At 39.8% G+C, this 104,909-nt stretch overlaps 3 protein-coding genes and 1 pseudogene across 3 annotated transcripts; 2 read left to right on the forward strand and 2 right to left on the reverse strand.

The window, feature by feature from the left end:
* Positions 1–38,312: 38,312 nt before the first annotated feature.
* On the reverse strand, positions 38,313–42,117 carry LOC127660104 (small integral membrane protein 19). The gene is made up of 3 exons (XM_052150186.1): positions 41,335–42,117; positions 41,022–41,146; positions 38,313–39,003 (listed from the first exon to the last, which is right to left on the reverse strand). Exons 1-3 carry the CDS (start codon positions 41,463–41,465, stop codon positions 38,948–38,950), a joined length of 312 nt encoding a protein of 103 aa, XP_052006146.1. The 5' UTR covers positions 41,466–42,117; the 3' UTR covers positions 38,313–38,947.
* A 3,387-nt stretch (positions 42,118–45,504) lies between these two features.
* LOC127659412 (uncharacterized) lies at positions 45,505–47,376 on the forward strand (annotated as a pseudogene).
* A 12,648-nt stretch (positions 47,377–60,024) lies between these two features.
* LOC127660165 (serine/threonine-protein phosphatase 2A 55 kDa regulatory subunit B beta isoform-like) lies at positions 60,025–71,951 on the forward strand. Its single transcript, XM_052150273.1, has 10 exons — positions 60,025–60,385; positions 60,821–60,920; positions 63,305–63,402; positions 64,186–64,327; positions 64,472–64,584; positions 64,954–65,131; positions 66,329–66,493; positions 66,612–66,781; positions 68,169–68,260; positions 68,366–71,951. Exons 2-10 carry the CDS (start codon positions 60,863–60,865, stop codon positions 68,721–68,723), a joined length of 1,374 nt encoding a protein of 457 aa, XP_052006233.1. The 5' UTR covers positions 60,025–60,385; positions 60,821–60,862; the 3' UTR covers positions 68,724–71,951.
* A 324-nt stretch (positions 71,952–72,275) lies between these two features.
* LOC127660151 (C-terminal-binding protein 1-like) lies at positions 72,276–95,539 on the reverse strand. The gene is made up of 9 exons (XM_052150247.1): positions 95,235–95,539; positions 90,285–90,439; positions 79,779–79,923; positions 79,474–79,680; positions 79,001–79,215; positions 78,768–78,898; positions 75,651–75,778; positions 75,340–75,454; positions 72,276–73,875 (listed from the first exon to the last, which is right to left on the reverse strand). Exons 1-9 carry the CDS (start codon positions 95,272–95,274, stop codon positions 73,689–73,691), a joined length of 1,323 nt encoding a protein of 440 aa, XP_052006207.1. The 5' UTR covers positions 95,275–95,539; the 3' UTR covers positions 72,276–73,688.
* Between the last annotated feature and the right edge of the window lie 9,370 nt (positions 95,540–104,909).

Here is a 104,909-nt window from a genome sequence, read left to right on the forward strand (position 1 = left end):
TCGGCCACTCCTCCAACCTCCAATGGACGACAGTCATGCCTCACCGAGCAGATCGGAGGCAGTCTTCCGGCCTCTAGCGGATGGAATGCCCCGCCACGTTCTCGGGAACCAGAATGGGTCTCCCCTGCCCCAGGCAGCGGTTCTTCCGCTCCAGACGGTTGGCCAGGAGCCCCTACCCACTCGCAGTCAGTGGTCATCATGACCACGCCGCATTTAGCAGCTGGTAGGGGTCTCCCCCCGGCCCTGGCAACGGCCTTGACCACTCCAGACAGTCGGCTAGGAGCCCCTTCTTCATTTGTGGTCGACGGCCGTTCGTCCGCTCTCAGGCAGCCGGGCTCATCCGTCCCCAGGTGGATGGTAGTGGCATCCCTCCTCCTTCCTGGGTTTCGGCACCAGTGTAAAGGGATTAATGGAAAGGAGGAGGCGAGAACCGGCTTGACAATATAAATAATATTTTAATATAAAACTGAATTAAAAACGTCTCGGTTACCTACGTAACCTCGGTTCTCTCTAGATGAGGGAACGAGTATTGCGTAAGCTAGCATACGCTATGGGAAAGATTCATCTTTTCTGAGATATTGAAGCCAAAAAATTATCCTTAATTTTGTATCATTTGTCAACACAGTGCAGCAACTGCAGACCTTGAGCGGGCTAGCTAGCGAGCTCATTGGTTGCTCTGCGGCAACTGCTGCAGCCTATAGACGAACTTGCGTGAACTCGCTCCAATGAGAGCGCCAGCGCTCACTGTCCCAAAGCCCGCCAGAATGGGCGTGGCTAGGGTGCATATAAGCGCAGTTCAGTAGGCTGGAACCCTGGTTTTCATTGAATGAAGCGAAAATCGCTGCGTGGCGCGAAGCACGGCCAGCTACGCAATACTCGTTCCTCATCTAGAGAGAACCGAGGTTACGTGAGGTAACCGAGACGTTCTCTACGAGAGGTTCTCTCGTATTGCGTAAGCTAGCTTACGCTACGGGAACCCATTGTCAACGCCGTGCGCACCAAGCATCCACTGCATGAGCCCCAGGGGGGTGGGGGGACCCGGGGGAGCCCTTGTGAGTGGGGAAATAATATTTGGCCGGCAAGAGTGCGGGTCAGTGTGTGTGTGATACATAAGCACATAGTGGGAAGGGAAAAACAGAGAGGCGGTGCCGGTCTGTGTGAAATGTGTCCCATTAGTGCAGCTCACCAGGGGAGCTGTAGCGTATTAAACCGCTAGTAGTTTTGCCTGCAGAGCGGGCACTTCCAGATTGTAAAATCTGACAAAGGTGGAGGGGGAAGCCCAGCCCGCTGCCACACATATGTCCTGAATGGAAATCCCGCTGGACCATGCCCACGAGGAGGCCATGCCTCTGGTGGAGTGAGCCCTAATGCCTAACGGGCATGGCAGGTCTTTCGACGCGTACGCGGCAGCAATAGCGTCCACTATACATCTAGACAGTGTCTGTTTCGAGGTGGCGAGACCCTTGGTGCGTCTGAAAGAGGCGAGCGCGCAGTATACAATCTCAGTGCTCTGACTGGGCAAAGGAGATTTGTGTCGCGTTCGCTATCGGATGCTGGCAGAGCCGATAGGGAAATAATCTGTGCTCTGAAAGGAGTACCGATCACCTTGGGGACATAGCCGTGTCTAGGCTTTAAAATGACCTTGGAGTCACTTGGTCCAAACTCAAGCCACGCAGCTGACAGACAGCGTGAAGGTCTCCCACACGTTTAACTGATGACAGGGCAGTCAGAAAACGGTTTTGAGTGAAAGGTATTTCAAATCCACGGATTCAAGCGGTTCGAAAGGGGGCTTTCATAGCTTCGAGAACTACAGAAAGATCCCAGATAGGAACCGATGGGGGCGCGGGGTTCATCCTTCTAGCTCCCCTGAGGAAGCGGATGACCAGCTCGCTTTTTCCCGTGACTGGCCGTGCAGGGGTTCGCGAACGCTGCGACGGCCGCCACGTACACTTTGAGCGTGGATGGGGATCTGCCCTTATCCAACAGCGCTTGTAAAAACACGAGCAGTGATGACACCCCACATGTCCATGGGTCCAGGTCTCTGTCGGTGCACCATTTTGAAAACACCGACCATTTGGACGCATAGAGTCTTCTCGTGGAAGGGGCTCTAGCGTGTATGATAGTGTTCATTACTCCTTCTGGCAAAGCGACGGGTAGTCGTTGATCACCACGCGTGCAGCGCCAGCTCTGGGTGGGGATGCCAGATCGTGCCGCGAGCTTGAGAGAGGAGATCTGCTCTGACTGGGATGGGCCACGGGGCTGTCAGTGACAGCTGCGTAAGCTCCGGGAACCATGTCTGATTCTCCCAGCGCGGGGCTATGAGGAGCACCGAGTGACGCGATTCCCTGATCCTCTGCATTACCTGTGGCAATAGCAAGACGGGAGGGAAGGCGTAAAGCGGGCGGTTGGGCCAGTCCTGGGCCAGCGCATCCTCGCTTTTCGTTTTGTCAGATGGAAGAGGTTCCTGGATCTGACACCGCCCTGACGGTTTAGATAGGATACCACAGATCTGTTGTCCGAACGGACCAGGACGTGGTGACCCTGAATGACCGGGAGGAAGCGCACGAGTGCGTACTCGACCGCTATCATTTCCAGACAATTTATGTGAAGGAGCTTTTCCTGAACTGACCATAGGCCAAAAACCGGCGAGCCCTCACAGACCGCGCCCCAACCCGTGTTGGACGCGTCTGTCGAGATGACTTTTCGGCGAGATACAGCTCCCATCGTCACTCCCCGCTGATACCATTCAGCCACCGTCCAAGGCTGCAGAGCTGATATACAGGTCTGAGTCACTCTGATCGGCTGGTGGCCTGTGGCATCTCTGCGCCGTGTAGATAAGCGAGCCGTCATTGCCACAGAGTCTAGTTCTATTCCAAGGAAGGAAATTGCCTGACTGGGCTGTAGTGAGCTCTTGGTCCAATTGACTGCAAGACCCAAACTGTTCAGATGACTGAGGAGAACTGTCCTGTGAGACAGAAGCTCCGTATGTGACTGTGCTAAAATCAGCCAATCGTCCAAATAGTTCAGAATTCGCAAGCCCTGACTCCGCAGGGGTGCTAGCGCCGCATCCATGCACTTCGTGAAAGTACGGGGTGCTAAGGACAGGCCGAACGGAAGGACGGTGTATTGATAAACCTGACCGTCGAAGGCGAATCTCAAGAATGGCCTGTGACGGGGATTTATCTGAATCTGAAAATAGGCATCTTTCAGATCGAGAGAAATAAACCAGTCACCCTGGCGCACATGCGCGAGGAGTTTGCTGATTGTAAGCATTTTGAACGGTCTTTTTGCAAGCACCTTGTTCAAAACCCTGAGATCTAATATTGGTCTGAGGCCGCCGTCTTTCTTGGGGACAAGAAAATAATGGCTGTAAAACCCAGACTCGCTCAGTGAAGGCGGCACTCTCTCTATGGCCCTTTTGCACAGAAGGTTTGCTATTTCTGAACGAAGCATGCAGGCTGCTTCCGTGTTCACAGTAGTTTCGAGCACGCCCTGAAGCGGGAGGGCGGCGATCGAACTGTAGCAAATAGCCCTGTTTTATTGTGCTTAACACCCATTTGCATATCCCTGGGATAGCTTCCCACGCTTTGAAGCTTAACGCTAGAGGGTGAATGGCCGAGTCGCCCTGATTGCCGTACACAGCGGGCTGAATAGAATGTGTGAGCACGCTTATTGTGCTTATGCATGACTGCTCGCAGACAGCAGGGACATGCTGTTCTGTGAGTGACTTCCCGATTGAGATGAATGGGGAAAGAGTCACATCTGTTAAGTGATGCGCGAGCATAGTCACGGGCACGGGACTTACACATAGAGAGGTGTTTGCTGGTCGTGTGACAGAGCGGGCAGAGAGGGGACGCGCGCACGGGCTCGTGGGTGCGTTTATTGACTCTTAACACTCGAGCGGGCTGTGCCCGCTTTATGTGAGTGTGCTCTGATAGGAACACGGGAAGTGTAATGCTTGTGTGTAGGGGTGAACACTGGATTGTGGGCACATTTTCTACACATAAGACATGTTTGCTCTCTGATAGGGACACGGGAAGTGTAATGCTTGTGTGTAGGGGTGAACACTGGATTGTGGGCACATTTTCTACACATAAGACATGTTTGCTCTTTACAAGATCTTTTTGTGTCATCGTTTTTTCAACAAAGATAGGAGGACTTCGGTTGTTCAGGTTTCAGCGCAATCTTAGGCCGAGGCCCGCAGGGGGGGCGGCGGTCTGCGGCGGCTGTCTGAGCGCGATCTGGGGCGGCCGCCCTGTCGACGCTGGGAAGTCTGGCTTTGTTGAGCTGGGCGCTGTGAAGATGCTCGTGCAGTTGGCTGGTTACGTGGGCGGCCTGCAGAGCAGCTAGTGCGACAAGGCAGGAAGAGATTCATGGCTTGGGTGGCTTTCTGGACTTCCGAAAAACGGTCAACAATGCCACTTACCGCGGAACCGAAGAGACCGGACGGAGAGAGCGGCGCGTTGAGGAACGTGGAGCGCTCAGCTTCTCCCATGTCGGCTAGCGTTAGCCACAGGTGTCTCTTGGTTACAGTCAGCGAGGCCATGCACTTCCCTAGGGCTTGAGCTGCAGCTTTGGTGGCGCGAAGGGCGAGGTCCGTCACGCTCCTTAGATCTGTAACAGCCTCTGGGTGCCTGCCTTTCTCATCCCATTCCCGAAGAAGGTCCGCTTGGAGGATCTGCAAGACGGCCATGGAATGCAGAGCAGATGCGGCTTGACCGGAATAGGCGCGGCCAACACAGGCGGAAGTAGTTCTGCAGGCCTTAGACGGGAGCACTGGCTTAGACCGCCATCTCGCAGAGGGCGGGCAAAGGTGTGCTGCTACCAAATTCTCGACCGGGGGGATGGAAGAGTAGTTCCACGATTTAGAGAGCTCGGCGTGGAGTTCCGGCAGGAAGGGAGTGGCCCGGGCCGTGGGCGCCGCGCGGTGACGGCTTTGAAGAAAGCAGCCGTCACCGCGCGATGCTCAAGGGAGAGGCTCCGGCGAGACAGTCGCTTCTAAACCCGGTTCTGGCAGACTTTGGGAGCGGCGCTTCTTCCGGCGCGGCGAAACAGAAGGCGGCGCGGCGGCTTCGGTCCTGAACGCTTCGAGTGGAGCCCGCAGGGTCGACATCGGAAGCTCCTCGCAGAGGTCGCATCCGCCGTAAGCAAAGGCAAGCTCTGCATGCCCCAGTCCCAGGCAGAGAGCGCAGATGATGTGGCGGTCTCCGGCGCTGAGAGGGGTGCGGCATGAACCGCAGGTGCGAGGCATCTTTAAAAAGCCGCTCGTGCTCTTTTGTGAAGTTCACTGAGGAACTAGTTTGCTTTAAAAAGGATACATCGCCGGATGGCGTAGCTCGCAGGATGGCTGAAGGTGGCGGCGGCCGGCTTCTTGGAGCGCTGTCCAAGCTTGCTTGATGCCCCTCGAATGGCGACGCGGCTTCTTGCAGTTTCAGAGGTGTGAAGAGCTTCGCTGAAGAGATGAAAATCAGGGTTCCAGCCTACGAAATGCGCTTATATGCACCCTAGCCACGCCCATTCTGGCGGGCTTTGGGACAGTGAGCACGCGGGCGCCTCTCATTGGGCACGAGTTCACGCAAGTTTGTCTATAGGCTGCAGCAGTTGCCGCAGAGCAACCAATGAGCTCGCTAGCTAGCCCGCTCAAGGTCTGCAGTTGCTGTACTGCGTTGACAAATGATACAAAATTAAGGATATAATTAAGGCTTCAATATCTCAGAAAAGATTAATCTTTCCCATAGCGTAAGCTAGCTTAGGCAATACGAGAGAACCTCTCGTAAGAGAACACAAACACACACACAGGTGTCGGACAGCTGTCATGAATCTCTCTCTTTGTCCCACTGCAATCTCCAGTCTGTCTTTATCCCTTCCCGAGGCTTGATTAGCCTGATTAGGGGCCGGGCAGGGCTGGACTGGTAATCTGGTATATGTGGCATTTTTCCGGTGGGCCGACGCACTTTGGGGCCGATCAGGGGCAGACTGGCCATCGGGAGAACCGAGTTGGTCGGCTGCGAAAGGGGCCGAATGGGCTGCGATAAGCTAAACTGCGCTGCTGCGTTATGCAGAATGGACCACAAAACTGCAGCGAGATATGTGAGTGACCCTAAGTGACCCTTTACATTTCATTATATTTTATGGGAATAATTATGTTCCTTCTTATTTTTAGTTATGTACTTTGGGGTGTTCTGCATTATATTTGATATAGTTTAGTTAATGTTTATTGCATTATTTTAATTTCATATACAGTCAGGTCCATAAATATTGGGACATTGACACAATTCTAATCTTTTTGGCTCTATACACCACCACAATGGATTTGAAATGAAACGAACAAGATGTGCTTTAACTGCAGACTTTCAGCTTTAATTTGAGGGTATTTACATCCAAATCAGGTCAACAGTGTAGGAATTACAACAGTTTGTATATGTGCCTCCCACTTTTTAAGAGGCCAAAAGTAATGGGACAGATTAACAATCATAAATCAAACTTTCACTTTTTAATACTTGGTTGCAAATCATTTGCAGTCAATTACTGTTCAATTACAAAGTGAAATGCATGCTCAATCGGATTCAGGTCAGGTGATTGACTTGGCCATTGCATAACATTCCACTTCTTTCCCTTAAACTCTTTGGTTGCTTTCGCAGTATGCTTCGGGTCATTGTCCATCTGTACTGTGAAGCGCCGTCCAATGAGTTCTGAAGCATTTGGCTGAATATGAGCAGATAATATTGCCTGAAACACTTCAGAATTCATCCTGCTGCTTTTATCAGCAGTCACATCATCAATAAATACAAGAGAACCAGTTCCATTGGCAGCCATACATGCCCACGCCATGACACTACCACCACCATGCTTCACTGATGAGGTGGTATGCTTTGGATCATGAGCAGTTCCTTTCCTTCTCCATACTCTTCTCTTCCCATCTGTAACGCACACAAGTTGAGACAGTCACAATGTAAGTCAAAAACTGCGTTTATTTGCAGGCAGGCAAAAGTACATACAAGGGGCAAATCCAATGAAGAGTAGTCGTGGGAAGCGTAGGGTCAAGAGCCGGGGAATCAAAGAGATGAACAAGGGGGCAGATCTAGTGAGGGAGGTGAACGGTAGCGGGGGTCGAAGTGGGGAAAACAGTTAACAACTATGGACAAGACAAGACGGGATAAGCGGGAGCGAAAGACAGGGAAACGAGAGGAATAGGGAGTTGGCAAGCTACGAGGGTAATCAAGAGTGGGGAAGTCAAAACTAGACGCGACTAGCGAGGGTCAAAACACGGGAATCTAAATACAATAACCAACGGGAAACAAACGGAAGGATAGTGTATTTATAGGGGCGAGAACAGGTGTAAACAATGACAGGTGATAGGGACGAGTGCAGGTGTAACTAATGTGTGGGGACAAGAAGCGCGTGAGTGCAGGTGTAAACAATGTGTGAAGATAGGAAGCGCGTGAGTGCAAGTGGTCATAATGTTCAAGGCTGATGAGGCGAAGTGCGCCAGAGGGAGGAGATATTTTACGAACAAGAGAGCCCGGGGAAGCATAGTGGGCGTGAGGGCTCGAGCGAGCAATGCGAGCGTCCGAACTCGGAGGGGGCGGAACGAGCGAGTAAGCACAAGGGAGTGCGCGTGTGTGAGAAGGGAGATAGTGTGCGTGTGTGAGGAAGCGGAGATGGGGCAGAGGAACGGGGTTCGTGACACCATCACTCTGGTACAAGATGATCTTTGTCTCATCTGTCCATAGGATGTTGTTCCAGAACTGTGAAGGCTTTTTTAGATGTTGTTTGGCAAACTCTAATCTGGCCTTCCTGTTTTTGAGGCTCACCAATGGTTTACATCTTGTGGTGAACTCTCTGTATTCACTCTGGTGAAGTCTTCTCTTGATTGTTGACTTTGACACACATACACCTACCTCCTGGAGAGTGTTCTTGATCTGGCCAACTGTAGTGAAGTGTGTTTTCTTCACCAGGGAAAGAATTCTTCGGTCAGACACCACAGCTGAGCTCACTGGTGCGTTCTTTCTTTTTAAGAATGTTCCAAACAGTTGATTTGGCCACACCTAATGTTTTTGCTATCTCTCTGATGGGTTTGTTTTGATTTTTCAGCCTAATGATGGCTTGCTTCACTGGTAGTGACAGCTCTTTGGATCTCATATTGAGAGTTGACAGCAACAGATTCCAAATGCAAATAGCACACTTGAAATGAACTCTGGACCTTTTATCTGCTCCTTGTAAATGGGATAATGAGGGAATAACACACACCTGGCCATGGAACACCTGAGCAGCCAATTGTCCCATTACTTTTGGTCCCTTAAAAAGTGGGAGGCACATATACAAACTGTTGTAATTCCTACACCATTCACCTGATTTGGATGTAAATACCCTCAAATTAAAGCTGAAAGTCTGCAGTTAAAGCACATCTTGTTCGTTTCATTTCAAATCCATTGCGGTGGTGTATAGAGCCAAAAAGATTAGAATTGTGTCGATTTCGCAATATTTATGGACCTGAATGTATGTTACACTGATGGTGTTTTGACTATTGATGTCATCATGTGCCCTTCTGTAATTACTACAGTGATTATATAAAGTGAAAAGCAGATTTTTACAGTTTCAGAAGGTTAATATATTAAGATTATCATTTAATAATATAAATGACGGTACTGCGCTGTAAAATATTAAATATAAAGTTATATATAAAAAGTTTTAAACTGTAAAAATTACAGGTTGTTCTGTGAAGTTGTTTACATTTTTAATGTGTTTTTTACATAATTATTCTGGCACCCACATCTGCCAGAGATTTTTCTTTTTTTTCTTTTGTAAAAACAAGGAGATTTTTTTTTTACAATGTAGTATCATAGTAGTATTTGTTGTCAAGTCAAGCTGTTTAAAAAAATGGCTGTATTATAGTGATGGGAATATAATGATTATCAAGATTGAGAATAAGAAAATTACAAAAAAGAATTATTAAAACATGCAGATGCATTACATTAATGAAAATTTAAACGTAATATATGGTTCTCTTACGAGAGGTTCTCTCGTATTGCGTAAGCTAGCTTACGCTACGGGAAAGATTAATCTTTTCTGAGATATTGAAGCCAAAAAATTATCCTTAATTTTGTATCCATTGTCAACGCAGTGCAGCAACTGCATACCTTGAGCGGGCTAGCTAGCGAGCTCATAGGTTGCTCTGCGGCAACTGCTGCAGCCTATAGACGAACTTGAGTGAACTTGTGTCCAATGACAGGCACCCACGCCGTCACTGTATCAAAGCCCGCCAAAATGGGCGTGGCTAGAGTGCATATAAGCGTAAGTTCGTAGGCTGGAACCCTGATTTTCATCTATTCAGCTGAGCTCTTGCATCTCTGAACTGCAGAAGCCGCGTCGCCGTTCGAGGGGCATCTAGCAAGCTTGGACAGCGCTCGAAGAAGCCGGCCGTCTTTGCCACCTTCAGCCGTCCTGCGAGCTACGCCATCCGGCGACGTATCCTTTTAGAGCAAGCTAGTTCCTCAGCGAACTTCACAAAAGAGCAACGAGCGTCTTTTTAAAGATGCCTCGTACCACCTGCGCCTCATGCCGCCCCTCTCAGCGCCGGAGACTGCCACCTCATATGCGCTCTCTGCCTGGGACTGGAACATGCAGAGCTCGCCGCTGACGGGCGGATGCGACCTCTGCGAGGAGCTTCGATGTCGACCCTGCGGGCTCGACTCGAGCACTCAAAACCGGCCGCCGCCACCTTTCGCTTCGCCGCAGAAAGAAGCGCCGCTCCCAAAGGCTGCCGGAACCGGTGTTAGAAGCGACTACCTCGCCGAGCCTCTCCCTCGAGCCTCGCTTTCACCCTCCCCGCCCCGGGACGCACAGTTGCCGCCAGCGGCCGCGACTGTTGCCATCTCGGATGACGAGGCGGAGGATAAGGGCTGCTGTTCCATCATGGCTTCGGACAGTGAGGAGTGGTCAGGCTCCCAAGCCTCCTCCTCGCCCAGGAATCCAGCAGGACCCGGCTGGAGTCGAGGAAGAACTAACGCCTCCTCACACAGGCCGCCGACCGCCTCGGGCTCGAGTGGTCACCGCCCTCTGAGCAGGCTCCCAACAGACTCAACGGCTGCTTTCTTCAGAGCCGTCGCCGTGCGGCGCCTGCGGCCCGGGCCGCTCCCTTCCTGCCGGAACTCCACGCCGAGCTCTCTAAATCGTGGAACGCGCCTCTCTCGGCCAGGAACCGATCGCATGTCTCCACCTCTCTTGCTTCGGTAGACGGCGCCACCGAGAGGGGCTACTCTTCCATCCCCCCGGTTGAGGATTCGGTAGCAGCACACCTTTGCCCGCCCTCCGCGAGATGGCGGTCTAAGCCAGTGCTCCCGTCTAAGGCCTGCAGAACTACTTCCGCCTGTGTTGGCCGCGCCTATGCCGCCGCCGGCCAAGCCGCATCTGCTTTGAATTCCATGGCCGTTTTACAGATCCTCCAAGCGGACCTTCTTCGAGAGTGTGATGAGAAAGGCAGGCACCCAGAGGCTGTTTCAGATCTAAGGAGCGCGACGGATCTCACCCTTCGCGCCATCAAAGCTGCAGCTCAAGCCCTAGGAAAGTGCATGGCCGCGCTGACTGTGACCGAGAGACACCTATGGCTAACGCTAGCCGACATGGGAGAAGCTGAACGTTTCTCGGAAGTCCAGAAAGCCACCCAAGCCATGAATCTCTTCCTGCCTCGTCGCGCTAGCTCTTCTGCAGGCCGCCCACGTGACCAGCCTCCTGCACGAGCCTCTTCACAGCGCCCAGTTCAGCAAAGCCAGACTTCTCAGCGTCGACAGGGTGGCTGCCCTAGAACGCGCTCAGACAGCCGCCGCAGACCGCCGCCCCCCCCGCGGGCCTCGGCCTAAGATTGCGCTGAAACCTGAGCAACCGAAGTCCTCCTAGCTTTGTTAAGGAAACGACGGCTCAGTCCCGCCGCGGCCGGACCACCATCAAAGCTTCGCCCCCTGTCAGTCCCCTTCTCTCAGGCTACTGCAGTGGTGGATTCAGCGGCCAACAAGCCGGTGATACTGCCCACTTGCCTGCACTCAAATGCCGTTGTCACGGCAACCCAAAGAAATCTTGTGAAAAGCAAACATGCCTTATGTGTAGAAAATGTGCCCACAATCCAATGTTCACCCCTACATACAAGCATTACACTTCCCGTGTCCCTATCAGAGCCCACTCACATAAAGCAGGCACAGCCAGCTCGAGTGTTGCCCGTGAAGTGATGCCCGTGACTATGCTCGCGCATCACTTCACAGATGTGACTTTTTCCCCATTCACCTCAATCGGGAAGTCACTCACAGAACAGCCTGTCCCTGCTGTCTGCAAGCAGTCATACATAAGCACAGTAAGCGCGCTCACACATTCTGTTCAGCTCGCTGTGTGCGGCAATCAGGGCGACTTGGCCATTCACCCTCTAGCGTTATGCTTCAAAGCGTGGAAAGCTATCCCAGGGATATCCAAATGGGTGTTAAGCACAATAAAACAGGGCTATTTGCTACAGTTCGATCGCCGCCCTCCCCCGCTTCAGAGCGCGGCTCGAAACTACTGTGAACACGGAAGCAGCCTGCATGCTTCATATAGAAATAGCAAACCTTCTGTGCAAAAGTGCCATAGAGAGAGTGCCACCTTCTCTGAGCGAGTCAGGGTTTTACAGCCGTTATTTTCTTGTCCCCAAGAAAGACGGCGGCCTCAGACCAATATTAGATCTCAGGGTTTTGAACAAGGTGCTCGCAAAAAGACCATTCAAAACGCTTACAATCAGGAAACTCCTCGCGCATGTGCGCTAGGGGGACTGGTTTATTTCTCTCGATCTGAAAGATGCCTGCTTTCAGATTCAGATAAATCCCCATCACAGGCCATTCTTGAGATTCGCCTTCGACGGCCAGGTTTATCAATACACCGTCCTTCCGTTTGGCCTGTCCTTAGCACCCCGTACTTTCACGAAGTGCATGGATCGCGGCGCTCGCACCCCTCGTGAGTCAGGGCTTGCGAATTCTGAACTATTTGGACGATTGGCTGATTTTGGCACAGTCACATATGGAGCTTCTGTCTCACAGGACAGTTCTCCTCAGCCATCTGAACAGTTTGGGTCTTGCAGTCAATTGGACCAAGAGCTCACTACAGCCCAGTCAGGCAATTTCCTTCCTTGGAATAGAACTAGACTCCATGTCGATGACGGCTCACTTATCTACACAGCATGCGCGCCGTGTTCAGCGACTAGCCGCGTCCTTTCAGATGAACAGCCTCACGCCTCTGAAAAAATTTCAGAGAATGCTAGGTTACATGGCCTCAGCCGCAGCAGTACTTCAGCTGGGTTTACTGTGCATGCGCCCGCTTCAGCATTGGCTAAACACCCGCGTGTCTCGCCGGGCTTGGGCCACGGGCCGCCAGCCGATCAGAGTGACTCAGACCTGTATCTCAGCTCTGCAGCCCTGGGCAGTGGCCGAATGGTATCAGCGGGGAGTGATGATGGGAGCTGTATCTCGCCGAAAAGTCATCTCGACAGACGCGTCCAACACGGGTTGGGGCACGGTCTGCGAGGGCTCTCCGGTTTTTGGCCTATGGTCAGTTCAAGAAAAGCTCCTTCACGTAAATTGTCTGGAAATGACCGGGAGGAAGCGCATGAGCGCGTACTCGACCGCTTCCTCCCGGTCATTCAGGGTCACCACGTCCTGGTCCGTTCGGACAACAGATCTGTGGTATCCTATCTAAACCGTCAGGGCGGTGTCAGATCCAGGAACCTCTTCCATCTGACAAAACGCATACTGAGTTGGTCCCAGTGCCACCTGCGCTCGCTGAGGGCGACGCACGTGCCAGGCCACCTGAACGACGGCCCAGACAGACTGTCCAGAGACAATATTTCCCCAGGGGAATGGTCCCTGCACGCTCAAACAGTCCAGAAGTTATGGAGCATATTCGGCAGAGCAGAGATAGACCTCTTTAGCGTCAGAAGAGAACTCTCACTGCCCAGTATTTTTCTCAAAAGCGAGGACGCACTGGCCCAGGACTGGCCCAACCGCCCGCTTTACGCCTTCCCTCCCGTCTCGCTATTGCCACAGGTAATGCAGAGGATCAGGAAACAGCGTCACTCGGTGCTCCTCATAGCCCCGGCTGGGAGAATCAGACATGGTTCCCGGAGCTTACGCAGCTGTCACTGACAGCCCCGTGGCCCATTCCAGTGAGAGCAGATCTCCTCTCTCAAGCTCGCGGCACGATCTGGCATCCCCACCCAGAGCGCTGGGCTGCACGCGTGGTGATCAACGACTACCCGTCACTTTGCCAGAAGGAGTAATAAACACTATCATACACGCTAGAGCCCCTTCCACGAGAAGACTCTATGCGTCCAAATAGTCTGTGTTTTCAAAATGGTGCACCGACAGAGACCTGGACCCATGGACATGTGGGGTGTACGTCGCTGCTCGTGTTTTTACAAGAGCTGCTGGATAAGGGCAGATCCCCATCCACGCTCAAAGTGATGCGTGGCGGCCATCGCGGCGTTCGCTGAACCCCTGCACGGCCAGTCACTGGGAAAAACGAGCTGGTCATCAGCTTCCTCAGGGAGCTAGAAGGATGAACCCCGCGCCCCCATCGGTTCCTATCTGGGATCTTTCCGTAGTTCTCGAAGCTATGAAAGCCCCCCTTTCGAACCGCTTCAATCCGTGGATTTGAAATACCTTTCACTCAAAACCGTTTTCTGACTGCCCTGTCATCAGTTAAACGTGTAGGAGACCTTCACGCGCTGTCTGTCAGCGCTGCGTGTCTTGAGTTTGGACCAAGTGACTCCAAGGTCATTTTAAAGCCTAGACACGGCTATGTCCCCAAGGTGATCGGTACTCCTTTCAGAGCACAAATCATTTCCCTATCGGCGCTGCCAGCATCCGATAGCTGAACGCGACGCCAATCTCCTTTGCCCAGTCAGAGCACTGAGATTGTATACTGCTCGCGCCGCCTCTTTCAGACGCTCTGAGCAGCTTTTCGTTTCGTTCGGAGGGCGCACCAAAGGTTTTGCCGCCTCGAAACAGACACTGTCTAGATGGATAGTGGATGCTATTGCTGCCGCGTACGCATCAAAAGACCTACCATGCCCGTTAGGCATTAGGGCTCACTCCAATAGAGGCATGGCCTCCTCGTGGGTATGGTCCAGCGGGATTTCCATTCACGACATATGTGTGGCAGCGGGCTGGGCTTCCCCCTCCACCTTTGTCAGATTTTACAATCTGGAAGTGCCCGCCCTGCAGGCAAAACTACTAGCGGTTTAATACACTACAGCTCCCCTGGTGAGCTGCACTGATGGGACACATTCCACACAGACCGGCACCGCCGCTCTGTCTTTTCCTTCCCACTATGTGCTTATGTATTACACACACACTGGCCCGCACTCTTGCCGGCCAAATATTATTCCCCCACTCACAAGGGCTCCCCCGGTTCCCCCCACCCCCGGGGCTCATGCAGTGGATGCTTGGCACACACGGAGTTGACAATGGGTTCCCGTAGCGTAAGCTAGCTTACGCAATACGAGAGAACCTCTCGTAAGAGTACGAATCGGTTACCTTACGTAACCTCGGTTCTCTCTAGAAGAGGGAACGATTATTGCGTAGCCGGCCGTGCTCGCGCCACGAGCGATTTTCGCTTCATTCAATGAAAACCAGGGTTCCAGCCTACGAACTTATGCCTATATGCACTCTAGCTACGCCCATTTTGGCGGGCTTTGATACAGTGACGGCGCAGGCGCCTGTCATTGGACGCAAGTTCACTCAAGTTCGTCTATAGGCTGCAGCAGTTGCCGCAGAGCAACCTATGAGCTCGCTAGCTAGCCCGCTCAAGGTATGCAGTTGCTGCACTGCGTTGACAATGGATACAAAATTAAGGATAATTTTTTGGCTTCAATATCTCAGAAAAGATTAATCTTTCCCGTAGCGTAAGCTAGCTTTCGCAATACTCGTTCCCTCTTCTAGAGAGAACCGAGGTTACGTAAGGTAACCAATTCATTTTCTTTCTTTTGATCTTTGTTGAAATGTGAAATTCACATTTCTGTTATCTTCATCGCTTAGGCCACATCATATGTCCTAACATGCTCTATCCTGCACCAATGACCACACTAATCCATTACTACGACAAGCCCCCATCTGAACTAGTGACATCATGTCTACTGAGCTCTGGACCAATGGTATTGCAAATAGGATGAGACTGATTCTCTTGGCTGTATCTGAAGAACATAAGTTTAGATACAACAAAATATAATTCTTGAGTTGTTTCGTTTTTTTGTCATAATCAAATGTGGAACAGCCCACAGATTCCTAGCTTCAGTATGAGAAACATCCCATAGAAGAAAAAAACAAAAACATTTATGAGATATTGATGAGACTTTGGATTGCAAACTTTTGTATCTTATCAAACCTGAGTACAGTGTGAGACATTACTGACTCATCTGAATCTCTTGAGGAAATGAGATGAGATTACTGGGGGCATTTTCTCATATTGAGCATATGCCTCCATCTGCTCTCCATTTAATCTCATCACTGTCTAGGGGAAACAATTGTGATAAAGAGGTCTTATTTTGCTTTCCATTGCTAGATATATTTTCATAAATATAGCATATATTATATTTAGTCTTGAAATGTGTCCAAATAATTCCCTGAAAAAAAGAATTACAAATTAAAGAGAATAAAGAAGAATGTATGGTTCAATGGCACACTATTATCAAAAATAATATAAAGACTTTATTTTGCTATTATTTTTTAGGCTTCATGCCTTAAATCTTCTCTTAAAGTTCTACACAGTACTGAAGATGTGGCAGGCTCAGTTAGACTACATACCTGGCATAACTACAAATGTGGAGTTTGCCTCAAGGTTGTTTTTTTATTTATTTCAAAGCATTATCAGCACAAAGTAGCTGCAACAAATGGAGGCAGTCAAATAAATCAGCAAACACTTCTAGTTTAAAACAAAATTAAATTTAAGAGCTCAGCTCATACTCTAAAAATAAAGATTCTGTCATCATTTGATCACCTAAGCTAAGACTTTTAGTGTACGTTTGTGGTGATTTTTTGTATTTTCTGGAGATTGACAACCCCAGGTCACCATCTACTATCATTGTATGGAAAAGAGCAGCACAAACATTCTTCAAAATAAATCCTTTAGTGCTCTACATATTGAATAAATATATTCATTTAAATTTAAATTAGGTGGTTTGCTCTCTGACTGAGTTCAGTCCTGAGACTGCATGTGTTTTTAGTATGCTTGTAATGAAATGTGCTCAGGGTAACTGCTGATATGCTGTGTGACCTTCAGGTAAACACGGAGACTGCCCATGCCAGCACTAACATAGGAGTCTGGCAGGCATCCACACCACTCTCTCTGCCTTTCCTTCTCACTCTAAACACACACACACACACACAAATCCACATACAAGCAAAGAGCAGATGTTGCCCACATAAATGATATGCATAAGCATAAGTGCACACTGTAGTTTGGATATGAGTACACATCAGAACACCCCTGCTCTTAGAGGTGAATTTCACCTAGTCTATAGAGATGACACGCTGCCTAAATACATTTTTGGGTTTGGATCAGCATTAGACATGAGTAAATGATGACAGAATTTTCCCTATCCCTTTTAAACTACCATTTTCAACAAAAACTGAAGATAAAACTAGAAAAGTGTTACTTTCTACTTCTGAATGAATGGAGAAAGATGCTTTCGGATCACAGTTCCACCATCTCCTAGCAGGAGCTAACTAGACCATGCTAACCGGCCAAACACTGACCTCCTGGGATTACCTACCACTCTACTGCATGTCATCGGTTTATACCAATCAATATAATCAATCAAGTTAAAACGTCCTTTGAATGAATGTAAATGGAATTCATCTTTTATAACCAAGATTAAACTTTAGTCTAGCCATTTTCTAAAACTACTTACAAAACGTGCATCAAACGCGTTCAGAACAGCTCTGGTCCTCAGCTTCACTTCTCTTTGATTTTATGTTTTCTTACACAGATATTGTGAAGTATTACTCCATTAATTCAAGAAAGTACACACACACACTCTCCCTCTCTCTGAGAAAGCAGTGAGTTCTCTCACACGGCTGTCTGTCTCATAGCAATTACATGATGTGCGGTAATTGCTGGTCTTTCATGCATCCTCTTCAGACACACTTCAAAGAGATCCGAGCACATCCAGAGCTGCAATTAGCAAGCAGAGTGCAAGCCCCAGAGAAGTAGACAACCACCGCAACAATCGCATTGTTCTCAGTCTCCCTTGTCAATACGCACTTACAGTTTGCAGGGGGACACCTGCGCTCCTGCGGTGCCAGGGACAAGCATCCTGTGGTCAGACAAAGCTGAAATTATCTGAACTTTCTCTTGTTTTACTCTTTTCTCTAACACTGAAGAGGAGTTTTGTGTTAGCAAATGATATCGGCTAAAAAAAGGGCTTGAAACCAGCCTTAGGTTGTTTGCTGGTTTTAGCTGGTGTTAAACTTGTCTAGCTGGTCTCCTAACCTAGATAGCTGTTATAAGCTGATCAGGCTGGTCTCCCAGCCTGGCCAAGCTGGTGTTTAAATGTTTTAGCTGATCGGTCCGCTTGGTCTTCGAGTCTGACTGGCTGAAATGTGCCCAAATAAACTCTAAAACATCAAAACAGACCAGCTTCACCATCTTGGCCAGACTGGGAGACCAGCTAACCACATAGGCTGTTTTAAGCCATTTTACTGAAGCAGGGAATGTACTTCAAAAGAAAGGAGGCATTTCCTACTGAAAAAAGCTTGTGATTAACTGGTTTAGCTGATTGGCTAGTTGGTCTCCCAACCCGTCTAACCTTAGGCTGGTTTAAGATGGTTAATTCCAGCATGAACTGTTCTTTTCAGCAACAGCTGAGATCCCAACTGACAAGACCAGTTTAGACCAGCAAGAATTCCCATGCTGGCCAAACTGGTGTGTTCAAAAGAGCCCCAAACCCCTCTAAAACCATTAATACAGAACAGATAAACCAGTTTATGCTGGTTTGGTGTTGGTCTAGCTAGCTTTTCCAGCTGCAAAACTTTTAATCATACACTCGATCAGCATGGTCTTTCTAGTGATAAGAAAAGTAAGAAAGTCTGAAGGTTAAACAGGGATTATGATTTGTGTGTATTTGTTGTGTGGTGTTTGTGTATTGCTTCAAACACAATGAATCATCACACACAGAGGCACAAAAGCCTCCACAGCAACTCATAAGAATCTTTCAGCTAGAGTAAGATAGATAGATGCAAAATTCTCCATTATAGTTACACAACATATCATCTCAGCCCTGATATTCAACACTTAACAAACACACAGATGTTCAATTGACTGACATCTGATGATGGCCTCAGAAAATGACCCTGCTGTCATGACTTGGTCTGACTCAGAGCATCACAGCATGATGCAGACAGTCCACATGGTAACAAACAGCTCTGCTGACATCTACAGTAAATGTTGGGGTGAACCTTCAATTCCTAATTCAGTGAGATTTAGCAATCCTGTTTTAAGGCTGAAAAATATAACCTGTCAGTATGTATTGTTATAAATAACTTCATATAATCTTCAGACCCATATTGAGTGTCTTTAACTACTATGTACTTAAGCATTTAATACAATGTACATATTATGTACATACGTGTTTTTGCATTGTACTTACATTGAAGTACCTGTATTTAATTACTTCTGAATTTACACTGTCTACCTTAAACCTGATCCTAAATCTAACCCATAACCCAACTCCTAAACCTACCTGTAACTCAACCTCAGCAGCAGCAAATGTGAATTGCATTTGTACATTTGTCACATTGTATTGCATAGCAATGGATCCGTGGGAGTCATCAAACACACCCACCTAAACCTGGTCATGTCTAAATGGTAACCATCTGGATTTCGAAAGTCTTACAAGGGTCACAGGTGATGTTCGCACACTATGTCTATTTGGAGTCCCTACACTTACCCCTAAACCTAACCCTAAATCTAACCCAAACTCTAACCTTAGTAACAGCAAATGCAAATCTCGTGAAACTTTGCATCTGGATGTTTACCTTTTAGACACAGCCCCTTGTCTTTCTCTCTCTCTCTCTCTCTCTCTCTCTCTCTCTCTCTCTCTGTCTCTCTCTCAAGCAGTGCTGGAAACTTTTTGGACAGTTTAAAATAAACAATTCTCCTATATTTAATATTGGGAACTCCGATTCATTTTAGTGAGCCGGTTCTTTCGGATGGTTCAGGTAAATTAACTTATTCACATAAATGATTCACTAATTCATTTGAGCACCACACAGCCTTGAAGGGACTTTCCCTTCTTTTTTGAAGCGAAATACAGTTTTTGTGTATTGCTGCTGTTAATCACTATATTTCGATTCAGTTATATAAAATAGGGTGTGTTCTAGTTTATTAGTGTATATTAAGTATATTTTGTATTAACTTCATGATGTTACCATATTTGTTTATCCCTTATGACAGTTTAGTCTAGTTTTTACTATAGTAATATCGTAGTATTAGCCTAACCATGACTGTATTAACTATGGTTAATTTTGTGGTTACTGTGGTTTTTACTACAAATACAATAGTTAAACTATGGTTACTGTAATATATAACTAAATATCTGGTGGTATTTATTGAATTCTGCAATCAGAACAGAAGGCCAGGCGTACACGGTGCGAGTTCTGACACTCGGGATGTCGTGAGCCCCTGCACATGTTACGAGTCAGTTTATCTGATAACCGTACAGGTGCTGTCGTACATGACACAGCTTTACGACCTGGTGAATTCCGGAGCAATCGCATTCATTTTCGCACTATTTATCATTATAACACATAAAGCCAAAGGAGGACATTCCTTTAATTCCTCATAGCTTGTAATTTCGAAGTAAAAAAAGAAGGCTGGCATGGCCAGGGGCTGCATTAGCTGAAAATTCATCTGCCAATTAAAAAAATAATTATAATTACTACACCAATTATTGGAAATGCTGTCCAACATTTGACAGATTCATATTTCGAAAGGACGCTGTGTGATTTCATGACTGCATAAATCAATCATAACATCAGTGTGTTGCTGTGAGAAAAATGTGTGCACCGTTTCTGACATTTATACTTGGATTACATTTTAGCGCAAATATGATGTTTATTGCAGAATTCTGAGTTATTTTAGTGGAGTAGGCTACCTGTATAATTCAGCTTTAGATGTAGGCTACATCCTTCTCATCTGTGTCACTACTTCTATGTTGATAGCAGATATTCTGAAGAAGATGCGTGATGTCTTCTTGTCCATGGAAATGCACTTTAAAGCCACACAAAGCAAAGTTTAAAAATCGACTCGGTTACGTATGTAACCTTGGTTCCCTGAGACAAGGGAAACGAGACATTGCGTCATGCTGTGGGAAGTGTCCTTATATACGACCTAGTTGAAACCTTTCTACAATAACAGCAATTCTAAAATTGGCAAAGGTGTTAGCCATGGAGTCTATAGTCCAGCCAGCTTGCGCAATGTCTCGTTCCCCTCGTCTCAGGGAAACATAGTAACCGAGACATTCCCTTACGACTCAGTACACTTTACATTACGTCACTAAGCTGATGCTATGGGGAACCGAGTCTCACCACACCGCACTACATGACAAACCTTCCAGAGAGGAAATATGATGCCGCAGTCCCGCAGGACGGCGACCAACACAAGTATGCCGCAAGTGAATGACACTCATGGTGGCCCAGGAGGGGAACACTCAGAATGGATAAATGAAATATAGTCATATAGTATGAATGAATCCCTTCATGAACCCAGTCGGGAAGGAAGTTTATTTGTAATGAAAGTGCCTGTGACTTTTTAGGAAATACAACAACTGCCCCACCCCCTTAAGGAATTATGATTATATCATGTTTGCCTATAGAGGTGCCGGCTTCAGGTGCGTGATACGCAGATATAGTCGCCACATAAACTTTGAGCATTGACGGAGTGAGCCCTGTGTCCAAACGCTCTAAAAGAAATGTACGAATTTCAGGTATGGGGCAGTTCACTGGGTCTTTGCTATGATAAAAGCACCAATTAGTGAACACATTCTATTTCAGTGTGTAACAGCATCTCATGTTGTAATGAAAAGCTTTCAAAGCTAGAAAGACAGCCAGTAGCTCATGGCAGTTGACATGCCATGCCCGTTTTGCACCTGTCCAGGTGTCAAAAGTCAGGCGTCCATTACACACCATGCCCCAACCTGTGTTGGATGCATTTGTGGTCAGCACATTCTTTCTGAAACTTGACCCAGCATAACAACCTGTTGGTAGAAGGCTGGTGCTGTCCATGGTGCTAGGGCTGGGGCCAGCCAGTAAATCTCCTTTTTAGGAGTTCATGTATGCGCACCTCATGAATGAGTGCATACAGACCATTCTTCGTGTCTGTTTCAGTTCAAACTGAAAAAACATTACCACTGAAGTCATTTCATGTGCATTGCGGTAACTCAACACTGTCTGGCTGGTCTAGCACCATGGATAGCGCCAGCCTTCTACCAACAGGTTGTTATCCTGGGTCAAGTTTAGGAAAGAAAGTGTACTTTTCACCGAGTTGGCATAGACCAGATTTTGGTCGGCATACAAACTGAATCGTATGACTGTGCACAATCGTTTTAAACACCCAGTCTGACACGCCCGTGAGGACTTTCCATATATACGCACAGCGGGACAGCAGGCTTATTAATTAATTTGAAACAATCACAGTGAGAATCTTCTCCTCAGCGCAGGGCTTGTGCTGAGGCGACGGCCTTCGTTTGGGCCATGACTTTCATGGCTTTACCGGTGACTTGGCGGCTTGTGATTAAATACAGCTCCGTTTTGGCATAAAATGTCTCAAAGCCTGTGAGTGTAAAGCCTGAAATCTATTCACAGAGCTGCCTAAAAGGCCGGCTGGAAACACCGGAGAATGGCTTTTTCCACATCATGCATTTCTGTGAGGGTCAGCCAGATGTAACAATCCAAAACCACCAGGTTGTTCATTACTCATTGATCAATTACCTGTGCAATGACTTTCGTGGCTTGCAGCCACTTTGAACGTCTCTGGATCGTAGCCTTGCTCATCCATTTTCTGCAGAAGCTTAGCTTGGAAAACTTTGAGCACTGCCATTGCGTGGAGTGCCGATTGAGTATGCTTTCCCAGCCAATGCGGATGTCAGTCAACACAGCTTGGAAGGATGAACAGGGCATGATTTCCATGCCATTCTACTCACCGGGCAGAGATGTGCCACTACCGCCTCTTCCCCATGGTCCACTTTACTAAGGAGAGTGGAATTATTGTGCGAGCGAGATGAATAGGGCACGCGCCAGGATTTTGTCAGTTCATTACAAACTTCCGGGAGAAAGGGGTAGATCTGTGGAACGTGGTCACTTGATGGCGTCCCGACTGTAAGAACCATTCATCAAGGCGAGAATTTTCAGGTTCCTCTGGAGGAGACCACTTGAAACCGAGCTCTTCGAACACCCTTGAAAGGAGATGAAGCATCACCTTGTCAGTGGCGCATGCATGCTCCTCACCCTGGTTGGGGTGAGGGCGACAATGTCCTTCATTGACCATGCGCCTCATGCAGCAAGGGACATAACATCATCCCAAGCATCAGAACCGCCGAACGCGAAGAGCTTCAGCATTCTGCAGGAGTGCATGGCCTCGTCACGTTTGCCAGTTCTGATGCTGGGGATGAGAGACGTACTGTATATATATATATACACACACACACACAATATCACATTATCAAAAAGCTTATAAGGATAATCCTTCCGAAGCGCTACGGTGGAATCAGGATGCTGAAGCGGCTTGTTCACAAGAGAAGCGGCGAGGTGGAATAAATGTTTGCCGGAACACTGCAGGGGAGTGTAGGATCTTCTCATTGCTATGAAGATCCTGTCTGCTGACTCTTGTATGTCAACGTAGAAGGCTAAGAGAGATGAATCGCTGTCTTGAATGAAGAAAATTTTGAGGAATGGTGTTTGTGCGACCGCTTTTATACCGGACAGATTCACGCCTAAAAGGTCGAGGATTAAACACCTTTGCCAATTTTAGAATTGACTTTCTATTGTAGAAAGGTTTCAACTAGGTCGTATAGAAGGACACTCCCATACCATCAGCTTAGTGTCGCAATGTCAAATATACTGAGTTTTAAGGGAACTTAAATTATAACAGATGTTGTATCCACCAAAATGTAGCCCTAGAACTGAAACAAATCAAACAAAAACAAACACAAACAAAACGAATAAAAATAGACCATTATGGAAATATTTAAACTCTGTCCATTAGAGTGATAAAGATTGTTTTCACAACCTGTATGGCAAAAGATTTGTTTGAAGAGCAGAGAACAGCATGGCCTTTCTGTATGAACACTGTTTTCATTGATCGTGTGAGTTGTAACACCTTCTCTTGATTGATCAACTTCAGGTAGATTGGATTGTTCAACCGCACACACCACACGAATTCAAGCCAACAGTGGCCACATTTTTTGGCAGTTTTAACAATTATAGGGAGGTTGCGAGCTGCTCGTAAGCCGCTCGGCTCCACTAGGAATTCCTCTTACACGATACAAGCCGCAGCCACATGAGCACCGACGATTTACACATGATCTCTCCAGACTGGAAAAAAAATCGGTCGGGAGCTCACACAACAGCCAAAAATCGCAGTGTGTACACCAGCCTTAAGAATTTCTGAGCAATACCCTGGCAACCACCCAAAACATCCTAGTATGTAGCAGTGAACTTTCTACAGCCAAGCATCTCTCAAACAGAATAGTCTTCAGAACATTTTGAAAATCTAGTTCCATAATTATGCTTTTACAGAGAACAAAGTGGGACTAAGCCTGAAATTATGTTTGAATAACACATGTCACTCTGACTTGAATTTTAATAAAGAAACCAAGAAACTATGAGCAATTGAGGTTGTTTTTACTCATTATACTGACTAAAGACTAAACACAACTCCTGCTAACTCCTTACGACTAACAAAGCTTTCAGTATGTCAAACATCTCACTAAAATTCAGAAGGTGCACTTTGAGCATAACGTCTGCCCTTATCAACCGAGAAACTTGATTTTGTCAGAAAACATCATGAACTGTGTGATGAGAGTGAATCATTTGTCAAAAAACACTAGATGTTCTTTGATGAAAGGAATTACTGGAGCAGTTTGTGCTGAAGTGCCGATGTTGAAGAACGCAGCAGTGACACATAGGAAGTGCAACAGCAGAGCAGTCAATGGCTCTGAACTTTAATTCTAAAATTAGTCAACAGTTGGAGAGATGGACTTTGAGAAGTGCTGGTGTACTCTGGATTCATCCTCTCGAAGTTACATACACAGATGCACACACACTCAGTGCAAAGTACATACTGCAACAGACACTCAAATACAATGTTTGAGGTGCACTCAGTCATTTTTTGTGTTGCACTGGCCAATATGGCATTTGTATTGCACTTATTTTGACACATAGCATCTGCCTGGCATGGAAGCAGCATCATATCAAAGCAAATGTTTTCATGTACTGATGTCATTGTAGAAATGTGCTATTTGCAGTCTGACATAATAAATGTATTCCTCTACTTAAATGTCCAATTACAGGGGGGTTACCAAATAAAGAATGCGATATTTGGCTGGCCATGTAATCTTAATGTCAAACCCCATGAGGCAGCCCAGCTCCATGTAAAATAAAACATCCTCTATTAGGCCACTGATTTGATTGGAGTCTTCATCTCATGTGAAGGGACTAGATTAAAAAAACATTTAATATTAATAGTTAAACTATTTATTTTTAGAATTTAAAATATTTTATAAATAGTTTTATATTCTTTTTATTTTTATTTTATAATAATAATTATTACTTTTATTTGTTATAATTTTTTTTACATTTTATTTTTATTTATTTTATTTTTAGTAGTAGTAGTAGTAGTAGTAGTTTTAAATTATTTTTTCTTTTTTATTTCTTTTTTTAAACAAGGGGAAAAAATCAGAGTGCCCTTTTAGGGCACAAATTTTCATAAGTAAATGTATTAATTATGCGCATTATAAGATTTAGCCCCTGTAATTTAAACATTTAAATATATATGTATCCTGAGACCCAAGTGTGACTGCTGTGCGCATTTTCCATTTCCTTTATTGATTTGTGACTAGTAGTACCTTATAAACATGCACACATAAAAAAATTATAATTTCTACAGCAAATAGTTTTCCTAAAAATGGATGGCAACATATGTGAACAGTGAGACTAAGTTCTGCACATATAAATAATACTAGGCTACAGAAAGTCATCCATCCATCCATCCATCGTCAACCGCTTATCCTGTGTACAGGGTCGCAGGGGGCTGGAGCCTATCCCAGCTAACATTGGGCGAAAGGCGGGGGACACCCTGGACAGGTCGCCAGTCCATCGCAGGGTACAGAAAGTCATGTTTTATCAAATTGTTTATTATGTTTCCAAGAGTGTTGGTTATTCATATTTTTGATACGTTAAGACATTACATCCGAAATCAACAAAATGAATTAATAAAAATGCCAACCATGTTCAAATAAAATGATACATTATAAATTCTAAATCTATGTGCTGATTACCATTGTCCCATGTCCAAACATCATCTGCAGCTTGAAACTGAACTTTTGGTCAGTAAATGCACTTAGCTTCACATGAAAGCTATAGGCTGCTCCCTTGCTTCCTTGCACCCTATTTAGATAATTACTTAACCTCCAGTGTGCCATCTGTCTGCACTGGTCTCAGAACAGTTCAAAATGCACCTTATTGTCATCTTAACTCCATATAAAGCCTCTGAAAGCATGATTTTTCAGGTTTTAGAAGCACCCATTGATTCTCAATGTGATAATGCACAGTAAATATTGGAAAAAATGTGCTAAATTACACATTAGTGTACATTGTGCTTAGCAATGTTTAGCAGTGTTTCATGCTCAAAATTTTAGAACAAAAATATCTGTTGAAATTAGACAATAATCTTTTGACAAACAGGTTTCAATGTAAAAACTTAATTCGTTTTCTTACCAGATGTAGTTTTGTTAGAGTTTCTCTTAAAGACAGACTCTGCTGTGATCGGCACCATGTTGTTTTGTTGCTACAACAACTGTGTGTTTTATACATTTTTACTCAAATAATGACTCCAATGATTGATTATGACTTTAAAAACACTTTTTTTCTCTCTATTACTCTTACCTTGCTATGTTATGATATTGACACACTTTTACTCTAACGCTTCATTTGAAAAATTCTTATATTACAGACCCACCGACATAAAAACACTTTTTCCATAGTGATTAGCTTGCATGGTAGCGCACCTCATAAAGCATTGGACTTTGGACTCTGAGGACCAGGGTTCAAAAACAGACAAGAACTCAAGCTGACACGTGACACGACAGAGACATGGAAGTGACACAAAATGACACGGCTTCAGAAAATGTGCTTTTCAGTTCGCGTCTGCATTTAAAAAAACTAATGATTAAGGTTGGGTGTTGGTTAAGGGTAAGGATGTCTCTTTTGTTAAACTCTCATTTCTCTTTTCAAACATGATTGGTTAAGTTTAGGGTAAACTATTAAGTTAGGGGGGTACGTTTTATTAAAACTCAATCTAAAATTCATCTTAAAAACCCTGTATGAATACAACCTCATTTCACTTGGTTTTGCCACCCACCAACTGGACATTTCACTTGAAAAGTGCAGCCAAATGTCTAATTTCATGAGACCAGGCTGAATGATATACATAGTTATAGTAGCTAGGTAAACAGGTGTTTCACATAATGGCTTTTACTCTATATTATGTATTTTAGAATGACTGGAACACTGTATTGACCAATCAGCATCAAGATCTATAGCTTATCCATTTTATAAAAACAATTAAGACAGCTATCTTGATGACAAATTGTTATGAATGCTCTATCATCACAAATGGCAAAAATCAGCTGATATTACAGCCTGTTATGGTCCCCAAAAGCAGCACAGGAAGAGCGTTGTGCGATTATAATCCTGTCAATGAGAGCTTGTTATATAAAGAGTGAATAAGCCAGGCACAGCAGCAGCGGCCTTCAGAAAACATCAGAAATGGAGTGTGCAGTGACGTCTGGCCCCTGTTTATCTGACCACAGACTAAGCCCAGCCTAAACCAGAGAGGGCTCCAGGGAGAAGTCAGACAGGATGTGTAAAATAACAAGAAGCTCTTATAAAGACCCTGGATAGTTTGCAGTCTGCATCACAGCTTTGGAATCTATATATATATATATATATATATATATATATATATATATATATATATATATATATATATACACATAGATATATTGTTTAAACTGAGCTGTCAGGAGCTATTACCAGTAAAGTTATATTGTTTCCTTATACAGGGGGTAATTTTGAAAACCTTTGCTATAAACTTACTTCAACCACACAATGACATTCAGAATAAAGCAAGCAAAAAAAAAAAAAAAAAAAGTTGATGCTGAGTAAAGTGCTTTAAATAATACCCCCAAACCCACATAGGACAGAAAAATTACAAATGATATCTTTTTAATATCTCAAATTGTACTCTTTAAGAGCAATGAGATTAATTGGAGGTTAAATGGAGATATTTTTTTCTCTGATTTTTCTGTCACGTGTATCTATATTTTCAAAAGAGATATTCACAATGTCTCAAATTGTGCTCAGGTTTGCCACATTAATCAATTATACATCCACATACCATTACTGTATGTCAACAATTTATTCATTTTTATCTTCTGAGGAATTTTAGTAGAAACAACTGTGAACACCATTAAGTTTCCGAAGCTTTAAAAAAAGCAATCTTTGAGTGATACAATTTTCCGGGTTTGTCTGCAGGTATAGGACAGAGGAATGACCAAGGGAACTATATGTTTTGTTTATAAGACAATGAGCATTTTTTCATGAAATTGGCATGATGAATTTCTGTATGGCTTGTTCATAAAACTATTGATACATACATTCTCACATTTAAATCAATGAAACCATATACCTCTTTTAGAATGCATTTATGCAATTTGGTCTGCATGTGTTTTATGAATAAGGCCCAGTGATGCAGACATTCCTCAGAAACATAATTCCAAAGAAAACAGTCATATATAACTAGACGTATTGTTTGTCGTCAGGAAAGTTTCCATGTATTCCACGAAAATCAGTTGAATAATAAAGCCTATATTTTTAGACAGCTACCTGCATTGCCAGTATTTTGACTACATGATATTACAGTGAGAGTTACCGGTCATGTGTTTATTTGTCTTCATCTGTCTCTCTCTCTCTCTCTCTCTCTCTCTCTATGCAATTACACACATTTTGTTTAAACAGGGCAAAGGTTTATACATATGTACCATTTAAATAGATATAAGTACTGTAAAACTTACATGTCTGCAGTTCTAAATCAATAATGCATGTTGGAATCAAACCTCCAGTCAAAAAGTTACTCAGCGTGCCATAAACATATTGCTATAATCAGCAAGCATAAAACCAAAACATGCAATGCAGTTCCGATTCTAAAATTCCTGGCTCTGCAGATCTTGCATCATTAAGTCTGTCTGTCTGAAAAACCCAATTTGCAAACAAGGTTATTGTCTGTAAACTTGCACAACCGAAAAACAAGTTGTTCTAACGTCTTTTATTGTTCCAGACAAGTGTTGTGAAAATTGAGTGAAAAACACGGTTTACACCCTTGATGGAGTGTGTTTGTGTACGTACAGGGCAGCAGGCAGACAGTTCAGCTGAGCCAGAGTTTAAGAGGCTGGCAATTATGGTTAACCACACTGACTTCTCACACTCATATTTATAGAGCACCATCAGCACAGCCCTGTTTTTCCACCACAAGTGGAATTTTCACCAAATTCCTTCAGTTTTTCTCCCCAAAACGAAACAAACTTTATCTTAAAAACTAAGTTGTTGGATTGCATTGCTCTATAGACCATATGTAGGGCACACACAGTCATAGAAAATGGCATTTGGGTATCCAGGGCCTGAAATTAATTTCTGAAAATCAGGGGCGGAGCCAGAAGTTTTTCAAAGGGGTGGCCAGGCTGTGGAGTGGATACAATGACACCCAGGATGGAGAGGTTTGGTGACATTGGTGTGTGCACATGTTAAGCTTGTACTAAATTGTGCCAAAAAATGACCAAAAAAATTACTAAAACAGCAATTGCGAGTGGGGTGGCCAATGGGGTGGCCAGGCTTCGGTCCATGGTGGACACGGCCATCCCTGGCCACCCCCCTAGCTTCCACTGCTGAAAATGAGGCGGAATTCCGCACTTTGGGGGGGAATAAAACTCGTAACACTAAAACATACAAAATGTCAAATCAAAGTAACCTAAATCTCACAGGAAGCTACTTTTCTTAACTCCTTTATATGTCAGATGGAACTAGGGTAAGAAATCAACTTTTCCATTAAGGGGGGATATTTGATTTCCAGGGGCATTTTATACCTTTAAAAGGGGCATTTAAAAAACAAATCTATTCTAACCTTATACAATGACCCTGTCATCCATTTATGTCATAATTAATTCAATTTGAAAAATTGTATGTTTCAATAATTACAACATTTTATGTTCTGTACATTGCATATGTGCTTTCTTACTGAAACAAAATGTTTTTTCTCATTCACATATTTCTAAATATGTTGTCTATTTAATTAACATAGCCTACAAATGCACCGACATAGAGGAGACAACAGCATTTCTCCAGATTTGGAATGAGGAGCTTAAAATATTTAGCAATGTAACGTCTTAATGCCATTTGATTTTTCAAATGCAAAAATAAACATTTCACAATTAAAATTAGTCAGAGCTATGATTTATACATTATTATATGTGGTTAATGTAATAATGTATATTATTATATGTATATAATAATGTCAATTATTATTGTATCATTAATAGCGTTTTATTTAACATCAAGGCTCTTTATCCAGATATTATTTTGGTTAATTTTATCATTAACTACACTGAACCATATGGTTATATTTTGTGTTCTCTCAGACCTGATTAATTTAATAAATATATAATATCCATCACTCCCTAACTTTTGGCTTCTCGCTAATGAGGAGGCTTTTCAAACAGATAGATCTGTAAGTGAAATGAGTCGAAGGGCAGGGAAGCAGACTAAATCACAGGGTGTGACAGTGTTACTCGCTAGGACAGTATATTTTGATTAAATGGTCTGAACTTCGAACGGTCATGTAATTTAACATGTGAGCACACGAACTGGTGTGTGTTTATGAGTGCCTGTCTAGGGGCATTTATGGCGTGAGCATCCGCCGCTGACTCTGACTGCAACATCTGCACAGCAGACGAAATGAAACAAATAATATTCAGTGAAAATTCCAATGAAGATCGTGATGTATGTATTTCGAGCTATATCAGATATTATTAGTAAAACAACAGGAACTCTTTGCGGGTGCAATCTTTTTGCCCCCATGTTTTGAATTTCATGGGCATTTTCAACCCTGGATGGAACACAAGAGAGGTGGAGACGAGAGATGTAACCGGTGTTTAAGTTACTCACTTCACCATGCAGCTGGTACACAAAACATTTTGGCTATTTCTGCCTTTCATGTCAAATGTGCTGCTTTATGATTAATGACGTAGCGCCAATTTGAAAGGCGCCAGAATGATAGATCGCTCCTAAGCCTTGCAATATTAACAGTTTTGTTCATTATAAACATGAGGTATTGTTTTATCGCATCGCTCGCTCACTGATATGTGGTATAACGACATGTGCATGTCGAATTAACAGGTTTAGAAAGGTTCAGTAACTATGCAACAAAGCGATCCTTCACTGCGTGTGCTCACACTAAACTCAACAAGAATGGTATTCCTTGATGCCTACAAGCGAAGCATGATAACTGTTTCACAAATCACATGCCCAAAGCAGCGTGTGAGTCTGAGCTCCACCCCTTCAGGCCTTCAGAATCTCTCAACACCGCTAAAAGGACTGTGGTTCACATCCTTGCTTCCATCCTCAGACCAAGAGACCCAGTCAGGCAGCATAAGCAGCCATGTGACTGAAAGCACATCAAGGCCCAGCGCCCTGAGGACAGGATCAAATGTCAAGAAGAGTTGACTGGAGCTAACCTGCACCGACAGGCCTCATCAAAGAAACATGTCCGTCAGAATGGCTCTAAATCAAAGAGTGGGCCAAACTGAAAAGTGCCAAGACTGTCCTGTGTCTGTCCTGCCTGATCCTAAACCTGCCCTCAACACATTCAATGGAGGGAAAACCCTCAGAGACCCTTTTTTCGACTTTTTCGTTTGACATTTTCAGAATACAGGTGGGGAAAATTGACCAATAGTTGTTTTTTATTGAGCCAGTGGTGCTTTAAAGTGCTTCCTAATGGAAGGAACCTGAGAGTGGAACATGTGCAGCACAAATGAGAGAACTGTAAAATGTAATGACAGGATTTCCAGCTTTGCTTTTGTAGGGGTCGAGAGGGTGTGGTGGAGGGAGGGATGCTTAGATGTGGTCCTTCATTGAGTAGAAGCTCAAATGACATATGCTACTAACTAAAGGCAGACATTTTGTGTTTTTAGAAATGGGTATTTTGTTGGCACTGTGCCTTTACCAACCAAGTAAATCTATAAGAGATCTGGTGATCCGGGTCTTAAAACCTTTTAAGGCCTCATAAATGTGGCATTGGTCTGGTTCTCAAAACATGATGATTCGAGACCCTGAGTTTTGCAGGTGAAAGGCAAAGGAAATACATGTTGGTCTAGGCTTGTCATTCCAGCTCGGTGATCTGGATCTAGGCTCATGGTCTCTATTCCAAACATATAAATGATTACCATTTTAAATACCCCAACCACAGGATAGCATGGAATCTATTAGTCTATTACAGAGAATTAGCAAGAATCCCATCACTCTGCATGGCTACTTAGCCACTGTACAAAGTTATTACAAAGTGTTTGAAATTAATACTGCAATAAATGTGTAACTTTCTCTGTTTCAGTTCATTGAAACAGACAGCCTCATTATTGAACTGACAGTCTTGATCTGATAAAATATTTACCTTGAACATGCACTGTAAGTCTTTTTAGATAAAAGCACTGCCAAATTGGAAGAACGGATGGACGGACAGAGAGACAGATAAAAGTTCTTCATACTGTATATAAAGAGGTAAAGTGGACTTTACCCTATTTAACCATCATTAGAACCACAAAACCATTTTGGAAAGAGTTACTTTTCACTGATGGGAAACTTTCAGCTACAAGCTTGAAAATGTCGAGCCAGCTGTAGTTTCCCTGGCCTGGTACACCTCTGGAACTCCCAGCAGCCCCATTTTGTGGATAGACCAACATATGACCACAAGGTAACCCATCTCTCATCAACTGCACAAGAGACCGCAGAAAGAGAAAAGTTTCTCACTCTTCCTGATACGACTACAGCTGAATGAGTTTTATAGCACTGTCCAAAGAAATACCTGAGGTTAGAAGTGTAAGCAAAGGAACCACTAACAACAAATAGACAAGAGGCAGTCTGTCTGTGTCAATAAGGTGCACACCACACTTCTGAAAGTACAAGAGAGAGTTCAAACCCTGAGAACTATGGTTAGATGAGGGAGAAAAGGGGAAACATTTTAAGAAAATAGTAACGAAAAAGACTGATGGTATGAATTATAGAAAATGTTGAGTATCAGCGAAATTCTGCCATTATTTTCTCAATTTGTATTCATAAAGATGGTCAAATGTAGACAGGAAATGACTGAAAGAAGAGACAGGGACTGGATTGGCAACTGATGCAAGCAGGACTCGAACCCATTTCACCAATTTGAGCATGACTCAACAGGTTGCAGGCATTAACTACTAGGATACGGCTCGAAAATTGATTGTTAATCTTTTAAGGTGTGCACAGAACAGACATATTTGGGATAATAAATTACAACTGTCATTTTTTTTAGATATCAAATTTTATTTGATTTCACGATCATTTTGTGGCCAATTTATTCATTTAACAGTGACTCAAACTCAAGTGAAGAAATTGCATTCCTTTGAGTTATTTACTACCTAGCAGGTAGGTTGTATAAGATTCAGATTTCATTGCAAAAATGACTGGCTTTTCTTCAAATCCAACCATCCTGAGTTTTTTCTCCTTGTGTCCATTTCACAAGCAAATATTGACAAAGGTGTCTTTTTGGCCTTTTATAAGTGACTTTCAGTGTCGTTTATTGGAGAAAGTGTGAGGTGAAATGGAGCCTGTGGCCTGCATCCATATGGAGGTCCATATGTGTGCTGACATGCCTCCTGGATACAGTCTGAGAGGAGGGTCAACCTGGGTCTCTTGTGTTTGTTGTTCAGGTCTTGGCTCCACGGTGGCTGGCGACCAGACAGAAACCTGGGCCATACATGAGCTGTTCTCTGCCAGTGACCGGAGCCATCTACCCTGGCACAGAAGCCCCTTGGGGGCTCTTCTTAGGACTGATCTGAAACCACTACATGACTAATAGCTCTGGGCTTAAGGAGGCTTTGTGGAACGCTGGTGTGAAGAGCAGTTGACCTCAGGGATATGGTGAGCTCTTTGGGCACTTTCTCAATTACTCTTTTTGTACAAGAAGCAGACTCAATGTACAGAAGCGAGACCCGGGAGAGGATCGGGGCACCAAAGCGGGCCGGATCCACTCTCATTATCTGTCAAATCTACAGTTGAAAGCCTTGTAGGACACAGTGGATACCACACTAAAGGACATGCGTGTGACTACAGCTTCCATTCTCCCCAACTCTCACTAAATCTGTTGGTTTAAAGGGTCTCTGAGCTTGAAAAAAAAAAAAAAATGAAAACAAGGCCTTTGAAAAGGTCTGTGTTCTTCTTTTGATCCTTCTGATCTACAGGAAGCAAATGAAAGCGACCACCAGTCAACCTTGCTTCCAATTCTCCCAGATTAGAGTTCCCTGTTTTAAAAGTCTTATTCCAGTCTCTTTGTCCCAGTCCCCCTTACCTAATTAGCGCCTGTTCCCTTTCATTCCCAGGCGTGTCTGGTTTCCACCTGTGACAAAGAAAAAGCGTCAAAAAAGTGAGAAAGAGAATGGTGGAATGAAGATGAGAAAGGCAAAGCGCTTGGCCCCACAACGCTAGAGCAGAGGGGAGGATGAAGGAGCTTGTCACGTCTTATCTGCGCTTGGATCCAGAGACACGCAGCATGGAAACACACACAGACTCGCGCTTCTGTGCGACGCGCAAGCCTTTGAAAGAAGAAAGTGCTCTGAAAGAATGAAAAAGGGTAGGGAGAGGGAAGCGCAGGTTACAGCACGGTGTTGGGTATTTCATTGTGACCCATATTTGTTCCTGCGTATAATTCAAATAAGCACAGCGGTATACTAATGAATCTCTCATTTCTGTAATGTCACCAGGAATATTCGAAGTGCCTTTAAATGTTAAATTAAATAAAAAAGGACCGTATATACAGTACTTTCTTAATACACGTTCCTGATCTTATTGTGTACGATTCATTACTGCGCATCTAGCGATTCATTCATTTGTTGAAGGTGACGTTTCTGCGCAACTAGCGGCACCAAACCAAAAATAATGGCTGTTTTCAAACAGATTTCCGCCTGTCTGCCATTGGACAAACAGATAGTCCTGCCCCCAAACTCATGCCACAGAGTGCAAAAAAACAATATAGTTTATGTTTATTGCAAAATATTCTGATATACACATTACATAAACATATAAGTAGTTTGAGAGTGCAGGGAGACCGGCTCATTTAAGTCATTCACAATGTGTGATGGGAGTGGGCAGTCACTTCCGGGTTTATTTCGCAGGCTTTGTTGGCCGTGGTTCTCTGGTTGGTAAAGCTTTCTCTGCTGGACCATTGGTAATGTAGTTGTTCAAGAGGAATTCTGCTAATAAAGACAATTTTTGATCTATATAGAGTTGAATTAATGCAGATGGTTTGCTTCAACTGAAGTATATATACTGTATCATGGGATTTTTAGTTCCAGAACCAGACTGATGCTCTCTATTGCTTGAACTAATGTATTTGCTGTGTCACAATGGTCGAGATGCTCAAACAAACAGACCAATCTTTGATAGTGCCACAGTGTTTACACTTATTTATGATTGTCTATGCATCTTAAAATGGGATTAGATAACGTATTTGATACTTGATACTATTTGAACTTTATTAGAAATTAACATGTTAACGCATGCAGTTGATTTTAAATGTTTATGGCGTTTAATACATTTATACATTAGGTTTTTAAATTATAGACCCACATAAACTTAAAACATGTATATCAGGGTACATTTCTTGCTGGCATGGTGTACAGTACACTACTAAGAACCATGGTATGGTAACTTGATGTTAAATACATATTTAAATTAATAGGTGTCATTATTAGGCTACTATGAAAATTTTATGTCCATATCAAGTAACTGTCCTGTAATGCACTTCCATTTTAAATGCTGCCCCATTCATATGTATACTATAAGTATTTATACACATTTTGCTGACTCGCAGCATTTAGAAATATTTGCACTATTCATAAGCATATTTTGTAAACAGACCATAACTTCCTTGTGTCTTTTGTTCAAAATCTGTAAAGTGATTCTGTTTAACATTGACTGGTCTGTGGGCATTGTGGCAGTGGGCCAGGGAAACTAGGTGCACAAATCAAGAGAGATGGAGCCGGAGCCGTGGCACTGACATTCCTGGCTGTTTTTGCCAGCTGCTGGCCTGGGGCCAGTGTGTGCGGTCAGGCCATGTTTACATCTGTCTGGGCTTCAAGGAGCCACAGGTCTCAGAACAGCACAGTGGATAGAGACAGGGCAAGAGACGACACCCTGACTGTAAACATCAACCATAAGCTGATGAACGTGTTGAAATCTAGCAGCCATTAACATTGCTCCACGACCCTTGTAGTTTATTTTTCTTCTGGTTTATTGATAGCTTGCAAATAGATGCAGAAAGTATGTCTGATTTTTGTTGACGCATGCCATGATTTAACACCTGAAATTCAGTTGTGTGAAGCGCACAGTCTTTTATGTTTGTTCAACAATGGAAAGAAAAAAAGAAATAAATAAATAAAGAAAGAAAGAAAGAAAGAAAGAAAGAAAGAAAGAAAGAAAAAGGTTTCTGTTGTATTCAGTTGAATAATAGTAATAATCTGACACACTCTGAAGGTTTCAGATAAAAGACAAAGGCAGATATAGAATAAAATTAGAATTATTGGAGGTTGAAAAATTATAGAGTTTGTTCATCTTATTTCCATAGAGACCGGAGGGAGAGCACAAGAGAAAAAGGAAGCTGAAGGCAGATGACTAAGGCGAGAAGCATCATTTCTTTAGCGTACTGTGACTTATCTAGGGAAATGATACCACAGTGGATCAGAAGCTTGAGAATGTTAGAAAAGTGTCATGAAAGAGAAATAAACGGTTAGAATAAAGAAGCAAAAACAAAAGGCAAACTGTCCAAGACAGTGATTCTCTCTCACACCTTTTCACTTTCTATTTCTCACTTCATGTTTCTTATTTCTCACTTCTGTATCACTTGGACTCATTTAATGCACTCTTTGTTCAATCACTCAATTTTTATAATAACGTGAATGTTTTTGTGAGAAAAAAAAAAAGTACATTTTACACGTTCTGAAGAAAATGTGAGTGGTGTTCGCCCTTACAAAACTCACCACAATGATGCTATTGGTGTTGAGGGTTGTTGCAAGGCCATTCTATGCAGATGCTATAGTGTTTTGGGTGGTTGCTTACTGTCAAGTCAAAAGAGCTTACCCCCAATTTTCTACAATATTCTGCTCCATATTGCTCGGGTCCCACTTTCAATACAAATCTATGGGATTTTTGCATCCATTTTATTGACTGCCAAGTTAAAAGTACACCTCTTCTGGTATCATTAAAGGAATAGTTCCCCCAAAAATGAACATTCTCTCTTTATTCACTTACCCTGTTGACATCCCAGATGTATTACTGTCTTTCTTCAGCAGAACACAAATGAGCTAGATAGAGGAAGATAGAGCTCTATCAGGTCCATATAATGGAAATACACGGGTACCAGCATCAAAAGTCATATTTAGGCAGTAATAAAGTAATCCACACCACTCCAGTCAATCAATGAATGTCTTCTGAAGCAAATCGATACGTTTGTGAAAAAATAGACTTTGTGTAAAAATAAAATCTTATTAACTTTTAAAAAGGGCTTCCAGCCAGAAGCTGACACGAAGTGTAACGTTAGCGTAAGCGGTGCTTATTTACAGCAGAAGAATGAACATAACGCGAGTGTTCATCCATTTCAAATCACATCAGAGACCTGGATTGAAGCGAAATGTTAAGTTAAAAACGTTTTAATTATCGACATGTTTCTTACATAAACCTATCGATTAGTTTCAGAAGACATTCATTGATTGACTGGAGTCGTGTGGATTACTTTTATGCTGCCTAAATATAACTTTTGGACCTTCAAATTGCTGGCACCCGTGTATTTCTATTATAAGGACCTGACAGAGCTCTATCTTCTTCTAAAAATCTTCATTTGTGTTCTGCTGAAGAAAGACAGTCATACACATCTGAGATGGCATCAGAGTAAGTGAATAATGGGAGAATTTTCATTTCTGATGAACTATTCCTTTAATGTCCGTAACGCACAGCGAGATGAGTTCCATGCCCACATTTATGGGAATATTCTGGGTTCAATGCAAGTTAAGCTTATTCGACAGTATTTGTGGCATAATATTGATTAACACAAAAATAATTTTGACTTGCCCCTCTTTATCTTAAAAACAAAAAGCAAAAATCTGGGTTCCAGTGATGCACTTACAATGGAAGTCAATGGGGGCAATCCGTAAACGTTAAAATACTCAGTTTCAAAATTATAGCCACAAGACATAAACAATATGCATGTTAACATGATTTTAGTGTGATAAAATTGCTTACTAACCTTTTCTGTATAAAGTTATAGCCAATTTTACAACTTCATTGTCATGAATATGTAACGTGAACAAACAATAAAACCCCTAAAATTACTGTAAGAAATTTAAAGCGCTCTTTAAAATTTACAATTTGCAGTGCCTCAAATGCTGTCGATAAAGCATACTTGTGTTGAACCCAGAATATTCCTTAGTATCGTTCACCCAAAATTGAAAATTTGATCATGGAACAACATAAGGGTGAGTACATGATGACAGAATTCTTATTTTTGAGTGAACTACCCCTTTATATATAGCAATAGCTTGCCTCAGCAAACAACACTAAAATCCATGCTCACTACAGAGAATAAAAGATTAGATTTACTGCACAGGCAAAAGGGTGACTTCCACAAAAGATGTTGAGAACAGGTCATTCAGAAATATAATGCTCAACCCAGACTAATTTCCCAATGTAGCAATTTTTATTCAAATTTATTGCAGTCAATTTCTAGATTAAGGTACAATGACTTTTGTTTAGAGTTTAAAAAATGACCTTCAGCAGATTGTTTAAACTGCCTAGGCAGGTCAGCCTAAAACAACTGACACCCATGTAAGCTAACACTAGAGGGCAATATAAGATAATGAACTACAACATTAGATGTAAAGGAACCATGTATGTATAAAATAATAATAAACACTTGCATGCTCAAGAACATTTACATTGTCAAAATTTTGCAGCATTTTGTAACATTGTTTGTAAGAAGATTTCAAATGTTGATCTTAAAGTAATATTTCACCCTTTATTTGACATCTTTTCAATACAATGTAAGTTAATAGGGACTCACTTTCTTAAGTGACTTACACTCACTTAAGAAAATCACACCACAAAAGTTTTTTTAAATAATAATTATGCCACCTTCTTCTTCATAATGACTAAAGGGTGTTAAGAATGTGAATTAAAAGAACAGCTCTCCAAAGAAAATGAAAATGTGTTTAATCCTCAGCAATCCACTTCTCAGTCTCTGTGAGCAGTGACATGTCCGCTCAGGTTTCTTTATTCACATTAGTACCATTGGTGAGTGTAGAGTGCCCCCTCTGGTGAGATCACTCCATCGAGAGCTGCACACTGTCAGACTGTGTCTGTTGGTCATGTTTACGAGCTGAGAAAGTGAATAAGAAAAGGATTTGAGAATTACATTTCAGCTCTTGGGGAAAAGGTGTTAGATTGTCTGTCTCAGGTGCTGAAACAAAACATTAGGTACAACGTGCCTAAAGGCCCCCTGAGGTAAAAGGCACTTTTGATTTGATTTTCTCCCAACAACCTAAATAGCAACAAAAACTACCACAGTACTGTCCTTAACACCTTTTTGTCACTATGCACTTCAAAATTGTCCTGATACATGAGGTCATTGTGTGCAATTTCTAAAGATTGATTCTGAGGTAATTTGATCGAATATTTTTATGTATTTTTTATCCCCTTTTCTCACAATTTGGAATGCCCAACCACAAGGAGGTTACCCCATGTGACTCTAACCTCCCTAGCAACCGGGCCAATTTGGTTGCTTAGGAGACCTTGCTAGAGTCACTCAGCACACCCTGGATTTGAACTTGTGACTCAAGGGGTGGTAGTCAGTGTATATATACCCATGCCCACCATTTGATAGAATATTAGTAATTTTTAAAATGTTGCAAATTTATGAAAATCCCTGAAATTATCACATTTATTTTGAGACAGAATACTTGTTTGTTATTTTCATGGATGGAGAGTATTTGGGGTAAAACCTGTTGCAGGTGCTAAAAGCCCACATAAAACACATTAGATAGATTCTTAGATTTGTTATGAATAATGTTCAAAGTTGGCTCACATTGACTGATCCAATCACAATGGAGATTTATTTTGTGTATAGAATGGTTGAGATGTTATGAAATGCCAAATGTGATTGAAATTAACAGGAAATCGTGCACCATTTTCTGAAATAGTTATTTTGAATAAGCATTATCTTTATTTGTTGCTCCAAAACATATCTTGCTGTCACAAATGTATTTGCATAAGTTGACACATTTAGCCCAATAACTATTATCCCTATATTTACACTATATTACTAAAGCCCCCACCAGGGGGGACTTTTATCCCAAATAAGGGATAAAAGAATCCCTCCCCATCTTTAAAAATAATACAAATTTTAATCAAAACAAACTTCTGTTATTATTCTAATTTTTTTCACACATTGTGTTGCTTCATCAATAATCAATAAACTAAATGTATTTTTTTTTTCAATCGTGAAACACTCTGTGACCAGAAAAAAAGGTGAGTCTTTAGCCCTTTTGCACCCTACCCATATATCCTAAACTATGCATACTTAACATTTTCCCTGAAATATACACTTATACCAGCACTGGAATGAAAATGTTAATTTTCTGTTTATTACATGCGAAACTTGAGAAACACAGAGATCAATCAATGAGCAGTCGATACAGGAGACACCCATTGTTTGACTGAGGAAAAACGTGTGTATGTATTAAGGTCATTACCAGGTCATTTTAATAAAGTATGAAATCCCTTTGTAAAAAAAAAAAAAAAAGGATCTAATTCAAACAATCTATTTTCTGCATAACTGACTTCCCATCCCAAAACCCCATCACATGTTATGGTATAAAATATTTTGGTATGTATATGTTTTTGTCAAATTATTGATGTCAATTATTACTGCTAAAATCAATATAAATATTGGTTAAAAAAAAAATACATTGTTTTTGAGTTTGCATCCTTAAATAATTGATACCATGGTAAATGCAGTTTTCACCAGAACATATTTATTAGTTAATAAACTGTACTAGTATTTAGTTACTGAAATTGTAATAACTAATTAAATCAAACATAAATGATAGGCTAAAATGATCAAGAAGTGTAGTATTAAGTTTCTAGAAATTAGAATCATTTTGATTATTTAATTAATTATTTATTTTTATGTATTTTAGGACTGTGGGGTTAACACCAAGTTTCCACATTTCTATTGTAGTAACAACAATTGTAATAACTTTGGTATTTTGGCAAAAAAAAAAAAAATATATATATATATATATATATATATATATATATATATATATATATATATATATATATATATATTCGCTTCAGAGAATATTACATTTTCGTATAAAAATGGCTCACGCCCACCTAGGGAATACATTTCCAGTTGTTGTCTCAGTCTGACTTTCTGTAGGCTGTCGTAGAAGTTCGGTTCTGCTGAGGCTCCGACTGTCGGTGGCAGCGTAAATATGCGCATAATCTTCCTCTTATTTCTAATGAAAATAAAGAAATTATTCATGGCTAACAACACAGGACACTCACAACCCAAATCTTACTATACCGATACTTACTATGACATTATGCATTAGGCAGCATTTATTTAATATTGTTTACAGCATATTTTACTGTATAAACATATACACAATTAAATAAATTAATATAAAATAAAATGGACACTTACTTTCTGGCGTACATGAGCAGGGCGAAACTGACCAAAATAACCAGCAGGTAAACATTGGTGGCCTCATTCCAAGCTTCATGCACTGAATAATCCAGTGATTCCTCATTTGCCATCACACCGTATCCACCCATAATGATTTAATTATTATGCCTGGGTTCAAATGCCAAAAAAATGTTGCTCTATACTCGCATCTCAGTTGATTATTTTGGAGTTGAAAACAGCGACTGTACGAATTCATTTCCGGATGAGCAGAAATTATTCTGTAGTGCCCTTCAAAATAAAAGTCACCACGAAAAACATTTTTTTGACAATAACTGTTCTTTTATTATTAGCCAAGAGACCTAATCAAACACTTGTCTTAAAATGTATAACTGCATAAAGGACATGTCACTTAACGAGAGTGATAGCTAAATGGTATGGGATCTCGAGATTTCTGAAGATCCCCCAGGGTTTCGTCCCTGTAATAAATGCTGTACTGTTATTATCTGTTAACTATGAAGAACCAAAGAACACAAAATTAAAATAAAATATCTAAATAATTTAAAAAATATATTTAATACATAAATATATCAAATTATTACTAAATAATTAATTAAATAAATCAATAAATGTCCCTTGTTTTTTATTTTAGCAATAATTTGCAGCATTATTAGCATTATCTTTTGATTGATATTTCATTTAAATTTAAGCTTTGTGTATTTTCATTTTCAGAGTTATGGTTATCGACAGGATTGGGAAGGTTACTTTTAAAAAGTATTCCACTACAGATTACAGAATACATACTGTAATATGTAATTTGTTACATATTATGTTAGATTACTCAAGATCAAAATACTTTGGATTACTTTTTCAAAACTGGCAGATTTTTTCACTTGTTTTTGACTATAAACAAGTAAATAAATTAAGAAAATACACTTCACTGTAAAAATACATTCTCTGGAAAAAACTAAATATTTTATGCACTTGTAAATGTATCTTGTTTTAAGAATTTTTTGAAATTTTTGAAGGAAAACAATATTTCAATTCTCATTAAGAATAATATTTTTGCTCTAATAACAAAGGTTTTACTAGAGAAAAACATTATGCTCTAATTTGAATTTTCTTTAATTATCAAATATAATCACATCTGGTAACAGACACATATAAAGGCACGAAATAGCATTTTATCTTAGCATAAAGCTAAATGTTCACATTACATTTTACACAAGATTAACTATATCTGCTCCTCCAAACTTCAAAACCCCAGAGTGAAAATAACCACATCCTTTTCTGATTGTATGTGGATTCTGTTCAGAGAATGAGGCAGAAAATATATTATTTGTAGCTCCAGGAGGACATTGATTCTGTCTTCATCAAACGTGCCCTCACAGCTTCACAAGCAGTGTGTAGGCCATAAGGTAAGATTAAACAATATCATTTGATCGTTGTCAAAGCAGAGCTTTGTCATATGAAAATGTATGCATGAAAGGATACTGCATTTGTGTTAGAAATTACATTATTCTCATTATATATGGCCAGTGGTGTAATCTAGCTTACTTTATAAACTGTATACTGTGCTGAACATCCAGGCTAGGTGAGACTCAAAGGCTAACTTAAACACTAAAGACTTTATGCATCCCTGCCCATTTTAAATGGAACTGAAATCTTTGTACTATACGTGGATACATTGCATATACCTGTGCATCACATAGACTATACTGTACATAGCCTAACAAACACATTGGTCTGTTTGCCTTCAGGGACTCCTCTCAACAGCAGCTGCAAGTAGCAACAGAAGCCAAAAGACCCAGAACGGCTTTGAGAGAAGAGAAGCAGCAGAGGCTGTCTGAAGAGGTCTGTAACACCATCCTGGATCACACCAAAGCAAGGTTCTCTTTCACTGGCCACCTTGTGAGTGCTACCTTACCGCAAGCAGATATGTTTGAAAGGTAATGCCATTCATATCCTGATGAGGCTCTGAATGCCACTGTGAACACATACCCCATGCTGAACAAGGCAAAGCTCAAGACTCTCTCTGATCTATGAAAATCCTGAATTCAAGGGCTGCTGTGGGGCACTGGCACTGTTCCAGGTTCTCATGAGCTACAACCTCCAGGAGACATTCTCTGAGACTGTGACTCTGTTGAACTTCCTCATAACTACTCCCATGACAACAGCTGAAGCTGAGAGATGTTTCTCAACTTTGACACGAGTTAAGACATTCCTGCGAAATTCAATGAGCCAGGAACGTCTGAATGCACTGGCCATGCTTTCCATGGAGAGGGAACTAGTCCTCAACATGCCTGATTTCCTGATTAACACACACACACACACACACAAACCAAATCAGTTCAAAGTTGATGTTGTTTTAAATAGTTATTTTTCATTCATTCAAAAAAAAAAGATTAAAATTTATTTTTTTTACAAATATATACAATTGGCCAGAATATGGTTGTTCATATTTACAAAGCCATACAAATAGCTGTGTTTACCTTTCTAGAAATTATTTTCAAATGCTGTTTTCAGGCAAAATGTCTATCACTGTTCATGTTCATTTTCACAAATCTATACAAGAGGGCAGAATATGGAAGTCTATACAAATTGCTTATTACCAATATCTTGCATCAATGTTTTCAGTAGCCTCTATGCTCGCTTGTTGTGATTATGCTCTGGTGCACATATTTCCAATTCAACCATGAGGCCCAAGTAATTAATGTGTATATCAGAATTCTTTAGTTAAACTTGGCAGCACCTCATCATTCTGGTTTGGTCTTCAATGTGTAAAGCCAAGATGCACAGACCACACTAGGTCAAGCCTCACTTATTAATTCACTTATTTAGGACAACGTTACTTTGCTTTTATTAAGTAGCACATTGATGATATCCTACATTCCAGAAAATGTAGTTCTATAGATCCACTTCTCTCAACAATTTGTCTACTTGTATTTTCAGCTGATATTTCATTTGTTTATGGAAATGCAGATTGTTTATGCATTGTTGAGGAATGTGAAAGAACATCCTTGATTATTTGTACTGTGATAAATTATTTTGCTTTTGTAAGCCAATACTTTTGAGATCAGTCAATAAATGTTTCTGGTATTGACTTATATGCTGCCCCCGTCTTTATGTTGTTGCTGGACATATCTTTTTAAAAAAGTTGTCCTGTTTAGCTATTTTACATCACATAACATTGGATTAATGTAAGTAATGAATAAGTGGAATAATTAATTGTGGAGCCATGTCATTTTTGCTTATGAAGGCTAATGGATGCTAATTTCTTACATAGCTTTCCACCTGTAACTTATGTAGCTAGAGGGGAAATCAGTACCCATTGAATGGGTCACCTTAATCATTATCAGAAAAACTGCCCCCCCTGAGAATTTTTTCAGGAACCGCCACTGTTTGTAGATTTCTATGCAATGTTAAAGGCTACATTGATTGGTATTTCTTGTCAAAAATACCCTAACAGCATTAAAAACTTTGACAAGGCATGTAATCGTGTATTTATTGTATTTATGTTTCATCTGTCAGAGTGTTTCTAACTGTTTTTTGTTAAACTATAGAAATACAACTTAGCAACTCTATTAAGCTCCCATGGAAAAGTTCCTCAATGATGTCAAATCCACTTTTTCACTCATAACAGTGTGAACTTCTATGAATGAAACACGTCATAAGAAAGTGTTTCACTGCTGTTCAAACGCTCCTCAGATCACATCATTTATATTAATAAATGTTTACCAATAGAAAAGGCTAAATATGAAATTAAACAAATTACATTAAAATGCAAAGTAATCTCTTCAGTAATCAAAATAGTTTTTGAATGTAACTTTATTCTGATTACCAACTATTTAAATTGTAACTGTAGTGGAATACAGTTACTAATATTTAGTATTTTAAATACGTAATCCTGTTACATGTATTCCGTTACTCGCCAACGCTGGTTATCGCCACATCACTCGACAACGGGTGTCACCTTTAGTGATTTAATGATTAATTGAATGATTTTATATTTTTTAACGATTTTGTTATGTATTTAATGCTTTGATTTAAATGTGTATTTAATTATAAAAAAAATATATATTTTGCCTTCCATAGTTTACACTTTATTTTATACCAAATTCATTCATATATATATATATATATATATATATATATATATATATATATATATATATATATGTGTCTTCCAAAGCTTTGTTTATCTTATTTTCCTTCATTTTCATTTGATTTACTCACATTTAATGAATTTTAATGATTATTTTTTATTTTATTTTATTTAAACGCTTTATAAATACATACTTTTATTTTGACACTTTAAGATTCCATCTTGTGTTTATTGTGTCTTGCTTCTTTTCTTGCTATACCTTAAACAGGAAGTAAAATAAAATGCCATATAACGATTTTAGTGGTCAAACGGGCAGGAGGCGTGTCAGAATAATCCTCGATGATTGGTAGCGCTCTTTAACAGCTGAAACTTTCATTGCTTGTTGTCCGTCCCCTACAGAACAAACGCAGCAAGATTGCACGACAAAGTTTCACAATGTCGTTACGAGGCATTTTAAAGGTTATATACATCGCACTAATTTTGGGTCACTGGTAAGGCATTGAATTAATATGTTGAAATGTGGCGCATTCCTGTAGTTCTTGTAAATGTCATCATCATCTAATATCAAGCATGCAAAACATACGTCAGTTGCACCTCATATTGCATGCCATAAATACAATTAGCCTAAAAGTAAGTTAGTTTTTCAAAATATGTTGTGCATCTAATGTACAAGCAAAGAAAATTAAGAAAATGAAGTCAAATGTGGAAAACCAATACTTAATATACTTTGTCAATTAAAATCTGAACTTATGTATTGCATTTAAACAATAATTAATAACCCTGTCTTGTCTTATTTGCAGCCTTCGCTTATTCTTGCCAGCAAAGTTTGTCAAAAAATCCCAGCCACTCACACATGCCACAGTAGCAGCAGTTCAGAGGGCATCAGCCGGTATCCTGTGCCAAACAAGAAAAACCTGCCTTTTAATATTGTGGAGCTGATGGAAGAGGTTGAACAGAAGGTAAGGCATCCACAAATCCACATTGCATGTGTATGCCACTGAATCAGTTGTAATACAAGATGTTCATCCACAGGGAGGGTTCTTGCCCATCGTCCTGCAGAATTTGGGGCATTCTTCTCTTATTACAATGCCCTCATGAACAAGGAAAGTGGTGAGGCCTTTTTTCCATGCATCATGGTAGCTAATGGCTTCTTTTATAATTTAATCAATGCACATGGTCTATTATTATATTTCGATTTTGCCTGGATTCAGTGGTTGGAAGATGAGATTTAGATGTTTAGTATTAACCAGATGGATATGTGATACATGTTTGATTTTATGCTTGTAACAGGTGGTCTGTCAAAAGCGGATGAGGGAACTGATCGTTGTCGCAACCAGTGCTCACAATCACTGCCTGTACTGTGTAGTATCTCACAGTGCATTGCACCGCATCTATTCAAAAAACCCTATGCTAGCTGACCAGGTGCCTGACATATTATGAGAAAATAAATCTAAATTTGACATGTTTAAACATGTTTTATTTTTCTGCCTTTTTATCCCTCAACTACCATAAAATAATATTAAATGGTATAGTAAGCTTTGAGGCAATAATGAAAATGAGTAGGATTATAACTGACTTTACTGGCACTATCTTGCCCCACAGGTGGCAGTTAATTACAAGGTTGCAGAGCTAACTTCTCGTGAGCGAGCCATGCTTGACTTTGCGCTGACAGTCTGCAAGAGCGAAACAATAACTGAAGAACATTTTAGCACCCTGGAGACTCACGGTTTTGACAGAGAAGATATTTGGGACATTGCTGCATTCTTTGCAATGTCCAACCGCTTGGCTCACCTGACTGATATGAGACCTAATTCAGAATTTTACAACATGGGCAGAGTGCCAAGAGACAAACCAAAAGCCTCTGATGGGCAGGTGAAATAGACACATATCATGCTCTGGATAAATTATAATATTTTATGAGAAAAGATCCTTTTAAAATGTGAAATGATAACATTTTGTAAAATTTGCCTTGTAAAATCTCACCCCAAGTGCCTTATCTGACACTTTCACTACTGTATGCACATTCCGGTTTTGTAGTATTGAAATTCATATTAAAATACTGTGGTATCCTGTGTAGATACTACTGTTTATTTAATCTGAATCCCATTAGTCCATTTTTGGTATTGTATTTTGTTCGTTGTTTCTTTCTCAATCCTCACAAATTTGGAAGTACTCTTTGGCTTTTCTTGTACTTTTATTTGTTTGATGGGGATTATGATTTTGTGATTGGTAACACTTTACGATAAGGTTGTATAAGTTAACATATGCACATGTAATTTATTACATTCCAAATTAGGTGAATTATGAATTAATGTAGAAATCAACATAAACAAGATTTTTAAAAATTCTCTAAAAGTAGCCTATTGTTCATTCCTAATTCATGGTAACTATTGTGTAATGTTAATGTAGGTACTGACAGGGATGTTAGATCTAGTCTCCCAATACATTTCTCCATCAGAAGATATTGAAGTAAAAGCAAAAATAGGAGTTCTGGTCAACATTCACTTGCATTGTTTGGATGTACAGAGCTGAGATATCCTTCTAAAAATCTTTGTTTGTGTTCTGCAGAAGAAAGAAATTCATACACAACTTTCTTATATCACATGATGCATTTGTGGCTGAAATCGAGTTCATCTTCTGGTCATTGAGTCCTCGACTCGAGCATACAGGCCTGTGAACACATTTTGTAACAAAAGATTTTTGTTTGCTGGTTTTATGCAAGTGTATATTACTTTATGTAAAATATAAATAAATATTTTGGTTTTAAAATAAAGATTTAATTAAAGACCCCATTAAATCAAAACTAAAGTGTTGCTGCTAAATATACACTCACCTAAAGGATTATTAGGAACACCATACTAATACTGTGTTTGACCCCCTTTCGCCTTCAGAACTGCCTTAATTCTACGTGGCATTGATTCAACAAGGTGCTGAAAGCATTCTTTAGAAATGTTGGCCCATATTGATAGGATAGCATCTTGCAGTTGATGGAGATTTGTGGGATGCACATCCAGGGCACGAAGCTCCCGTTCCACCACATCCCAAAGATGCTCTATTGGTTTGAGATCTGGTGACTGTGGGGGCCATTTTAGTACAGTGAACTCATTGTCATGTTCAAGAAACCAATTTGAAATGATTCGAGCTTTGTGACATGGTGCATTATCCTGTTGGAAGTAGCCATCAGAGGATGGGTACATGGTGGCCATAAAGGGATGGACATGGTCAGAAACAATGCTCAGGTAGGCCGTGGCATTTAAACGATGCCCAATTGGCACTAAGGGGCCTAAAGTGTGCCAAGAAAACATCCCCCACACCATTACACCACCACCAGCCTGCACAGTGGTAACAAGGCATGATGGATCCATGTTCTCATTCTGTTTACGCCAAATTCTGACTCTACCATCTGAATGTCTCAACAGAAATCGAGACTCATCAGACCAGGCAACATTTTTCCAGTCTTCAACTGTCCAATTTTGGTGAGCTCTTGCAAATTGTAGCCTCTTTTTCCTATTTGTAGTGGAGATGAGTGGTACCCGGTGGGGTCTTCTGCTGTTGTAGCCCATCCGCCTCAAGGTTGTGCGTGTTGTGGCTTCACAAATGCTTTGCTGCATACCTCGGTTGTAACGAGTGGTTATTTCAGGCAAAGTTGCTCTTCTATCAGCTTGAATCAGTCGGCCCATTCTCCTCTGACCTCTAGCATCAACAAGGCATTTTCGCCCACAGGACTGCCGCAAACTGGATGTTTTTCCCTTTTAACACCATTCTTTGTAAACCCTAGAAATGGTTGTGCGTGAAAATCCCAGTAACTGAGCAGATTGTGAAATACTCAGACCGGCCCGTCTGGCACCAACAACCATGCCACGCCCAAAATTGCTTAAATCACCTTTCTTTCCCATTCTGACATTCAGTTTGGAGTTCAGGAGATTGTCTTGACCAGGACCACACCCCTAAATGCATTGAAGCAATTGCCATGTGATTGGTTGATTAGATAATTGCATTAATGAGAAATTGAACAGGTGTTCCTAATAATCCTTTAGGTGAGTGTGTATGTATATGTGTGTATATATATATATATATATATATATATATATATATATATATATATATATATATTTGTGTCCTTAAAGTTAGCTTTAACAAAGCCATACACACACACAACCATTTTCCACTGTGCTGCTTCTCGTGCCATAACAAGTGTTCAGCTGGACTGCTGAAGAAACTAAAAAGTGATCAATACACAGTCCAACCATGTGTCCACTGTGACCCGCTTTGGTGCTGATGGTTTTCAGACAGTCCCTTACCACACCCTCCATATTTTAGCACAATGTAAGAACGTTTTAGAAGGTCCCTTACCCACCATAGGCACACTTTCCAACTAATATCAAGAATTAAATAAAAGGAGCTAGCGCATGCAATGCTAGGTAAAGAGAAATGTCCGAAAAATGCAGCATCTTACATTCGTTTATGTGAACCTGGAGCTATTAACACGATTCGACAATAGAGGTCTCTGTTGCCCTAAACATTACAAATGTACAGTTCTATACTTCTAATTTGTAATTTGTACTCATGACAGAAACAATCTCGTGATCCAGCAGAAAACGATCTGCAAACCAGTGGTTGAGAAACCCTGTGGTATTGTACGTACTTCTGAACATAGATAAAACATAGGCAAAATCATAATGTCACATAGTGCCTGAGAAATTTCGTCCAATCAAATACTTTCTAGATCGAGAACGCGCCCTCCCCTCTAACTGGCGCAGATGAGGCATTCGCAGGGCGCTTTGAAGGGAGCATAATAATCCATGCTGTAGGTTTGTTCCAAAACAAAAAAGGGGTTCTTAATGGCAGTTACCACTTTTCAGCCCTCTGAAGCTCTCAATTTGGAGGGTAATTGTTTTAAAAGGGAATATGATGTGAGGAAAGTGGCTGGAGTTTGTTTTTATGTTTAGTGCAGGCCTTTTTCTGAGTTTTCTTGGGAATGACAGCATGATTAAGTCATCTTTTTAGAGCTATTCTGCTTGAAGTCCAAAAACCCAGAAGAGAATTCGCCATGGATTCCGTCTGGATTTTCCAATGGGTTTTTATAATGGGCTTTTTGAACTTATGAGAAAAATAAGGTCTGTGGTAAACATTACCTGACGATACGTAGATGCTTTACAACATAAATTACACAGTCATACCGCAAACTTGAATATTGAAGCCCTGAAAGAAATGGTTAAAAAAATGCATATTCAAAATTCACATTTGAGGTATGAATGTGTGTATTTTATGTTGTAGAAAAAAAAGTCCATGTTTCGTCAAGTAATGTTTACCACAGACCTTATTTTACTCATTAGTTCAAAAACCCAATTATAAAACCATAGGAAAATCCAGAAGGGACCCATGGCAAAATAGACTTCCGGGTTCACCTACAAATTGATGTCATGACTGAACAGCTCTATAGACCTTATTCAAAGCAGCGCTATATTTGACTAGACAATGAGGCTGTGAGTGACAGATGTACAGTCTCTTCAATAGGTTGTACTGTTTTACAACAAAACATTGAAAAGACTGTACATCTTTCCAAGAACATTCAGTAGATAAAAAATCAGATGTGATCTTGGAGCTTTTTACAGCTTTATACCATGCTTGCCATTGAAGAGATCCTCGTTGTCATTCCCATTAAAGGTGAAAGATGGTGCTACCATGAACAAGGTCCATTCTTTGTGTTTTGTGTATTACGATTCAAAACATTTATTTATTGTAATCGTTTACTCACTTGTTTCTCATTCATCTGCAGACTTCTTTTCACAACGGCTCCAACCTTGTTTTAAGCAAAGACTTGCAACGCGCTGTGTGCGTTTGTGGGCTGGTTATGTATTAAAGTTGTCAGTAAGATCATCGTTTGATTCGCAATTCAGCAGACAAGTGGTTGGACTGAGTATTGATCACTTTTCAATTTCTTCAGCAGTCTGGCTAAACACCCACTATGGCACAAGAAGCAGCACGGTGGAAATGGTTTGTGTATGTGGGGCTTTGTAAACTAAAGTCTTTAAATAATTTAAAGGCATGAGCTGTTGGACATGTGTGCCCCAATTTCATCATGTTTCAGTAGGAAATACATCAACAGGTTAAAGTAAACTGCTCGTCAAGACACTTCACGAGGACTTTAAAGTTTTGACTAATGGTACGTTCACAAACAACGCGAAGCGAGTGTTTCACGTGGCACGATTACATGTATGTCAATGCAAAGATGTGAATGGACACAAATTTGCACCAGGCTGAGCAAATGAAGCGAATGACGAGACTCGAACATGCGAAATCGCTTCATTCGTGTATAATACGCGTGAGTTTAAATATTTTCAACTCGAGCGAGAAATTCACAATCTGGAAAAATGGATGAAAAAATTGTTGTAGCAGCGTGTGGGCACCGGAATTGTATGACACAACATCATACATGTACAGAGACCGGACGAAAAAAGACATCGCTTGGAGGAAAGTGAGCAAGGAAGTTGGACTACCTGGTAAGTTCTAAAAATATGCACGTCTACTTGATTCTATTGGTTGTACTTTACTATGAACCAAGTCGTAGAATCCCCTCATCCTGTCCTTTTCCAGAAGAGAAGGGCGAATTCTCACGGGTTCGCTTTAGTCATGAGAACGCAAGTTTAAACACAAATTTATAATCCATCGGTCAAACTCGAGTGAGAAATGCTAGGTGAAATCTTTCTTCGCGTTGTATGTGAATGCACCATTACATGACCATTTTCCACCCACTGCTAATAATTACCTCATAGGCTGGTGGAGGTGAAGTCGGGACGGGTCCGTAGTTTGCTGGCATCACAGGCAGGAATGAACTACCAGGATGTGGAAATGCAGAGGGGTCCATTTGGCCCACAAACACAATATTGTTAACAGGCAAATTTGTGTTCATGTAACTGACCATGGCAGTACTTCTTGACTGAGAGAGAGACAGAGAACCATTGTGAGAAGTTTATCATGCATGGGATCTTATTTAATCTGATTCGGTGTGTATTGATGAGTTTTACCTTTGGCCTGCAGCAGCAGAAACAAGATGATGAGGCAATGATAATAGAGAAAATTAAGGCCAGACTATCGCAGACCACAAAGACAACCAAAGTAAAACCCTAAGTCAGCATTAGAGGCAGGATGATTAATAAACAAAGTGGTTGCTAGACATTTATTTATGTATTTATATGTATTGCCATGTCATCATCACTGGCTATTTTCATGGCAAGATCAAGGTAATTTTAAAAGTAATATACACAATATATAATACAGTAATATACTCAATGAACATTATATAAGATCTTTCATTTCAATATTTGATTAAATAAAAGAAATTTTCCCAGGTGAAAATTTTTTGAAAAACAGTACAAAAGACAAATTAGTAATAAGCTGAATAACATTACACTGCTGTAAAATAATATTAGCAATTTTATACTTTTTTTGTAAATACTCGGAAAAAAATGGGGGAACAAAGAACAGGTGCAAAAACTTGGCAAACAATAAAAAAACAAGAGGCTTTCAAAGTAAAAGCTGAGTGTGTTCAACATGAACACACCACTTACCCAATAGACCAGGTTAATGCGGAGGGAGGTAGCAGCCATTGCAATGTTTACATAGTTGAGAACTTGTGCGGTTTTGACCTACAATAAGGAAGATCTGGTTCAAAAACAGTTACCGCAAAATGCTCTTTAAACAAAATATGCATAATAAGAAGAAGAACTAAAGTTTCATTCAAATATACAAAATGAGATGTCAAATTCAGACTAACCAGACACAGGTTATGTTTGATTGCAGCAGAGACTGTTATGGCTCCAGTTAAAATGCACTGCAGAAAAGGACTTTATTTCATCATTTGCTCACTGCACAATGTACTGTAGTGCAAATATTGAAATGAATGACTTACAAAGACTGGTGACCACAAATGGAACAAAAATCTTTGCCAGATTATAAAACCTGTTCCTATTAAAGCTGTCAATATTTCCAAAATCTGTGAAAAAAAGAAATAAGATTCTATCCATTTATTCATACACTTTGAAAGCATAAGCACTTTAAAGCAAAATTCCTTCTAGAACAGTGTTGTTTACCCCAAAAACCAGTGGCTTGATTTTCAGGAATCTAGAAACATCATTCGGCTGCTGCTGATAAACCGGAGTGGCTATCATCACATCGGAGGGTTTTGGCGCGTCTGGAGACATACAGAGAGTATCATGTCATGACATGCTTTCTTCATGTGAGCCAAAGATTAGGTAGTGCAAGGAAACCAACTGTCACTGTTCACTTTAGTTTTCAAAGCTGAGAATCAAGTACAATACGCCAAGAGCCCCTAGATGTAGGATATTTATGTGGTCGTCATTTAGAAAACACTTTTTATCTAAAGCAATTCACATATACAGTATATAAAACGCATGTGTGTTTAGTTACAGAACAGAAAAAGACAGTGACACCCCTACCTGCACAAAGAGTATGCACACTACCTTTTGCAACACCAGTATTTCAATATAAACCCTGCAGGTGGAGGGAGGGTGTGTAATATGATCATTTAACCTTTTATCATTTCTGTCATAACCGGTTATATGTAACAACAATTGTGCTATAATGTTAATTTCCACAAAAATGTATTTAAACAAACAAAAAAAAGCATAAATGGGGTTACAGTGAGGCACTTACAATGGAAGTCAAATGTAAAAATATTTACTTTCAAAAGTATATAGCAAAAGACATAAACAATATGCGTGTCAAAATGATTTAATGATATAAAATATACATTTTTAAATTTAAAGTGTTTTGAAATAATAAGTAAGCATACACACAATATTATCTATAGTTAGGCCTATATTATAATATCCAAATATTGTTTATTGAATTATTTTATTTCTAATTACATTCCCTGCCTTTTCCTTATGTTAGAAGTTGATAACATTTCTTCTTTCACTTGTTTCCACTGGAGCTTTAATGGAGTATTAAAGGTATAGTTCACTCAGATCATTTACTCACCCTCATGCCATCCCACGTGTATGGCTTTATTTCTTCTGCAGAACACAAACAATGATTTTTAGAAGAATATTTCAGCTCTGTTGGTCCATACAATGCATTGAATGATGGCCAAATCATTGTGGATCCAAAAAGCACATAAAGCCGGCATAATCCATACGACTCCAGTGGTTAAATCCATATCTTCAGAAGTGATATGATCGATATGGGTAAGAAACAGATCAGTATTTCAGTCCTTTTTTCTCTCCTTATAAATCTCCACTTTCACTTCCACATTTTTATTATTTTGATTTTGGTAATCCGCATTATTCGTGCATATCACCAACTGTGCAGGGAGGAGAATTTATTTAATTTATATTGATTTATTAATTTAACCACTGGAGTCGTATGGATTACTTTTATGATGCCTTTGATCATTTTTTTTAGCTTCAAAGTTCTGGTCACCATTCACTTGCATTGTATGGACCTACAGAGCTGAGATATTCTTCTAAAAATCATCGTTTGTGTTCAGTAGAAGAAAGAAGGTCATAAACATCTGGGATGGCATGAGGGTGAGTGAGTAAATGATGAGAGAATTTTCATTTTTGTGTGAACAACTATCCCTTTAACATTCTCAAGTGAGGGCAGATCGCATGTTTGCTGATTAAAGAGGTGCTACTGCTGATGCAGATTGCTCAAAAATGATTTAATAAAGATGTTTGACTTAAATCCCATTTTTTGTAATCCGTGCAATTATTATGATACATATGCCAGGCGGAGAATATTTCAGAGAGAAAGTCTCTCTCGTTTAGAGTTTCAAATGAAAGTTCGTTAAGAGCAAGTTCAATCCTGCCAATGTTCTCTTCCTCATAAACCTCAATCGTGTGAGCTACACAACTTAATTATGCCACAGAACAACAGAAAAGTCACAGCACATCTTTAACAGAAAATATATATTAATGAAGGTGTTGTGTGATCTGGACAATGCATACTTTGTTGGCTTTATACCAGAAACGTTACTGCACATAACTTCATCAACATTTCACTATGTTGAAAGTAAGCCAAAGGCATCAAATCGATTTGTATTCAAGAAGACATATCAATCATACATAAGAGTATCTTTTGTTTAGATTTATGAGGTGGAAACGCGTTAACCGTGGCAATTCTATTGGCCAGGAATCGGCATCGTGTCTCGTGAAAGTCTCGTGTTTGATTAGGCCTGCCGCACGACTCAAAATGCAGTGTTACAAATAAAGACTTATATCCTAGTAATTTGTTGTGGTGTGTTTCCTTCATGTTTTCTTGTTTGATTTGCTAATTAGCGTTCTCTACAACTAGATATGTGGGAGATAGATCTCGTCTCATGTTAGAACGACACGTGTGGTCAAACTAGACGTCAAAAATCCAAATTAGCAAATTAATCAATAGAGAATACTTTACCTTGATGTTGATGTTGCTCTTGTCTTGGGTCTTACCATTTTCATGACTTTCACTGTGTGAGAAGACTCCACCTTTCCACTGTAAAAAAAAAAAACAGACGTCATAATGAAACTTCTCCACAACAAACATTGTGTTTGTTTCAACACAACTCTTTCCTGAGGATATAGTTTTATGTAGAAGTGTATTTTATGACTAAAATAAAAGAAATGTGATTTTTCAACTTATTGAGATGTCTGTTTTAGATCTTTTCATCTGGAAATAATCACAATCTAATTTACATTTGCTAAACATCTGAAAAAGATCAGAATGACCAACATTAAATAAATGTCCCATGTGGGTTGCCCACAGTAAATCCTCATGTGGGCCCAAATGGGCAAAACGACTATGGGTCCCGCATGGACTAACCCACTGGGGGCCTGTGTGGGTTTTCTGTAGGCAAGCCCACAGTGGGCTTGCCTACAGAATGCCCACATGGGGCCTCAAAGGGTTTGCCCTTGCCCACACTGTCCCACAGAAAACCCACACTTACCCACAGTGGGCCCGCACTGGCATGTTTGCTGGGAAAGGCATCTGCTGAATGTCTTATTGACATCCGAGAGGATACGTCTTATAGACGTATTGAAGATGAGCAAACAACATTAAAAAAAACATGTCTTCCAGATGTAATCACGGACATCATATAGACGTCTAGGTGATGTATGTGTGATTTTAGGGTCAGAACAAACCAGAATGAACACAAATTCAGAAAGGATATTATTATTATTTTATTTATTTTACACAAGATTGTAGTTTTCACAGGCCATACCCAGACTTTGGGTATTCAACTGAAAATCCATTATAAAAATACTAATTATTATATTAAAAGTAAGATTACCTAAAGAAAGAGTGAAATAAACATAAATGAAATTGTGTCAGTGAAAATCATGAAATATGAGTCAAGTGATGTTTGAAGAAACAAAATTTAATCAATAAGGCATGAGAGGCCATGCAATGTGTTCTTAGGCACAACATGAATCAGAGTGCCTGCAACCCCTTCAGCCGTGACTAAATTCACATTATGGCACGGCCTTGAATACCTTATTGCTTTTATAAAGCGGTCACCACATAGTAAAAATATTAAGGACACAGATGTTCATAAAACATTATATTTTAAGTAAAATCATTAAACCCATGCTTATACTAGAAAATACAGTCCCTGGCAGTAAACAGAACATTGCTAGGCAACAAGGGTAACTGTCAGCTATGGGTGCTGCAGAGTGATACAAATAGAAGTTCTGTGAAGTGGTCAGAGCTGTTGACCAATCAGCATCAAGGACCGGATCTAGCTGTTTTATGCACACACACACACACACATATATACAGATAATGTACAGATTTTGCTCTTATGAAAATAAACTGGTACTTTTATTCACCAAGGTGGCATTCAACTGATCACAATGTATAGTTAGAACATTAATAACGTGAACAATTATCATTACAATTAAAAAATATATATCAGAACTTACACTACTTCAAAGAGTTCTCATCAAAAATCCTCCATGTGCAGCAATGACAGCTTTGCAGATCCTTGCCATTCTAGCTGTCAGTTTGTCCAGATACTCAGGTGACATTTCACCCCACACTTCCTGTAGCACTTGTCATAGATTGTCGGGCACTTCTCACACACCTTACAGTCTAGCTGATCCCACAAAAGCTCAATGGGGTTAAGATCCAAAACACTGTTTTCCAATTATCTGTTGTCCAATGTCTGTGTTTCTTTGCCCACTCTAACATTTTCTTTTTGTTTCTCTGTTTCAAAAGGGGCTTTTCTTTGCAATTTTTCCCATAAGGACTGCACACCTGAGTCTTCTCTTTGCTGTTGTACATGAAACTGGTGTTGAGTGGGTAGAATTCAATGAAGCTGTCAGCTGAGGACATGTGAGGCATCTATTTCTCAAACTAGAGACTCTGATGTACTTATTCTCTTGTTTAGTTGTACATCTGGCCTTCAAAATCTCTTTCTGTCCTTGTTAGAGCCAGTTGTCCTTTGTCTTTGAAGACTGTAGTGTACACCTTTGTGTGAAATCTTCAGTTTTTTGGCAATTTCAAGCATTGCATATCCTTCATTCCTCAAAACAATGATTGACTGATGAGGGGTTTCTTGAGAAAGCTGTTTCTTTTTTGTCATTTTTGACCTAATATTGTCCTTAAGACATGCAAGTCTATTGCATACTGTGGCTACTCAAAAACAAACACAAAGACAATGTTAAGCTTCATTTAATGAACCAAATAACCAAATATGTTTGATACAATGGCAAGTGATTTTCTAGTATCAAATTAGCAATTTAGCATGATTACTCAAGGATAAGGTGTTGGAGTGATGGCTGCTGGAAATGGGGCCTGTCTAGATTTGATCAAAAATAACTTTTTTCAAATAGTGATGGTGTTGTTTTTTTACATCAGTAATGTCCTGACTATACATTGTGATCAGTTGAATGCCACTTTGATTAATTAAAGTACCAATTTCCTTCTGAAAAAGCCACAACTTGTGTATACACACACACACACACACTCACTGAGCACTTTATTAGGAACACAATGATCCTTATAAAGTTCCCGACATGGTCTTCTGCAGTTGTGGTCCATCCGTCTGAAGGTTTGACATGTTGTGCATTCTGAGATGCTATTCTGCTCACTACAATTGTACAGAGGGGTTATCTGAGTTAACGTAGACTTTCTGTCAGTTCGAACCAGTCTGGCCATTCTCTGTTGACCTCTCTCATCAATTAGCTCACTGGATGTTTTTTGTTTTGGTGCCATTCTGAGTACACTCTAGAGACTGTTGTGCGTGAAAATTCCAGGAGATCAGCAGTTACAGAAATACTCAAACCAACCAGCCTTGCATCAACAATCATGACACAGTCCAAATCACATTATTTTTGCCCATTCTGATGGTTGATGTGAATATTAGCTCCTGACCATATATACATGATTTTATGCATTGCACTGCTGCCACGTGATTGGCTGATTAGAAGATTGCATGAATTAGTAGGTGTACAGGTTTTCCAAATGAAGTGCTCGCTGAGTGTATGTCACATGCGAGCAGAGTATTTTTATTGGGAGTCATTTGCAATCAAACTGTAATTTTGCCAAATTACGCAGTTTGTATTTAGGAAACATAAAATGTTAGCTTTGAAATTAGCCTTAGCAAGACATAGGAGTTGACCATCCATCCATCCATCCATCCATCGTCAACCGCTTATCCTGTGTACAGGGTCGCGGGGGGCTGGAGCCTATCCCAGCTAACATTGGGCGAAAGACGGGGGACACCCTGGACAGGTCGCCAGTCCATCGCAGAGGAGTTGACCAATTTATTAAAAAAAAAAAAGGTTAAAAATGTAATTTCCATCTGTGGAAATCCCACCATGGGATTATATTACTGTAAACACAATACGGAATTTGAGATAAATTGTAAGTTACACTGTGGTGGACATTTTAATGTCTTAAAGAAAACCTGACCAAAACATTTATTAAATCTGCTGTGATGCACGTACAGGTACATACACTGTTGGACATTGTTAGTAGACAAATAAAGAAAATTATTTAGATTGTGATTTGTTTCGGTTTTTTAAAGAGATTCTTTTTGATATTGTTACATTTTTTTTACAAGATTAAATGGATGGATGGAATGATGGACAGATAGATCAGCATAAGTCCAAGACGACAGCCATATCGGCCAGTGCACAAAGGAAAATAAATCATAAACAATACATTGTGCTTTTTATCATATATATAATGTGGTTGTGTGTATATATAGGCAGGATTGGCTTTTGCAGTGCATTCTGTCTGTCTGCAACATTTCAACATTTTCAATGTTTTTCACATCTTTATGTAACCATTGCAATGCCTCGTTTTTCCTCCAAGTCTCTTGCTCTACTCTCAGAGACAGATGCGGTTACCAGGCAACCACTCCTGTAGCTGTATCAGTATGAGGCTGGAGTGGGGGGTTTGATGCTCAGAGTGATGCTGAGCTGCTCTCTTATTGGCCACAATTCCCTGACCAGTCAAACGATTGGATGATTGTGTGTCACTCAAGATCTTTGTGTCTCCTTCTATGTGAGATGCTTTGGGGGAGGAGTCTATGCAGCAGAACAGATAGATTTTTATCCCTCCCTCGTTTTTTGCACAAACATCAGTATGCCTACGCACAAGTCCAGCTGTCATGTGTTTACCTCTAATTTCAGGAAAACACAACCGGAATTAATTGAACTGAAGACTCTGGTTGCAGATGCCTCCAAAAGATCCTGTTTGTGATTTTTCTATTGTGCAAGTATATTTTGTTGAGTTTATGTCTGTGTGGCATCAGCCTCTTTGCATGGAGTTTCATGTACCCCATGACGCTTTGCAATAGATTTGCTGATGTGTGAAAAATGGATGGTGTGCTGCTCATTCATCAAACACACGGATCCACAGACAGCTTTTATACACTCAAACTCAGCAATGGAACTAAATGAATATATTAGCATCTGATCCTGACAGCTAAACTGTAGCACAGCAATGTGACTGAAGGTAAGAGTCTTGAATTTTCTCCTTACATAATTCCCATTCACTCTTTACCATCTGTGTGTTTTATGAGTGTTTACAAGTATAAGTGGGCAGTGCAATCCTCTTTTAACACTCCAAACTACATATCAGAGGCCATTTAAAGCATTTGGTCCAGATGGACATGTATATGTGTGTCAGCTTTGAGATTTTTCCCCCTTAGATAATCTGTTGTTTATATTTATGTGGAATAGGATTTGATTAGCTCATTTTAGGCCCATTCCCACTTATCAAAGTCATTCTTTGGATCTTAATGGTTTGCAATTGATCCAAACTGATGCCCATGATACCTGCATGTTTGAATAACTCCAAGAGAGGAGCATGTGTTCAAAACACTAGTAGCATGTTCAAACCCTTTCACTCAAATTTGTATGCTCATCACGAAACTCCTCCTCTTTGCAGGATTGGTAGAGCTGCAGCCCCTGCCCTTAGTTCTGTCCAAGAATGCTGAGCCCGGTTCTCTGTTCGGATCTCGCAGCCTTGGAGCCAGAGTACACAGAGGGTAACATTTATACACAGACATACACACCACAATATAGCACAAAGTCTTATGTACTGTACATTACTAATCAAATTCTTGGACACTTTGACATTATTATTTCTGTTTTACACATTCAGAATAGTTAAAGGCATTAAAACTATGAAGTAACACAAATGTACTAGTGTGAGTTGTGACCAAAATGTTAACCAAATCAAAACTATTTTGTATTTTAGCTTCTTTAAAGTAGCATAGATTATTGATCTGCACATTCTCTCAATCAATTTCATGAGGTGACACCTAAGCAGGGCTGACCTGCCCTGCAGGCGATACAGACGGCCGTCTAAGGCTCAGATGTACCTGAAGGGATCCTGCATGCACTTGTAAAGTTAATGAACAAGTCATAAGACATGAGATATTATTGACCTTCATTTCAAAATTCTCCACAGTCTAGCGATTCCTAATATACCTCATTCAGGTTAATGTGCAACACATGGATCTAATCGTTTAACATTCAATCACAATGAAGGGTTAGGGTTAAAAACATCATATTAAGTATAAAATGAGCTCTGAAGAATCACAAAAAGACAAATAACTTAAAGTTACAAAAGTAAAGTAAAAAGAAATAAAGCTTAACAGTGCACACTAATCTGCATAATTTATTCATAACGCAAATCATTGGTGGGAACTGGAGCGTAGCTTCTTTTCACAGTATTTTTAGACAGGAAGGAATTCAGACACTGCCGATATAAAGACGCATAAATAAAAATATAAATATAAAAACTCACATAGAGAAAATATGAACAATTAATATGGAAAATAACCAAACCATCCTATCTGCAAATATGTCTGCTTTCTAAGAGGCATGTGTTTATTCTTTACATTTGTTTACAAATATATATTTCGAGGTGTTGTGTTTATAGACCCTATTTAAAATATGTAATTTTATTTATAAATAATTATACATTAAACAATACACATTGCTGTAGTTACCTTACTTTCCCTGATGTTTTAACTTTTATTTTCTTTTGCACACATTCTGGCCAACATTTTGTTTTATTTGATTTTGTTGCTTTAAATAAACTTTTACACATAGTTATGTGGGTAGTTGCAATTGAATTTCAAGCATAGTCAGCAGTTTTCTATACAATTAAAACTATTTTAAAGAGTATTTTCTTATTTTGTGTAACTGTAATGGGTAACACTTACAGTTGTATTGTTAACATTAGTTAACATGAACTAACAATGTTAAATTCTACATATACTAGTCAATTTTTAACTCTGGAGATTGTATAAGATAACATTAGTTAATACAATATAAACTAACATGAACAAACAATAAACAATTGTATTTTTATAAATGAACATTAGCCAAGAATAATAAATGCTGGAAAATTGTATTATATGATGCTAACGACACCTAATGCAAACCTTATCATAAAATGTTACCCAATAATACTCATACTTGCAGTTTCCATGACCTCATATTAATTGAGACACTGGTTTATTTGTACTTATAGAAAAAGGTTGAAAGTCAATCAAAATAGGGTGATAAAATGGTGACATCACAGTACCTAAAACATAATATTCCCTTATGCATGCATGTACATTTTAACCAAACGTCTTCATGTCGGGTAAAAAAAGCTATTGGACATATTATTTGTCATCTACTGAGCTATAAAGTATAGTGCTTCTTTTTTAGTGCTTTCTATATAAAAAAAAAATCTGCTCATCACATTTGCAGTCGTTCAATGGATGTTTTAAAGTTATTGCAATTTTCACACCGGGGGGCCCATTTTCATGATTTCAACTAGGGCCCCACAAACCCATGGGCCAGCTCTGCACCTAGGATGCTTTTTAAACAGTACTGAAGAAGTTCCTGTGTATACAGCCATTTGTTGGCTGCTTTTCCTTCACTGTCCAGGTGATTTCTGTGACATTCATTTGATGAAAGTTACACACATTTTACCCCCATATTCTCATCACCAGAATGCGAGAAAAAAAAAAGGTGGGCATTATGACATTCTTATTATTGCAAAGTGAAAAATTATATGTTATTGACATTGTATAGTATTTATATATCAGTACCCTTGGTACTGCCTTTCATTTTCGCAGTTTAAAAAAATATATATCAGGGTAAGTTTCTTGCTGGCATGGCATACAGAAGAACTATGAACCATGGTATGGTAACTTGATGTTAAATATGTATTTCAATTTATATGTCTTATCGATGTTCCTTTAAGTACACAAAATCACTCCAAAACCTTGTCTTTGCACTGGCTCTCAGAAAAGAAGTGAACGTGTACACTATGGCATTACACCATAATTTACACTTATTCAACTGTTTAAACATTGCATTTGTTTACTTTGGAAGTGCATTGTTGATTTCAATCTGATCTCTGATTCAGCTGATGTCATCTCTACGGTGGAGTTCAACCAGACAGGAGAGTTCTTGGCCACGGGTGATAAGGGTGGGAGAGTTGTCATCTTCCAGAGAGAACCACAGGTGAGATATTCTCTTTAAATACCACATTTTCTATTGGAATAGCAAGTTTGCCTTATAAAAAATAAGCTAATAGCCGGGGCCTGGGTAGCTCAGTGGTAAAGATGCTGCCTATCACCTCTGGAGTTCGCTAGTTTGAATCCCAGGGCATGCTGTGTGACTTCACCCAGGTCTCCTAAGCAACCAAATTGTCCCGGTTGCTAGGGAGGGTAGAGTCACATGGGGTAACCTCCTTGTGATCGCTATAATGTGGTTTGTTCTTGGTGGGGCGCGTGGTGAGTTGAGCGTGGATGCCACGGTGGATGGCATGAAGCCTCCACATGCGATATGTCTCCATGGCAACGTGTAACGGGAGCCAGCTGGTAGATAGCTGTGCAGTGTGTAAACCTCACTCTCCTGACCTCAAGAGGTGCACTAGCGACTGACGCTAGAGGCTGTAGCCTTTAGCCTCCTTGTTAGAGCACCCGCCTCCCACGCCAGAGACCTAGGTTCGAGTCCTGTATGGAGCGGGTAGAACAGAAGCGTCATAAACGCACTCAGCAAGCCACTTGATAAGATGTGCGGGTTGACGGTCTCAGATGCGGAGGCAGCTGGGATTCTTCCTCCACTGGAATATACTCCAATATACTGTAGATATTCTCAAAGCCAGACATGGACTAATAGCCACAAAACTTTGATTTCGATTTCATGGTGTCTTTAAACTTTAACCTCTAACATTTACTCAGCCATTGTAACACAGGAAGTAAGCAGCAAAATTCATTAAGTCAATAACTCTCTCTCTTTCAGGGCGAATATAATGTTTATAGCACGTTTCAGAGTCACGAGCCTGAATTTGATTACCTGAAAAGTTTGGAGATTGAGGAGAAAATAAATAAGATTCGCTGGCTGCCTCCACATAACCCTGCCCACTTCCTCCTCACTACCAATGGTAACAACCAAAATGATTGTTTGTTCTGATAGCAATATTTAGATTGTTATCAGAACAATTTATTGTTTAGATATACAACTTTATATCCCACAATACTGAGACACATTGTTGAATCTTTAAGAAGAATTTTCTTTTCATTGTCAGATAAGACCATAAAGCTGTGGAAGGTGAGTGAGAGAGACAAGCGAGCAGAGGGCTACAATCTCATAGATGAGGAGGGCAGACTAAAGGACCTTTCTACAATTACAACTCTACAGGTGTGTTAAGGAACAATTCACCCAAAAATGAAAATTCTGTTATCATTTACTCACCCTTGTGTTGTCCAAATTGACTTTTTTTTCTTCCATGGAATACTTAAGGAAGAATGTTAGTCTCAGTCACTTTCATTGTATGGAGAAAAAAAAGATGCAACAAAAGTGAATCGTAACTGAGGTTAACTTGCTTTCAAACAACTCCTTTTGTTTTCCATGGAAAAAAGCAAGTCAAACAGGGGTTGGAATAACATGAGGGTGAGTAAATGATGACAGAAGTAACATTTTTAGGTGAACTATCCCTTTAAATCTTCTTTTCTCTTCTTTTTTCATGACCTATGTTCATGCATGTTTGTTTGTGCTCATGTTGTCTAGGTCCCTGTTCTCCGGCCGATGGATCTACTTGTGGAGGCGTCCCCGCGGCGTGTTTTCGCTAATGCACACGCATATCACATCAACTCCATCAGTGTCAACAGTGACTGTGAGACGTACATGTCAGCTGATGACCTGAGAATTAACCTGTGGAATCTCAACATCACTGACCGAAGCTTCAGTATCTTTCTTCTGAGAATAAGGCAGAAAAAGAGAGTGACAGGACATTGTTGTGTTATGGTGCCTGAGAGGACCAGCATCAATGTCCATGTTGGTTAATGCTGGTTAGTGCGGGTTCCCACCCTTTTTGACCAATGAATTTCCATGACTCTTCCATGACTTTTCCAGTTGCTTGTGGTTTTTAAAAATCATGTCATAATGAATCATTGAGACCAATTTGTGAATCATTTCGAGCTTAAAAAGTACCAACTCTAAAGAAGGATTCTCTCAAAAATCTGACATTACTATCGCTAGCGAGCAGGGCCGGTACTAGGATGCTTGCAAGCAATTTCTACCCTGGTTCCAAAACCACGTACTGCCAGAGTACGTAACTGTATTTGATAAAGGACACACTTTTTGGCCTTTCTAGTATGTTCTTTAGGTATGCATGTGTGTAGTATGAATATATTTTAGTCATACTGTACTTCATCCAGACATGTGTGTATTGACTTGTGACCCAAATATAGGACATAAACCACGGAAATAATTGACTCTGGTTTCGTTAAACAAGCACAATTTAAATGCAAGAAACTATTTTCTACAGTTGAGAATAGCCATCCGACTCACGGTTCACACCGTTTTTTTAAATCCAGCGTTTGAACGTGACTTCACCTCTGCTCCCGAGGGATTTTGGGATTGTGAAACGTTCAGTCAATCCATACTATATAATCTCGCCAGAAATAGTAGGTCATCTGGGTATTTCTCGCTTACTGTTTTATAACTACTGAGGATTCCGACATACTACTCCATTGGCATACTGTATTATAGGGAAGTATGGATATTAAGATGTAGCGCTACTCTACACAAGCACTAACCAAGAGCAATATTTTGGTGATAAAATATTTTAACTAAATAGTCACTCACTATAGAAATTTCCATGACTGTTCCAGGCCTGGAAAACACCATTTTAAATTTCTCTGATATTTCCTAGTTTTCTTTGAATGTGGGAACCCTGTGCTAGTCAAGCTGTTTTACTAATGACTTCTTGCTGGTTTTGTATCCGGTAGCACACAAGCACTTCATATTAGGGACAAGCATTCAACACACAACAAAGGCTTCAAAACATTTAGCTGACGTAGTGTTTTGTTAGGATTTGATATGGATGATATGATATCTCAGTATCTCAGTATGTTGGTTTTTCTCAGTGAATTTCTTTCAGACATAGTAGATTTGAAGCCAGAGAACATGGAGGACCTCACCGAGGTGATCACAGTGGCAGAGTTTCATCCTCATCACTGCCACCTGTTGGCCTTCAGCAGCAGTACAGGAACCACACGCCTCTGTGACATGAGAGCCCGCGCACTCTGTGACCAACATGTCAAATGTAAGCCACATCAATGCATACATTCAGCGGTGAAGCAATCATTATAACTAACGTATCCCCACTTTGAGAAATGTCCACATTTGTCCCCTAACTCAAAGGTTTTTGCATGCTCCATTAGTGTTTGAAGAGGCAGTGGATCCGGCAGGTCGGACATTCTTCTCAGAGATTGTTTCCTCAGTGTCAGATGTAAAGTTCAGTCATAGTGGCCGTTACCTGCTCACTCGAGATTACCTCACCGCTAAAGTCTGGGACCTCAACATGGAAAATAAACCAGTTGAAACATACCAGGTCTGTCACTGACTCATTCACACAGATACACATACATAATATTCTATTCAAATTGTCAGGCGTCCCAGCGTTTAGTAAAATGGCCTCACTGAAAAAGTACCAAAAATACCATGGCAATGTTTTTTATTTTATTTAATATTTTTGGATTTGGCAATACCATGTTGGTGGGGAGGAGATTTACATTGGACATCAAGTCCACAGCAAAAGCACACAAAAATGTACTTAAAATGAAACTGAATTGAAAAAATGTGCGCAGACCACCACCTGCGGGCTTTTGCACTCGGTAGCGGGACAAAACGTGAAAGTTGCAGGCTGGAGTGAGACAAAATGTTAAATTGTATTTTACGGGAGCGGGACAGGATCTCACTGGAGCGGGTCTGAAAAATCCATCCCGCACAGACTTCGTAATTCAGGTCCAGAACTTCACGAACACCCGCAGTGCGATTTGGAGGGAGATATTTGATAAGAGGGAGTCTGTGATACATAAACAGCAGCCACATGGTCACTGTGCACTGAGACAGCCCCAGGCTTTTATATGGGCACAAAAAACCTATATAGCACAAAAATATCTCTTATTACCATTATCGCATGTGTAACGTCTCAGACTCTCTGGATTGCATCAGCTGCTTTTTGAGAGTGTCGTTACTTACGGCCAATGACAAAAATAGAAAAACAATACACATTTCTGGTGCTGTTTTGTGATTGGTTGGGCAGCCCACCCTCAGTGTTTGCAACACACAGCCCGTCCCCATATTGCTTTTAACAAATGCAAAATTGGTAATTGTTTTTTTTTATTTTTTATTATTAAAACTGTTTCCCAAATGTTTGATTGGGTGGGCAAAACTCACTTTTGACTACATGCCTATATTTGGCCCCGGTTGGAAAACCACTACCATAAATATCATGGTACACGAATATTTTATTAAATCTGTTGCATTGTATTTATCAAAGCACAGTGTCACCTACTGTATTCATCACACATGGTTCAACTCAGTGAAATAATACAAATAAAATCTTAATCTAAACGATTGTTGTTACCATCCATCCTATAAAATAAAAAACATCAAATAGCTAGCTACTTTACTTTAATACTTCTGGTCACTAGTGTCTGTAGAAACCCAAACTAAACCCTATTAACAGAGAAGTAGTCTAGTAGAATTCTTGAATAGTATATTATGAAACAGGTAAAATGTTAAATAACATAAACAAAAAAAAAACATACAAATATTTTACAATATCTATTTTCCATCTTTCAATGGAAGTTTTGCTCTAAGCCCTGGTTAAATTCTGAACCTGCCCCTAACCCTAAACTACCCTATATACCCTAACCCTGCTTGCAACTTTTTCTCTGATGGCCTATTTTGTATAAACATTTGTGTTTCTTTAGGTCCACGACTACTTGCAAACCAAACTCTGCGCATTGTATGAGAGTGATTGTATTTTTGACAAGTTTGAATGTGCCTGGAACGGAACAGACAGGTGAGCCATCATCCAAACAATTTCACCTTTGACCTTTGAAATATAACTGACAAGGATCCAGCTGCTCTGCATCTGTTCTCTCTAAATCCCTCTCTTCCTCTCCAGTGTCATAATGACAGGGGCGTACAACAACTACTTCCGATTGTTTGACCGGGCGAGCAGACGTGACGTCACTCTGGAGGCCAGTCGTGAGGTGTGTAAGCGCAGGGCGGTCCTGCAGCCGAGGCGTGTGTGTGTGGGGAAGAAGAGGAAAGAGACGGACGTTAGCGTGGACAGTCTGGACTTCCAGAAAAAAATCCTCCATACCGCCTGGCATCCCAAAGAAAACATCATCGCCATCGCAGCCAGCAACAACCTTTACATTTTTCAGGACAGACTGACGCCCAACATTCATTCACAATGCACAAATACAAAGTGTGCCTCTCAAATAACAGACACACCCAACATCAATGATTCCACATGAATCCTTCTGTATGTGGTATAGCACTGTACTTCAGGTTTGTCCTCTATTCAGAATTAAATTGCGTATGCCTTTAAAATTCCAATTCAGTTGCTGAATTGCAATTGAGGTTGTAAACAGGATGCAGAATTGTAATTCCACATTGGATGTAAGGTAGTAGAAAATGGAATGAAATTCAAAGGCATTCATGTAACTGTTGTAAGTGTAGTTTTTTATAATACATTTGATTTTCAGGATGAATTACCCTTAAACATGCTATCATACATACAACATATGAGGCATTTCCATAAACATTAGATAGAATTCATTGATACTAAAGTAATATCCTGGATTTAGAGTTAAGATCAATGTACAGCAACACAAAAATTTATTTAAAAAAAAAAAGAAAGAGCAAAAATCGAGGTTACAATGAGGTACTTTCAATGGAAGCCAATGGGGCCAATTTTTGGAGGGTTTAAATGCAGAAAATGAAGCTTAAAGTGCATCCTCAAAGTATTCACAGCGCTTCAGTTTTTCATGTTTCAGCCTTATTCCAAAATGGATTCAGTTCATTATTTTCCTCAAAATTCTACAAACAATACCCCATAATGACAACGTGAAAGAAGTTTGTTTTCCATTTAATCCATTTTGGAATAAGGCTGTAACTTAACAAAATGTGGAAAAAGTGAAGTGCTGTGAATACTTTCTGGATGCACTGTATAATTTATTTTAAAGCACTTTCATTTCAGCAACATTCATTTATCTGTTAAAAGCTGTAAAGTTATTTAAATCGTCAGTTTTACAGTTGTTTTAGGGTTTGTTGACATTACATCATCATGGCAACGAAGTTGTAAAATTGGATATAACTACACAGAAAAGGTAAGTGACTTTTATTACACACAAATCATGCTAACAAACTTACTGTTTGTGTATTATGGTTATACTATTGAAATAGTAAGTATTTAAAGTTTACAGTTCGATCCCATTCACTTCCATTGTAAGGGCCTCACTGGAACCTCGATTTAAATGTTTTTTTTTACTTTATTAAATTAATTTAAATTAACTTTTGTGGTAATAACATTATGCCACAAATGCAAGTGAGCTTCACTTGTAATGAACCCGGAATATTATTTTATATATTTAAATATGATATTTAAAATGTAATATTTTTTTGCCAGAATATACTACAGTATATACACACACACTGACATTTTAATGTAATATATATAATAATATTTTACTATTATATGTAATTTTATATAAAGTATATACAGTAATATATATACACTTTAATCTTATGGACCATGGTGAATGAACAGAAAATTCCTCTTCCTGTCATTCTATTTCAAATTCCAATTCAACATCCTGTGTCACTTCAAATTCCAGCTCATAAACTGGAACAGAGCAATCTTAAATTCTGAATTTTGCCCAACCCTGCTATAAATGTTTGACCAGCACAACACACATGCCAGGAGTGTGGTGTTTCTCTATTAATTTGATTTCTTTTAGCTTTTAACATCATATTTCTCATCTGGATTCAGTGATGCCAGCCTTGAAACAATCATAAAAACTATGATAAACATATATTACACAGTTTGATGATAAGGTCCTGAATGAGAATGTACCGCTATAATGTTATAGCATTGCATGCAGTATGAACACTATAAGTTTCAGCTGCCTTGAAACATGCATATTTACAAAGCTGTTTGCTCATAAACAGGGCTTATTTACAGGAATGTTCCAGGTTCAAAACAAGTTAAGCTGAAGTAACATCATCTGTGGCATACTGTCGGTTACCGGAAAGAGAATTTATTCTCATCCATCAATTTGTAAAAAAAGAAGAAAAAAAAAACATCTGTACAGTAATGCACTTTCAGTGGAAGTCTATAAGGCATTCCTATCGTATATCTTAATTGTCCTTTTAGTGGTGGGACTGTTTTAGGTGGATGAACTTCTGGTTATGCGTTATTGATGATTCATGTGGGTGGAGTTTGCTCCATGTAACAGTACTTTGGAAATAGTTAAGTCTCCTTCTGGTTACCGGATGTAGCAGCTTTACATGGTCATGACAGGACTTGAAATATTAAATATAATTAACAAGTTTAGAAAGTAGTCTCATGAATAATTTAGAAACATTATGGCTAAATTTTCAAAAGAGTGTGTATTTTAATATTTATCCCAGTGCAATGATATGCCCCATTTACTTTCATTGAAATTGCTTTACTATACATTCGACATTTGCTTTTTTTTTTTATTACAAACTGATGAGTCGAAATTATTTTCCGTGATAATAATCGACGGCATGTTACAAATGCTTAACTTGTATTGAAACGTTCCTTTAAAGGGATAGTAACTCAAAATGAAAATTTAGACATTTACTCACTCTCTTTTTCAAACCCATTTGAATTTCTGTCTTCCGTGGAACACAAAAGGAGATTTTATGCAGAAGTCACCATTCACTTTCATTGTATGGTAAAAAGATGCAATGAAAGTGAACGGTGACCGGAGCTAACATTCTGCCTAACATCTCCTTTTGTGTTCCACAGAAGTCTTTCTTTCTAAATGGTTTTCGAACAACGTGAGTGTGATTAAAATATGACAATTTTAATTTGTGTATGAAGTGTCCCTTTAACAATAATAATGATGATTGTAAATGACTCAAGAGCCTTTATGATGCTTTCTAATGCTCTACTGTGCTTGTATGTATACTATACAGTAGAATTAAGAGTATTGAGTTTTCTTTGGTTTGACAGACTGCTCAGGGACACTTTAAGGCCTCTTCCCATGTTCAATGACAAAACTTACAAAAGCAAAATCCAAAACAAGCAGTGAATAGGATATAGGAATTATGGAGGTGTGCCGAGACAATGCTGGAAAGGAATGTGCAGGGATCAGTTTCAATGCTGTTTCATCACCACCCTGACCTCAAAAACATAAAGAGCATTTCCATTCAGTACTTTTGTCATGTACTGATCGGTGTATAGCTAGTACCCAGATTTGACCATTTTATCTAGAATATTAAAAGAATAGTTAACTCAAACCCTATGACCCTCTTTACAAATAGAGAATCAGATTGTTTGAGTGCTCTTTTTCTTTAAAAAAAGAAAAGAAAAGTGGATTGGTGCTGTCAAAATACAAAAAGTACGAATAAAGTATCATAAATGTTGTCCAAATGACCTGTGCGCTATATTCCTAGTCTTCTGAAGCCATACGATAGCTTTGTGCCAGGACCAGGCTGAAATGTAAGTTGCTATTTACAGTAAATCTTGTCCTTTTATTTTTGGTTGAACTATCCCTTTAATATAAATTCTCCAAAGTGAGCCAGATCCCTGTATTAACTATTTTCAGCATGATGTCGGGTTTGTACCTGTATTATTACAGAATTAATGACCACAAGAGGGCGTCCACAGTGATTGTGTGGATGTCTTGGTTACGGGTTCAAATGCAAAGGAAACTTCAACTGCCTTGAAATGAACAGCCAGACTCTAGTATTTCTTGTAACCTCTCGCCAGCATGACATCATGGAAGTGCTATATAAACCTTTCGCAACCTCAAGGGACCATTGTGGTATTCATTTAACTTGGACTTTTATTTCATTTAAAATAATTCATACAAATGCATACAGTCACAAACATTTCTTTTTGGATTCTGTTTAACAAAAAATATTAATATCTCATAGTATATATAGTATGTATATTGCTAGCCTACCACTTTACCAGGAAGGAAACTATGTAGGCGATGGAGAGCTGCAACTATCCCGGCATCCTTGAAAAAAACACGGTACAATCAAGTCACACACAAACAGGCAAGCATTTCGCCAGCTTTCCACAAGACACATTTTTTTGTTTGTTAGTTTTTTTGTCCCAAAACTGAACATTTTGCCATTTTCTTTTTAACCTATATCACATAATGCATGCTCCAAAAACAAAAAAACATACTGTACTGAGTTTTGACTACAAAAAGACAAATGGGTACAAAAAAACAATGCACTAAGTGGCTTAATTTAAAAGGAAGGGAGGGGAAAATAAATTTTCCTGAGAGGGTGTGCAAATCCAGCCTCTTTCGGGGCTTTTAAAATCAAACAAGTGAAACTAATATACTTTTTGTGGTATTATTATTAGGTGGTACCATACCTCCCTTAAAGGGTTAGCTCACCCAAAAAACAAATTCTGTCATTTACATTTACATTTATGCATTTGGCAGACGCTTTTATTCAAAGTGACTTACAGTGCACTTATTACAGGGACAATCCCCCCGGAGCAACCTGGAGTTAAGTGCCTTGCTCAAGGACACAATGGTGGTGACTGTGGGGCTCGAACCAGCATCCTTCTGATTACCAGATTACCAGTTATGTGCTTAGACACCACACCACCACCACCTGTAATCCATTAGTTATCCTGATGTCCATTTTTTAAGGAAAATTTCCATTTCATGAAAAATGTTGATGCTGCCCTTTCCAAAAGGTTTCCTTTTGTGTTGCATGGAAGAAAGTATGTCATAAAATTTTGTAAAATCACAAGGGTACGCATACTGTATAATACTACAATTTAATTTTTTGGGTGAACTATCCCTTTAATGCGGTTTCAGTTTTCTCATGTTCATGTTCTAAAAACTGTACACAAACAGGTTACATTCATGTAATAGCTACTGATGTTTTAACAATGAAACCCATTAGACAAACAAATTAACAGATAAAAGAACGCCCACTGCACTTGGACAGACAACAATCTAAAACAGCAGGTTTTTGACTTAGGGAGAAGTTTACGTTGTTTTAAATCCACAAGATTTTATTTTATTTTTCCCCCCATGCTAGATACTTCAAACAGCACAGTCCACCACCTTCAGTCAAAGAGTTGGCTACTTCAGAGTCGTGGTTGTGTTTTTAGTGGCTGATTTTAAGCCCGGGAGCCTGTTTCCACTTCTCTTCTTTGGGGTAAAGAAGGACCAGGAGAGTTCAACAGTGGTACAGAAAGACTTTGAAGAGCTGGGCTACAACTGTTCATTGGGATGCTGCTCTCTATCGGGTTCGGGTTTGCTGGTTTGACCAGGTGAAGGGGCGTGTGGAGGGTGGGCTACAGAGGGCAGGCTGTGGGTTATCGGCACGGTACTTGGCATGATGCCCTCCACGGGTGGAGGGAGACCCCCTGAGGCAAGACTTACTACACCTGGGGGGTATCTGCAGGAACAATATTAAACAACAGATGTTAAAAGCAAGATACAGCATAATAAATATAACAGAACACAAGTGTATCAAGACCCATTTTTAAAAGTTGATGCTCTTTTTATCTTTATCTGTCCGTTTAGCACATTTTTACATAGAAAAAACATGGGAAAAAGCACGGATGGATGCAAAAACAAGTTCGGTATAAATGGCCCTGAATAGGTTGCATAAAATCCTACATCTTGGATTCCTTTAATAATTCCATTTAATGAAAGAACTCTTATTAGGAAGACATTCCTATAGTGACATTATATAACCAAAGCTTGTAATGGTCAAATGCAACATTTCTCAGTAACACTTTACAATAAGGTTCCATTCTTTTACATTAGTTAATGCATTAGGTATCATTAACTAACAATTAATACATTTTTTACAGTATTTGTTTATCTTTGTTTATGTTAGCTAATAAAAAATACAATTGTTCATTGTAAGTTTATGTTAGTTCATAGTGCATTAACTAATGTTAACTTATACAACTTTTGATTTGAAAAATGTACAAGAATATGTTGAAATTAACATAAATGAATGCTGTAAAAGTATTTTTCATTGTTAGTTCAAGTTAACTAATGTTTTTAACTAATGTTAACAAATGGATCCACATTGTGATGTGAGAAAAAAACATTTCTCTTTGTTTTTTCTGTTAGTATCTGTTAAGCTAACTTAAGCTACCACCAATAACTTGCTTGGTCTCTGAAACAACGTCCTTTTTAGGCTGATGTCTTTCACTTATTGCCTTTACTTTTTAACCCCTCGCCTACAAACCATTCAGGTACAGAATGGTTGCACAATTAATTGGCTGCACAATTAATTGAATCAAGATTACAATGACAGCTGTCGCAATTATATAATCGAGAAAAGTGTCAATTACAGCATTCCATTTTGATGTACACACATTGTGCCGAAATGTTCTATTTACAAAATGTTTTTGGGCTGTTGTGTGCATAATCTGGCAAATCTGATAAAAAGGCAAATCTGATGCAATAAATAATAAATAAATTAGGTAAATTAGGCTAAAAGCAAAGCAGTAATGCTCACTATCTAAATTATACAGTGAACAATGCATTCAAAATGTAAATAACACTTTGTTTTTCATGCAATTAAAATATAAAAGCAAAAACTTGATGCATAGCCTACATAAAGAATATGGCATGCAACTGCCCCACACAAAACAAGTATTTGTATATTCTATGAATCAAAATGAATAAACAAAATTTCAATATCAAAGGAAATAATCAGCAATTAGGATTTTCATCATAATCATGCAGCCCTAATGTAATAGCCACTATTCACAATCTAATCAATGTCCTACATTTTCTCTCACTGAATACGATGTTTAACTTGGAAATTCGTCACATTATAGAAGTAAACTGGGTTGCGAAAGGTGTTTCATGTTGACTCCAAGAGGAAGGTGTTTTGTACCTATAGGCTCCATTGAGTTCTGGATGAACGACGGAAGGGTCCATGCCGGCCCAGTGTGTGGTCTGTGTGAGAAACTCTTTATTCACGCAGTTCTTTAGACTGTCTGGAATGCGACCTGGAGGCCGAAAACAGCTTCATTATAGGGAAACCCTGAGTCATTGATCAGCCTGTAATTAAACACTGATGTTTGCTGTAAATAAACACTGATGTTTGCTGTGGAGGTCAGACACCCAGAGCTCTCTAAATCATTTGACAAATGTCAGCTCGGATCCATTCAAAAGTGATATTGATAGCTTGATGGGATGATGTACCGGTAATAGCTCGACGGATCTCCCGTGCTGCCTCCTCCCTCATCTCAATGGAGGCCTGCTCGCTGTACCAGGCAGCGTGGGGGGTGCAGATCAGATTGGGGGCGTCTTTAAGAGGACCCTGGCTGAAACTGATACACAGATACAGGTATAAAAGAGGACGGCCACGCCTATTTTCCTGGGTAAAAAGCATTCCGACCCATTCACACTGACAGAATTTATTGCTATAGGTCACTAAGTGGCTGTATTGTAGCTTGTAGTAGGCATTCCTACTACTGGACATAAGAACCCAAAAGAAAGATGGTATTCTCATTTCCACCATGTGAAAATAATGCTATATTTAAATTATGAAATATTTATACATCATAGTAGTGCCCAAGACTAAGTAATATCAAGACTAAAATGAATGACTATCAATGCATGAATCAAACTCACTTGAAATTTTCTATTATATACACTGCTCAGCCACAACATTAAAACCACCTTCCTAATATTGTGTAGGTCCCCCTCATGCCGCCAAAACAACGCCAACCTGTATCTCTGAATAGCATTCGGAGATGCTATTCTTCACACCTTAGTACAGAGCGGTTATCTGAGTTACATTTATTTAAGGTACATTTATTTAAATATTGCCTCAAGCATATGGCTGAACCCAAAATTATGTATTAATAAGTCCCCTTTCTGCTGGTCAGTGTGGATTGTGAGGGAGGTTAATACACTCGGTGACCTATATGAGAGTGTAGTGTTGAGATCCTTAAAAAATTTGGTTCAACATTTTAGGATTCCCAGATCTCAGTTCTTTAGGTATTTACAGCTGCACAACCTGCTTTGTACTATTTTTGGGAGTAGCATACACCCCCCTAAAGCGGCAGATGTTTACTGCTTTTGGAAAAGGTCAAGAGGCATCAGTGTATTACTCCATTAATTCAGAGTTTGGGGGACGGAGCTTCAACTTCTCTTAAGAGATTATGGGAGAAAGATTTAAACTTGGTATTGGAGGAGGGAGAGTGGGCTAGGATTCTAAAAAATGTCAAGTCTACATCTAGAAATGCAAAGGTGTGTCTGATGCAATTCATGATTTTACATCGATTCTATTCGACCCCCTCTAGATTGTATAAACTTGGTCTTAAAGACACAACCACCTGCTGGCGATGCCAATCAGAAGATGGGGACGCAAACCATATTTTTTGGGGATGTGTTAATATCCAATAATTTTTCAGGGGGAGGGGTTTAATGTATATAATTGATTCCATGTTTTATGTTGTGTTTGTTTGTCTTATGAATCCGGGGCCAGGCAACTCCCTGGATGTTAATCGCATAGAGAACCTGTGGTCAATCCTCAAAAGGCGAGTGGACAAGCAGAAACCCACAAATTGTGATCAACTCCAAGCACTTATAAGGCAAGAATGGATCGCCATCAGTCAGGATTTGGCCCAGAAGCTGATATCCAGCATGCCAGAGTGAATTGCAGTCAAAACTGTAAATATTGACTCTTTGCATATATTGAATGTATTTGCCAATAAAAGCCTTTAAAACTCATTAAATGCTTATCATTGTTTTCCAGTATAACATAGAAACATGTGAAAAAATCTGAAAAAAATCTACAAATACTGAAGCAGCAAACTTCGCAAAACACAAAATTTATGTCACTGCCAATACTTTTGGCCACGGCTGTAGAAAGAAATTTGTATTTTTATTCACCAAAGTGGCATTCAACTGCTCACAAAGTATAGTCAGGACATTAATAACGTGAAACATTACTATTACAATTTGAAAAAACTACTTCAAAGAATTCTCATCAAAAGTCCTCCATGTGCAGCAATGATAGATTTGCAGATCCTTGCCATTCTAGCTGTCAGTTTGTCCAGATACTCAGGTGACATTTCACCCCACACTTCCTGTAGCACTTGCCATAGATGTGTCAGGCACTTCTCACGTACCTTACAGTCTAGCTGATCCCACAAAAGCTCAATGGGGTTAAGATCTATAACACTCTTTTCCAATTATCTGTTGTCCAATGTCTGTGTTTCTTTGCCCACTCTAACATTTTCTCTTTTTTTTCTGTTTCAAAAGTGGCTTTTCCTTTGCAATTCTTCCCTTAAGGCCTGCACCCCTGAGTCTTCTCTTTACAGTTGTACATGAAACAGGTGTTGAGTTGGTAGAATTCAAGGTGTCAGCTGAGGACATGTAAGGGGTCTATTTCTCAAACTATGAAATGTACTCTAATGTACATATTCTTTTGTTTAGTTGTATCTGGGCCTTCCACATCTCTTTCTGTCCTAGTTAGAGCCAGTTGTCCTTGTCTTTTAAGACTGTAGTGTACACCTTTGTATGAAATCTTTAGTTTTTGGCAATGTCAAGCATAGTATAGCCTTCATTCCTCAAAACATTGATTGATTAATGAGTTTCTTTTTTGTCAATTTTGCCTTAGTATTGACCTTGGCCAATCTACTGCATACAGTAGCAACCCAAAAACAAACACAAAGACAATGTTACGCTTAATTCTATGAACCAAATAGCTTTAAATTGTCTTTGATATAATGGAAAGTGATTTTCTAGTATCAAATTAGCAATTTAGCATGATTACTCAAGGATAAGGTGTTGGAGTGATGGATGCTGAAAATGGGGCCTGTCTAGATTTGATAAAAAATGAATTAATTCAAATAGTGATGATGTTTTTTTACATCAGTAATGTCCTGACTATACTTTGTGATCAGTTGAACGCCACTTTGGTAAATTAAAGTACCAATTGCCTTCAGAAACAGCTAAATCTCTACATTATTCCAAACTTTTGGCCTCCAGTGTATTTATATACTGTATATTTATATACTGTATATATACACTGTATATAAATAACTGTGAATTGCTAAAAGTTACAATATCTCAAAATAGGTGGATCACATGAACTCTTCTGTCTTCAGTCCCATTGGTATTTTTGCATCGCATCACTGCTCTTTTACACACAGTTAAACTTTCTCAACTTTGCATCAATGAACACGCCTATATTGCAATCGGCAACTATCATAGAAAATGAATGACTTCTACTGACTTTGTCGGTTCAAATCTGTCAGTGTAAACAACCCTTTACATTCTACACTTCCGAAACATGTCTTTGTTTACCTGAAGGGCTCTGTCTCATGGACGTCCAGTGCTGCTCCCCGTATTCTTCCCTCTTTTAGAGCCTGGGCCAGAGCTTTCTCATCCACCAGACCTCCACGTGCAGTGTTCACTAAAAATGCGCCTTGACGCATCTACAATCAACAACAAATAATGACCATACAGTGTTATAAACCAAAAAATGTGGCGACATTTGCATTCAAGTTCTTATTTATGCTTGAATGTGTGTATAACACCTGTTTGATGGTGAAATCATTGATGAGATGGTGGTTGTGCTCATTCAGACTGCAGTGCAGGGTGACGCAGTCGCTGTGGAAGAGAAGGTCCTGTAAGGTGTTGACTCTCTGCAGCCCCAGGGCTCTCTCCATCCCGTCAGACAGGTATGGATCGTAGAAGATCACGTTAAAGCCAAACGCTTTGGCTCTCAGAGCCACCGCCTGTCCAACACGCCCTGAGACCAGACATATCACTTCATGAATGGAGAGCCTTCAGGATTCTAAAGAAAAAAATCTAGATAAACTCACTCATCAACTATTTGGTTATTGGACAACTGATCCACTAGCTGATCATCCTGATCCAGCCCTAGTCACTGTAGCCATGTCATAGCAAACATATGAGATTCACCAATTATAATATGATGACTACCCTGCAACGAAACATAAGCATTCCATGCAAAATGGTACAAAGCTGTGTTACTTTTTCTACACACCAAGGCCAATGATCCCCAGTGTCTCTCCTCTGATTCGGGCTGCCCCAGATGCGACTTCACGGATTTGCTCCACACTCTGGACACGGGTGCCCTCCCGGAGAGCCTGGTGCAACCAGGTGGTGCGTCGGTACAGGTTGAGGATGTGGCACATGGTGGAGTCTGCGGTCTCCTCCACTGAAGCTGCTGGCATGTTACAGACGGCTATACCTACAGGTGAGGATGGGTTACAGGCAGACTCTTCATAAAAGCAAAAAAACAAACACACCATTCTTGTATCCAATGTGTAAAAATGTGATCTTCATTACCCAAGTCGCCAGCAGACTTTATGTCGATATTATCGAAACCACTCCCAATGCGGACAATTACACGAAGTGCTTTGAACTTTTCCAAGTCTTCCCTCATCAGGGTGATGGTGTGGTACATGAGAGCACCCACTGCTTCATTTAATACCTGAGAGAAAGTACAGCGAGTTCAATGAGTCTGTGCAATAGGGCTGTGTCGATACATTCAAATATATTTTCTCATAATTCAGTATCGATATTTATATTAAACTATTTGTGCATTTATATTAGGGATGTGCAAATCTAGCAATTTTCATTTGAGTCAAGGATAATAATGTATAATGTATAATTAGGCTCCTTTATGTTCACGTGACCCCGATCAGATGCATTTCAGAGGGAAATATGAATGCTAAGTGCAGCACTTCAACATGGTGACTAAAAGATATTCAACAAATACATAGGCTATATATCAATCACATCTTATTGTACAAAACTATCCAAGGGAGAAAAATAAGAAAGGCTCCAATATGATACAAAACAGCTTATTCGAATCCTGAGCGAAGAATGACATGCTTCAATGTAACCGGAGTGACTCAGGGTGATCCTTGCTGCATATTCAAAAGCGCAGAACTGGAAGATAGTATTGCGGGTACAGATCTACAGTAGTGCAAGACATCAAGAAGTTTAAACCTTTTTACTGCAACTATTTATTTTGCCGTGTCAAACAGAATCAGCAAAATACTTTAATCTCTCCAAAGCACCTCAAAAATACAGGAATATGACTTACAGCAGAGGATTTTATGTCTGATTGTGATCGTCTTGAAAGTTGACGCAGCGATTTTCTCTAACAATAGTCAGAAGGATGAGAACAGAGATCCAAGTGCAGAGGCAAAGTAACAGAATTTATTGAATATAAAACAGCAGAGCTGGCAAAGTGTGAGGGGAACTGGGCACCGACTGCAGCGTGGAGATGTAGAGTGTATTGGTAGGCTTGTGTGCATTGTGGTAGTGTGGAGCGTAGATCAGCAAGTGTTTTTGTGTGTTTGTTTGTGTGTAGGTTTGTTCGTAGGTGTAGTTTGAATAGCAGATCCAGTGTTGAAAGGTAACCGATGAGGAATACTCAAGGCAGGCGACCAACAGGAAGCATCAAGGTGAGCGATACGACCAAAAGGATGGTAACAACAATCCAGGTAATATGGTGAAGGCCATATAGCCAACCAATATAGAAAACATGAAACAGAACCAACTAGGGCAGAGAGAGAGTGGTGAGTAACTAAACACATAAAAACAACTAGTAATGAACATGGAGTGGTGGTGGCTTAGTGGTCTAAAGCACATAACTGGTAAGCAGAAGGTTGTCAGTTTGATCCCCACAGCCACCACTATTGTGTCCTTGAGCAAGGCACTTAACTCTAGATCGCTCCAGGGGGATTGTCCCTGTAATAAGGGCTCTGTAAGTCCCTTTGATAAAATGTAAATGTAACAGGAAACAGAATGGGGTAAATATAGGCAGAAAACAAATCACGATCAGGTTCTGCTCGTCTGCTGAAAGTTGCATTATCAGCGTTCCCATGGAAAAGATTAGGGTCCCCATGGAAACGCTGATTCCGCGAGCCAGCGGCACCTGAAACACACGAAGAGAACGTAATCAAAAATGAAACAATCTGGCGGACTCACAGAGACCGTGATAACAACAGCGCATAAAAAGACTACACCAAAAGCTTTAAAGAGATGAAACTTCTTGCAGAGGGTTTTACTGTGCTAACTGTAATTCACATTTAAGAATAACAAGCTTTCATCATGCAAAAACACTCTCTAAGTTAACGTCTCAATTAATTAGAGAATTGCGACTCCCATTAAAACCACCACCACTAAAAATATTAATGCTAGTAGTTCTTGGTTCAATATAAATTAAGGTCTAACAACAGCCTCTTTGACAAGGCGTCAAATAACAACAGAAAATACATTTGACTTAAAACACAAAATTGCACCGATATAATTTTTTTAGAAATCGTTGTGTTTGCCGCATAGACTTGTAACTTGTAGCAAGTTATGGTCAAGACATTTTTGTTTTGTATTATCAAAATGAGGGATGAGTTGGAATAATTTTTTATTTTCCAAGAGAAAGTATGGCAATTAAAGTGAGTCTATGCAAAGAAAATACACAGTGATATTATCGTATCATAAAGATCTAGATTAATTTTTTTAACAGCAGAACAATTGGTGTTATTGTTTCAATGAAATGTATTGTGATTTGAAGTATCAAAGTATAATACAATCTACACCAGTTATTATTTATTATTTATCAATGGCAAAATTGAGTAGTTTTCTAATGCGTACAGTGTACGTTATTTCATGAATATTGATATAAGCAGCATTTCAGGGTTCAGCCAATTCCACCTTGCTCCATAAACCGTGCATTGAAATTCAGGAAGTCGTAAGCTGTCTCCAGAGAAGGGAAGGGCATTGAAAAAAGGAAATTGCCCGCATCAGAAAAATCTGATCCCAGTAACACAATTCACTTTCAGTCACACCATTTCTGACACTCCCAAACAAAATGTATCCATTCCATCTGCATCTTACCCAAACCTCCAATTAACTTAGAATTCCCCACTTTTGGAGAAAAGAGAGAAACATGTGATGTGCTGGAGTGATGTCCTGATATTCAGATTCAGAACTCATAGCCACACTAAATGCTGTTCTCACAGGATCTGCTAGAAGTTGTTGGCAGCCAAAAAGAAGATTCATAACTGAGCTAAAAGGTAATTTATGGCAGCTTTTCTCACTATTGACTACCTCACTGAGGTAAAAGACCAACTTAAAGTCATGGTTCAGGGCCCAGACCAATGCATCTGGGACTTTGCCTATGACTAGTACAGACCAATGTGCTTGAAGTGGAAGGCAGACCTGAAGTGGTGAGGTGAATCTTGAACAGTTGTAACATTCCCTCGCAGGCAGTCTGAGGTGTGCAGTTCATAATGTAGAACAGCTGGTAAAGGTGGAAGCCATTGTGGAAGCTGAACATGCGTGCAGCTAAACATGGCAAAAAAATGATTTCTTCCCTTTCCTCCAACAGCCACTTTGGGGACAGCCCTGGCTTTACCTCTAGAGAAACCTGAAAAACCTGACAACCTAAGATCAGCCACAATACATAGTGACATGATAATGAGCCATCTTCTAGAGTTACAACATATCTTGCATGCATGGTCAACTGTCTGTTCAGACAAACTGGGAAGAACAAACCACTCAACACACCACATATTAACCACCGATGATGTCGGCGTATTGAGTCTCACCCCTGAAAAAATATGTTATTAGAGTGGAGATTGAAAGGATGCTGAGGGCATTTTTGAACCATCACAGTCTTCTTGGGCATCTCCAGTGGTCCTAAACTAAACGTCTGATGGCAGTCTACGATTCTGTGTCAACTACCACGGCCTGAATTCCAAAACTCCACAGGATGCATATGCCCATAATACATGACATACTAGAATCATTACTTGGAACAAAATACTTCAGTACTCTTGACCTGAAGTCAGGTTATTGGCAGGTGGAAATGGAGAGGAGCATTAGGGAAAAGACACCTTCATTACCCCCTTTGGTCTCTATAATTTTTTACCATGTTCTTCAGTCTCAAAAATGCTGGAACCACCTTCCAAAGACTAATGGAGAGAGTACTGGGAGAACTGAGTGGATGCATTTGCTTTGTGTACATCTACAACATTATTGTGTATTCCTCTACCAAACAGCAACACCTGGAAGATCTCGAAACCTCACCTTGAATTTGAAGAAATCAAATTCTTGAAACATGTTGTTTCATGGTGGCCAGATGTAAGCAAGGATGTGTGGAAGCATGTAAAGAATGTTAAGTGTGTCAGCAATACAAACCTTCAAACACCAAGCCCCTTGGTTTCCTCCAATCTACTGAAATAAAAGAACCAATAAAATGTTGGGTGTGGATATTAAGAGACATTTACCAGGAGCAAGAAAGGCAAAATCTTCCTTTTAGTAGTTGCTGACTATTTCACCAAGTGGGTTGTAATCTTCCCCTCGAATATGCCAAATCCTAAAGGACAACGTCTTTACAAGGTGGGTGTCCCCAAGTACATTCTTTCTGATCGTGGACCCCAATTCCCCAGTCAGCTCAAATAGGATCTCTGCAAGAAATAGGGAATCACTTAGAAACTCACAACCAGCTATCATCCCAAAACAAATCTCGCAGAATGAGTCAATAGGACTTTAAAGACCATGATGGCATTTTATGTGGACAAGTATGCTGCTGAGTTTAGATTTGCCATTAACACCACCAAACATTAATCCACCAACAAAACTCCTTCTGAACTTGCTCTGGCAATGTCTGGCAAACAACTGAAGGGACCCCTACAAAGACTGATTCTCCACTCTCCAAACCCCAATAAAACATCTTACGCTGTAATGGAAAGACAACACCAACTCAACTAAGAAGTACAGAAATCTGTGTGTAATGCTCAACTGAGACAAGCCAGATATTACAATATCCACAGTAAATATGTGCAATTTCAAGTGGGAGATCTAGTCTGGGTCCGGGCGCATCCTCTATCAAAAACTTCTTACTACTTTTCATCAAACCTAACCATGGTGAAGAAGAAGCTTGGACCAGTAAACTGATGGATTCAACCTGAGGGCAAGGCAGATACTGTGAACATAGTACATTTGAAACCCTTCTTTGGAAATCTCCCTAAGTAGCCTCCGGCTGGTGGGGGCACTGACACATTAGGGCTATTTACTTTGACTATATGTTACAAGTGTTTGCTACAATCAATCAATGAGAGAAAAGTGTAAATACATGTTCAATTTGTTGCTGTATACAAGTTAAAACTGTTCATTTATGTCCTAAACTGTGTTCACAAACAAAAATATTTTAATGGGAAAAGAAATTGAGTTGGACTAATCTACTTACAAGTTTGAGTTTATTTGTGGGACTTTTATTCAAACTGTTTTGCTTCCTGTAAAGAACAGGAAGGGCTCTTATTTTGAAACAGCCTCATGGCTTATTAGGACATGGGGTAGCCATTTTGAGGAATCAAAAGAAACTGGAGGATTACCTGTGTTGAGGCCTGTTGCTAGTAACTTTTCTCTTTCTTTGAATTGACTTGTGGATTAAGCTTTGTGAATTACTTGAAGCAGACCTTATTTCCAAGAAAAGATCATTTTTGGTGAGACTGTTTTTTTTTTTTGTTGTTGTTGTTGGCCAACACATTTGCATTTGGACCTTGTTTAATCTATTTTTTGCAGTCTGAGTAGAACTGAGATTTTTGTTGGACTCTGGGATTTAATAAAGTATTAGTCAATTGGACTCACTCACTATATGGGATATTTATAAATATTTAGATTTGTTTTGGTTTATGGTGCTATTTGTAGTTTTGTTGCAGTATTATAATACATGTTTGTTCATTCTGATGTACCACCTCATGTGTTGTGTTTACTAAGTTTGATCAATTTGGAACTGTTTCTGTTGTTACTACAACAGATTATCTGAACCTTTGAGGTAAGTATTGAGTTTATTGATAAGGGTAGGCCCAATTTGTTACAAAATCATAACTCTGCTGATGATGAAAACAATATATGGTTTGACAGCCATCAAGAAATATCACTGTTTTACACAATTACTGCTGTTTATGAGCTTCAACATAATTAAAAATATTTTCTACAGTCAAATCCAGTTATAATTGACAGTTTTCATGTCACTTCCTCATCTGCTAATCCTTTTTCTCCCAGACAGCCAAATGAGTTTCCGTCTTAAAAGAACCTCAACAGTGTAGGTTGGCTGTACAATTTCTGTCAATTCAATAGTGTTAGTTAAATAAGGAGACTCTTTGCAGCCTTGTGGAATTGGGTAGAAAGGGTGTACCATCTGTCTCTGCAAGCCTGGGTAGTGTTCTTGGTGAATCAACCTGGCAACCATCCAGAACCACACAAAACATGCCAAAAGCAATCTGCAAATCAGCAAAAAATGTGCAGGCTCTGGAAACATTTAATTTGATTTTGAGCTTAAATGCATTCAGGGAGTAAATATTTATGATATAGAATTAAGTGATTTGTGTTGAAAGTGAATAATTGATGGTTGTCAGTGATGTGTCCTTTTGTAGGTAATCAGTTGAATTACTTAAGCAAGTGTAGCACAAAAGACAAAATGGCCACTCTTAATATTGACAGCAGCAATTTTTCCAGGCAGTTGTATTTGATCTGTATACACACAAAAAAATAATTATTTTAAGTTTTACACATTTTAATTAAATCAAACTTATGCACTGCTGCCACATGATTGGCTGATTAGATAATCGCATGGATAATTATTGTTGGTGCCAGATGGGCTTTTTGAGTAGTTCTGTAACTCCTGGGATTTTCACGCACAACAGTCTCTAGAATTTACTAAAAATGGTGCCCAAATTTTTGCTGACTACCACCCCTGGAGTCACAAGTTTGAATCCAGGGTGTGCTGAGTGCCACCAGCTAGGTCTCCCAAGCAACCAAATTGGCCCGGTTGCTAGGGAGGGTAGAGCCACAGGGGCTAACCTCCTTGTGGTCGCAATTAGTGGTTCTCGCTCTCAATGGGGGAACGTGGAGAGTTGTGCGTGGATCGTGGGGAGTAGCATGAGCCTCCACATGCTGGGTCTCTGCAGTGTCTGAACAACGAGCCAAGTGATAAGATGCATGGATTGACTGTCTCAGAAGCGGCGGCAACTGAGACTTGTCCTCCACCACCCAGATTGAGGCGACAACCTTCTATGTAGTGGGAATTGGGTATTCCAAATTGGCCAGACTGGTTAGAACTGACAAAATCTATGGTAATTCGGATAACCGCTCCTGTACAATTGTAGTGAGAAGAACAGCATCTCCGAATGCTGTTCTGAGATGCAGGTTGGCACTGTTTTAGCAGCACGAGAGAAACATACACAATATTAGGCAGGTGGTTTTAATGTTGCCAAAGACAGATGTGGAAAGACAGATGAGTTAAGTGCATCCACTAAAGTCAAGTGCACAAACACGACTGTTTGCAGACGAGCTGTATCAAACACATGACCATTTGTGCCCGAATGAAACTACGATCCCGAAATTCTTTCACAAACCCACGCCATAGCAACGGGAGAGTTTATTCATGATAAGAAGCCAACAAACAACATGAAAGATGAGCTTGCACCCATTATTGCATTGAAATGCACACAATGGGGGAAAACACAGAAGGAAATAATGACGAGGCAGCGGTTCGGGAGATGTTGGTGACGTTTTCATTTAATTATTTTTTTTTCATTATTTGATCATAAATCAATCATGCTTGTTTGCATTTAAAGTCCCAAGTTATACACTAAATCTTAATTTTCTGGTCATTATTAGAATTTTGGTTGCACAATAAACTTATTGTGGGATTTTATTAATTTTGGATGCAATTTATGTGCCCATCATAGTAAGGAAAGGCTAACATCTCTTTGATCATTCTATAAATCGATTTAAAAAAACTATCAGCAGATTAACTGTTTCAGTGATTTCCACCACCTTAATTATTGGTATTGGCAAAATCCACTATCGGTCGACTTCTATTATATTGGTGACTGTATTGCTATTGGCCAATATTGGTATTGGTCAGATTTTGCTGAAATTGAAAACTGATAATATTAGGTCTCAAAATATTAATGGTAAACTCTTTCAATGCCCAGTTAAAGTACTATATTATAAAAACATTTTCTATTGTACATTAAAATGTTTTATTGAAGCATGTGAGATTCTAGAATGGAGGTTTCATTTTGAACAGTTTCTTTTAAACAAAAAAATATATATTTGGCATAATCTCGGTTATGAGCTATTATAAAGAATATATCTTTCTTTATTGGTCAATTTCTATATCCCTAATAATTTGTTTTTTATCATTTGTCATAGTTTATGGTGCACATTATTTACTGACACACAGCACTGAGTCAGATACAGTTCAGTTATTGAGCAGCATTTCAAGCACGGTGTTTGAACATGAGAATGGTGTTCTTTTTAGTAAGTCACACATGACCGATTTGAAATTACTGATCATTATCTGTGAGCAAGTGAGATTCGTAATTAAATCATATGAAGTACAGAGGTTAGGATGGCTTTGAGATTTCATCAAACTACCCAGGGAATTCATCTAAAGAATCATTTTACAAATTTCTGGCAAAAACACTCACAGCCTCATTAATATTACTCCATTGAAAAATCCACTTTTTTAGACTCTGAGATGAAGTGCTTTTCCAGTTGAGCCATTAGGATCTACGATGTACTGCATAACCATAGTATAACACAAATTACATGATATATTAATCTGTATGAAGCAGTGGTAAAAAAAAAAAAAAAAGCCCTCCATACAGTTAAATAAATCAAATCTTAAATGTAAGAAACTGCATTCGTAATACATTTACCTTCTGTAATATGACATTTCTTAATGTAAGGCAGCGCTTTATTTTATCCATCAAGATTTGATCGGATAGTGAAAATTAAATATTTTTGGTTGGTATTATTTTTTTCCCTGCCCACTTGGTCCCGAGTACATCAGCAGATAAGTAATTTCATGCACAATAACTATAAAATATGGATCGTCCACAATAAGATATAGTAAGTGACTGTGGTAGTGGGGGCGTGGTTGAGTGCCAGCTTGTGAATGGAGAGCAAGATCGGGAGATGAGCGCAGCACAAATTTTCACCTGTCTAACACCTGTTTCTCATTTGCAGTGAGGGCGTGAGAGGGATTTAAGAGCGAGCCAGATGCCAGAGAAGGGAGAGAATCAGACCCATGCAGCAGCGTGCTCTGGGTGTTTTGAGTTTGCTGAGAGACCATTTTCTGTTGTTCTTTAAATGAAAGCTAAATGAATTGTTGAAGTGACCCTCGCTTCCTCCTCTGTCAACGAACTTGTTACACTGGTGCTAAAACCCGGGAACTTGGAGGAAGAGGTGCCGCCATGGAATCCTCACCGCTGGTCCAGGACCAGCACTTCCAGGAGCTTCTCCAAGCTCAAATGGAGGACTGGAGGGCATTGCGGAACCTGGTAATCCAGGAGAAGTCCACAGCAATGGCTGTTTCCCAGCTCATGAGCTCTTCGAACAAACCACAACTGCCTCCAGATGGCCGAAAGCCAAGTCGGCGATTTGGCTGCTTCTGCTGCTGTCTGGGGAAAACCAGCTCGCGGCTCATCCGAGTGGAGTCTGAGGCCCTGAAGAAGGCCATCTTACAATGAGTTGGCTCCACTCCAGAACAAAACCACAATTATTTTTGCTACCTCATGCTCCACGAAGTCGGCAACCCGTTTGTTTATGCCTGTGATGCCCCCTCCCATCTACCCTGTTCCCACTCCCTGGAAACAGGGAGTTTCCCCCATTTGAGGAATCCGTGTCTGTGGGCATAAATCCCAGGTCAGTCTGCTGGGATCCTGGGCATTTACAGGACTGGGGCCCAGTAATGGAGCTGGGGAAATTGGTCCGGATCCCCGATGCGCCGCAGACCGCCCCCGATTGAGCTGGCATGTACCGCATACCTGTGAGTATTAAGGGGGTTACATACCAAGCCTTGATGGATTTGAGTTGTAATCAAACCTCCATCCACCAATGCTGGTTGGTTCAAGATGAGGTTTTGGGAGCAAGTGGCCGGGTGAAGGTGAGGTGTGTGCACTGTGATATTCACAATTACCCTGTAGTGACGGTCATCATTCAATTTCGGTGATAAAAGCATAGTATCAAGGCAGCAGTTAGTCCCTGCCTCACCCATCCACTAATCTTGGGTCTGAATTGTTCGACATTTACTACTTTATTGAGGGCAGTTTGTGTGGATGGATCCTGTAATAAAGTATCTCTGTGTGTGGCCAACACAGTTTGTTCGGGACCCCAGCCACATTTCAGCGGCATGAGACAGAATCCTCAGACCACATGCCACATGCTGCCTATCTAGATGACGTCATTATTTACAGTAACTATTAGCAGCAGCACCTGCAGCATTTGAGGGCCATTTCCTGAAGTCGTTGAGACGTGCGGGACTCACAGAGAATCCTAAGAAGTGTGCAATTGGATGGGTGGAAGTACAGTATCTGGGCTTCCACTTGGGTCATGGACAGGTGCGACCGCAAATTGAAAAGACTGCAGCAATTGTGACCTGTCCGAGACCCAAGACCAAAAAGCAGGCGATACATTTCATGGGGCTGGCTATTGAAGGCTTGTGCCTAATTATTCGGATGTCACCAGCCTGCTGACTGATCTCACTGAAAAAAAAGAGCACCAGACCTGGTCTAGTATACGGAGCCGTGCTAACAGGCTTTTACACAGGTGAAATCTGCACTTTGCGGTGGGCTGTTGTTGCATTCTCCTGATTTTTCTCTCCTGTTTGTTTTACAGCAGCAGAGTGCTCCGGGTGTATTGAGTTAACTGAGAGCCCATTTTCTGCTGTTCTTTAAAAAAAGCTATGTGGATTGTTTAACTGACCCTTGCTTCCTCTGTCAATGAACATGTTATAGTGACAGTAAGTGATAATTGCACAGATACCTTCTCATGAATCTCCTGGGTGGACTGGGCATCACAGAAGGCCACAGTGGCCACGTCCTTCAGGATGGGCATCTCCACTGTGCAGTCCCGCCCATCTAGCAGTGCCACCAGAGGACGGGGGTGCATGGGCCCATTCATTATGGGAGGCCGGATGCCTGTAGAGAACAAAATTCACATATGATACATGTCTTTAGTCCAATGTGTTAAATTAATGTGAACAAACTGTAAACGTAACTTCAATTTGTCTGCACCAGTAAAGGATGAGAATTCCCTGTTCCAAATTATGAAATACAGAAACCCATATTACATTACACTCAAAGATAAGCACAAATGAACAATCTTCAATGCCAAGGTTACTCGTTATGGAAGGATTCTTAAAATAATTCAAACACTTCACATTAGCAGCAAGGCATTTTGAATAATGAAATGATGCAGTTTCACCCCAGGCTTTTCATAATGTTCCTAAATATACATTGATTCTCTGCTTAATGCATAATCATAATGGGTTTTTTTTTATGTTTTGCTGACAGCTGTAAACCAGAGAGGGAAGGTTAGGTTGTGGTTTTGTTTCAGAATAGCACATAGGGATTACTGTGGTTATTTTTTTCATAAACCGACCTTTGTTACTTTATAATGTTCCATTACCATTATTTGCATGAACACTGATGTCATTCAGTGAAATGCATTCGCCTTCCCTTCCACAACGTAAAAGACCAATTGCATTGTCAAGGAGCTAGTCAAATAATGGTCAGTGACATTTTGCCAAATGAAATGGTTATAGGATAATGGTTGCTAGGCAAGAATAAACTAGACTCTGGTAAATATACAATAAACCATGCACATGTTCTGCAAGATAATCAATAACTAAAAGAATTGGTGACATCAATGATGAAATACACAAGTACTCTTGTGAATCATGTATTCTGAGAAAACAATGAATGTTCTTAATGTGATGAATGTGGTTCATAAGAACAGCAGTCGTAAGAGAAAACTGAATGTGTAATTTGAAGTTTATCTTTTGAATTCCATTTTTTGTTTAGCATTTTAAATGTTTTTTATATATATATAACATTTCATTTAAATTCAAGCATTTTGTGTACATTTTTTTTATTTATTTTTTTTAATCAAAATTAGGTCTACTAGATAGAAAGCCTTTGTTATTGTAACACATTATACATTTTTCATACATATACAGTGAAATATCTTTTTCACATATCCCAGCTAATCTGGGGTCAAAAGTGCAGAGTCAGCCATGATACAGCACCCCAGGAGCAGATAGGGTCAAGGGACTTGTTCAAGGGCCCAACGGAGGTGTTGGGGTTTGAGCCCCCAACCTTCTGGTCAGAGCCTTAACCGCTGAGCCACCACTGCCCCCATTAGCATTATATCTGCCATTGGGCACCCTGCTCTTTAGATATCAGCATTGGCCTTTAATATTTTATAGCATCCCAAATCTTAGATAAGTACTAATTTATTTGAGTCTACTTATTATTTTACAATCATTATATATTTAGTAACATGTTTCAAGTAAAAACAGACCAAAATAACTTTGTTTAAAATCAGCAATTTTGTGTGTATACATATATATTTTTTGTATTCTAAAAGATATGTTTGCATTGGGCTGGGTATTGATACCAATATCCTGATTCGATTCAGATTCAAAATCGATTCATATTGGTATATTTCAGTTATAATGTCCCTTTGTTTACATATTAAATGAATTATATTCCAGCTAATGCTGCTAATTATACAGGGGACCTTCTAACTAGGCACATTACCAAATATGAATTTTACAAATTATATTTTATTAATATATTTATATTTTATTTTATTATATTTTTTGTTCATTTTAAAAATGAACAAATCAATACGCACCCCCTTTTTGAGCACAAACCTTGAAAATGACATACCTGAACCTAAATGGTTGTATTTACTGGACCCTTTGGAGTATGAACACAGTTGTAGTATCCTTTGAAAGAAGACACTTTGGGCTATATTTCCCAAGTTTCAGAATTAATATGTTATTTTTTAAAAGTTAGAAGTTCCTGCAAGCTTTTTTTCTCTGAAAATCGCTGCCGGTGTACAGAGTAAAATTAAGGCTCTTCCTTTCAAGACGACACAAAATCGGACTGCACTTCTTTTAAAAATACTTTGGAGACACACTAATTTTGTTTATGAGACTCTAATATATAAGATAATATATAGAATGACAACATTAATGCTGCTCAGATTGCGAAGTTTGTTGAAGAACGATGACGAAGGGTAATTCTTTCAGGTGAGATCTCATGTAAACAATGGAGAATATATCAATATTTCCCAGATTGATCACTTTTATGGGCAAAAAGTGCTATTGGATGTTTTTCAATGAACGCTTGATATGGACAACTGACCCAAGTGTGGCGAACTGGATTCCTCTGGCGATTGCGTTTTCATAAAGGTATGAAGTCCTGTTTTGATATTGCATGTTTTCATTTATACTCCTGGCACACATAACTAAATTGCTGTTTCTGGAGCATTGCTATTGTGAAACAGAGATTGGATATCAATGTTTAACCCTTAGACCTTTTGAAAAGATGTATCATTTCTTAACATTCATTATATTGTATATGTAAGCAGAGTGACGTTACTCCCGAGTGCGGTGAAATTGCATATCAACAGGTTAATCAATAAATTCAATATTATGTAGCATATGTTATTTTGTTACATGTTTCATGTTTTCACTATTTACCAGTGTTTACATAGATTTTTTTTTTTAAACGTGCTAAAAACAAATACTGTCACTTTAAAGAAGTCCGGCATTTCTTTAACCCGGTCTTTAAATTAGTGCATGTTAATGAGAGACTTGAATGGCTTTATCTCATCTGTGAATTAATCTAAAACTGACAGTAATAAACAGAAAGGGTATTAAAAGAGACATTATTCATTGACAAATTGATTGCTTGGATCTCATCTTTGGACATACACTGAAGTCGCAGTGAAAGGATCTCGCTGCTGAATACTCCACCACTATACACCATTAATTCACTGGTGAGTGAAATCTTAACATTTATTAGCCAGTTGCCAAATATATAAATTGGTCACATAGCATGAAATTTGGTTGCAAATGCGAGTGGATTCCTCTCATAGATTAAAAGATTGATCTTGGGATTTATGGATCGAGATTGCACAAATGAACATTACGATGCATTTGTAAATCAATATAGTCCATTGGTAACCCTATGAATATCTTCAGGTGCAATATGTTAGCTTATTTGTAGATGATATAATAACTAGAATGCAATGTGTGCACCTGTGTATTTGATCTCTCAAAAATGTTTTCATGTACAGCCTGGCAAGTGAAGACATGGTGTAATCATGCCCGTAAGACACAGACACAACCACCTCTATCAACCCTACCCACTTCTACTCTCAGTACACACTTTAACACAATACACACATTTGTGCAACTCCTCTTTACCCCTGTTATTATATCCATTGCTTTCACTCATCCCTTCCCACACCAAACCAGCTGTTTTTGTAATGAAGGTGAATCGTAAATTACATGTTGGTGATGTCTAAACTATCCCGGCAGGGTCTGGTTATCTGGTCACAATGGCACTGTTATTTCCTTTTTTCTGATTAGCAGCAAAAACAGCCAACACATGTAATAGAGGGATCCCTAACACAAATATAAACCCGCATAACCAGGCTTAACAAGCACACAGCTTTGAAATCAAATGCTAGCCTACAATCAACATGAGCAATCTCTGTCTTCCTGTGCATGATCACAGCTAGGTTAATCAAGAATCTTGCACTGAAAAAGAAACGTGGCCATCTCCATACCATTCTGTCAAAATCCCTTGGTGCGCTGTTCACATTGCCCTGACCCGAGGGTGAGCTGGATCTGTTTGAATTAGCTTGTTCATAGCAACAAGAACCAACACGGTCAGTCACACATGGCATCTAAAGACCTTGACTGCCCACGGGCAATAATTCAAGCTGATATACCCCCTTTGTTCTGTTCTGGTGAAAATGCAAGCCAATTTAAAATCCCAAACTCTTATTAGGTGCATTAAAAGAACAAAACCTGTTTTTGTTATGACATGGGTTTGCTTGTCACTAGGTGAGCTGGGGGGGGATTTTGATTCATTGAAATGTATTAATTCATGAAAATGAAATGCATTGCTCTTACCCCAAATTTTCCTGAAATTTACACTCGGCCATTTTCAAGAAGGTTGAAAAGCTACAACTTGAGTACTATAACAATGTTTAACAATCCCCATTTTTACTTTCATTATTTACTTCCCAATAAAATCTTCTCTAAATCTAAACCAATCTGGGACACAAACATTATAAAATTTGATTCTCTTTTACTCTCATATCAGGAATATCTTGTGACCATCGAACACAACCTAATCATATTATCTGTTTAATTTAAGATTAAATAGTTGTCCAAATGACGGTTGCAAAATATGTTTTAATAATTCCTGAAAAAAACCTATTCTTCCTACAGCTAAGCATTCCTTTTGTGGGCTGTTCTAGAAAGAGAATTTCCAAAGAAGAGAGCAAAATTAGGAAGCAATTCAAGGCCGGAACTGGAAGCCACATTTTCACTGCACAATGTGCAGGAGGGCTATTGGTGAGAGAGTCATGTCCTTGCCAACCCCTCAAATTTTCCAGAAGGGATTGTGTGTTTGTCAGAGGTCTGTAGCACCACGCTCTCAGATGAATACTGTCTCCATGCAGCCAACAGAAAACAGAAAGCAAGCAATTGTACATGGATGAATGGTTAAGGTGAAATAAGAAAGAGGGAGAAAGCAGAGCAGAGAGAAGGGGAGGAGGAAAGGAAGGGGGGAGGGGAAGGCAGAATACCCTACGACAGGCGAACGAACGCTCAAATACTGCTGCCGATTTCCGTTCAACACTTTCACGTGTGGCCCAATACATGCAGAATGAAATGTAAACGTTTACCTAAAGACAAGCCTTTGTTCAGCAAATGTGAGCTTCCCATTTTAGGATCCACAGGGGGGGGAAAAACAAGCGTGTCTCCTCAGCAAGGCATTCACAAAAAATCCTTAGCATATGGCGGCAACTTCAATTATCTTATTCCTTCTTATCTACGAGTAGCTACCTTAAACACACACACACACACTCCCCCTCCTTTTCTTTCTCTCCCTCTCTCCCCCCCAGCTCCCTCACTTTCTATTTCGACTCTCTCTCTCTCTATCCGACAAACACGAATGCACACATAGAATGCAAGTGTCACTGCGTTTATGGGAGTGGGAGCGAGAGAGTGAGTGTGAGCTGGCTACAAGCAAGACTGAAGAGGAATGGGGTGGAGCCTGTGTTCTCACAAAATGTATCTTTTGTTTTCTAAAAAGGGGTACAAAAAGGAAAAATAGGATAAAAGGGAGCCAATTTGGCTTTACATTTCCTTTGATAAAAAAAAAAAAAAGTACATCACAATGTTGTTTATTTATTTGCAAAAGGTATTTTGGCCATAGATCGTTAATAAAATGACTCTTCTGGGTTATTTAGCTCTTAGAAAACCAGTGACTGAATCCTACAGTTCAGAAGGGAGGCTCAGGGATGCTTCCAAAAAAGTATATAAATATGAACATCTTTTTAATGGCACTTTCACCCCTAAACCAAGTCATTTAAGCCTTTTAATTAATGAGTCACATTTAGATTACTCATTTCCTTTACAACATTTTCAGTTCTACCTTCTAAAGGAAATGGGTATTTCTCATGAAACCCACATTAAATGAAAACAAATTTCCTGCTCCTTTAACTAAAAAAATCACTAGGATCTATAAGAAACTATATTTTGCATATAGAAAATGAAGGCCATTTTTAGGGCCATAAAGATTTTTTACATCGTGACATTGTTTTTAAGGAAGTTACCGCCCAATTTTCATTCACGTAATGTGAAACAAATTATGTTATTTTAATTGTAAAGTACACATAATTGCAATACACTTGGTACTTTTGGTCATTCATTTCCAACAACATTCCTTTTTTTAAAAATAGGCGTAAAAGTAATTCTTCATTTAAAACAATAGGAATAGTAAAAGTAAAACGTCCGGACATGTTACAGTAATGAGAATTGGGGGTAAAAAATTGTCCTGAAAAAAATACCACAATGTAAAAATCTTATGGGTCCTAACTGTAGGCTTTATTTTGTTTATGCAAAATCTAATTACATATTTTTTCCATTGAAGTGTAAAAAAGTGCTAAAATGCAATTTGTCAATACAAGTTTTATAAACCGCATCGCTGGCATGGTGTTGTACACTCGTCTTTCAATTTGAAAAACAACCAAAGATCGGATTTACAGTTATGCGCTTACAATGGAAGCCTATAGGGCAAGGAGGATTTAAGGCAGAAATGTGTAGCTTTAATTATTGATAAATATTTCTGTAAAGTTGTCTAATTTGTTACTATACCTAAGCCTACATTTTTACAAAATTATTTATATGTGGCTCATAGATCGTATCGCAGCACTTTCCTGGTGAAGTGATCACTAGAGACACTAAAACAACAATAACTTTTACGAACGCTGCTGATGTACTGTGATGGATACTGTACTGGATTTCTGCTAACTGCTAGGCCTCTGCTACAGTGTGTGAATAAAGTCAATCTGGGAACACAGACATACTGTATCTTGTGTGTATATTATATGCACGCCACAGGAGAAGTCAGATGGTACTCAAGCAGAACAGCGCCATTCTTTAATTCATTAGCGCTGGTCAGGACCTCAGGGGACTGTTGGTTTTGGCAAGTAGAGCACACAGTATGCTTCACGTATGTGATCCGAGCGCTTTGGTTATGCTGCATAAGCTGGATAATCATGCGTGTGCCATCTAACCACTGCTCGTAGCTTGATCTTGCAGAAAGATTTATGGAAAATCTAAGATTTGTTCACAAAACTTTAAGATTAACTTGCTGAAAAGTGTATCACCAACATTCCAGGCAACATAAGATGTTATCTGTCCAGTTATAACACCCTAAAGTTTGTAATAACTCAAATGGTCACATCGCAGGAACACATAAGTGGGATCATGGTAACAGGTACTATTTGTTCTCTAAAGTATACTTTGTAAATCTAAACTTAATTAATTAAATCAGTGACAGTGAATTTCTCCATTGCAAAATACTAGTAGTATATTTTCTCTATAAACCAACACTTTCCAACTGGGTATATGGGTTCCTCCATATAAAATAGAGCAAGGACATTACAAGGTGAAAACCATCTCAACACTCGACTGCACATCCACAACAGTCAAATCAATTCTGGGACAGCCGGGAAAGGACCTGTCAAAGGACACAATCTATGATGAATGAGGAATATTGTAACTGGCATTGTGTAAAACCTCAAAACCCCATTGAAAAAGACAATGAAAAGGAAAATAGAAATGGGGAGAGGCAAAGAGCATAACAAAGATGCCCCAGAGAAAGATTACACTGCCTCAGACACACTGTTGTCGCCGCCTTGCCAACTCACACACACTGCAGCGTAGCGAATGATTAAACTCCCTCACATCGCCTATTTTAGGAAAAGAGAGTGTATGGATTACAGTTCTCTAAATAAATTCAGTGTGACTGAACACATCCTATTAAACTTGGCTGAAAATGTGCCGGGGAGTGCATGGCACAAGTAAGACTATTTTCTTAAAATACCTGCTGGGACTTAACAGTCCATCATTAGATCAAAGTCCATTAACAGATTGCATCTAAAGGATATATCAGCACTGTGAATGCAATGCTGTTTGATCAAGATTATTCTCTGAATCATGGCACAGCTCATGCTGTGATTCCAGCCAACCTTGTTCTGACCAACAAACAAATCCTTTGAAAATACTAGTGTTGGGTTCAAGTCCGAATCTTTAAACAATCAAGTCTGAGTTCAAAAGGGGCCGAGTCAGACTCAAGACTGAGTCTGAATTAATCTGTTCAAGAATCTGAATAAAAAAAATCTGAATTGAAAACAGCAAGCATTGCCCAGCAGCCATATTACCCTGTAGCACAAGACTGGTTGCCAACTGAAGCTAAGCAGTGTTGAGCCTGGCCAGTACATGGATGGGAGACATCCTTGGGAAAACTAATGTTGCTGCTGGAAGAGGTATTAGGGAGGCCAGCAGGCAGTGCTCACCCTGCAGTCTGTGTGGGTCCTAATGCCCCAGTATAATGACAGGGACACTATACTGTAAAAAGCAACTGTCCTTAGAAAAAGATTTTAAACTGAGGTCCTGACTCTCTGTGGTAATTAAAAATCCCAGGGCACTTCTTGTAAAGAGTAGGGGTGTAACCCTGGTGTCCTTTTCAAATTCCCTCCATTGGCCCTTCTCAATCATGGACTCCTAATAATCCCTGGCCATTAATTGGCTCTATAACTCTACTCTTTCCTCTCCACCAATAGCTGGTGTGTGGTGAGCATACTGGTGCACAACTGATGTTGTCGCTGCACACTGGTGGTGGTTGAGGAGAGTCTCCTGTTCACAGTGTAAAGAGCTTTGAGTATATTGTCAGAAAAAGTGCTATATAAATGTAACATTCATTTATTCTTTCAACCATAAACTCAACATCAATATTGTAAGCTTATGGGTGAAATACATTTTATTTATTAATTAAATACATTTAATACATTTTGAGAGCAGCACTGCAGCTCACTCCTGACTGAGGAGAGGAAGAATTACACAGCTCACAGTCCAGATGCACTCTAAACTTTCCAAACAGCTTCAGGTGATGTAGATCGCAAAGTATGAAAGAATTATAATGAAAAAATACAAAGTAAGTAAATACAGAAGCACTCTCATTGTGGAATAGGTGGAACAGGATCATCTTTAATAGGAAACAACCAGACGTTACATCTTAAATGCAGTTATATTTAATGCGTTATAGATTTATTAAAGTTCAAATAATAAGGTAGCAGATCATGTAAATAACTACAAACTCCAAAACTGGCATTTCTCTGTGCAGTCAGCATCTCTTCTATGAGTTTCGAATTGCGAATGTCCCAATCTGAGGGGGGGGAGACTGAAACTGCACCCGGTTGATGCACACTCTGTCATGGGACGTTTGTCCCTCGAGCGTGCAGGCTTACTGCAGCTAGATTATAATGTATTGGTTCACGACTTATTGAATCATAATATATGTCACTGTGCATTTCTTATTGTGAAAAAAATTGGCAATACGCAGCTTTATTAATACGAGAGTTTGTTTTTTTGTGAGTTAAAGATGGATGGAAGTGAAAAGAAAGGTGAGAGATGGAAGTCTTTGCCCCATTATGCACTGCAACAAAATTATACATTGATTTGTTTTGGGGTTTTTTGGCTTGTTTTCCAATATAAATATGTAAAACTCTTTTAAAATAACATACATTTTTTAGCAACTATACTGCAGAAGAAAAATTTGTTATCTGAGAATGTGTTTTATTTCAGTAAATAACTTAAATTCAGTGAATGTCTTTTAGAGGTATTTTTAAAAGATTATTTTTTTCCTCTTTGTTGTTAGTAAGCACATTTAATACAACATTTTAAGTCGGGACACAAGCAGAATAATCAGTTAAGAGCTAATGATTAATCATTGCAATAATCTTTAAATTAATTGATTGTCAGTTGCAGTCCTATACTACAATAGAACTTAAAAGGGCATTTTGTTCCTATGGTAACTTTTCCATGATGTGGTTGACTTTTCTATGGAATTGCCCAAAATATGCAGAATACGAATTTGTGATTTTCTATTATATACAGTACAAACGTCAAATGTGAGTACTGTTGTTTCGAACTGCAAATAAAGTCCAAACATTTTTTAGAAGTACAAATTAATATTTTTTCACATCAATCATCATGCTGATTGTGTGTGTATATATATATATATATATATATATATATATATATATATATATATATATATATATATATATATACACACACAGGGTTGGGGAGTAACGGAATACATGTAACGGGATTACGTATTTAAAATACAAAATATAATTAAATGTATTCCACAAGTTACAATTTAAATCATTAGTAAATAGAAAAGTTACATTCAAAATAACCGAAGAGATTACTTTGCATTTTATTGTCATTTGTTTCATTTAATATTTTGTCCTTTCAGATGGAAAACATTTATACATATAAATGATGCAATCCAAAGTGCATTTGAACAGCAGTGAAACACTTTCTTATGAGGTGTTACATTCATACGAGCAGACAGAGAAGTGCGTTTGAAGTAAGTTTGGAGCAGAAGAAATTATGTAAATTGTGAGCTTAATGCTATTTCTAGCCATTTTATATGCACATATTACTAGGCACGATCATATTTTTTTTATCAAGAAAATTCACGTTAGATTATAATTTCTTTTTTCTTGAAAGACCTTTGATATTAGGGCAAAAATCGTATTCTTGATCATTATTCTTTTTTTTTTTTTTCTGTAAAAATATCTAAAAATCCTTAAAACAAGATAAATTAGATTGATCTTGTTTTAGAAACAACACTGCATAAGATATTTAGGTTTTTCAGATAATGTATTTTTAACATGTGTACTGACAGAGTTTTTTTTATAGTCAAAACAAGTGAAAAAAAATCTACCAGTGCTGAAGAAGTAATCCAAAGTATTTAGAATACATTACTGACCTTGAGCAATCACATACATACAAAAAGGTGCATCTCAAAAAAAAAATATATCATGGACATTTTTTACAAAAGGAGCCCCAACCAAGTATTAAGAGCATAAATTAAGATTGAGATTTCTGCATTGTAAATTCTTTATTCTAATATTTTGAGATACTGGATATTTGATTTGCATGAGCTGTAAGCCATAATCTACAAGATTACAACAACAAAAAATAAAGGCTTGAAATATTTCACATTATGTGTAATGAATCTAGAATATATGAAAGTTCCACTTTTTGAATTAAATTATGGAGATTTATTTTTTTACTTTTCCAGGATATTCTAATTTGTTGAGATGCACCTGTGTGTGTGTGTGTGTGTGTGTGTGTGTGTGTGTGTGTGCATATACATACACATACATGCACACACACACACACAGGTGCATCTCAACAAATTTGAATATCCTGGAAAAGTAAAACAAATGTCTCTATAATTTTATTCAAAAAGTGGAACTTTCATATATTCTAGATTCATTACACATAATGTGAAATATTTCATATATATATATATATATATATATATATATATATATATATATATATATATATATTCAATAGGATTTTTTTTTACTGTTTTGAAAGACACTATAGATTCTTTTTTGTAATCTAATGTGGCTTTCAGCTATGAATACTGAGAAAAGATGCATTTATTACCATAACCAAATTTGTTATGGGAATAAATACTAGGTGTAAACTATGTTTCTGAAACGGCATGCTTCAGTTTTAGAAAGCCTGTTGTTCACTGTTGTTTTCAGACCCAATTTAAGGATCAAGTATCATAATGTTGTGCACATGCAGTGTTTTCAGCAGATTCGTTCGATGTGAATTGCCAAGGAGCCAAGAAAAGGCATTTTACACATCATAAAGAATTGTTGGTATCATTATTAACCCGCTTTGTATGATCGATGTCTTTTCCAATGAAATTGAGACAGTTTAAGGGTGGTAACATGTTAACGACATTGGTTTGAATGGGAACTGGCGATTACACTTGTTATACATGAGTAATACATCGCATGTGGAAGTTTTTTATTTGCAACATTAAATCATCATAGGCTTATGTGACGGCCCAGGTTGAGTCCGCACAAGAGCGGTAATGTTGCGTCATCGCTCCCACGCACACATTCATTTACACAGACATTAATTTATTCATTTAAGAATCCTTAAGTTTCTTTCCTTATTTTGTCATTCACATTTATTTGTTTAGTATAATGGGACAATAACTACACGGAACAAACAACATCCATTAATTCTTTATTGTTAAGTTTACATTTACAACACATTTTTATTTACTTTGTTACTGATTTGAAGTGCACGCAAATTAGTTACATTGTATCTGTCACTTATATTTGTCTCTATTTTGAGTTTAAGTTTACCGGTGACCTTCAGGCATGGTCCACTGCAGCCGTATCCTGGCGTGGGAAAGCGACGGCCGTATCCTGGCGCGATGAGAATTAGAGTCCGGGCAGGAACGGAGATTTAAGGGTTATTAGTTCCGCCCGGACATACCATTGCTGGGAGTGGTCCGGGGAGGAAGGAATGTTAATATCTTTTATTAATTGATTTCTTTAGTTGTACGTTTGTGGTATTTGACTGCATTTTGCTTGCTTAATTTTATTTATTATATATTTCTATTTTTGTCCTGATTTTGATTTATGTAAGGTTGTATGTTGAATGAGTAGTTAAATTGTTTTCCCTCTTAATTTGTAATGGGCCCATCCTTTCCTTTATAAGCTGTTGCTTTGTTCATTTCAGAGGTCAGCTTTAGTTTGTTTGGTTTGTTTGTTTAATTGTTTCCTGATTTCATTTTCTGTTTGTTTATTTTATTTATTTTTGTTGTAAGAAGTTTATGAGTTGTAAAGTTGTCTTTCCTTTTTGGGTTCAAATAAACCCCATTTTTTTCATTACAAAGCTGGTGTTCCTTGTTCCTGACTTGTCGGTCCTTCACATATGGTGGCAGCGGTGGGATGCTTCAGTCGGTCAAGGACACTAAGCAGTATTTGTTTTCTGCCCCTCGTGGCTGTTTTTTTTCCCCCTGTTATTATGAGTCGTACTTTGAAGAAAGGTGTGCCTAAAGCTCCTCCCTTGCAGCAAGAGGAAGAAAGGGGTCAGGAGGATCAGGCCATTGTAGAAGGTGCTGAAGGAGGCGAGGCAACAGGAGACAGAGAAGTTTCGGTGACTGAGTTGGCAAATCTGCTTCGAGTCCACATGGCCAGGGCGGAAGACTGGGAGACTGCAAGACAGCAGGAGCAGGTGGATCAGGAGCGACGGTTTAAGGCTCTCCAGCACCAGTTCGGTCTTTTGCAAATGGAGGTCCAAGCACGCACCTCTCCTGATCCTCACTTACCTGATGTTAACCGGGAGTTCCAGGGAAGGCCCGATGTGGATCGTTTAGATTCAGATGGAAACTCTGTGGCTTCAGTTCATCAGCAGAGTTTTGTTCAAGTTGGGAACAATGTAGGCCCACCATTATCTCAGATGCCTCGATTGGAGAAACTGAGTGACACTGATGTAGAACACTTTCTTGTTACTTTTGAACGGATTGCTGTTGCTTGTAGGTGGACTAAAACCGATTGGGTTTGGCATTTAATCCCTTTGCTGACTGGTAAAGCAAGAGCAGCCTACATCCTTATGGACGTGAACGAGTCTACTGACTATGACAAAGTGAAGTGTGCCATTTTAAAGAAATATGATGTCAATGTTGAAACTTACCGACAAAAGTTCCGTTCCTTATTAGTGGATCCCACAGAGAGTCCAATAGAACTGTATAACCGGCTCAAGGAACTCTTTGGAAAGTGGATCCAGCCTCAGAGGAAGCGAGTGGAGGTGGTGAGTGAAATCATCATCCTGGAGCAATATCTTAGAATGCTGTCCCCTGAACTCCAGGTGTGGGTTCGAGAGAGAGATCCCAGCACCGCAGCGGAAGCAGCGTCTCTGGCGGATGTGTTTGTTGCAGCTAGAGGAAAGAGTAAGCCGTGGGCTTGGAAACCTGTTAATGATCGCCATTCTCTCGACCTGCCTCATTTTCAGCAAAGGAAGGTGGAGGGGTCTGGTAAGCTCTACATGGGGAAACCTACTTCAGCCAAATTAAATTTTGCTCCTAAACGACCTCCCATATGTTACCTGTGTGGTCAAGAAGGGCACACTAAACCCAATTGTCCAAAACTCTCCGCTCAGCTTACCCAGCTATGTTTTGTACCAAGGAGGGAGGTAACTAAACCCTCAAGCTCTTTGAGAACTACTAATGTGGAGATAAATGGTGAGAAATTGACTGCTTTGATTGACACTGCCAGTGATCAGACTCTGGTTAGAAGAAAGTTCATATCACCCTCTTTGATCAGCACAGTCAACAAATTGCCTATTTGCTGTGTACATGGAGATGAGAGATTGTTACCTACCGCCAGTGTCTATGTCAAGATAGAAGAACAGACTTCTCTGGTGAAGGTGGGGGTGGCTGATAACTTGTCTTTTCCTGTGATTCTGGGTTGAGATATACCAGTGCTGTTGGAGTTGTTGCACCCGATGCGACAGTGTCACGTGGTGGTGACCAGAGCAAAGGCGAACCAGTCAGAGGGGATTGAACACACACTAAGTACTTTACCTTTCTTCAATGCAGAGATTGAGACCGTGGTGTCGAAGAGGAGGAAGACGAGAAGAGGAAAAAGACAAGAGAAGGTAAAATATGCTGCTCGTACAGTGTCTGAAAATATGGCCTGTGACTTGCCTGTGAACGTCCAGATGCCCACCAACATCGTTCAGATGCAGCAGGAAGATGCTAGTCTCACGGAGTGCTTTGCTAGAGCTGCAGAGGTAAGAGAGAAGTCTCTAGATGACAGTACAGCCAGATATGTGATAACGAAGGGAATACTCTATCGGAAGATCGGGGTCCAGAAACAACTTGTGGTTCCACAGTGTGTTCGAGAGATGGTGTTACATCTGAGTCACTCGATTCATTGGGCTGGCCACCTGGGGAA

The sequence above is a fragment of the Xyrauchen texanus genome, chromosome 19 (genome assembly GCF_025860055.1).
Source record: "Xyrauchen texanus isolate HMW12.3.18 chromosome 19, RBS_HiC_50CHRs, whole genome shotgun sequence".
Taxonomy (NCBI): Eukaryota; Metazoa; Chordata; class Actinopteri; order Cypriniformes; family Catostomidae; genus Xyrauchen; species Xyrauchen texanus.

Bases quoted from the DNA above. Each gene is read 5' to 3' on its own strand.
- LOC127660165 (XM_052150273.1), top strand. From the start codon at position 60,863: ATGCTGAGCCCGGTTCTCTGTTCGGATCTCGCAGCCTTGGAGCCAGAG. The intron at 65,132-66,328 runs GTATCTTTCTTC...AATTTCTTTCAG, and splicing joins CATCACTGACCGAAGCTTCA to ACATAGTAGATTTGAAGCCA. The intron at 66,494-66,611 runs GTAAGCCACATC...ATGCTCCATTAG, and splicing joins CTGTGACCAACATGTCAAAT to TGTTTGAAGAGGCAGTGGAT.
- LOC127660151 (XM_052150247.1), bottom strand. From the start codon at position 95,274: ATGGGAAGCTCACATTTGCTGAACAAAGGCTTGTCTTTAG. The intron at 79,924-90,284 runs GTATCTGTGCAA...ACTTTCTCTCAG, and splicing joins CCCAGGAGATTCATGAGAAG to GTATTAAATGAAGCAGTGGG. The intron at 75,455-75,650 runs GTACATCATCCC...TTCGGCCTCCAG, and splicing joins GATCCGTCGAGCTATTACCG to GTCGCATTCCAGACAGTCTA.
- LOC127660104 (XM_052150186.1), bottom strand. From the start codon at position 41,465: ATGGGTGGATACGGTGTGATGGCAAATGAGGAATCACTGGATTATTCA. The intron at 41,147-41,334 runs GTAAGTGTCCAT...TATTTTCATTAG, and splicing joins CTGCTCATGTACGCCAGAAA to AAATAAGAGGAAGATTATGC. The intron at 39,004-41,021 runs GTGGGCGTGAGC...TCACTTTCTCAG, and splicing joins ACTGGAAATGTATTCCCTAG to CTCGTAAACATGACCAACAG.